This window comes from Meriones unguiculatus, chromosome 2 (assembly GCF_030254825.1).
Source record: "Meriones unguiculatus strain TT.TT164.6M chromosome 2, Bangor_MerUng_6.1, whole genome shotgun sequence".
NCBI classification, from domain to species: Eukaryota; Metazoa; Chordata; class Mammalia; order Rodentia; family Muridae; genus Meriones; species Meriones unguiculatus.
In genome coordinates, this window is record NC_083350.1 from 61,180,302 (window position 1) to 61,324,480 (window position 144,179).

The window sequence follows — 144,179 nt, forward strand, 5'->3', positions numbered from 1 at the left end:
TATAATTTCTAAGAAGTGAATGGCTAATGCCTTTTTGTTGTTTAATAATTCACATTAGAAAAACAGGAATTAAATAATAATTTGTAAAAATAAAAGGCAGAATTATTTGTGCTTGTCATTCCAAAACACTTGAGATTTTCTTTTCTTTCTTTTTTTTTACTTCTTTTATTTCTGGAGTTATAATTTTGCTGCACCTTTCTTGTTCCTTTTCCTTCCTCCAAATCCTCCCATATACCCATTCTTACTCTCCTTCAAATTCATGCTTTTTGTCATTAATGTTTCTTACATGGATATGTGTGTGTGTGTGTGTGTGTGTGTGTGTACACACATATGTGCTTACATTAAATATAACCTGCTCAGTCTGTATAATGCTACTTCTATGCATGCTTTCAGAGCTACAGCTTTTTCAGAGCTATATAACAACTACACCAAAGTTTAAGAACAGCTAAATAGAAAAGTAGACAGAAAAACCACCTGGGTGAACTACCAATAAAATTAAACACAATGGGCTGAGATTAACTATGTGATGATAATACTAAAGACAACTATTATGTGAAAGCAGATACTGCATGCATTCCACATTGGAATACTTATAAAAAAAAGATGCATTGATGTGAAAAAGCAAGAGAGTATTTGAAGTTAAAAGGATGTGTAGAGGCATATTAAGAAAATGGAAAAAAAAAGTAAAAGCAAGGGTGAGATTAATCAATTCGACCTCAAAATCAAGAAATTATTTCATTGTAAAATGCAATTCACTTTGAAGAGACACCGGAGGGGAATTCATATGCATTAGAGTAGGGTTTTGACACATATCAACCAAATTTCCAAATTGCATGAAATATTTTACAGAAATGCAGGTGTCTTGGGAGAGCTTAACAATATGCACAATCTTTTTATATATCCAAAGGGCAAAATAATACAAAGAAGATCTAAAAATCATAACATCTGTTTCAGTAAAAAGTACTCATATATCAGGACTAAAGAAAGGTGGATGTGCCAGCAGCTTTCCAGCAAACACTGAACATTCCAAAAACTGATGATTAGTAAAATCGTAATGTCATGATTTGTACTGGACAGAGCAACAAAATGACAATGTCAATTATTGCATCACCAGTAAGCACTCAGAGCATGCCAGTAAAGTCATTAAAGACTTCATGTATATCAGGTTTTTTTTTTCACTCCTGATAACACTTTTATTGAGATTGTACTATTATCCATTTTACACATGAGAGCACACAGACTTTAATTATGCTTTTTCCAGGGTTGCATGGATGGTCACAGATAATTTCTTTGGTTATCAAAAAGAGTCCTGTGGTGAGATTCCAGGCTCCACATCCAGGGTCTGGAAAGAGTGTTAGGGCAAGAGAGCCTGTATCGCTAACAGTTGCCACGTGACTCTGGTATGGATGATGGCCCAGGACCCTGAACACCGAGAACTTTGGGCAAGGCAGTGCTAAGCACAATGCCTTTATCTCTCATACTGCTTAGAAACAGAAATTTCAGAAGCCAGGTTCTGACAAAAATGCAATAAATTTAGAAATTTATAATTAGCAAAGCTAAAAAAAAAGTGGTGCTCGAAATTTAATTAAAAATAAAAAGCAATCATTGCCAAGTTAATCAATTTAATGCATTTCCAATTAAAATTACAATTGGATTTTTTCTTTGAACATGACAAAATGATTCTAAACTCCACGTGGTTGACTATAATGGAAAAAATAATAACCAAGACAAATTAGAAAAGAAGAGTATTTGGGGGTGACTTATTTTACCATATAATAAAACATTATAGATTTCCATACAAGATTGCATAGCCAGCAAATTTTCATTTCATGATGATCAGAAATCTCTACTGGAAAGCTTTGGGGTGTGACAAGGAAGAAGTCAACAACACTGACGAGGAAGAGCACACCAAAGACAAGAGCAGCTGGAGCCATGGGGAAGAAGAACTGCATAGAAATGTTAGCAGGTACAGCCAGATGAAGGGACCATGTGTGACCTGAGAGAAAATACACATGGATGCACTGTATAAAACATGGTAAACTGACATAATGCTGGAGAAAGAACTGGAGTTTCAGAGATGCCTGAGTACTTATTAGCACGTGTGAGGGCTAGACTTACAGGAAAGGGACTAAATAAAGTTCAGTGAATAGTAGACATAAATTAGGTAGAATTTCCATATCTGACTCTCACCTTCCCTATTCTCCCTGTTTATGTCTTGAGCAGCCTGACATTTGTCCCTAGAAACATTATAAAAGTATTTTTAGATAAGCAGCAGGGTAATTAGGTGCTGAAAGTACTTAGGGAGGAAATGGATGAATCTTGGAAACCATTTATGATGCATTCTGACAATGTAAGGTTCTTCAGTCTCAGAGTGAACAGAATTTTGTTCTCAAAATTGTGTGGAAAAAGTTGAAATAGTACAAGAAGCAGAACAACCAATGTTGTCAGGGAAATTTTCGTTAGTTGTAAGAAAGAAAGAAAGAAAGAATTTACTGTGACAATGGCCATTGTCACAGTAAATTCTACCAGAGTGGACGCAGGACTAACCACAGGATTATCAACATGGATTGCTGCAGCCATGAATCATCTGAAGGAATGGGCGGGCATGGGAGCGTTAGCAGGCCTTCTGGTGTTGGTCTCCTTGGTTTGCCTGTGGTATATATGCAAGATTAGAGTCTCACAACAGTGTGATGCAGCCATGATCATTCAGGCCTTTACAGCCATTGAAGCAGGACATTCTCCCCAAGCATGGTTGGATACCATAAAAAGCTAAAATGATACGCTCAGGATGCGAGGCTAAGCACTGCACTCAGGGTCAGCCGCTTTCGACCCAGAGAAGAGCATGTCTGATTGCATGCGGGTTGATGCCCCAGGTCCCGCCTCTGAGAAATAGGTATCTGACGGGTCTGATGCTCTTTGGGTGGATGACACCTAAATGAACATCGGTACAAAGTCCCAATTTATTTCTAATATCAGAGATCAGACCTCTACTCTTGCCTGATTCGTCTAAAATAAAAAGGGGGAACTGTAGAGAGCTGCGGAATGCTATGCCTTAAAGATGGAGCTGGTTTCTGCCTTCCACCTTCCCGATGGTGAGTGCTCTCTGTCACGAACAATTCCACATTTGGCTAAGGCTGAGGATCTGGCTTGCTTCCATATATGTGGACCTATCTGCATTGCCCACGTGGCACGCCTGGGTTGGCTACCCAGAGGCTATTTAAGCTGTGGGCTGGCTTTCCCCAGGGTCCGAGGATTGTTCAAGGTTCCTAAATAAACTGCATTGAAAAAAAAGAAAGAAAGAAAGAAAGAAAGAAAGAAAGAAAGAAAGAAAGAAAGAAAGAAAGAAAGAAAGAAAGAAAGAAAGAAAGAAAGAAAACAGCCCTAAAGCAAAATCCTTGCTCCAATAAAATCAGGGAGCAAACAGTAAAATGGGGTCAAAACCTAGAAAAGAGAGGCAAACACTAGACTGATAGTCCAGCAGGCAGGCTACATGAAGTCCCAGTCACATCAGAGCAAAAGCAATAGAGAAAGATCAAGGTAAATGATGGAACAGAGACTTATTCTTTATAGGGTGACCATGTAAAGGAACACATTTTAAGAGTAAAAAAATTACTAAATTAGAAAATCCATTAGTAATTTCTGCCAAAGCAGACACATACGATGAGATAGATACAGCTGATCCACAGTAAGTGCCTTTGCTATAAATGGTTTTTAGTAAAATTCCAGCAGTGAGGCATGCCCTTACTAAGGGAAATGGTCTCAGGTACCTGGTTACTACTGATGGAGGATGGAGAGGGTGGTTAAAAATTAATGCCAAGTCCCATTTGTAGTAGCAGGGAATAATTGGATAATATTTAAAATCAGTTTACTGTAAACAGAAAAGTTATAGTTTCTGAGCTAGGGAGATTATTTTTTTAAAGTACATTTTAGTCTCAGTTGTTAAATTTCTTGCAACACAAGCCTAAGAAAAAAGAGACTTCAGATCTTGAGCCCCACATAAAAGCCAGAACCAGAACAATATGTCTGTAACCCCAGTGCTGTGGAGGGAGGTGACATATTAGGATTTGTGGATATCATTGGCCAACCATATTTTCTGAGTTGGAAAGCTTTAAATTCACTGAAAGAAATAGACATATATATACACATACATACATGCATACACACAAACATATGTGTGTGTGTGTGTGTGTGTGTGTGTGTGTGTGTGTGTGTGACTGACCAAGACAGCCAGTGTTTACCTCTGGCCTCCACAAATATGCATACCTATGTGCATTCATACATTCATACTTAGGTACATATCTGTATATTTCCTCAATCACAACTTCATATGCAATACACGAACACACAGACATACACACATATACACACACATAAACACACACAAACACAGTCTTTAAAAATACTCAAGCTGGTTGTCTCCAGAAACCAGGACAGGCGGACTGAAAGTAGTGTCACCATGAATGGTTTTAAAATGGAATACCACTTTTTAAAATGGATTAACTCCGACTCTTCTGGTTTCCTTAATGTTTTCATGGAAAACTAAAAGACTATGGTGTTAGCAACTCATGTTCTATTCTCATTAGCAACAGGTTAAGTTTCAGCTCGATACAAAAATGTTTTAGGTTTATGGTCAGTTGTACCTCAAAATGACATCCATCATTTGAATCCATCTTTTTAGATGCCTTGGAAGACTTTAATTTACTTCTGTAAAGAAAGACATGGCAGATGAATGTAAATGGAAAGAATGTGATTATACCCAGAGGCTATTTAAGCTGTGGGCTGGCTTTCCCCAGGGTCAGATGATTGTTCAAGGTTCCTGAATAAACTGAATTGAAAAAAAAAAAAAGAAGAGTTCTTACAAGGGTTGGAGAGATGGCTTTGAGGTTAAGAGCATTGGTTGGTCTTCCAGAGGTCCTGAGTTCAATTGCTAGCAACCACAAGGTAGCTCATGAACATCTATAGTGATATCTGGTGCCCTCCTTTGTAGGCAGAATGCTGAATAAATAATAAATAAATAAATAAATAAATAAATATGTCTTATAAAAAAAAGAGTCCTTACAAGTTAAACTGCAGATCAATGACCAAATGTATGTATGTTATTCTCAGCAAAGTTTAAAAAAATAATAATAAAGGAGGACCAGGAGAAATGTTGCTAAGGTTTAGGAACTCATGTTGCTCTTCCAAAGGACATCACTTTGGTTCACTACACCCATACCAGTCAACTCATAACAGATGGTAACTCCAAATTCAGAAGATGTAACAGATCCTATGACATCTGAATTCATGTGCATGAACACACACACACACACACACACACACACACACACCACAATTTAAAGAAGCTTGTAAAGCACAGGCTCTAGGAGCAACAATCAATAAATGGAACCTCATGAAACTGAAAAGCTTCTATAAAGCAAAGGACACTGTCATCAGAACAAACACCTACCTACAGATTGGGAAAGGATCTTCACCAACCCTATATCTGACAGAGGACTAGTATCCAGTATATATAAAGAACTCAAGAAGTGAAACAGCAACAAATCAAGTAATCCAATTAAAAAACGGAGTACAGAGTTAAACAGAGAATTCTCAATAGAGGAATATCGAATGGTAGAGAAACACGTAAAGAAATGTTCGAAGTCCTTAGTCATAAGGGAAATGCAAATCAAAACGACCCTGTGATTTCACCTTACACCCCTCAGAAAGACTAAGATCAAAAACTCAAGTGACAACACATGCTGGAGATGTTGTGGAGAAAGGGGAATCCTCCTCCACTGCTGGTGGGAATGTAAACTTGTACAACCACTTTGGAAATCAATCTGGCACTTTCTCAGACAACTAGGAATAACGCTTCCTCAAGATCCAGGCACACCACTCCTAGGCATATACCCAAAAGAGTCTCAAGTACACAATGAGGACATTTGCTCAGCCATGTTTGTAGCAGCCTTATTCGTAATAGCCAGAAGCTGGAAACAGCCCAGATACCCCTCAGTGGAGAAATGGATGCACAAATTGTTGTATACCTACACAATGGAATATTACTCAGCAATAAAAATCAAGTAAATCATGAAATTTGCAGGTAAATGGTGGGATCTGGAAAAGATCATCCTGAGTGAGTTATTCCAGAAGCAAAAAGATGCACACGGTATATTCCCACTCATATAGATATATAATATAGGATAAACCTACTAAAATCTGTACACCTAAAGAAGCTAATCAAGAGGGAGAACTCTTGCTAAAATGCTCAATCCCTATCCAGAAAGGCAAAGAAGATGGACATCAGAAGAAGGCCACAAGAGGGAACAAGTCAGGAGCCTGGCACAGAGGACCTCTGAAAGGCTCTGCCCTGCAGACTATCAATGCGGATGCTGAGACTTATGGCCAACCTTTGGGCAGAGTGCAGGGAATCTTAGGAAAGAAGTGGGAAACAGTAAGATCTGGAGAGGACAGGAACTCCACAAGGAGAGAAACGGAACCAAGTATCTGAGCACAGGGGTCTTTCCTGAGACTGATACTCCAACCAAGGACTATGCATGGAGATAACCTAAGACCCCTGCACAGATGTAGCCCATGGCAGTTCAGTATCCAAGTGGGTTCCATTGTAATAGAAACAGAGACAGTCTCTGACATGAACTGATTGGTCTGCTCTTTAATTACCTCCCCCTGAGGGGGAAGCAGCATTACCAGGCCACAGAAGAAGACAATGCAGCCCCTCCTGATGAGCCCTAATTGACTAGCATCACAAGGAAGGAAAAGAAGACCTCCCCTGTCAGTGGACTTGGGAGGGTCATGCATGCAGAGGGTGGAGGAAAGGAGGGATTGGGAAGGGAGGAGGGAGGGAACCACAGGGGGGATAAGGAGTGAATAAAGTGTAATTAATAAAGAATTAAAATAAAAATAAAAAATTAAAATAAAAAAGAAGCTTGTAGAAAGCCTGGTAATAGTAAAAGCTCCATTGTTGGAGGAAAACACAATCTTGCTATAGATAACAAACTAAGCCTCAAGACTCTGCCCAGACAGCAGACATTGCTCATATATGTGTGAGTTCAAGGCAGAACACATGAAAGGAGACAAAACAGAGCATTCTTTGTTGGATGAATAAGAAACACACAGAAACTTAATTTTTTTCTTTGCAATGCAAATCAGTATACAAATATATTCCCAACATTGAATGAACCATGGCTAAAATTAACTTTTTAGTAAAATACTCATGTATCTTTTTTTAATTTTTTAATTTTTATCTTTTACAATTTATTCATTTTATATCCTGACTGTAGCCCCTCCCTCAGCTTTTCCCAGTCCCACCCTCCCTCTTCATCCCTGCCATCCCCTTCCCCTAGTCCATTAAAAGGGGAGTTATCTCCGTTAACCATATGACCCCAGCTTATCAAGTCTCATCAGGACTACCTGGATCCTGTTCCTCTATGACCTGGGAAAGTTACATCACCAGAGGGAAGTAATCAAAGAGCAGGCAAGCAAGTTCATGACAGAGGCAGCCCCTGCTCCCCTTACTAGGGACCCACATGTAGATTGAGCTGCCTAGGGGCTACATCTGTGCAGAGGATCTAGGTCCTCTCCATGCATGGGCCTTCATTGATTTATGATTCATCAGTCTCTGCAAGCCCGGATGGGTCCCAATGTCTTGACTCTGTTGATATCCTTGTAGAACCTCCAGGACTTTCTATCTCACCCTTCTTCAATAAGACTCCCTGTGCTCTGCCCAAAATTTGGCTGTGAGTCTCAGCATCTGCTTTGATGCAGTTGGGTGGAGCCTTTCAGAGGACCACTATGGTAGGCTTTCTTCCTATACCCTCTCTTCCACTACTTCTAGTGTCAATGCTGTTTGCGGTTATGAATGAGATTTAGGTGTTCTCCCAAGGGTTCTCCTTGTTTTTTAGCTTCTTTAGGTCTGTAAATTTTAGTGTGGTTATCCTACATTATATGGCTAATATCCACTTATAATTATGTCTATCTGGGTATGGGTTGCCTCATTCAGAATGAACTCTTCTAGTCCCATCTACTTGCCTGCATATTTTATGATTTCCTTGTTTTTAATAGATGAATAGTATTTCATTGTGTAAATGTGCCACAATTTCTTTTTTCTTTTTGAATTATTTTTATTTTTATTAATTACAATTTATTAAATCTGTATCCCCCTGTAGCTCCCTCCTTCCTCCCGTCCTAACCCCATCTCCCTGCCTCTTCCCCACCTGTATGACCTTATCAGTGGACTGGGGGAGGGGTGAAACCTGATAGACTAAGATCTCATCAGGAGTGGCTGCATTGTTATCCTCTGTGGCCTGGTAAGGCTCCTCACCCCTCAGGGGATGATGATCAAAGAGCAGGCCAATCAGTTCTTGTCAGAGACAGTTCCTCTCCCCATTACTATGGAACTCACTTGAACTCTGAACTGCCATGGGCTAACTCTGTGCAAGGGATCCAGGCCATCTCCATGAGTGGTACTTGGCTGGAGTATCAGTCTCAGAAAAGGCCCTGGTGCCCAGACTTTTTGGATCTGTTGTTGTCCTTGTGAAACTTCTGTCCTCTCCAGGCCTTATTATCTCCTACTTCTTTCATAAGATTCCCTGCACTCTGCCTGAAGTTTGGCTATGAGTCTCAGCATCTGCCTTGATACCGCAGGGTAGAGCCTTTCAGAGGCCCTCTGTGGCAGGCTCCTGTGCTGTTCCCTGTTTTCTCCCTCTTCTGATATCTATCCTGTTTGCCTTTCTGAATGAGGATCCACAGTCCTCCTTCTTGCTTAGCTTCTTTAGGTTTATAGATTTTAGTGTATTTATCCTATATTATATGTCTAATATCCACTTTTAAATGAGTATATATGATCTTTTCTAGCTCCTACCATTTGCCTGTAAATTTCATGATTTCCTTGTTTTTAATTGCTGAGTAGTATTCCATTGTGAAAATGTACCACAATTGCTGTATCTTTTCTTCAGTTGAGGAACCTCTGGGTTGTTTCCAGATTCTGGCTATAGGAACAACAATCAATAAATGGGACCTCATGAAACTGAAAATTTTCTGAAAAGCAAAGGACACTGTCATCAGAACAAAATGACAGCCTACAGACTGGGAAAGGATCTTCAACTCTACATCTCATAGAGGACTAATATCAAGAATATATAAAGAACTCAAGAAGTAAAAAAGGAACAAATCAAGTCATCCAATTAAAAAATAGGGTACAAAGCTAAACAGAAAATTCTTAATAGAGGGAATTCAAATGACAGAGAAGCACTTAAAAAAATGCCAATGTCCTTAGTCACCAAGGAAACACAAATGAAAAGGACCCTGAAATTTCACTTAACACCCACCAGAATGGCTCAGATCAAAAACTCAAGTGACAACACATGCTGGAGAGAATGTGGAGAAAGGGGAACCGTCCTCCGTTGCTGGTGGGAATGTAACCTGTACAACCACTTTGGAAATCAATCTCACACTTTCTCAAACAATTAGCAATAGTGCTACCTCAAGATACAGCTATACTACACCTAGGAGTATATCCAAAATATGCTCAAGTATACAACAAGGACATTTGCTCAACCATGTTCGAAGCAGCTCTATTTGTTAATAGCCAGAATGTGGAAACAACCCAGATGTACCTGATTTTTTAATTGAATTACTTGGTATGTTGGTGTCAAATTTCCTGAGTTTTTTCATAAAGGATGATGCATAATCATCATTCAGAAGGTCAAACAGGATAAACATCGGAAGTGGGAGAAGACAGGGATGAGGACAGGAGCCTACCACAGAGGGTCTCTGAAAGACTCTACCCAGAAGGGTATTGAATGAGATGCTGAGACTCATAGCCCATCTTTGAGCAGAGTGCAGGGAATCTTATGGAAGAAGAGGAAGATAAAAAGACCTGGAAGGGACAGGAGCTCCACAATGAGATCAACAGAGCTGAAAAATTGGGGCCACAAAGGTCCTGCAAAGACTGATGAATCAACCAAGATTCATGTATGCAGAGGACATAGACCACCTACTCATATGTAGTCTATGGTCAGCTCATACTCCATGGGGGTACCTTAGTAAGGGGTACAGGGGCAAACTCTTGCATGAACTTGGTTGTCTGCTCTTTGATCGGTTGCTTCTGGTGAGGTTGCCTTACTAGGCCACAGAGAAAGAGGATCCAGACAGTCTGATGAGACCTGATATGCACAGGTCATATAGTATGGGAGGAGGACCTCCCCTATTAGTGGGCTAGGAGAGGGACATAGAAGGGGATGAGGGAAGGAGGGTAGGATTGTGAGGAGATGATGGAGGGAGCTACAGCCAGGATACAAAGTGAATAAATTGTAATAAATAATAAGAAAAAATTTTAAATGAGATTGACAAAAACAAAAGAAATTTAAAACATCTCATGCAAGTAACTTAACAGCTTACCTGAAAGCCCTAGAGGAAAAAGAAGTGGACACACCCAAGAGGAGCAAACAGTTGGAGATAATCAAACTCAGGGCTGAAATCAATAAACTAGAAACAAAGAGAACAGTTCAAAGAATCAATGAAACCAAGAGCTGGTTCTTTGAGAAAATCAATATGATAGACAAACCCTTAGCCAAACTAACTAAAAGGCAGAGAGAAACTTATCCAAATCAGCAAAATCAGAAACAAAAAGGGGACATAACAACAGACACCAAGGAAATCCAAATAATCATTAGGTCTTACTTCAAAAGCTTATAGTCTTCAAATTTAAAAATCTAATAGAATTCCATTTACCAAAACTGAATCAAGATCAAGTAAGTAAATTAAATAATCCTATATCCCCTAATTTTCTAAGAAAATAGAAGCAGTCATCAAAAGTCTCTTTGCAAAAAAAAAAAAAAAAAAAAGTACAGGGCCAGATGGTTTCAGTGTAGAATTCTTCAAAATGAGCTAATTGCAATACTTATCAAAGTATTCCATAAAATAGAAACAGACAGAACATTACCAATCCCATTCTATGAAACCACAATCACCTTGATACCTAAACCTCACAAAAACCCAACAAAGAAAGAGAATTTCAGACAAATATGAACATCGACACAATAACACTCAATAAAATATTCACAAACCAAATCCAAGAACACATCAAAGATATCATCCACTATGACCCGGTAAGCTTTAGCCAAGGCATGCAGGGGTAGTTCAATATATGGACATCCATTAATTTAATCAACGATTTAAACAAACTGAAGGAGAAAAACCACATGATCATCTCTTTAGATGTTGAAAAAGCATTTGATAAAATAGAACTCTCATTCATGTTTAAAGTCTTGGAAAGGTCAGGGATACAAGGCACATACCTAAACATAGGATAGGCAATATACCACAAGCCTATTAAAAACATCAAACTAAACAGAGAGAAACTTAAATCAATTCCACTGGAATTAGGGACAAGGCAAGGTTGTCCACTCTCTCCATATCTCTTCACCATAGTACTTAAAGACCTAGCTAGGGTGATAAAACAAGTAATAAAAGGAGATCAAGTGGATTCAAATTGGAAAGGAAGAAGTCACATATCACTATTTACAGGAGATATAATAGTATACATGAGTGACCCCAAGGAATTCTACCAGGGAACTCCTACAGCTGATAAACACCTTCAGCAAAGTGGCTGGACACAAATTAACTAAAAAAAAAAAAAAAAAAAAAAAAAAAAAAATCAGTAAACCTTCAATATACAAAAGACAAAAGGGCAGAGAAAGAAATTAGGAAACAACATCCATCACAATAGGTGTAACTCTAACCAAGCAAGTGAAAGACCTGTGTGAAAACAAAAACAAAAACCAAAACAAAACAAAACAAAACAAAAAAACAAAAAAACAAAAAAACAAAAAAAAAAAAAAAAAAAAAAAAAAACATCAAGTCACTGAAGAAAGAAACTGAAACTGAAGAAGATAGCAGAAGATGGAAAGATCTCCCATGGTCATGGCTCGGTTGTACTACCTCTGCTTTATTACAGCATTTTTAGTGTTTCTGTTTCAGGTTTCACATTTAGGTATTTCATTCTTTGGACATTAATTTTTGTGGAAGATGTTATGACTAACAGCTTAATTTAATTCTTCTACATGGATATATGTGGATTCCTCAAACCATCTACTGAAGACGATTTCTTTACTCTGGGTTGTGTTTTTGACATTTTGTCAAATATTAAGTAGCAGAAGTTCCATGTTCTCAAGTTTGGGGCTTTAATACCTTTTCATTAGGACTGACTCAAGCTTTTCTCCATTTAGAATGATGCTGGCTGTGGGCTTCCTTATGCAGGTTTTTGTTTTTGTTTTTGTTTTTTTCTTAATTGTGTTGTAGTATGTTCCTTCTAGCTTACACTCTGTGACATTTATGATAAAAATGATGGATTTCTTTCAAAGTCTTTTTCTGCATGCATTAAGATGATCATGCAATTCTTTTTTTGTCTTGAAGTCCACTTATGTGGTGCATCATATTAATTGATCTGCATATATTGAATCATCTCTGCATTTCAAGGATATAGCCAAATTTGTCATGGTGAATAATCTTTTTGAGTTATATCTGTATTCTGTTTGTAAGTATTTTGTTGAGTATTTTGAGCATCAGAGTTATGGCTTGAAGTTTTCTTTTTGTTGTTGTTTTATCTTTTATGTGGCTTGGGTATAGTATATTGGCTTGGTAGAAGGAGTTTTGGAGTGCCTCTTATTTTCTTATTGGAACAGCTTTTGTTTTGTTTGATTATTATTTACTCATTTGTTTATTTGTTTTTTATTATAATCTATTCACTTTGTATCCCATGCCATAGTCCCCGGTCTCCTCCCAGTCCCATCCACCTTCCTCTTCTTCCCCCTATGCCCCTTCCTTAGTCCACTGATAAGGGAGACCAACAAAGCCAAAAACCTGGGCCCAGTAGGGCCTACAGAAACCAATACTCCAACCAAAGACTATACATGGAGAGGACCTAGACCTCTCAGCAGGAGCTGAGAGGAAGCCTATAGGCTGCTCAGTTTCCAAGTGGGTTCCCTAGTAAGGGGAGCAGAGGCTGTCTCTGACATGAACTCAGTTGCAGGCTCTTTGATCACCTTCCCCTGGGAGGTGCAGCCTTGCCAGGCCACAAAGGAAGATGATGCAGCCAGCCCTGATGAGATCTGATATGCTTTTTGGAATAGTTTAAAAATGACTGTCATAGGTCTTTGAGTATCTGGTAGAATTATGCTGTGAATCTATCTGATCCTGATTTTTTTTAGGTGAAAGTGTTTTGTTTTTTTTTTTTTTTGTTTTTTTTTTATTATTTCAATCTCCCCATTTGTCACGCAACTGTTTGGTTTAATTTTGGTGGTGTTCCTGAGTCTAGAAATTCATCCATTTGTTTCAGGTTTTCCAGCTTGGTGGAATACACATTTTAAAAGTGTTAACGTTTTTCTCTAACTTTTTATGTCTATTATAATGTTTCCCTGTTCATTTCTGTTTCTGTCTTAATGTAGATTATCTCCTTTTTGCTTTCTTTTGGTTAGTAGGTCCAAACATTTTATAGCTTTTGTAAAGCTGAAATAGTGTTGCATCACTTTCTTTTCTCCAGCCCCTCCCAGCTGTTTTCCCTCTAGCCATAGCCCTACATTCTCAAGTTAATAGCCACTTTTTTTTTCAATTATTATTGTTTTGTACACATACACACACAAACAAACACACAGTTGTATGTGTATTTACAAATATGTATAAATACAATTTGGTGGGTCAATTTTTGTTGCTGGAATATTCATGATTTCAAAGTACTATGATTTAGAAAAACAATACAGAACTCATCCCTGAAGAGGGTAATTTGCCTTCTTCTAACAGTCGTTAAGTTACTGAAGTTCTTTGTCTAGTGACAGGACCCCATGTAATTTCTCTCTTTCTCATTAATTTATCAATGCCACTTTTCTTGTCTTGTTTATATATCCATTTCTAGGAAAGAACTTCACAGTACTCTTCCTGGTATTCTGGCTCTTACAGTCTTTCACCTCATCTTTAGCATAGTCCCCGAGCCTTGGATGCAGGAACTGCGATATAAATGCATCCGTTGGGTCTACCCTCCCCATGAGTTGTTGATATCTTTATTGTGTCCAGATATGGTTTTCTTTGATGGTCTCCATTTGTTCAAAAAGAGGAAAGTGAGCTTTCTTTGATGACGGTGGTAGTTGCACTTACCTGTAGGTATAAGAATAAGATTTAGCCTCGCATCCTGAGCGTATCATTTTAGCTTTTTATGGTATCCAACCATGCTTGGGGAGAATGTCCTGCTTCAATGGCTGTAAAGGCCTGAATGATCATGGCTGCATCACACCGTTGTGAGACTCTAATCTTGCATATATACCACAGGCAAACCAAGGAGACCAACACCAGAAGGCCTGCTAACGCTCCCATGCCCGCCCATTCCTTCAGATGATTCATGGCTGCAGCAATCAACTGCACTCAGCGTCAGCCGCTTTCGACCCAGAGAAGAGCATGTCTGATTGCATGCGGGTTGATGCCCCAGGTCCCGCCTCTGAGAAAAAGGTATCAGACGGGTCTGATGCTCTTTGGGTGGATGACACCTAAATGAACATCAGTACAAAGTCCCAATTTATTTCTAATATCAGAGATCAGACCTCTACTCTTGCCTGATGCGTCTAAAACAAAAAGGGGGAACTGTAGAGAGCTGCGGAATGCTATGCCTTAAAGATGGAGCTGTTTTCCGCCTTCCACCTTCCCGATGGTGAGTGCTCTCTGTCACGAACAATTCCACATTTGGCTAAGGCCGAGGATCTGGCTTGCTTCCATGTATGTGGACCTATCTGCATTGCCCCCGTGGCACGCCTGGGTTGGCTACCCAGAGGCTATTTAAGCTGTGGGCTGGCTTTCCCCAGGGTCCGAGGATTGTTCAAGGTTCCTGAATAAACTGCATTGAAAAAAAAAAAAAAAAAAAAAAAGAATAAGATTTAGAATGTAATAAGGAGTTACACTGTAGTTTTGTTTTGTTTTGATTTTCTTTTTTCTTTTTTTTAAGATTTATTTATTTATTATGTATATATTATTCTGCCTGCACACCAGGAGTGAGCACCAGATCTTATTATAGATGATTGTGAGCCATCATGTGGTTGCTGGGAATTGAACTCGGGACCTTTGGAAGAGCAGTCAGTGCTCTTAACCTCTGAGCCATCTCTCCAGCCCGATTCTCTTTTTTTCTTAATGTCCATGCCCTCAACTTGATCCAGAAAGTTCATTAGGTTTCCAGTTCCAGACAAGTCCAGTTAGACAATTGTTGGTTGCTACAGATATATGAGCGCTAGCTATTACACCTTTAGCCATATCTTGTCTTTCTGGTAATAATTATGGTTGCTCATAGGTGCTGAAACTATGTAGATAGAACTGTTTAATTGCTTTACTACCTCATCATATTACATAGTGTTTTTCTGAAACCATGGAAGCTAGGCCACAGAAAATAGACCTCCCAGGCAGATCTGGATAGAAACATATGCATTGCATCCTAAATATGTGGTGTCTTCAGCTATAAAAAAACCACTCTCAGCCTTTGAGGGGCAACCAGGAATAGCATGTAAAAATCTACATTGTTTTGAGAGACAACTGGATTACCCTACCCAACTACTCAAAGGGAACTTGATTGTACCTGGTACTGGGGGTTCTGTTAGTCTATAGTTCTTGTGGGAGCCATGCCAGCCCAAGTGGCTTAACATCCTTTATATAAGTTTTTATTTATTTATTTTGTAAAGGGTAAAATAGGACCTTGGGAGGATATGCAAGTGAAGAGAAGGGAATATCAAAGTACAAGTGATCAGAAGGAGGAAATGAGAAAATGAAAGGGTTCTAGTTAGGGAGATGAATACAGAATAAGGGAAATGAGAATAAAATAATGAGAATTTCTGAAAATGTCAAAAAAATCATGCTATAACAATCTGGCTTTAAAACTGGTATACAAATAAACATACATAGTTTATTTTTATAATTAATTAATTTACATTTTATTCACTTTATATCCTGTTTGTAAACCCACTCCTCCTTCCCTTTTAGTCCCACCTTCCTTCTCTTCCTCCTCCTCCTCTTTCACCTCTTCCTCAGAAAAGGGGAGCTCTCTTTCCCATCCACACCATCTCATCAAGTTGCATCAGGACTGAGCATGTCTACTTCCTCAATGACCTGGTAAGGCAGTCCTGCCAGGGGAAAGTGATAAAAAAGTGAGTCGGTATCAGATGCACTTCGCTTACTAAGCCTAAACTGTCCTTCTGCCACAGTTCATGCATGATTCTTGGTTGACACTTCAGTCTCAGCAAGCCCCTCTGAGCCCTGGTTAATTGGACTGTTTTTCTTCTTGTGGAGCTCCTGTCACCTCCAAGTCCTTTTCTCCTTTCTCCCGCTTTTCCACAAGACTCCCTATGGGTCACCCAGTGTTTGACTGTGAGTCTCAGCACCTGTTTTGAGGCTCTGTTGGGTAGAGCCTCCCAGAGGACAACTCTGTTAGGCTGCTGTCTGTAAGCTTAGTGAAATACCGCTCATTGGGTTATGGGTTAGCACTCTCCCATAGGGTAAGTCTCTGCTTGGGCCTGACATCGATTGGGCGTCCCCTCAATCTCTGCTCTCTACCTGTTCCATCTTTATCCCTGCACATCTTGTAGGCAGTTGAAATTTTTGTGGGTGGGTTGGAGTTCCCTTCACTCTACTGGGAAGCTAGTCTAGTTAGAAGGTGTTCTCCTATGGCCTCTGTTACTAGGAGTCCCTACTTGAATCTCCTATATCACCTCCCAGGGGCCTTCCCTGACTTAGGTCTCCAGCTTGTCACAGAGATACCCCACCCTCTGTTTCTCTTTTTCTCTACAGGTCTTCCATCCTCTCACCCTTGCTCTCCTGGAGATATTATCACAGCTGAAGTGCAAGAAAAGGATTTTAAATCTGATGTTATGCAAATGATAGAGGCCTTAAAGGGGGAAAATACATCTCTCCCAGTAGAACAGGAAAGTACAACCGAACCTAGATAGTTTAAATGAACCTTTCTTATTTGGGAAATTATCTGTTGCTACTGAGACTGTTGATGGGTCTTCTCCCATACCAGCCTTCTGGCATTGTGATTGCTAGTTACTAAAAAGTAGTTTACAGTTCGGTTCCAGCGTGGTTTCTCTGTGCCCTGTGATGAAAGGGCATGGTGGCTGCAGCATTTGGGTTTTAACATCTAGTTTTGAAGTGAAACAAGGAGAGTTGGTATTCTTTGGAGGACCCCGCATTTTGACTTAATAGGGTCATTTAAACATGGATGTACAAAATCTGTTTCTGGATATGTTTAATTTTCAGTGATATCATTTTGAAAAGAGTATTTTTGCAGTTTTCTTCTGAAATAAGTTCATTGTAGATAGGATTTCCCCACCAATACTTCATGTGAACTCTGTTTTCTTTGAACAGTACACATGTAGTGTTTAGGTTTTCATTTCTAAAATATTTTAAGTAAAGCCTTATATATGTTGGAACAGAAAGGCCAGGGTTCATTTTACTCATGGAGGGATGCCAAGGTACTCTAGCATTCTTTATTCATCATTCTCATACTCATTACTCAGGATGTTTGCCCAATGTCAGCATGTGTTTATGTATAAAAAGAGAAGTCATTACTAATGTTTAGTTACACATGTATATATGGTGTATATCTATCCAATATGCATGTACATGTATATGTATGAATTATACGTATATATTTCTACTCTATACACCAGGCCATTAATTTATGTATGAGTCCTTACCAGAATCAACAGATTCTTAGTCAATACAAGCTTATAGTAAATTTGAAAGTGGGTGAAGTAACTCTTTTAGTTGAACCTTTTGTTTAAAGATATTACATGCTCTTCTAGAAGAGCATGTCTGATTGCATGCGGGTTGATGCCCCAGGTCCCGCCTCTGAGAAAAAGGTATCGGTCGGGTCTGATGCTCTTTGGGTGGATGACACCTAAATGAACATCAGTACAAAGTCCCAATTTATTTCTAATATCAGAGATCAGACCTCTACTCTTGCCTGATGCTTCTAAAACAAAAAGGGGGAACTGTAGAGAGCTGCGGAATGCTATGCCTTAAAGATGGAGCTGGTTTCCACCTTCCACCTTCCCGATGGTGAGTGCTCTCTGTCACGAACAATTCCACATTTGACTAAGGCTGAGGATCTGGCTTGCTTCCATGTATGTGGACCTATCTGCATTGCCCACATGGCACGCTGAGGTTGGCTACCCAGAGGCTATTTAAGCTGTGGGCTGGCTTTCCCCAGGGTCAGATGATTGTTCAAGGTTCCTGAATAAACTGCTTTGGAAAAAAAAAAATAAAAGATATTACATGCACTTTGTATGTTTGCAAAAGATCATGATGTGATATGAATTGCACCGTGTGGAATTTGTGCACAGCTCTGGGGCTCATGCACATCTTACCAGTGTGAGTTCTGCTGGTCTGAGAGCATGGGAGGCCTCCAGATCTATGAGTTTTCCCTAATGTCTTCTCTCAATATTGTATATTTTAGCTTTTGGAATTCTACAGCTATGATGTTAACTTTTCTTAAATATTAATTCTTTTAATAGTACAGGTTTATTATTGATTTAACTTTTAATAATTTATTGAATAAATATAAAGAAACCTAGATGATATTTATATTGATGTAGTATCCTGAGACTGAGATAAAATTCCCTTATTGACCTTTTGTGTTTCTGGGATCTTGTTTGTGAGCAATCTGTAAGTAGACAGGTTAAGTCTTTCATTTCTCATCTGAACATTGGTTATTCTTTTGACACACTACATAATGGTGATCAGAACTTTCTCTACAAGACAAATATCAGCTCCCATGAAGATGGTGCATTTTTGCTTCTAGGCTAAGGATTGTATTTTCAGTTCTTTCCTGTCGTCTATGGTGTTTCCTGATGGGGAGGATCACTCCTATTCCTTGCACAATAAATTTGAAATTCATAAATATGTTTTTACATATGTATATATCTATGCATATATACATGTATGTGATATTCAAATATGTTGTATACATAATTTCCATTAATATTGAATTATTATATATATATTTTAAAATATACAATACATATATATAATTTTCTATTAATATTGAATTATTTTGTTTATTTTTGAATGTTCAGTCAACATTAACATCTATGTAAAACTCAACTTAGTCATAACTTCATCTTTTATCTGTACTTTGGTTTCTTTCCATCCCCAGTGGTTTGTACTCTTTTTTTCTCTTTAATATTTATTTATTCACTTTACATACAAGTGACTGCACCCTCCCTCCTCTCCGCCACTTTCATCCTCCCATCCTCTTCTCCCATTTCCCTCTCCCTTCTTTTCAGAGAAGGGAGTCCCCCCATTCCATCTCACCACTTCATGTCCCATCAGGGCAAAGCACATCCTCTTCCACTGAGGCCAGACAAGGCTGCCCAACTTAAATTCTTGTTTTTGAAATTGTTGTCATCTATAACTCAAAGACACCATAGGCTTGTATATTGTATGTGCCTCTTTTGGAGGTGGATGCTTGAGAGAGAGCCTAGAGATTCACATATACTGGGCAAGTTTTCATCATTGACCTACACTTCTACACCCAAAGTGTTAACAAATGTGTACCAATCTGCCTCCTGCTATGATCTAGTTTGATTTTCTGCAGGTGATAAACCAGTTTAACAGTCTTTGGGTTTGGTTTGTTTGTTTGCTTTTTAGTTTTTCTCAGCTGTATTGTCGTGAGATTCCCACAAAACACGTTCCATCAGGCTATTTTGTAGTTCTTAAAAGAAAAACATATGATTTTATTATTTTGCTTATGGCTCTGTGTTGGCTCTTATTTTCTCATATGAACGTATACTCCTTTCTAGGTTTTTATGTTTACTTTTACTAACATAACGGAGTTCTTTCTGAATCTTTTGACTTTTATTTAAATTTTGTATTACTTTTGCCCAGTTAAAGATAAATCTATTTATTTAAGGAAAATAATATAACAATTACAGATTAAGTGAAGGAATACTTCATATACATATAATATTTAATCATCTCATCTAAAAATATAGTTTTTTTTTCATGTATTACAATTATCTTCTGTCTACTTTTTGACATTCTAAATTTCATATAAGTGATAATAATATAATTTTGATTGAGATTAATTCTTACATACATTAAAGTTTTTATTAGTATTGTGAATTGTATTTTTCTTTTTACTTATAGTTCTGATTGACTTGCTAGAGCTATTAATATTTTACAAGTATTTAAATTTTATCTTATATAAACATTGCTAGACTTGCTGAAAATGATGGTTATAGGTATTAGTTATTGCTCTTTCAGAATTCTAAGCACCTCATCTGAAAATAATGACAGTTTTATCTTCCCCAATTTCCTCATTTTCTTTCCAATGCATTAATTCCAATTTTTAGGCTTTCATCAGTATCCTTCTACCTGCTTCCCACAAGTTTCAACAAGCAGGACTCAGATCAGTAACTGTGAGTAATTTTGTAATTATCATTTTCATGTTTTCTGTAAGGAGTGTTATTTAAATGTGTTCCCTTCAAATGTATTTATGTAACCACTTATAGATATGCTCAGAAGTTTAAGTTTTAAATTTTCAGATACATGGATTTTTATTGGACAGCCTAACCAAGTGTACAGTTGTATTTGAAATGTGGTTAGGCAACATGACATGGATCGGATCAACTGATTGTGTAGATATCTTTTGAAATGGCAGTAAACTGTGATAACGCTTTGTCATTTATTTTACCAGATAAAATCTTTCCTGCTTCTGTGTTCCCATGTCCCTTTAGAGGCTCTACTCTAAGGCCTCTGCCATTTAAGCTCTTAGACCCTAGATTCTTTTGTCAAATGGAAGGCACAGATCAAAGATCAGCTTCCATTTGGGTTATAAAGGGCTTGTTTCATCATTGACTTGTTGCAGTTTTTTTCTTGCCCACAATGAGTAAAGTTGCTGCCCTTTGATGAATGCTATGCTCACATCCCAAGTAAATCATTTGCAAATATTGTGTCAGATGTAGCCATCTTTCCTGCTTTCTGGAATGGCTGCATCTTTTGCTAATTCCATCACATATCACAAGTATTGTTCAATGTCTCTTCATCAGTTTTTCTCCACTGACAAACCTTTTTCCTTTTTACATGTAAGAAAAATTTCATGGATGATTTTAAAAATAATTATTTGCTTATTTCTGTTTGTATGTGTGTATCTATATGTCTGTTCCTGTGACTCTATGATTATTTGTACGCCTGTTTACAAATACATTTGCTTATGTCCATTCAAGGAAGCCAAACATTATGTTGGGTGATCTTTTCTATCACTCTCTCCTCTCTTTCAAGTAACAGTCTGTTTAAATTTGAGGATAATGTTTTCTTGGCTAGACTGGAAACCAACAAGCTCCAGTGACCCCCTGTCTCCACCTCTCTCAGAAGTGGAAGTTATAGGCATAATTTGGACACCCAGCTTTTAACGCAGATGCTTGAATTGCAACTACAGTCCTAAAGATTTTAAAATAAGTTCTCTTAACCACTGTTCTGCCTCCTCAATCATTTTTAATTTCTTTAAACTTAAGTCCAGTTTTGTTTCTAACGGTTTGTGGATCCATACTTCTCCAGCAGAAGAGAGAAGATAAAATACAATCCATGACAGGACAATTAAGAATGACCAAGTGATTAATTTGAAAAATTAACACCTTTAGGTGTCATCCACCCAAAGAGCATCAGACCCGTCCGATACCTTTTTCTCAGAGGCAGGACCTGGGGCATCAACCCGCATGCAATCAGACATGCTCTTCTCTGGGTCGAAAGCGGCTGACCCTGAGTGCAGTGCTTAGCCTCGCATCCTGAGCGTAACATTTTAGCTTTTTATGGTAGCCAACCATGCTTGGGGAGACTGTTCTGCTTCAATGGCTGTAAAGGCCTGAATGATCATGGCTGCATTATGCTGTTGTGAGACTCTAATCTTGCATATATACCACAGGCAAACCAAGGAGACCAACACCAGAAGGCCTGCTAATGCTCCCATGCCCGCCCATTCCTTCAGATGATTCATGGCTGCAGCAATCCATGATGATAATCCTGTGGCTAGTTCTGTATCCACTCTGGTAGAATTTGCTGTAACAATGGCCACTCTCAGCTGCTCCATCATAGTATCAAATTCTTCAGTCCAATTACCTAAAATATAGCTAGACAATTGTTTAGATAGATTTGCAACATGGGAAAAATTCTCACACTGTATGCTAGTGACACAAAGTCCAGCATACTTCCATTGACAGCCAAGTTGAGCAATTTGCCAAAGGGTATCAATTTGCTCCTGCACGAGGTCAATCCTCTGATTGAACACCATCAAGTCTCCTTTTAGTTGAGCATTAATTCCTTTTTGTATATCTAAAGCATGAGCTACATTGGCTAAAAGATTATTTAGGGTCTGAGCAGTCTGCATAGTATGACTCATGGCTAATGCCGCAGTGGTAGCTCCAACAGCCGCCAATGAGATGGCAGTAACAATGGCGGCTGTAATTCCAAGATCCCTTTTCTGTCTGAAGAGAGTCATAACATGAGGGGCATCAACGGGCATAAGCACCCAGCAAGGCATGTGAGTAACCAGGGCATACCTAAATTCACTAGCATTCCGGCATTGGGCAAAAAAGCAAGTATCATTATCACAATTACTTGGCTCTATCTGGCTAACAATGAATAAAAATGGGGGTTATAAACAAACAGGTGTGGACTTATAGGAAATGTTATGAGAAGCCTTAACCCCCTCGTTGGAGCATCCTGCATCTGTTCTAGAACTAGCAGTGGTGGTGTCCGAGGTCTGAGTAGGTTCAGGAGACCATTGCCCCCAGGGGCGAGACGTGCTCCATGTAAATTGACTAACTCCATGTTTTCCTCCACTTTTGAAAGTCATTTAAGGTTCTTAAATTATTTTTTCTTTTTTTTAAATTTTTCATCAATTACACTTTATTCATTCTGCATCCCCCCATAAGCCCCTCCCTCCTCCCCTCCCGATCCCACCCTCCCTCTCCTTTCTACATGCATGCCACTCCCCAAGTCCACTGATAGGGGAGGTTCTCCTCTCCTTTCTGATCTTAGTCCATCAGTTCACATCAAAAGTGGCTGCCTTGTCCTCTACTATGGCCTGGTAAGGCTGCTCCCCCAGGTACAAAGTCCCAATTTATTTCTAATATCAGAGATCAGAACTCTACTTTTTCCTGATGCGTCTAAAACAAAAAGGAAGAACTGTAGAGAGCTGTGTAATGCTGTGCCTTACAGAGGGAGCTGGTTTCCCACCTTCCACCTTCCTGATGGTGAGTGCTTTCTGTCACAAACAACTCCATATTTGGCTAAGGCTGAGGATCTGACTTCCTTCCGTGTATGTGGACCTATCTGCATTGCCCACGAGGCATGCTGGTATTGGCTACCCAGAGGCTATTTAAGCTGTGGACTGGCTTTCCCCAGGGTCAGAAGATTGTTCAAGGTTCCTGAATAAACTGCATTGAGAAGAAAAAAAAAAAAAGATCAGAAAGAAGTAGAGGAGGACATCCCCTATCAGTGGACCTGGGGAGAGGCATGCATGCAGAGAAGGGGGGGGAAGGTGGGACCGGGAGGGGAGGAGGGAGGGGCTTATGGGGGGATACAAAAGGAATAAAGTGTAATTAATAAAAGTTAAATAAAAAATTAAAAAAAGAAAAATTAACACCAAAGAGAAATAAAGAATTGAATTCCAGTATCTCTTCACTGACACCTTCAGCCTGTAGTGCACTTGTTCCAAGCCCCACAACTTGACCATGATAAGAAAATTTATTGAACTCAGACATTGAGCCACCAACATAGAAACACATGACAACTCTCCTAGGTGCTTGACTTAAGACAACACATATGGAAACCTAAGAATGTGCTCCCATTACAATCATTGGCCCATTCCACTACTCTGGAATCCAGTGTTCCTGGGTCTCTTGATCTATTTAATTGCTTCTACTTATAGCCATATTTTAGTCCTGTGCTTAGAATTTAAAGTGTCACTGCATCCAAACAAAAGAAGGTGGCACAGGAGTGTGGGAAGAAGAAAGCAATCCATGTGAAAATCATCTACTTCCAGAGCTTTCACCTATTTATTTTTAAAATATCTTATTCTTAAGAATTATATAATGTATTCAATAAAATATGATCATTTATGCCCCTCATTGACATCCCCATCACCCCAATACCAACAACACATCTACCTCTCTCAAATGCATGCCTTTTCAATTTTCTTTATTACTCAAAAGGAAGACTGGATCACCCAAATGAAGAGAATATATTTGTCCCAAGTCTTACAGTGGTTCTGAATTCTCAAGTTCATTTGTGCATCCAAGAAGTCTTCATCCAAAATATAGATAGTGTTTCTGACTAGTCAATACATACACTTTGCTTTCTAAGCCTACTGCACGGTTTTCTGCAACTATGAACATGTGGCTTTAGATTTTAGGTTTGCTGCTCAGTCATTCCCTATTTATAACTAAAAAGAGAAGAAATTGTATGAAGATCAGAACTTCTGGGTATCCATCTAGCATTGAAGGATGGTTATTGTTTTTTGTTTGTTTATTTGTTTTTTTTTATGTAGAACTTTTATTGTAGTTGATCAGCTGGCCTGTGCACCCATCCTCTACAATCATTACTCTTAATATAACCTCATCCACTGAATCTTTGTTAAAGGACCCTCCACCTGAATTTAATTCTGCATCTTCACCAATGTTATTAGTAACTAAACATATAGATTTCCTGTGCCCTCAGAGAAATTACTATGTGATACAAAATCATGATCAAATCTACTTCACAAATTAACTTTTAGAGCATGGATGACAGTAATATGCATAGTCCCAACAACTCTGTTGGGTCTCTATACAGTAGAAATTACATACCATTCTGTCAGCAAGGTTAAACATCAACAAGGAATAGCCAAACAACAGAAAAAAAGATGGAAGATATGTAGGAAGAAAAGCTGAATTTACTGGAAATTAGTGAAACTGAACCAACTCTTCGAAATCCTTTGTTTAGAAGAGTACAGTCCTGATTGCCCGATCACAGAAAATAGAGTTGAAGAAGAAAACCTGTGCTAACATGAAAGTTCATTTTTTTTTCTCTTTTTGAGATCTCTGTTTTCATATTGGTTTTTCTTCTGTTGGCAAGTTCCAACAAGAAAACAGGGACCAAGGAAACGAGGTGGTCACTTCCACTTTAGTCACCTTCTAGGGATACTGAAGAAAAAGATTGTATAAAGTGGGTCTTGATAGACGAACTCTTGATAAAGGTGTTCTGTGTCCCCTCTTCCTGGTAGAATCCGATGGTCATTCTCAGTGATAAATGAAAAGAATAAGTATTGGAAGGAGTTCGGTACTACTATAGCAGTGCATAGTCTAACCAGTCAGGCTGCTTAGCAGCAGGTGTCCACAGAGGTATGTTTCACTCTACCCAGACATTCCCACACAGCATTAAATGACTTTCCCCTTTCCTAAGGGTCAGTCTCACTAGTCTTAGATTAGCTCATTTTGCAGTTTGACGAAGCAACTTTCTTGGTTGAGGCACCCCAGCTAATGAGCCTGTAGGTGTGGAGTATTAATTTCAATGAGAACGATCCTTCATAGGTTCCCATATTTGAATATTTGTTCTAAAGTTGCTGTAACAGTTTGGGAAGGATTCGAAGTAGGGAATTGTTGGCAAAGGCCTGTCACTGGAGTTAGGCTTTGAGGTTCCATAAAATGTGCACCATTTCCATTCCCAGTAGCTCTCTCTCTCTTTCTTTCTCTCTCTCTCTCTCTCTCTCTCTCTCTCTCTCTCTCTCTCTCTCTCACTCGTTCCCTCCCTGTGTGTGTCGGTATGTGTGTGTGTCTGAAAGTATGTCTATGCATTATGATTGTTTTGGAATATGTGAACTGTTAGCTTATGCTACAGTGCCATGCATACATGCCTGAAGCTATGGTCCATGCCATGATGATCATAATCACCAATGCTTTGAAAATGTAAATTCCAAATTAAATGTTTCTTTTATAAATCGCTTTGGCTTGCTTGGCCATGATATTTGTTTACACTAATAGAAAAGTAACTAAGACAAGGTTGTTCCATCAGCACACTCCTTCAATGCTGTCACAATTTCTGTCAAAGTAAATTTTATATGTGACTCTCAGTAGGAGGACTCTTTATAGGAGGACTTTCCTGGCATATCTTTAGGTGTGTTTCATCCAAATGTAACCTGATGTCTACCTTAATTGATGCTATATTTTGACACAAATTTCCTCCCCTCCCATTTTTCACCAGTTATAGAGTAGTGTGTGTGTGTGCGTGTGTGTATGTGTGCCTTCATGAGTGTGTATGTGTGTATATGTGTCACTTTGTATGTGTGTGTGTGCCTAAGTGAGTATGTATGTGTGGATATGTGTCCCTGTATATGTGTGTGTGTTTATGGCATATTTAGGAAATACATATTCAGACATTTGCCTTTTTTTATTTTATTATTATTATTTTTTATCAGTTACATTTTATTAACTCTGTATCCCAGCCGTGTCCCGATCCCTCATTCCCTCCCAGTCCCTCCCTTCCTCCCTCATCTCCACCGTGCCCCTTTCCAAGTCCACTGATAGGGGGGACCTCCTCCCCATTCATCTGATCCTGTTTTATCAGGTATCTTCAGGACTGGATGCAAAGCCCTCCTCTGTGGCCTAACAGGACTGCTCCCTTCTCGGGTGGGGAGACCAAAGAGCCAGTCATTAAGTTCCTGTTAGAAATAGTCCTTGTTCCCCTCACTTTGGGAAACCAATTGGTTACTGAGCTACCACAGGCTACATCTGAGTGGAGGTTCTAGGTTATAGGTTATATCCATACTGCATTGAACGTATGACAGGAGTCTACTGAGCGCATCTGAAAGACTCTAACTAGCAGTGTTTTCAAAGCAAAGACTCATGACCAAACCTTTGGCAGAGTACAGGGAATCATAAGAAAGAAGGGGAGTTAGTCTGATGGGGAAAGGATAGGAGCTCCACAAGGAGCAAATATATCTGGGTACAGGGTCTTTTCTGAGACATTTGCCTTTTTAGCATAACTCTACTTTGCAACTTATAAACTGAAGGCCTGAAGGCCTCTCCCAACAACTTGGTTGCAATAAATGTGAATTTAAATTTATTCTTAGTTTTGCTTCCTTCATAATTGCCTATCAAGACTGAAAAAAAAAAATCTGCTCATGAATATCTAGACGGCAAATAAGATTTTAAAGTGATCTCTACCTTCTGTTGATAATCCACTTCTAGCTATATGCAATAGGATGGCACAAAGACTTGGTTCACATTTTCTTTATGTATTGCCCTTTAATTATACCCCCCCATATTTCTTTTACCACTTATAGTTGCAATTATGTCTGAATGTACTATGTGAAAATGGATACATACATATATTATTCATTTTAGTAATAGCTGGAAAATGTTAATCTTTTACATCTCTCATATATTGTGGAGTAGCCAAATATCTATTTGTGCAATCATGTCTTTGTTGTTGTCTTCTCTCTTTGAACTTTTTATTTCCATCATTCATTCCTTCTGCTGTCTATTCAGTGTCCAATATTGTTCCATTTTCTATAAACATTTTTATTAAACAAACACAATTTAAAATATTTCTCTGCATAAGGTATTTTCTATACAAAAATCACAAGATCAAAATGGATGATTTCCTAGTGTGAATGAACATGAGAAGAAAGTGAAGAGAGAAGCACTTGGGCATTTAGGGATCATTGTGGATCTCTAAATTATATGAAAATGACATTATCATATTCTTTCTTAGGCCAGTCCCTTAGTAAACAAAGTCATGGTGTTGTGATGTAAGATATTCACATAAAGAAAGCTATTTGTCTAGAAAAAAGTGGGAATCTTCTCAGACCTGCCTTCTTAAATCCTGCTCTAAGCACAAGGTTCTGTGAACACAGAGAACCTACCATGTTTAGGAAATGATTACCAATGGTGCATCAAAAGCATGCTTTTCACTTGCTATCTAAAATGTTATAGCCATGTTGTTTGTGATTTTAATTAGTTTTCCAAACATACGACAAAACTAAATTGAATAAATCAAACTGACCTTTAAATTTCTAGAGTTATAGCCTATTTAAATGTCCATAATGCTGCAATGATAACCCAAGTTAATAACCATTTCAGTCTGCTACCAGAGAGGCTCTGGGGTGATACACAATGTTATTAATTTTGGCATGATTACAAATTATTCCTATAGCTCAGGTTTAATGCAGTATTGATGCTGTTATTAATATGGATTTGTCAGTAAAAATACAAAACTGAGTTAGTCCCAGCTAATGTCACTTTTAAGACTGAAAAATAAAAAAGTTTTTAAAAAATCTACTCTATATGCAGAAAGCTAGGCAAAACCTGTAATGCCAGAGCTTCATTTAAAGGATATTTAGCTTGTTCTAAGAAAAAAGAATTAAAATAATAAAATGGAAAAGATCATATAGCATAACTCTGTCCATTAACAACCGAAATGTTCTAAAATTATATGTTGGTCATGTTTATATATTTAAATTTTTTTTCTTAGGGGAAAAATATCTCATGATATTTTCATGAAGTCTGTATAAGGGAAGTTTGAGTCAGTTTTCAGCACTGGATCAACAGTATCATTTAATGTAGGAGTCATTTGGGGGGGGCAGGGGAGAGGATTTTCCAGGTAGCCTTTCAATGCAGACTAACTTTATGTATACAGCTTTGGAAACATATGAATTACCATGTATAAAACTTTTGTGGCAAGGCAGTTTAGCATAGTGGTGGAGTTATAGCTGGATGCTGGTGTGAACGAAAATTTGCTTTGGCTATCTGTTTGCTTGGTATAATAATTACTAAGTGTATTTATACCAAATATTTCAACTGAGATATTAGACTCTAACATTTATCTCACAGTGTTTGAAATGGGCGAATGAGAGGGCACATGAGATGTGCTCAGTGGTGCCTGTCCAAGGTCCATGTTTAGTATGCATAAGCCCAAGTTAATAAGTGCACAGAAGATGATAGGCTCCTCATGCTATTCCTATACCCAAAGAAATAAAGTAATTTTCATAAAGGCTCTTCAGCTATTAAACATTTGTGATGGGATTAGAGCCATGTTGCTTTTAGTTCCTCAGTCAGTCACCACGCTGGTCCAGCTGCGTAGGCTATTTTCTAAGGTATGATCCTAGGTAAAGTCTAAATGGAGCTTGAATTTTTTTTCAAATAAAAATTAATTCTTCTTAATTTTGCTTTCAGTCACTCAAATAAAACCTTAAAATAAGACAAATAGAAAAGCTGAGTGATATCCTCTGGGCTTAAAGATATCAAATAGCTCTAACTAAGTGCTCATCTATGGTCAAAACAGAAGGAGTTAGGAGTAATTCAGAAAGCCAAAGGAAACATGCCATTTTCCTTAGAAATCTCCAATGATGCCAGAGGAAATGGGTGAAGATGTGCCAATAATAATTTTTAAATGCATCTGTGTATTGAAGCATTTTTAGAGAATTTAATTTTTTCTTTGAAATTAACACATGAAAATAATAAAAAAAAAAAAACCTGCTCCTAACAGAGTCACAGCCTTCTCTTCTTGCTCCTCTCCTCCTGCCCATTATTCCTCCAACAGTGTTGCTATCGCCTCCTCTCTTGATTGGTCAGTATTGCAAGCTGCTTTTTTCTCCCTTTAAAAATTCTAAATTCACTCTGCCCATCAGTTGGCCATCAGGTTCAGCATCTTCTTTCACAGTCTGCATGGCAGAGGCTTTCAGAGGCCCTCTGTGGCAGGTTCCGAGGTTGTTTCCTGTTTTCTTCTTCTTCTGATGTCCATCCTCTTTGCCTTTCAGGATGGGGATTGGACATTTTAGTAAGGGGCAGAGAAACACTTAAAGAAATGCTCAACCTCATTAGCCATTAGGGAAATGCAAATCAAAACAACACAGAGATTTCACCTTAACACCCATCAGAATGGCCAAGATCAAAAACTCAAGTGACAACACATGCTAGAGAGGTGAAAGGGGAACCCTTCTCCACTGCTGGTGGGAATGTAAACTTGTACAACCACTCTGGAAAGCAATCTGGCGCTTTCTCAGACAACTAGGAATAGCGCTTCCCCAAGATCCAGCCATACCACTCCTGGGCATATATCCAAAAGAGGCTCAAGCACACAAACAGGACATTTGCTCAACCATGTTTATAGCAGCTTTATTTGTAATAGCCAGATGCCCCTCAACTGAAGAAAGGATGCAGAAACTGTGGTACATCTATACAATGGAGTATTACTCAGCAATGAACAATAAGGAAATCATGAAATTTGCAGGTAAATGGTGGAACCTGGAAAGGATCATCCTGAGTGAGTTGTCCCAGAAGCAAAAAGACACACACGGTATATATTCACTCATATAGACATACAACATAGGACAAACCCACTAAAATCTGTGCATCTAAAGAAACTAAGCAAGAGAGAGGACCCTAACTAAAACGGTCAATCCCCATACTGAAAGGCAAAGAGGATGGACATCAGAAGAAGAAGAAAACAGGAAACAACCTAGGAACCTTCTACAGAGGGCTTCTGAAAGCCAGAAGAAGAAAACAGGAAACAAACTAGGAACCTACCACAGAGGGCCTCTGAAATCCTCTGCCCTACAGTCTATCAAAACAGATGCTGAGCCTGATGGTCAACTGTTGGGCAGAGTGAATGGAATTTTATGTAAGAAGTGGGAAATAGTAAGAGCTGGAGAGGACAGGGTCTCCACAAGGAGAGCAACAGAACAAAAAAATTTGAACACAGGGAACTTCCCAGAGACTCATACTCCAACCAAGGACTATTCATGGAGATAACCTAGAACCCCTGCACAGATGTAGCCTATGGCAGTTCAGTGTCCAAGTGGGTTACATAGTAATGGGAAGAGGGACTGCCTCTGACATAATCTGATTGGCCTGCTCTTTGATCACCTCCCCCTGAGGGGAGAGCAGCCTTACCAGGCCACAGTAGAGGACAATGCAGCCACCTTTATTGTGAACTGATAGACTAAGATCAGAAAGGACAGGAGAACCTCCCCTATCAGTGGACTTGGGGAGTGGCATGCATGCAGAAAGGGGAGGGAGGGTGGGATCGAGAGGGGAGGAGGGAGGGGCTTATGGGGTGATACAAAATGAATAAAGTGTAATTAATAAAATAAAAAAAGAAAAAGAAAAAAAAGAAGGAATTTAAGGTAAAAAAAAAAATTCTAAATTCACTGAGTTCATGTGAGAGACAGCTCCTGTACCCCTTACTAGGGAACCCACTTGGAAACTGAACAGCCTATGGGCTTCATCTGAGCAGGAGTCTAGGTCCTCTTCATGCATGGTTCTTGGTTAGATAATCAGTTTCTGCAGCACCCCCACTCTGGGCCCAGGTTTTTTGTCTATATTGTTCTCCTTGTGGAGTTCCTGTCTCCTCCATGTCTTTCTATCTCCCTCTTCTTCAATAAATTCCCTGCACTCTGCCCAAAGTTTGGCTATCAATCTCAGTACCTCTTTCTATACTGTGGTGGGTACAGTCTTTCAGAGGTCATTTGTAGAAGGCTTTTGTACTGTTCCTTGTCTTTTCCTACTATGGATCTCACTATTTCTCCTAATTCTGATAGCCACTCAGTGAATGGCTCTTTGATCACCTCCCCCTAGGGGTGCAAGCTTGCCACACCATAGGGAAAGATTAGTCAACCAGCTTTGATAAGACCTGATTGGCTAGGGTGAGACAGAAGGGGAGGAAGCCCTCCCCTATCAGGTGACTAAGGAAAGGGTACAGAGCAAGAGGAGGGAGGGTGGAAGGATATAGGGCAAGAGAATGGAGGGGGCTGCAGAGGGGATACAAAGGGACTAACTTGAAATAAATAAATAAATAAATAAATAAATAAATAAATAAATAAATAAATGATTGTAAGTTCACTTCATGCGACCATAGTTTTCATAGTCTCAGGGTGGTCACTTGCCTATCACTGTCTTTGCCTTCCATGGGGCAATGAACATATCCTGTTTTATATTCTGTGTATTGCATGCATGCATGCATGCATTCATGCATGTCACTCCACAAGCACTTTACAAGTTTTGGACTCTAAAACCTTCTGTAAAGCAAGGGGCAGTATCAATAGAATGAAACAGCAGTCTACAGATGGGGAAAAGAACTTCACCAATCATATTTCCAGTCATATATAAATGCTGTCCCATTTATTATTTGTAGATCTTAGAGTCTAGGCTGTTGGTGTTCTGTTCAGGAAGTTGTCTACTATGGCAATGAATTTGAGGTTCTTACCCTCTTTCTTCTCTATCAGATTTAGTGTGTCTGGTTGTGTGTTGAGGTCTTTGATCCACTTGAACTTTATTTTTGTGCAGGGTGATAAATCTGAATCTATTTGAATTTTCTACATGTAGAAATCCATTTAGACCAACACCATTTGTTAAAGATGCTTTTTTTTTTTTTTACTATGGAATGGTTTTGGCTACTTTGTCAAAAATCAAGTGTGAATAGGTATGTGGTGTTTCTTTCAGAGTCGTCAATTCAATTCCATTGACCAACCATCCTATTTCTATGCCAGTATCATGCAGTTTTTATTACTATTCCTCAGTAGTATAGCTTGAAGTCAGGTATGGATATACCTCCAGAAGTTCTATCATTGTATAGGATTGTTTTTGCTATTCTGGACTTTTTTGTTTTTACATATGAAGTTTAGAATTGTCCTTTCAAGGTCTGTGAAAAATTGTTTTGGTATTTTTATGGGGATTGCATTGAATCTTTAGATTGCTATTTTTATTATGTTAATTCTACCAGTCCATGAGAATGTGATATCTTTTCATCTGGTATCTTCTTCAATGTATTTTTCCTTTTTTTTTTCAACTTTCTGAATAAGTTAAATTTTATTTTTCTTTTTTAAAAATATTTTTAACATATGACACTTTATTCACTTTGCATCCCAGTGTAGCCCCCTCCCTCATCCCCTCCAATGTGCCTTCCCCAGTCCACTCATAGGGGAGGTCCTCCTCCCCTTCCATCTGAATCTAGCCTATCAGATCTCTTTAGGATTGTCTGCATTGTCTTCCTCTGTGGCCTGATAAGGCTTCCCCCACCCCTCAAAGAGACAGCCACTGAGTTCATGTCAGATACAGCCCCTGTTCCCATTACTAAGAAACCCACTTGTACACTGAGCTAACATGAGCTACAACTGTGCAGGGGTTCTAGGTTATCTCCATGAATGGTCCTTGATTGGAGTATCAGTTTCAGAAAAGACCCCTGTGCCCAGATATTTTGGTTCTGTTTCTTTTTTGTGGAACTCCTGTCCTCCCCAGGTCTTACTATCTTTCCCTTCTTTCATAAGATTCCCTGCACTGTGCCCAAAGTTTGGTTATGAGTCTCAGCATCTGCTTTGATACACTGCTGAGTAGAGTCTTTCAGAGGCCACCTGTGGTAGGCTCCTGTCCTGTTTTCTGTTTTTTTTTTCCTTCTTCCAATATCCATCCCGATTGTCTTTCTGAGAGAGGATTGATCACCTAACCCAGGGTCCTCCTTCTTGCTTAGCTTCTTTAAGTGCACAGATTTTAGTATGTTTATCCTATATTATAGGTCTAGTATCCACTTATAAGTGAGTATATGCCTTGTGTTTCTTTCTGCTTCTGGGATACCTCACTCAGGATCATCTTTTCTAGATCCCATTATTTGCCTGCATATTTCCAAATTTCTTTGTTTTTAATTGCTGTGTAGTATTCAGTTGTGTAAATGTACCACAAATTCTGTATCCATTCCTCCATTGAAGGACATCTGGGTTGTTCCTAGGTTCTGATTATTACAAATGTAGTACATGTAGGCATTATGCCAGGCAAGCAGGGGTGGTTCAATATACGAAGTCCATCAATGTAATACAGCACATAAACAGAAAAACGACATGATCGTCTCTTTAGGTCCTAAAAAATCATTTGACAAAATCCAACACCCATTCGTATTTAAAGTCTTGGAGAGATCAGAGATAAAAGGCACATACCTAAACACAGTAAAGGCAATATACAGCCAACATCAAACTAAACGGAGAGAAACTTAAATCAACCCCACTGAAATGAGGGACAAGGCAAGGCTGCCCATTCTCTCAGTATGTCTTCAACATAATACTTGAAGTCCTAGCTAAAGCAATAAGTCCACTAAAGGAAATAAAGGAAATGCAAACTGGAATGGAAGAAGTCAAAGTATCACTATTTGCAGATGATATGACAGTATACCTGAATGACCCCAAAAATTCAACCAGAGAATTCCTTCAGCTAATAATCACCTTGAGCAAAGTGGGTGATTCAAAATTTGTTTCTTTATTTCTTTCTTCACCCAGTGATCACTGAGCAGGAAGTTTTTCAGTTTTCATGAGTATGTAGGCTTTTTGTAGTTTCTGTTGCTGTTGAGGTTTAGCTTTAATCCATGATGATCTGATAAAGAACATTGGGCTAATTCAATTTTCCTTTTTAAGTTGGGGTCTGATTTGTCACCAAATATATCATTAATTTTGGAAAAGATTCCCTGTGTTCCTGGGGGGGGGAGAGAACGGATATTCTTTTGAGTTTGAGTTGAAAGATCTACAGTCCTCTATTAGGTCCATTTGATTCATGACCACAGTTAGCTTCATTATTTCTCTATTTAGCTTCCTTCTCTATGACTTGTGCATTGGTGAGAGTGGGATGTTAAAGTCTCCCACTATTACTGTGTTGGAATCAATGTGAGATTTTAGCTTTAAATATATTTCTTTTATGAATGCAGGTGCCTTGTGTTTGGGGCATAGATGTTCAGGATTATGATGTCCTTTATGTGTATTTTTTCTTTGAGGAGAATGAAGTGTCCTTCCCTGTCTCCTTTGATTAATTCTGGTTGAAATTCTACTTTATTAAATATTAAGATGGCTACTTCATTTTGCTTTTCGGGTTCATTTGCTTGGAAAACATTTTTCCAGCCCTTTACTCTGAGGTTATATCTATCTTTGTTGCTGAGGTGTGTTTCTTGAATGCAGCACAATGTTGTATCCTGAATAAACAGCCATTCTGCTTGCCTCAGTCTTTTTATTGGGGAGTTGAGTCCATTGATGTTGATTTAAATTAGTGACCAATGATTGTTAGTTCATTCTATTGTGGAGTTTGTGGTGATAGTGTGTTTGTTTTCTTTTGGTTTTGCTGTTCTGAAGTCATTATCTCTATCCTGTGTTTTCTTGGGTATAGTTGACCTTGTTGGATTGGAGTTTTCCTTCTAATGCCTTCTGTAGGGCTGCACTGGTGCATAGATATTGTTTAAATTTAGTTTTGCCATGGAATATCTTGTTTTTTCCAACTATTGTGATTGTAAGTTTTGCTGGATATAGTAGTATGAGTTGCCGTCTGTGGTCTCTTAATGTTTGCATGACATCTGCCCAGTCTCTGTTGAGAAGTCTGGTGTGATTCTGATTGGTCTACCTTTATATGTTACTTGATCTTTATCCCTTGCTGCTTTTATTGGTTTTTCTTTGTTCTGTAGGTTTAGTGTTTTGGTTACCATGTGCAAGAAGGGATGTCTTTTCTAGTCTAACTTATTTGGTGTTTTGTAAGCCTCTTGTATATTTAAGGACATTTCTTTCTTAAGTTTGGGGAATTTTTCTTCTGTGATTTTCTTGAAAACATTTTCTGGACATTGGAGCCTGGAATCTTCTTTTTCATCTATTTAAATTATTCTTAGGTTTCACCTTTTCATGGTGTCATATTTCTTGGATGTTTTGTGTCAGGAACTTTTACATTTTCATGTTCTCTGTCAGAGATGTATCCACTTATTTAATTGAATCTTCAATGTGTGAGATTCTGTCTTTCATCTCTTATATTCTGTTGGTGATGCTTATGTCTTTGTTTCCTGATCTCTTCTCTAAGTTTTCCATCTCTAAGGTTGTATTGGTTTGTGTTTTCTTTATTGATTCTAATTCTGTTTTCATGTCTGGAACAGTTTTATTCATTTCCTTCACCATTTTGATTGTGGTTTCCTGTCTGTCCCTGATGGCCTCCATGTGTTTGGTTTTATTTTTCTATATTTATTTGAGAGAATTGTTTATTTCCCCTTTGTATGCCTCTAATAACTGCATAAGCATAGATTTAAGGTCATTGTCCTGTGTTTCAGCTGCTCTAGAATATCCATTTCTGGGGAGCATTTCTAGTAGAACCATGATGTCCTGGTTTTGTTGATTATGTTCTTTAGTCAACTGTTTGTCTATATTTTTGGCTGTTTCTTTTCTTTTTTTTTTTCTTGAAACTGCACCAGAGAATGGATATGACAATCTCTGAAGTCTAGAATAATCTTCAGGATGACAAGAGAGGCCCACTGGTGCAGGAATTTGTGCTGGCATTTCAAATGCAGCCATTCTAGGAGCTGGGATGGGTGTTTCAGAAAGCCTTGAGGGGGGAAGTTGCCTTGAAGGGCTGGTGACACAGTGCAGGTAGAGGTAAGAGGAATGGACAGTGGAAGAAGGAGAAAATAAGAAAAGGGACAGGAGCTTAACACAGAGAACCTATGAAATACTCTACACGGCAGTGTATCAAAGCAGATGCTGAGACTCATAACCAAACTTTGGGCACAGTGCAGGGAATCTTATGAAAGAAGGGGGAGATAGGAAGTCCTATGGAGGACATGAGCTCCACAAGGAGAGCAACAGAACCAAAAAATCTGGGCACAGGGGTCTTTTCTGAGACTGATACTCTAATCAAGGACCATTCATGTATCTAACTTACAACCCCTGCTCAGATGTAGCCCATAATATTTCAGTATCCAAGTAAGGGAAACAGGGACTTTCTCTAACATGAAGCTGACTCTTTGATCACTTCCCATTGAGAAGGGACCAGCCTTATCAGGCCACAGAGGAGGACAATGCAGCCAGTCCTGATGAGACCTGACAAGCTAGGGTCAGATGATAGGGGAGGAGGACCTGCCCTATCAGGTCCTCCTTGGAGAGGGACATGGAAGGAGATGAGGGAGGGAGAGTGGGGTTGGGAGGGAATGAGGGAAGGTCTACATCTAAAATACAAAGTGAAAAAACTGTAATTAAAAAAAATAATAATTTAATTAAAAAGACTTGAAAAAAAGAAGCTATCAAGAGAGATTTGGTGACTCAGATGGCAGCTGAGCTATAACTTACAGGCTTGCCAGACACAGTTCTCATTGGACTCAGTTTCTTCTGCTCTGCCATCATGGATCTGGGATTCATATAATTTTATTGTCCACCTGGTGTCCAGAGGCGGAGAGTACAAGTCTGGTTTGGAGGTTGGGATGCTGTTTCAGGAATCTAGATGCTGCCCTCAGGGATGTGGGAGGGATTCAATGTCCAGCTCCTGGAAAGGAGGGTCCTTGGACATGGGGGCCTACCCTCTCTGGAGTATGCAGAAAGAGCAGAGACTCAGAGTTCATGATTCCTGAACCATTGAGATAGCCCTGGAGATCATTCCCAACTTCTCAGATGTCCTCCCCTCAGTCAGTGTTTTGGATTTGCTCACTTTTTCTTCACAGTTTCTGAGTGTCTGCTCCTTAGATACAGTACGTACTGGTTGCCATTGTCATGAAATTCCCCCCAAATTTTCTTTTCTTAAAATACCTTCTCAAAATCAGTGTCTTCTCTCCACTTTTACAAGAATTAATAATGACTGTCTGTTGTCTCTTTTTCTCATTGGCTCTTATGCTACAATGCTGTGTTGCTTTCAGAAGAAACAGAACTCATTACCCTGCCAATAAGTGTAGCTTCTTCGTAGGCTCTTCAAGTCAATAATAAACATTATCAACTCAGCTTGTTGTTCAAGGAACAGTTAACTAGCCTAAATTATATAAGTGTTCATAGAAACCACTGCCCACAGATATTCAGTAATATGTTTTCAGTAACTAATTCATTGGAGGAAATAACATAGTTTTTCCATATGAAGTACACTGGTGGGGGGGATGAAAGGTTATTTGCTTCTCCCTCTTTCAAAAATCAATAGCAAATAATATGAAGTAATATTCAAATCCCAGGTTAATTTTACCAATATATAATAAATTCACATTCATATTTTAAATCAAATAGAAAATTTTAAAAAAAGGCCACAATACTGTGTCTGTTTTTCTATCTTTCCCATTTCAGTATTTAGTGATCAAGGACCAAATGTGCTTCACTGAGGCAAATAAAGATGAATGTTGTTTGCTTTTTCTCTGAGAACCACCTCTAGTGAATAATTGAATGTCACCAATGACTGCTTTCCTATTCAGCTCCATCTTCTCTGGATACCTACTTTAAAACAACAAGCACATAGGCTCTTCTGATAATGTACATTGTCTTATTGTTCTTGCCTATAGTTGTTGATTTTGTTCTGATTGTCATGATTTGGACTGAAAATAGGTACTCTGTAATCCACAAGATTGTCAAAGAGAATCATCTATACAGAAGCAGATTTCCTCTATTTTCTGTAGGATAAATTGAATAGGCCTAGAAGTTATTCCATTATCAAAAGCAAACAGCGACTCTGAAAGTCTCATTTTTGTCACATGAGGCTGAACAATATAGACAACCTATGTAGTGTGCATATTGCACATGCCAATTGTCCTGAAGCCCAGTAACTTCAAAATACTCACAGCATGCGATGGACCCCTTGTCACCAAAGACTCTAGTAATGATAAGATCCAACCCAGTTAGCTTCACTGTTCTTTTAAAAAATATATCAAGTGCAAACATAGGGTAAAATAAAGCAGTCAAACCAATTATAAATACAAATACAACTTACTTAATAGCATCAAAATGATTGTAGGAAAGTTTGAGCTCTTGGCCAACTGGCATGCCCTTAGGACTGTCACTAATGCTTGGTACATCTTTTATTTTATTTTATTAATTACACTTTATTCATTTTGTATCCCCCCATAAGCCCCTCCCTCCTCCCCTCTCGATCCCACCCTCCCTCCCCTTTCTGCATGCATGCCACTCCCCAAGTCCACTGATAGGGGAGGTTCTCCTCTCCTTTCTGATCTTAATCTATCAGTTCACATCAAAAGTGGCTGCATTGTCCTCTACTATGGCCTGGTAAGGCTGCTCCCCCCCCAGAGGGAGGTGATCAAAGAGCAGGCCAATCAGATTATGTCAGAGGCAGTCCCTCTTCCCATTACTATGTAACCCACTTGGATACTGAACTGCCATGGGCTACATCTGTGCAGGGATTCTAGGTTATCTCCATGAATAGTCCTTGGTTGGAGTATGAGTCTCTGGGAAGTTCCCTGTGTTCCTGAAGTTATTTGCTTTGACTACTTTGACATTGCACCCTCACAAAGGTGCTTAATGATATTTTCCACCTCTCCTTCAGAGTTTTAGGCAGGATAGATGCCCTCCTCAAGACAGAAGGGATATTCTAAGATGTAACCAAATATTCCAGGAAACTTTGACTGCTTTTTGAATTCAGTGGCTAGAGAAATAGGAAAAAATAATTTAAGTTGTGGTGCACCTATAGCTCTGCTACTGAATAACACTCAGGTAGCATTAATTTTGCTTTAAAAAAAAGCCATAAATGATGTTAAAAATGACTTGAAAATAATTTCATTTAAAAGCTTAGAAATACACCCCAATAATTTTGCTCTAACTTGCTTGATATTACCGGATATTTTTATTTAAAGCTCACATCATGGATAACTCATTCCTCTCAACCTCATTTCTTTATATATCAGAATTTCTTTCTCCCATTAGTAAAAATAAAATCATGTAGGTGCAACTTTGTTTTCTTTATTCTTTTGGGAACTAAATTTAACTAATTAACATTTTAATAACATTCCACCATTTGTTCTTGCAAAATTAGGGGACTTGCTGAAGATAGATTAAGATATACTCTAGGCCATCTGGAATTCAAACAGCTTTGATTTTAAATAAGTTCTTGTTCTTCTATGTGTTCCTGGACATTTTGAAGTGATTAACATATAGGCCATAAGGTAAACTATGGAAAGAATGGGATTTATTTATTTTTATTACACTTTTCACTCTCAGAAGATTCTGAATTGTTTCTGTAAATGAGATTTAGATATCACTGAGTTTCCTGGCAGAACAGACACTTGAGGTGAAGCTCACTGGTTCAGAACCGTCTGAGGAAGCACAGTCGGTAGGGAAAGATTTTTAAATTATATGTTCATCAAGGGAAAAAAATACACTTTAAAAATACTTTAAAAAATACTTTAAAAAGTATATGCTGTAATGCAAAGAAGCTAAGGCATGGTTGTTGGCAGCTGCAGCAAGGCACAGGCTTAATGATTGACTCATGGTTAGTTCTGCAGAAAAGACATGTTGGAGACAAACTGTTTGAGTGAGGCACACATTTCCTGATAGGAAAACTGGCAAATATAACTTTGCTGAAATTGGAACAAAAAAAGAAAGTCCTAGATAGGATGCTCAGATATACAAGCTACAGATTAAATGATTATGTTCCTATGAAATATGTCTAAAGCTACTTGATTTAAGACTACCAAGTGGATTTTTCATTACAAAAATGACAGTACAGGCCAAAATGAACTTCTTTGATAACTCTAGACACAGGTAGTCAAAAGAGGTACAAAGCTGAGATTATGAAACAGGTGGATGGAATAAGGTGAGATTCTGTATGAACCTATGTTCTGGGGTCCCTCTTAGGTTTACAGTTTCATAATGGCAAACATATTGAGACAAAGTGTTACTCCCATGGTTGGCTCAGAGCTGACTGCCTGATCCCATGTAGAGCTGTGTTGATTCAACACTCCTCCCCAGGATGATTCTCTTCTTTTCTTTTTTTAATTATCATTATCATTTATTACAATTTATTCAATTTGTACCTTGGCTGTGGCCCCCTCCCTTGTCTCATACCATTCCACCCTCCCTCCCTTTTTTTCCCTTATGCCCCTCCCCATAGGGGAGGTCTTCCTCCCCTTCTATTTGACCCTAGCCTATCAGGTCTAATCAGAACTGGTTGCATCATCTGACTCTGCAGCCTGGCAAGAGTGCACCCCCAAGGAGGAGGTGATCAGAGGGACTGCCACTAAGTTCATGTCAGAAATAGCCTCTGCTCCCCTTACTGGAGAACCAACTTGGAGAGAGTCTATGGGCTATATCTGACACAGTTTTAGGTCCTCTCCATGCACGGTCCTTGGTTCAGGAACCATTCTATTTAGAGCCCCCTGTGCTCAGTTTTTATGGCTCTATTTGTCTCCTTTTGGAGCTCCTTCCCCTCTAGGTCTTTCTATCTCCCTCTTCTTTCATAAGATTCTCTGCCCAAAGTTTGGTTATGAGTCTCAGCCTCTACTTCAATACCTCGATCAGTAGAGTTTTTCAGAGGCCCTCTGGGGTAGGCTCTTATCATGTTCCCTGTCTTCTCCCGATTGATATGTCTATTGCATTTGTCCTTCTGAATGAGGAGTGAGCATCTTTCCTAGGGTCTTCTTGTTGTTTAGTTTCTTTAGGAATATAGATTTTAGTATGTTTATCCTAAGTTACATGGCTAATATCCACTTATGAGTGAATATATACCATGTGTGTTTTTCTGCTCAGGGTTGTCCCAATAAAGATGATCTTTTCTAGTTCCTGCCATTTGACTGCAAATTTCATGATTCCCTTGTTTTTAATAGCTATTGTGTAAATGTACCACAATTTCTGTATCCATTTCTTCATTTAGGTTGTTTCCAGATTCTGGTTATTATGAGTAGAGCTGCTATGAACATTGTTGAGCAAATGTCCTTATTATGTAGTTGAGCATATTTTGGATTTATGCCTAGGAGTGATATAGCTGGATTTTGAGGTAACCCTATTCATAATTTTCTGAGAAAGCACCAGATTGATTTCCAAAGTGGTTATACAGGTTACATTCCAACCAGCAATGGAGGAGGGTTCTCCTTTTCCCACATCCTCTCCAGCATGTGTTGTCACTTGAGATTTTTTTGTTTTGTTTTTAAATTACTTTTATTTTTATTAATTACAGTTTATTCACTTTGTATACCCCCTGTAGTTCCCTTCCTCCTCTCCTTCCAATCCTACCCCCTTCCCTATTCCCCCACTCTTACCCCTCCCCTAGTCCACTCATAAGGGAGGTCCTCCTCCCCTTCCCTCTGATCATAATTTATCAGGTCTCATCAGGAGTGGCTGCATTGTCTTCTTCTGTGGCCTAGTAAGGCTGATCCCCCCTCAGGGGGAGGTGATCAAAGATCTTGCCACTGAGTTCATGTCAGAGACAGTCCCTGTTCCCATTACTATGGAGGCCACTTGAACACGAACTACCATAGGCTACTTCTGTGCAGGGGTTCCAGGCCATCTCCATGAATGGTCCTTGGCTGGAGTATCAGTTTCAAAAAAGACCCTTGTGCCCAGACTTTTTGGATCTGTGTTGCTGTCCTTGTGGAGCTTCTGTCCTCTCCAGGTCTTACTATCTCCCACTTCTTTTATAAGATTCCCTGCACTCTGCCCAAAATTTAGCTATGAGTCTCAGCATCTGCCTTGATACCCTGCAGGGTAGAGCCTTTCAGAGACCCTCTGTGGTAGGCTACACAATGGAATATTACTCAGCAATAAAAAAAAAGGAAATCATGAAATTTACTGTTAAATGGTGGAAACTAGAAAAGATAATCCTGAGTGATGTATCCCAGAAGCAGAAAGACACACAGGGTATAAGCTCACTCATAAGTGAATATTAGACATATAATATAGAATAAACATTAAACTCTGTACACCTAAAGAAGCTAATCAAGAAGGAAGACTCTGGCTAAGATGCTCATTCCCCATTCAGAAAGGCATAAAGGATGAATATTGGAGGAGAGAGAAAACAGGGAACAGGACAAGAGTCAATTGAATTTTTTATCCTAGCTATTCTTATGGGTGTAAGGTGAAATCTCAGGGCCATTTTGATTTGCATTTCCCTAATGACTAAGGATGTTGAGAATTTCTTAAAGAGTTTCTCTGCCATTCGATATTCCTCTGTAGTACAGCTTGAGATCAGGTATGGAGCTACCTCCAGAAATCTGTTAATATACAGATTTGTATATACAGAATTGTCTTTTCAATTCTGTTTTTGTTGTTGTTGTTGTTTTGTTTTGTTTTCCCATATGAAATTGAAAATTGTTCTTTCAAGTTCTGTAAAGAATTGTGCTGGTATTTTGATGGCAATTGCACTGAATCTGTGATTGCTTTTGGCATTATAGCCATTTTAACTATGTTAATCCTACCAATTCATGAGCCTGGGAGATCTTTCCATTTTCTGATATCTTCTTCAATTTCTTTCTCAGAAGACTTGAAGTTTTTTTTCACAGAAGTCTTTTACATGCTTGGTTTGAATCTCACCAAGGTACTTTATATTATTTGTGGCTATTGGAAAGTGTGTTGTTTCCTTAATTTTATTCTCAGTCTTTTTTTTTTATCCGAAAAGGGCTACTAATTTTTTGTGTTAATTTTTATCCAGTCACTTTGCTGAAGGGGTTTATCAGCTGAATGAGTCCTCTTTTAGAATTTTTGGAGTCACTCATGTATACTATCATATCATCTGCAAATAGTGATACTTTGACTTCTTCTTTTCCAACTTGTACTCCCTTGATCTCTTTTAATTTTCTTATGGCTCTAGCTAGGACTTAAAGTACTATGTTGAAGAGATAAAGAGAGAGTGTACATCCTTGCCTTGTCCCTGATTTCAGTGTGATTGATTTAAGTTTCTCTCCATTTAGTTTGATGTTGGCTATGGGCTTGTTGTATATTGTCTTTATTATGTTTAGGTATGTGCCTTGTATCCCTGATCTCTCCAAAGCTTTAAACATGAATGGGTGTTGGATTTTGTCAAATGCTTTTTCAGCATCTAAGGAGATAATCATGTGGATTTTTTTTCCTCCTGTTTATTTATGCTGTGGATTATATTGATACATTTCCGTATATTGCACCACCCCTGCATGCCTGGGGTGAAGCATATTGGTCATGGTGAATGATATATTTAATGTGTTATTAGATTCATTTTGCAAGTATATTATGAAGTATTTTTGTGTCAATATTCATGAGAGAGATAGGTGTTGAATTTTTTTTTCCTTTTTGTTGGGTCTTTGTGTGCTTTAGGTATCAAGGTGCCTGTGGCCTCCTGTTTTTATTCTGTGGAATAGTTTGAAGAGTATTGGTATCAGCTCTTCTTTGAAAGTCTGGTAGAATTCTTCACTGAAACCATGTGACCTGGGCTCCCCCCCCCCCATGGAGATTTTGATGACTGCTTCTATTTCTTTGGGGACATAGGACTATTTAATCTATTTACCTGGTCTTGGTTTAGCTTTGATAAAGGGAAAATCAAGAATATTGTCCATTTCGATTTTCAAATTTTGTTTCATATAGGCATTTAAACCTAATGATTCTTTGAATTTCCTCAGTGTCTTTGAATTTCCTCAGTGTTTGTCATTATGTCCCCTTTTTGTTTCTGATTTTGCTGATTTGGATAGTTTTTTCTCTTCCTTTTAGTTATATTGGCTAAGGGTTTGTTTATTTTGTTGATTTTCTCAAAGAACCAGCTCTTGGTTTCATTGATTCTTTGAACTGTTTTCTTTGTTTCTAACTCACTGATTTCAGCTCTGAGTTTGATTATTTCCAACTGTCTACTCCTTTTCCATGTGTCTGGTTCTTTTTTTTTCCTAGGGTTTTCAGATGTGCCATTAAGTTGCTTGTATGAGAGGTCTCAAACTACTTTCTGGCGGCACTTAGTGCTATGAACTTTCCTTTTAGCACTGCTTTCATTGTATCCCATAAGTTTGGGTAAGTTGTGCCTTCATTTTCATTGAATTTTGGGAAGTCTCTAATTTCCTTTTTTATTTCTTCTTTGATCCAGCTGCCATTGAGTAGAGAGTTGTTTAGTTTCCACACATGTTTGCTTTTTGTTAATTCTGTTGTTGTTGAGGTCTAGTGGCCATGGTGGTCTAAAAGGATACAAAGGATTATTTTAATCTTGTTGTATCTGTTAAGGCTTGCTTTGTCTCTGACTAGATGGTAAATTTTGTAGAAAGTTCCATGGGATGCTGAGAAGTTATACACTTTTGAGTTTGGTGAAAAGTTCTATAAACATCTACTAGGTCCATTTGACTTAGGACCTCTGTAAATGTCATTATTTCCCCTCTTTTTAGATAATCTGTCCCTTAGTATGAGTCGAGTGTTTAACTCTCCCACTATTAAGGTATTAGGATAAATCTGTGATTTGAGTTTCATTTATGAATGAAGGTTCTCTTATATTTGGGGCATGTATATTCAAGGTTGTGATAGTCTCCCAGTGGATTTTTTCCTATGATGAGAATGTAGTGTCCTTCCTCATCTTTTTTTTTTTTTATTAATTTTGGTTGAAAGTCTATTTTATTCAATATTAGAAGGCAACTCCATCTTGTTTTCTGGGTCTGTTTGCTTGCAAACTCTTTTTCTAACCCTTTACTCTGAGGTAGTGTCTGTCATTGTTGCAAAGGTCTGTTTCTTGGATGGAGCAGAATGATGGATCCTGTTTCCGTTACCACTTTGTTCCTAGGTGTCTTTTTATTGAAGAGTTGATTCCACTGATGTTGATAGATAATAGTAACCAATGAATGTTAGTTCCTATTATTGTGGAGTTGGTGGTGATAGTGTGCTGGTGAGCTTGTTTTCTTTTGAATTTTTGTTGTGAGGTTATCTATGACTGCGTTTTCTTGGCTGTAGCTGATTTTGTTAGATTGGAGTTTTCCTTCTAGTATATTCTGCAGGGATGGGTTGCTGTGTAGATATTGTTTAAGTTTAGTATTCTCATGGAATATTTTGTTTTCTCCACCTATGTTGATTGAAAGCTTTGTGGGCATAGTAGTCTGGTTGGACATCTGTGTTCTCTTAGATTCTTTATGACATATTCCCAGGCCCTCCTGACTTTCATGGTTTCTGTTGAGAAGTCTTGTGTGATTCTGATGGATCTACTTCTGTTTGTTACTTGGCCTTTTTCCCTTGCTGCTTTTAATTTTTTTTTCCTTTGTTCTCTTGATTTAGTGTTTTGAATAAATTTAGTGGTGAGGAGTTTCTTTTCTGGTCTAGTATATTTGGTGTTCTGTAAGCCTCTTGTATATTTAAGGACATCTCTTTATGTTGGGAAAATTTTCATCTGATTTTTTTGAAAGGACTTTTCTGGACCTAGGAGCCTGGAATCTTCTTTTCTGTCTGTTCCTATTATTCTTAGCTTTTCTCTTTCCTTGATTTCTTGGATGTTTTGTGTTTGGGACTTTTCTGATTTTATTTTTTCTTTGAGCGCTGTATCAATTTCTGTAATTGTATCTCCAGTGCATGAGATTCTCTCTTCCATCTCTTGTATTGTGTTGGTGATGCTTACCTTTATAGTTCTTGATCTTTTCTCTAATTTCTCAAGCTTTAGTGCTTTCTCTGTCTTTGTTTTCTTTCAAACAATTAGAAACAAAGAAAACTATCCAAAGAATCAATGAAACAAAAAGCTGGTTCTTTGAGAAAATCAACAAGATAGACAAACCCTTGGCCAAACTAACTAAAAAGCAGAGAGAAACTATCCAAATCAGCAAAATCAGAAATGAAAATGGGGACATAACCACAGACACTGAGGAAATCCAAACAATTATTAGATCATACTACAAAAGCCTATATGCCACAAAATTTGAAAATCTAAATGAAATGGATAATTTTCTTGACAGATTCCATCTACCAAAACTAAGTCAAGACCAGGTAGAAAGACTGAATAGCCCTATATCTTCTAAGGAAATTGAAGCAGTCATTAACAGTATCCCCTCCAAAAAAAGCCCTGGGCCAGATGGCTTCAGCTAAGAATTCTACAAGACCTTCAAGGAAGTGCTAACTCCAATTCTCCTCAAACTATTCCACAAAATAGAAACAGAAGGAACACTACCAAACTCATTCTATGAAGCCACAGTCACCTTGATACCTAAACCACATAAAGATCCAACAAAAAAAGAGAACTTCAGACCTATCTCTCTTTTGAACATCGACGCAAAAATACTCAATAAAATACTTGCAAACCGAATCCAAGAACATATCGAAGATATCATCCACCATGACCAAGTAGGCTTCATCCCAGGCATGCAAGGGTGGTTCAACATACGGAAACCCATCAATGTAATCCACCACATAAACAAACTGAAGGAGAAAAACCACATGATCATCTCCTTAGATGCCAAAAAAGCATTTGACAAAGTCCAATACCCATTCATGTTTAAGGTCTTGGAGAGATCAGGGATACAAGGCACATACCTAAAGTTAGTAAAGGCAATATACAACAAGCCTATAGCTAACATCAAACTCAATGGAGAGAAACTTAAATCAATCCCACTGAAATCAGGGACAAGACAAGGCTGCCCATTGTCTCCATATCTCTTCAACATAGTACTTGAAGTCCTAGCCAGAGCAATAAGACAACTAAAGGAGATCAAGGGGATATAAATCGGGAAGGAAGAGGTCAAAGTGTCACTATTTGCAGAGAACTCCTTCAGCTGATAAACACCTTCAGCAAAGTGGCAGGATACAAATCAACTCAAAAAAATCAGAAGCCCTCCTGTATACCAAAGACAAAAAGGCTGAGAAAGAAATTAGGGAAACAACACCCTTCACAATAGCCACTAATAACATAAAGTACCTTGGGGTGACTCTAAACAAGCAAGTGAAAGACCTGTTTGAGAAAAACTTCAAGTCTCTGAAGAAAGAAATCGAAGAAGATATCAGAAGATGGAAAGATCTCCCGTGCTCATGGATTGGTAGGATTAACATTGTGAAAATGGCCATTCTGCCAAAAGCAATCTACAGATTCAATGCAATTCCCATCAAAATACCAACTCAATTCTTAACAGACCTTGAAAAAAAAGATTCTCAGCTTCATATGGAGAAACAAAAAACCCAGAATCTCCAAAATGATCCTGTACAACAACAGATCATCTGGAGGTATTTCCATCCCTGATCTCAAGCTATATTACAGGGCAAGAGTAATAAAAACTGCATGGTATTGGCATAGAAACAGAAAGGAGGATCAATGGAACCCACACACCTATGAATACTTGATATTTGACAAAGAAGCCAAATCTATTCAATGGAAAAAAGACAGCATCTTCAACAAATGGTGCTGGACCAACTGGATGTCTACATGCAGAAAGATGAAAATAGATCCATATTTATCACCCTGCACAAAACTAAAGTCAAAGTGGATCAAGGACCTCAACATAAAACCAGATACTGTAAATCAATTGGAAAAAAGTGGGGAACAGCCTAGAACTCATTGGCACAGGAGACAACTTCCTGAACAGAACACCAATAGCACAGGCTCTAAGAGCAACAATCAATAAATGGGACCTCATGAAACTGAAAAGCTTCTGTAAAGCAAAGGACACCGTCATCAAAACAAAACGACTGCCTACAGATTGGGAAAGGATCTTCACTAACCCTTTATCTGACAGAGGACTAATATCCAGTATATAGAAAGAACTAAAGAAGCTGAAAAGCAGCAAACCAAGTAATCCCATTAAAAAATGGGTAACAGAGCTAAACAGAGAATTCTCTGGAGAGGAATATAGAATGGCAGAGAAACACTTAAAGAAATGCTCATCCTCATTAGCCATCAGGGAAATGAAAATCAAAACGACCCTGAGATATCACCTTACACCCATCAGAATGGCCAAGATGAAAAACTCAAGTTACAACACATGCTGGAGAGGTTGTGGAGAAAGGGGAACCCTCCTCCACTGCTGGTGGAAATGTAAACTGGTACAACCACTCTGGAAAGCTATCTGGCGCTTTCTAAGACAATTAGGAATAGTGCTTCCTCAAGACCCAGCTATACCACTGCTAGGTATATACTCAAAGTTTGCTCAAGTACACAAAAGGGATACTTGCTCAACCATGTTTATAGCAGCTTTATTTGTAATAGCCAGAACCTGGAAACAACCCAGATGTCCATCAACGGAAGAATGGGTACAGAAATTGTGGTATTTCTACACAATGGAATATTACTCAGCAATCAAAAAGGAGGAAATCATGAAATTTGCAGGCAAATGGTGGGATCTAGAAAAGATCATTCTGAGTGAAATATCCCAGAAGGAGAAAGACAAACACGGTATATACTCACTTATATAGACCTATAAGATATGATGAACATAAGGAAATCTATACACCTAAAAAAGATAATCAAGAGAGCAGACATGGGGTATGATAATCAATCCTCCTTTAGAAAGACAGATGGGATGTGCATTGAACGTATGACAGGAGTCTACTGAGTGCATCTGAAAGACTCTAACTAGCAGTGTTTTCAAAGCAGAGACTCATGACCAAACCTTTGGCAGAGTACAGGAAATCATAAGAAAGATTGGGAGTTAGTCTGATACAGAAAGGATAGGGGCTCCACAAGGACCAAATATATCTGGGCACAGGGTCTTTTCTGAGACTGACATTCAACCAAGGACCATGTATGGATATAACCTAGAACCTCTGCTCAGAGGTAGCCTGTGGTAGCTCAGTAACCAATTGGTTTCCCAAAGTGAGGGGAACAAGGACTATTTCTAACAGGAACTTAATGACTGGCTCCCCACCCCCCAAGGGAGGAGCAGTCCTGTTAGGCCACAGAGGAGGGCTTTGCAGGCAGTCCTGAAGATAGCTGATAAAATAAGATCAGATGAACGGGGAGGAGGTCCCCCCTATCAGTGGACTTGGAAAGGGGCACAGTGGAGATGAGGGAGGGAGGGAGGGACTGGGAGGGAATGAGGGATCGGGATACGGCTGGGATACAGAGTTAATAAAATGTAACTGATAAGAAAAAATAAAATTTAAAAAAAAGAAAAAAGAAAATTAAAAAAAGCAAAAAAAATAAAAATAAATAAAATTTTCTGAGTAAATTCACTCAAACTTAAAAGGAAAAAAATAACAAAACAAAAAAAAAAACTATAGTGAATAGATATTGTAATGAAAGCCCAGCATCTACAGTGCCATGGAGCCTTTCATCAACACCAGATTTTATGTCTCTGTTGAGACAAAGATTCACTGCTATCCTCAATAGACTGGACCACATAGTCTCCATAACCGTCTATCAGATCTACCTATGCTATGAAAGTATCCTTGAACAACATACAATGGACTATGCTCAAACAAAGTTTTGTTTTCAAAGGATCCATATTCCAACTCAGATTTGACTTATAAGCAGTACCTACTCAACTCAACTTGGACTCTATGTCTGCGAGGAATTTGAAGTAAAGATAAAATGTGTGCTAGAGGGGTTGGGAAGGTGAGTCAGTCAGTGAAGTACTTACCGGACAGGCATGAGAACGTGGGTATAAATCTTCCTGACCTACATAAAACATCGGGTATGGTAGTGCATTTCCATAATCCCAATGCTGGGGAGACAGGCAGGTATCCAGGAGCAAGTAAGCCATCTAGCCTAAATAAATCAATGAGAGATCTTGTCTCAAAAGTAAGGTGGAGAAGCAATTAAGGAAGATATCTTAACATCACCCGATGCACTACACATTCCCACATGCATGTGCATGTACACATATGTGCCTTCACATACATAAACACAAACAAAATGTATAATGGAGTAATGAAACTAGACTCACACCCAAAAACATTTTAGCAATCCTCACTTGCGTTTTCTAAAGCTCTGAGACTTTTTTTAAAACAGATACCTGCCACTTTCTACTAAAATCTACTAAATTGAATCTGGGTTAATATATCCTAGGCCCAGTTCCCTTGACTACAGAGTTGGTGTGATTAAAATGTAAGGAGAAATAAAGTAGCAGACAACAGAGGATGTAAAGTCGGTCAGCAAATTTCACTGAGAGTCATCTGTGGATCTCTTTGTAGAAACAGGGTAACATGAGCAAATCTTGTTTTCTGAGGTCAGGTTGAAAAGAAAAATAAACTCCCTCACTCTTCTACCATTCTCATATTTATTCCAGAATGGATGAAAATTCTGCCACATATCTTCATCAAGACTGAGATGCTTATCCATCTCCTACTTCCAATTGCTAGAAAATATCTGAGAAAAAATGACTGGAAATAAAAAAGATGAATATATTTGGTGCAGAATTTTTGAGTTTTCAATCCATGGCTGGCTGGCTGTGTAGTTGCACCACCACAGTAAAGGAAAACATCATTACTGTATTCATTAAGGTTTTTTTGAGAACCAAATCCACAAATGAATATGTATCAAAAGATGATTTATTAGGTTGCCTCACACAGTGTGGGATGGGTATTCTGGCAATGGCTGTCTGAACCCTGGAGAGACTGAGTAGCCAGAAGAACCCAGTGGATGATTAATCAATGAAATTGGGAAACTTAGCAGACCCATTATCAAACTGGAATGCCAGCAAGAGCCACCAATCTGTGCTACGTCCTGGAACACTAAGGAAGAAGGACGCCAGAGTCTGTGAAGAATGGTAAAGGCAGTGGAGGAAGCCAATGAGGAAGGCAGATGAACTATATGATCAAGACAAGCAGAAAAAAAAATAAAAGAGACTTTTTTTTCAGAACTTCCTGTAACTGAGCAGCATCTGAGAAAGTTACATTCACACTTAAAGTGGGTCTTCTTCATTCTATAAATAACATAAGCAAGACAATCTTTATACAGGTGTGCTGAGAAGACTGTCTCATCAGCCATTTTAGATCCTTTCAACTGATAATCAATATTAAGCATCACAGTGACATAAGAATATTTGTTATGATAGCCAAGATAGGCAAGGGAGAATCACAAAAATAAAAACAATAACAACAAAACTATTCAAAGACGTATCCTCTATCAGTGCATCAATTTCCAAGATCCACCTTTGAACAATGTTCTCCATAAACTTAGAAATCATTAGTAAATGAATCTACTACTGAAGGCAGAACAATTTCTATTCAGTCACTTTCCAAAAGCCTCACCTCTGAGGACTGTGTGCATCAGAGACCAAGTTTCTGTATCTTTTTTAATTCTTTCACAGGAAAATGCATATCCAAACCACAATACTATTTTTCAGGAATTATCATGTTCTCTAAAAAACTGAATTATATTTTCTACAGGAGAGTAGCCCTTCCTTGCCCTGCAATATCACTTATATAAAACATACTATCTTACCCTTGGTTATATGTGAATTGTTCCAATTACACTCTATCTATAAGTGGTGACATCCCAGCTTAACATTAGGCAAGATAAGGATAACATACAAACACACACACATACGCACACATACAGACACACACAGACATTTGACCTCTTCTCTCTACTTAGTTTAGGAATGGAAGCATATCTTGTGTTTCATATATTATTCACAGATGGAAGATGGTCATCTACATCCTACCAGAGTTATTTTCACTAGTTCTACTAGTACCCAGACAGTGACCATGTGCTCAGGTGTCAGTTGCTCCCTACTGGAAGCAGAGGTTCACAATGGTCTTAGCAGTGACTATCGCTGAAATTATAAGCATAATTCCTAGCAGTGGAAGGAATGAATGAAAGTTTGCAAAACATGTTTTGTCTCCTTTTAACTCATCGTGAACATGGGTTCGTTGAATTGCACACAAAAACAGATTGCATTCACCCCTAATAAAACTAATCAGCAAGATGTCCATTTGTGGAGACAATAGACATGGATCACTACTATCAAGCTGTCCTATGTGCATTTGTGAGTGTAGAAGATCAGGATTTAATTGACTTGGTGACTGATATAGAGGTCTTTTTGTCTAGAATACACATGACATAATGTCTGGTTTTCCAAACATTCTACTGAATAGCCAATGTGTTTTCATACTCTTACATACTCTTAACCAGGTATCCATTCACAGGAGCATTTCGTTGAAAAGAACTGAAGAGCAGAGATATTTTACAAAAGTTTTTTTTTTTATAACCCTGCTTTTTACAACAGACATCTTCAGTGCCATTACTTTATCAAACAGCCATCCAACTTCAATTTTTTTTTCACAGTGTCCAAGTGGGTTCCATAGTAATGGGAAGAGGGACTGCCTCTGACACAATCTGATTGGCCTGCTCTTTGATCACCTCCCCCTGAGGGGGGAGCAGCCTTACCAGGCCACAGTAGAGGACAATGCATCCACTTTTGATGAGAACTGATAGACTAAGATCAGAAAGGAGAGAAGAACCTCCCCTATCAGTGGACTTGGAGAGTGGTATGCATGCAGAAAGGGGAGGGAGGGTGGGATCGGGAGGGGAAGAGGGAGGGGAGGAGGGAGGGGCTTATGGGGGGATACAAAATGAATAAAGTGTAATTAATAAAAAATTTTAAAAAAGAAAAATTATTTATATTTTTATAAATTATAGTTCATTCACTTTGTATTCCTGCTCTAGCCCCCTCCCTCATTCCCTCTCAACTGCAACCTGCTTTCCTCATCTCCTCCCATGCCCCTGCCCAAATCCACTGATAAGGGTGGTCTTCCTCCCCTTCCCTCTGACCCAAGCCTATCAAGTATCATCAAGACTAGTTGCATTGTTTTCCTCTGTGACCTGGTAAGGCTGCATCCCCATCAGGGGGAGGTGATCAAAGAGCCAGTCACTGAGTGCATGTCAGAGACAGTCCCTGTCCCCTTACTAGAGTACCTCCTTGGATAGTGAGCTGCCATGGGCTACATCTGTGCAGGGCTTCTAGGGGTTCTAGGTGATCTCCACAAATGAACCTTGGCTGGAGTATCAGTCTCAAAAAAAGACCTTTGTGCACAGATTTTTTTTTTTTGATCTGTTACTCTCCTTGTGGAGCTCCTGTCCTTTCCAGGTCTTCCTATCTCCTCATTCTTTCATAAGATTCCCTGCACTCTGCCCAAAGTTTGGCTATGAGTCTCAGCATCTCCTTCGATACCTCCTGGGTAAAGTCTTTCAACGGCCCTTTGTGGTAGGCTCCTGGCATGTTCCCTATTTTCTCCCTTTTCTGATGTCTATCACCTTTGGTTTACTTCATGAGGATTGATCATCTTACCCAGGGTACTTCCTCCTCCTTGCTTAGTTTCTTTAGGTGTAAAGATTTTAGTATGTTTATTCTATATTATATGTCTAATATTCACTTGTAAGTGAGTATATACCTTGTATGTCTTTCTGCATCTGGGATAACTAACTCAGGATGATGTTTTCTAGTTCCTACAATTTGCCTGCAAATTTTATGGTTTCCTTTTTTTTTTTTAATTGTTGAGTGGTATTCCATTGTGTAAATGTATCACAATCTCTGTATGCAATCCTCAGTTGAGGGACATATAGTTTGTTTCCAGATTCTGACTATAAAAAATAAAGTTGCTATGAACAGGGTTGAGAAATTGTCTTTGTTGTATACTTGAGCATTTTTTAGATATATGCCTAAGAGTTGTATAGCTGAATCTCGATGAAGCACTATTCCTAATTGAGAAAGCAGCAGATTGATTGCCAAAGTGGTTGTATAAGTTTATAGTCCCACCAGTGATGGAAAAGGTTTTCCCTTTTCTCCACTTCTGCCCCACTTTAGTTTCTATCTGATCCCTTCTGATAAGTGTTAGGTGAAATCTAAGGGACATTTTTATTTGCATTTCCCTGATAACTAGGGATGTTGAGCATTTCTATAAGTGCTTCTCTGCCATTTGATATTCCTCTATAAATAATTCTCAGTTTAGCTTTGTACTCCACTTTTTAAATTGGGTTACTTGATTTGTTAGTGTTTAACTTCTTGAGTTATTTATATATTCTGGATGTTAGCCCTCTGTCAGATACAGGGTTGGTGAAGATCTTTCCCAGACTGTAAGCTGTCATTTTGTTTGGATGACAATGTTTTTTCCTTTACAGAAGCTTTTCAGTTTCATGAGGCCCCAATTACTGATTGTTGATCTTAGAGTATGTGCTGCGTTCTGTTCAGTAAGTTGTCAGTTCAAGGTTCTTCCCTACTTTCTCTTCTAAGAAGTTTAGTGTATCTAGTTTTATGTTGAGGTCTTTGATCCACTTGGACTTTACTTTTGTGCAGGGTGATAAATATGGATCTATTTGCTTTTTTTCTACATGTAGGCATCCAGTTAGACCAGCACCATTTGCTGAAGATGCTATCTTTTTTCCATTGTATTGTTTTGGCTTCTTCATCAAAATTTAAGTATTATGTGGTGTGTGGGTTTATTGCTGGAGAGAGATAGGTCTGAAGTTCCTTTTGTTGTTGGGTTTTTGTGTTGTTTATGTATCAAGGTGACTGTGGCCACATAGAATGAGTTTGGTAGTGTTCCTTCTGTTTTTATTTTGTGGGAGAGTTTGAAGATAATTGGGGTTATATCTTCTTTGAAGGTCTGGTAGAATTCTGTACTGAAACCATGTGGTCCTGGGCATTTTTGGAGGGAGACTTTTGATGACTGCTCTATTTCCTTGGGGGATATAGGACAATTCAATCTATTTACCTGATCTCTATTTAATTTTGGTAGATGGAATCTATCATGAAAATTTTCCATTTCATTTAGATTTTCAAATTTTATGACATATAGGCTTTTGTAGTAAGATCTAATGAATGTTTAGATTTCCTCAGTGTCTGTAGTTATGTCCCCCTTATCATTTCTGGTTTTGCTTATTTGGATAGTGTCTATCTGCCTTTTAGATTGGTTAAGGGTATGTCTACCTTGATTTTCTCAAAGAACCAGCATTTAGTTTCATTGATTCTTTGAACTGTTTCATTTGTTTCTAACTCATTGATTTAGGCTCTGAGTTTGATTATTTCCAAATGTCTACTCCTCTTGGGTGTGTCTGTTCTTTTTTTCCTAGGGCTTTTACATGTGCCATTAAATTGCTTTTATGGAATGTCTCTATATTCTTTCTGGAGGCACTTGGTGCTATGAACTTTCCTCTTAGTACTACTTTCATTGTATCTCATTCATTTAGGTAAGGTATGCCTTCATTGTCATTGAATTTTAGGAAGCCTCCAATTCATTTTTTTTTTATTTCCTAATTGACCTGAGCTGTCATTGAGTAGAGAGTTGTTTAGTCCCCATGAGTATGCAGGGTATTTTTTTTTTGTTGTTGTTGTTGTTATTTCTGTTGTTGAGGTCTAGTTTTAGGTCACAGTGGTCTGATAGGATAAAAGGGATTATTTTGATCTTCTTTTACCTGTTGAGGCTTTCTTTGTCCCCAAATATATGGTCAATTTTTGAGAAGGTTCCATGAGGAGCTGAAAAGAAGGTATACTCTTGAGTTTGGGTGAAAGGTTCTGTCTACATCTATTAGGTCCATTTGATTTAGGACCTCTGTAAGTGTCATTATTTTCCTATTTAGCTCTGTCTAGATGATCTGGCCCTTGGTGAGAGTGGAGTGTTGAAGTCTTCCATTATTAAGATGTTGGGATCTTGTGCTGCAAATCTGTCTAAACAATTGTTTAGATATATTTTAGGTAATTGGACTGGAGAATTCGATACTACGATGGAGCAGCTGAGAGTGGCCATTGTCACGGTAAATTCTACCAGAGTGGACGCAGGACTAGCCACAGGATTATCATCATGGATTGCTGCAACCATGAATCATCTGAAGGAATGGGCGGGCATGGGAGCGTTAGCAGGCCTTCTGGTGTTGGTCTCCTTGGTTTGCCTGTGGTATATATGCAAGATTAGAGTCCCACAACAGCGTAATGCAGCCATGATCATTCAGTCCTTTACAGCCATTGAAGCAGGATAGTCTCCCCAAGCATGGTTGGCTACTATAAAAAGCTAAAATGTTATGCTCAGGATGCAAGGCTAAGCACTGCACTCAGGGTCAGCCACTTTGGACCCAGAGAAGAGAATGTCTGATTGCATGCGGGTTGATACCCCAGGTCCCGCCTCTGAGAAAAAGGTATTGGACGGGTCTGATGCTCTTTGGGTGGATGACACCTAAATGAACATCGGCACAAAGTCCCAATTTATTTCTAATATCAGAGATCAGACCTCTATTCTTGCCTGATGCGTCTAAAACAAAAAGGGGGAACTGTAGAGAGCTGCGGAATGCTATGCCTTAAAGATGGAGCTGGTTTCCGCCTTCCACCTTCCCGATGGTGAGTGCTCTCTGTCACGAACAATTCCACATTTGGCTAAGGCTGAGGATCTGGCTTGCTTCCATGTATGTGGACCTATCTGCATTGCCCACGTGGCATGCTGAGGTTGGCTACCCAGAGGCTATTTAAGCTGTGGGCTGGCTTTCCCCAGGGTCAGATGATTGTTCAAGGTTCCTGAATAAACTGCATTGAGAAAAAATAAAAAAAATAAAAATAAAAATAAAAATGTTGGGATCCATGTGTGATTTAAGCTTTAATAATGTTTCATTTACAAATGTAGGGGCTCTTGTATGTGGGGCATAGATGTTCAGGATTTGGATGTCTTTCTCAGGGATTTTTCCTTTGATGAGAATTAAATGCCCCTCCTCATCTTTTTTGATGAATTTTGGTTAAGAGTCTATTTTATTAGATATTAGGATAGCTACCTCAGCTTGTTGTCTTGGTCTTGTTTTGCTTGAAAAAACTTTTTTCTAGCCCCTTACTCTTAGGTAGTATTTATCTTTGTTGCAGAGGTGTGTTTCTTGGATGCAGCAGCATGTTGGATCCTGTTTCTGCAACCATTCTGTTAGTCTGAGTCTTCTTTTATTGGAGAATTGACTCTGTTGATGTTGATAAATAATAGTCATCAATGAATGGAAGTCCTTTTATAATGGAGTTGGTGGTATTGCTGTGTTTTAATAAGTTTAATTTTTTGTTGTGAAGTTATCTATATCCTGTTTTTTCTTGGCTGTAGCTGATTTCATTGGATTGGAGTTTTCCTTCTAGTATATTCCATAGGGTTGGGTTGCTGTGTAGATATTAACTTTAGTTTTGTCATAGAATATTTTGTTTTCTTCATCTATGTTGATTGAAAGCTTTGCTAGGTATATAGTCTGGGTTGGCATCTGTTGTCTGTTAGAGTCTGCATGATATCTGCCCAGGCCCTTCTGACTTTCATAGTTTCTGTTAAGAAATCTGGTGTGATTCTGATAGGCCTACCTTTATATGTTACTTGGCCTCTTCCTTTGCTCCTTTTAATATATTTTCTTTGTTCTGTAAATTTAGTGTTTTGACTATGATGTGATGTGAGGATTTCTTTTCTGCTCTAGTCTATCTGGTGTTCTGTAAGCTTCTTGTATGTTTATGAACATCTATTTCTTTAAGTTGTGAAATTTTCCTTAGATAATTTTCTTGAAAATATTTTCTGGACCTTGGAACCTGTAATCTTCTTTTTTGTCTATTTCTATTATTCTTAGATTTCGTTTTTTCATGGCATTCTTGATTTCTTGGATGTGTTTTGTTTGGAACTTTTCCAGTTTTATTTTTACTTCCAGAGATGTATCCATTTCTGCAATTGTTTCTTCTGTACCTGAGACTATCCCTTCCATCTCTTCTATTGTGTTGGTGATGCTCACCTTTGTGGTTCCTGATCTTTTCTCCAAGTTCTCCATCTCCAAGGTTTTCTCTGTCTGTGTTTTCTTTATTGATTCTAATTCTGTTTTCATGTCTTACACGATTTCCTTCATCTGTTTGAATGTGGATTCCTGTATCTCTCCATGATGGCCTCCATTTATGCTCCATTTTTTTGCTTCCTCTCTCTATGCCACTAAATTTGCTTCTACTTGTGCTTCTACTTATACCTCTATTTGTTTGACTGTATTTGCCTGTGTTTCTTTGAGAGCTTTGTTCATTTCCTCTTTATGTGCATCTAACAACTGGATAAGTATAGCTTTAAAATCATCTTCCTGTGTTTCTGATGAATTACAATATTCATTTATTTGGGGGGGGGGTTGCTGTTGAAGCTGTGATGTCCTGATTTTTGTTGGGTGTTTTAGCCATCTGTTTATCTGTAACCTTTGCTCTTTGTTCCAGGAGTCTGTACTTCAGACTAGGTCCATCTGTCTCTGGTGTCTGGAACATTCTTCAGGAAGATGAGAGAGGTCCACTGGTTTGAGGGTGGATGTTGGTGTTTCAGCTGTAGCTAAGGGAGTGAAGTCGCTGGTGCATATGCACAGGAGTGGGCGTGTGTGCGGCATTGTGCATTGAGGGACAGGAAGTATGGGTGCTGGTGCTGTTTGCAGCCGCAATGTGCATGCACTGGTGCACTGAGTAATTAAGTGGTCTACAGGCCTGTTTTACGATCCTCCTGGTGTTCAGATCTTTCTGCGCTTCAAGACTGTTTGTCTGGACTCCACTGGGAAACCCACAGGGCAGGGGCTTCAATGTTGATAAAGTTGTCCCAAGGATCCCTATGTTTCCCACAGTAAGAGTGTAGGTGGGAGGGATCAGATGTCTGACTGCTAATGTAGAAGGACCCTGGTTCTGCATCTCTCCCAGCACTCACTTGCCCCCAGGCCTAAGTAGAAAGCACAGGGGTCCTCCTTTCTCTATTCTCAGATTTGGGCCCACAGGGGCAAATGGAATGCGGGAGATCCATCAGCTCAGTGATGTCCAGTGTGTGGTTGCTGGGCAGGTATGCCTCTGTAGCCTCAGTCACAGAGCTTACAGAAGCTCCTGCTTGTACTAGCTAAAGTTCCCCCGGAGCAGCAGCTCTGGGAGGCTCACTTATACTGTTTCAGTCACTAAGTGTGGAGGCCTGTGTTTGGGGCAATCATTGCAGTCTCAGACAAGAAGTCTCAGTGCTTGGAGCAGAGGCCACTGCTGCCTTGTGAAGCTGGGGAAAGGGGAAGTGGAGGAGGTTGAATATTCCCCACTCTCAGTCCCCAAGATGTCCACTGGTGGCCTGGATCCAAACTCTCCCAGCTCTGGGGTCGTCTGCTCATGCCAAGGAAGCCTCAATGTGGATATTCTGGCTTCAGCTCCCCCTCTACTCACCAATTTCAGATTTTCGGATCCTGTACCTCTCAGATAAAGTGTACGCTGGTTGCTACCATCTTGGAACCCCCAACTTCATAACCTTAAGAAACTGCAATAAGTGACTATCAATTTTTATTTATCAATACTAAAAACATTTTTGATAACTTGTTTTAAAACAATAAATTTGATATATATATGTGTGTGTGTGTATGTATGTATATGTGTAGATATATATATATATATATATATATATATATATATATGTATGTATATTAAGCAGTAGAAGTGATAGAAGTGATTCTAAGACCCTGTCCTCCTATTGAACTCATTGCATTTAGTTTGAAACTTTCTCTGGGTATTGACATTTGAGCTTTGGGTTATAGGTATTAATAGCTACTTTGTTTACTTCTTGTAATATACTTCCCAATTTCCTAATATACAATTGAGAAGATTTCACTAATCCTTATTGCTTAATTGGAAGAAATATTTCCTTGGGAAATGTCTTTTAGATGTTTTAGTTATTGTCTAATATGCTTTCATTACATATAAGGAAAATATAGTGTCTCCATAAGAATATAATTATCTCTTGTTTTTGAAGCCTAGGTTTATTATGGATTCTATATGCTTGAAATATGATCAGGTTATAAAACATCTTTCCTGGAAAAATGTTAGTATGTATGAAGGTCTTAAACCTTAGTTCAGGATTTACAAAGTATCTGCAGAGAAGAAAGAAGTAGAGCCAAGATGTATCATTCACCTTGAACTTTAGGCATGCCAGTCATTTTATCTCAGGAAATAAATGCAAACAAGAGTGCTCAGAAAGCAACTAGGTCTGAGTGCGAGTGAAAAAGGAAGCCATGCATGGCAAGTACTAACTCTGGTAGGAAACCAAACTAACATTCAGCAGAGAATCTTCTGATATGATGGTACCCAGCTTTATAACTGCAGGGCTATCTAACAGAAGACAGAAAGATAAGCAGAAACACCAGGATTCTTGTTTTCTAAGATGGTCCTCATGAAGCATGCCCTAGAGAACAAGTGTTCTGGCAAAATTCTACCAAAGAGTGTTCTAGTTAGTGTCAACTAACTAGAAAGCACCAGCTGCTACAGTACTTTCTTAAAGGTTCAAAATGCAAACAAGTGATGAATATCATTAAGTAAAGAGTCCTAAACATGAGAGATGCTAAATATGAAAAGTATGCATAATACTAAAAACAATTCCCCATACCCATTATTCAGATTAAGTAATACCATGGCTTCTTGTTTGACATGCTTTTTTATTATTACAGAAGTTTTCTCAATGTAACTGAACCCTCAAAACTATCTTCCCAGCCTTCTTTGGAAGCTACTTACTCACAAACATGTTTAGTCATAGAATTTTCTATTAATGTCACATATATTAACAGTCCATGGATGATCTGAAACAAACTTACAATTGTTGAAACACTGATTTAAGATTTTAAAAACTGCTCTCTGAAAAAAAAAAGCTAATGATTCTGCTTAGTCAAAAAAAAAAAAAACCAAAACCAAAACAAACAAACAATAAAAAACCAAAAGCAAACAAACAAACAAACAAAAAACAGGTTAGGAGAGAAAGAAAGAAATTTGGGGCCAGAGTGTACCGGGATTCTTGGAAAAATTAAAACTGCAATGTCAGATATCACTTGGAGATGCCAGAGCACAGAGGTTGTGTTTAAGGAGAAAATATGAAACTTCCCTTTTGTTCTCAGGGACTCACCAAGGCTCGAGGAAGGCTTATGCTATGCTAGGTGGAATATTCTAGGATTCCTATTCAGATAAAGGAAAAACAAGTTCTGGGGAGCAGAAAAATTAAAAATAAAATCAACCTGTAGAACTGACAGCATCTTGAATGGGTGTTCAAACTGCATGTTAACTACCAGGTCGAATATCCTCCCCTATATGGACAAAGTTCCTGTGAGAAACTGAGTTCTGTTGACACCTAAATCTGGGACAGGTCTCTGTGCTCTCCAGAAAGGAAGCACTTCTTTCATTTTCCTGAAGCCTCAATAATTTTGGTTGGCATTACTGGTTTAGATTGTTGTCCATCTCATTCCCTCCACAGATAGAGGGAAATGCCCATGCCCATCAATCTCAGTAGAGTCCAATTTTCTTTTACTAAATTGAAGGGCAGGGGAGCAATAACGAGTAAGGTCTACTGAGAGACAGAAGCCAAGTTACACTTGCAATAACATCATACACCGAGAGATGATCTACACCCTAAGCTATGTGGCACTCTTCAGATGCTTCTAAAACGGAACCAAGGCAGCTGCTATGGCTGATGCATCCCCGAAGATACTTTTTGAGAATTTGGGGTAATCTCTTTGACTATTTTAATGAGCCCATAATAGGTATCTATGCTTTCTTCTGAGGATGGAAACTAATTTAACAATTCAAGAGTGTGTGCAATAGACCACTTGTCGGCTGTTTGACCCTAGGAAAGACAAGCTCCTTCTAAACTAGCCATGATGGCATGCTCCATCTGTTTTCAGAGGGTTACATGAGCTAAGGCACACTACACACTTGCTCTAGTGTGTGGCAAGTTATTAAGCCTTAAAAGCAAATCTATTTTTGTTATAGATACTATTGTAAATAAATGCAAAACAAAACAAAAGTCTGTTTGCAATAGCTAGGTGTGATTTAAAAAAAATAAAATCTGCTTAGAAATATTTTCAGACAGAAAAACAGAGTAGAGAAGGAGGAGGAAGAAGAGGAGGATGAGCAAACACTAGTGTAATGGGGTCAAGGAAGGGAGGAGCTAATTGATATTTAATTGACATTTCACCAACCTATAATGAACACATAATTCCTGGATACAACCAAGCATGGCTTGACCCAGAGCTCTCTTCATTGGAAACTCCTGCCCCATCCTCCGATATGCTCTGATGTTATGGTACAAGTACAAAATCACCCATTTAAAAGAAAAGCACTTTGGGGATGTCTGCCCAGGTGTGGTGTAGCTGGGTGTTGGGAGTTATTCCCAATTTTCTGAGAAACCTCCAGACTGATTTCCACAGTGCTTGTACAATTTTGCACTCCCTCCAGTAATGGAGAAGTGTACTCCTTGCTCCATATCCTCACCAGCATGCACTGTCACTTGAGGGGATTTTTTTTTTTTCTTAGCCATTCTGAGGGGTATAAGATGGAATCACAGAACCTTTAGATATCCATTTCCATGATGACTAAGGATGTCGAATATTACTTTAAGTGCTTCTTGGTTACTTCTCTGCTTAGCTCTAGAACGCATTTTCATGGGGTTATTTAGTTTATTGGTGTTTAATTTCTTGAGTTCTTTATACATTTTGGATATTAGCCCTCTGTCAGATACCGAGTTGGTGAAGATTTTTTTCCAGTCTGTAGGCCACCATTTTGTCCTATTGACAGTATCCTTTGCCTTGCAGAAGCTTTTCAGTTTCATGAGATCCCATTTGTTAATTGTTGATCTTAGTGCCTGAGCTTTTGGTGTTCTGTTCATAAAGTTTTCTCCTGTACCAATGACTTCAAGGCTATTCTCCAATTTTTTTTTGCTATTAGATTTAATGTTTCAGGATTTATGTTTAGGTCTTTTATCCTCTTAAATTTGAGTTTTGTGCAGAGTGATAAATAAGAATCTGTTTGCATTCTTCTACATGCAAGCATCCAGTTAAACCAGCACCCTCTGTTGGAAATACTTCCTCATTGTGTGGATTGAGTTTCTTTGTCCAAATGCAAGTGTTCATAAATGTGTGGGTTTATTTCAAGATATCCAATTATATTTCACTGATCTACTTTTCTATTTTTATGCCAATACCGTGCATATTTTATTACTTTGTAGGACCGCTTAAAATCAGGGATGGTTGATACCACCAAAAATTCTTTTATTGTACAGGACTGTTTTAGCTATTCTGGGATTCTTATTTTTTTCCATATGAAGTCGAGAACTGTTCTTTCCAGGTCTTTAAATAATTATGTTAGAATTTTGATGTGAATTCCATTTAATCTGTAGATTGCTTTGGTAAAATGGCAATTTTTACTACGTTAATCCTACCAATCCATGAACATGGAAGATTGTTCTATCATCTGATATTGTCATCAATTTCTTTTTTTCAGAGACTTGAGTTTTTGGTAATACAGGTCTTTCATTTGCTTGGTTAGAGTTACACTGAGATATTTTATATTATTTATGGCTATTGTGAAGGGTGTTGTTTCCCTAATTTCTTTCTTAGCCTGTCTATTGTTTTTATAAAGAAGGGCTACTGGTTGTTTTTAAAGTTAATTTTGTATCTGGCTGAAGGTGTTTACCAGCTTTAGTAGTTCCCAGATAGAATTTCTTTTTCTTTCTTTCTTTCTTTCTTTCTTTCTTTCTTTCTTTCTTTTTTAGTCACTTACGTATATTATCATATAATCTGCAGACAGCAATACTTTGAATTATTCCTTTCCAATTTGTGTCCTTTGATCTCCTTTAGTTATCTTATTTCTCCAGCTAGAAATTTACATACTGTTTTGGATAGCTATGAGGATAGTGGGCAGCCTTGTCTTGTCCCTGATTTGAGTAACTGATTAAAGTTTCTTTTCGTTTCATTTTATGTTGACTATTGAATTGCTGTGTATTGCCTTCATTGTGTTTAGGTATGGGCCTTTCATCCCAGATATCTCCAACACTATTCATAAGAGCCAGCAATGGAAAATAGCTTGGATGTCCTTCAACTGAAAAATGGATAAAGAAATCGTGGTACATTTACACAGTGAAATACTACCCAGCTATTAAAAACAAACCCATCATGTAATTGGCAGGCAAATGGATGGAAGTAGAAAAGATTATCCTGAGTGAGGTAACCCAGACCCAGAAATACATCCTTGGTATGTACTTACTTTCAAGTGGATATTATCCATCCAGTACAGGAGATCCATACTACAATCCACAGACCCAAAGAAGCCAAGAAGAGCCCAAGGGAAGGTGCTTGAATCTCACTCAGAACAGGTAATTAAAAACAAAACAAAAACAAACAAACAATAAACAACTAAAGTAGATGGAGGGAGTGAACTAGGTAGGAGAGGACTTGGGGAGTGTAATGGGGTTGGGGATCAGGTTTGTGGAAAGGGAGATGTATGGATAGGTGACCAGGAGAGAGAGAAAGGACATTGAGGAAGGGGATCTCTGGGACAGGGGAGGCTCCCAGGGTTCTGTGGGGAGGGTGATCCTACCTGAGACTCCTAGAAGAGGGGGTTAAGGGGCCTGAAGTTGCCGTGTCCTGTAGCCAAGTGGAACTCACAGTAGAGGGAGCAGGATACCAACCCACACATAAAACCTTTGACCTAAAATTTGGCTTGCCTACAAGAAGTGTAGGAATAAAAAATGGAACAGAGATTGAGGGAATGGCAAACAAATGACTGGCCCATCTTGGAACCCACACCATGGGAAAGAGCCAACCCTTGTCACTATTAATAATACTCTGCTATGCTTGTAGACATGAGACTAGCATAACTGTATTCTGAGAGATTCCACACAGCAGCTGATGGAAATAGATGCAGAGACCCACAACCAAACAATATGACAAGCTCTGGGAGTCCTGCGGAAGATTGGGAGGAAGGACAGAGAAAGCTGGAGGGGTCAAGATACCACAAGAGGACCTACAGAGTCAAATAACCCTGACCCAGGGGGCTCACAGAGACTAAACCACCAAAGAGCATGTGGGTAATGGACCTAGACTCCCTACATATGTAGCAGATGTGCAGCATGATCAACATATGTGTCCCCTAATAAAGGAAGCAGAAGCCCTCTTAGCCTCTGTTATCTGCCACTGGATCCCTTTCCCGTAGTTGGGTTGTCTTCTCAGGCTCCAGTAAGAGAGGAGGTACTTTGTCCTACTGCGACTTGAGGTGCCAGGGTGGGCTGATACCCCTTGGGGGCTCTTCTCTGAGAAGAACAAGAGAAGGAAATGGGAGGGGCACCCTGAAGGTGGGACTGGGAGGAGAGAGGGAGATGGAATTAGGCTGTAAAGTGATTAAATTAATAAATTTTTAAAATAAATAAAAGGAAAGCACTGATTGCACTTGATTCAAATTGATTGTTAAATCAAATAATTTAACAAAACCTTATGGTAACAAAGGAAGGTGTCCTAGACAGCCCAGAAGCCCACCCTGCAACGGCTCTAAGGATTTCTTTTCAGTGTTCTGCATGTTTTTTGGGACGTTTATTTAGCACATCTAATTTTGTACCACCCCGTCTGAGCTTATTATATCACACATGGCAGTATTTGTCCCCTCCTCTAAGACCTTCTCACTAAAGCCCTGGGTATTGCCACTTGTCGCTGGTACTAATATGACCACAGTAAGCACAACTGAGTGCTTAACATCTGTATTGTGCTGAGGTTTCATGATAATTCTTTTTTCATTTTTTATTAATTAATTCAATTTGCATCTTGGTCATAGACCAACCCCTCCTCTCCTCTCCTCCCAGTCCTACTCTCCCTCCTGTATCCCCCCCTCCTGTTCCTCAGAATAGGGGGAGCTCCCTTACCCAGACACCCCAGTTTATCTATTCACATGAGGACTGAGTTCATCTTCCTCCCCTATAACATGGTAGGGAAGTCCCATCAGGGGGACGTGATCAAAAAGCAGTGTCACCTGTGATGAGATTATAAGATCCTTAGTGGGTACAAACTATGCTTTCTGAATTTCCTTAAGATGCTGCTATAAAATGAACAGATAAACTTAATTAATAAATGCCAGCAAGAAAAGAAATTATTTTTGGGCAGAGTGCAGGGAATCTTATGAAAGAAGTTGGAAACAGTAAGATCTGGAGAGGACAGGAACTCCACAAGGAGAGCAACAGAACCGAAAATTCTGAGCACAGGGGTATTTCCTAAGACTGATACTACAACCAAGGACTATGCATGGATATAACCTAAGACCTCTGCACAGATGTAGCCCATGGCAATTTAGTATTCAAGTGGGTTCCATTATAATATGAACAGGGACTGTCTCTGACGTGAACTGATTGGCCTGCTCTTTAATTACCTCCCCCTGAGGGGGAAGCACCACAGAAGATGACAATGCAGCCCCACCTGATGAGACCTAATTGATTAGGATCAGAAAGAAGGAAAAGAAGAACTCCCCTATCAGTGGACTTGGGGAGGGGAATGCATGCAGAGGGTGGAGGAAGGGAGGGATTGGGACTGGAGGAGGGAGGGAACCACAGGGGGGATACAAAGTGAATAAAGTATAATTAATAAAGAATTAAAAATTAAAAAATTTAAGAAAAGAAATGATTTGAAATCTAACTTTAAAATGCACCTAGAACATTCTCTAGAGACATAAATAAGTTTCAAAAAGTCAAGTTCAAATGCATTCACCCCTGCAAATGCAGTTAGGAAGGGTCTCCAGTGCAGGCCAAGAGAGCTGTGAAGGTATCTGCCAAGTGAGCTTGAAATGTCGTGATGTCATTCAGATGGAAAATAGAATCACTTATGAGATAGTGGCTCATTGTCAATCCTCTATATATTTGCATTTATTGTGACAGATGCTGTTGAATCTCATCCTGGCTCTATTATTCTACAGAAATAGATTGTCCCACATGCTATACAATAATAATTAGAATAATATCACCCATTAACTCTCCATGCCTCTTTCTGTCTGGGAGGCTCAGAGAAAGCTTTGATGATTGCAAGCCTTAACTCTATTACAAGTTTCAACTGGACCCTCGCTTTATCCAAAATTTCATTTTTGACTGAAATATTTCATGTGCTATTCACATCCCAAAGGGGATTTTTTTTTCAAACTTTGAGATAATGGGTTTCCTCCATCTTGACTTAGAGTAGAATGAATAAATGTATTTTCTCCACAGAAAATTCATAATGCCTTAAGCTGAGTTTTTGCCTATGACATATTCTTAACCACCTCCTGAATTGCTTTCTCTTCATTTTTGAGGTTAAATGGGAAGCCTGCAGCATAGAGTAGAATTCTACCATATGTGCTGATGGAAAAATTTTTTTAAATACTAATAAAGAAAAATAGTTTTATAGTTATCAGGCTGTACAGGGAAACAATGGAAACTTTCCAACAACTTCCAGCACCTTGCTCACTGCTTACAACTATACACAGTGTCTAGGATGCAAAATTACGTGTCCTGTGCCTTAAATATAAGTCACTGTTTGTTTGTTTGTTTGTTTGTTTGTTTTTCCATTGTAAAAGTGTTTACATTTCAAGAAAGAAGAATGCATGATGTCTGTGTTTTTTTCAAAGGTTTTGAACTTGAAGGTGTTAGGGCTAGCTCAGCATCAATCAGCCATGCACAATAAGCTAGCTCGGGCTGAATTGAGTTGGAAGTCCTTAAAATTTTGATTGCATTTTAGAGGAAAATAGAGTAGTGAGGATCTCAGGGGTTATGCCTTTAATGTCAAATTAGTTGAAGGTGTTCAGTACTGAGACCTGGGATACAGGGAATACCTAAATAATCTAGTATCTTGAAAATTACATTGGAGAATTTCTTGATCTCTGAGAAAAATATGGAGATGGAAAAAGTCCAGCAATTATATCCATCATGAACTAAGCTTACAGATGACCCATCTATCACTCTTATATGTAGTTTAAAGATGAAAATGTGTCCTAGTTAAAAAAAAAAATGTTGAGCTATGGGCATAAGAGGATAGCCATGTAAAAATATCCTGTGAGGCTGAGAAACACCAAGTTGAGTTCTGAACGACGTCAAGACAACTACAGGCTGAATGTGGTATAATGCTTAAGTCTAGGAGCTTGAGTCTGAGAAAGATGACCACAGATGATGTCACATTATAAGTCTTCCAGGCACCGATGAACAATCATGTGTCTCTCTTTTCAGCTCAAATGCTAGATTCTCCCAAACATAGAGGACATCAAGAGCATGAGTCTTAGTCATGATGGGAAGATTAGCCATGAGGAAGATGTTAGTTTCTGATAAACCATTGCAAGCTGAAACATCTGTAATGTTGAGGTAAAACCTGGAGATAAATTGTCTTTAACGATTCATAAATTAATAAGGGAAATACACCATTTTAAAATGCAAGCTATCCTAAACCCTTGAAGAAAATAACAGCTCTGCTTTCCTCCATCTGTCCTAACAGAAGTCCTGTTCTTTTAGAAATAATGCAAACTATTTCCTCCATGTTGTTAGTATTCTATATTTGAAGTACATTTCATGTTTTTCTATTGCATATTTTAATTTCCATGCATGTTTTTAGTATTTAAAGTGTCTCTGCACTTGTATGTTTTTGTTTATGTGTTATACCTGTCATCCTTTATAAGGAATGCTTTGGTTCTGCCTTTGTCTCCCTATCTTCTTTATCTCCTTCCAATGCAACTGTGGCTCATTGTTGAATTATATGAAATGCATATTAGCCTTCTCCTATCTGACTTCATTGCATCTTGGGTTCAGTTTGAACTGTTCATAATGGTGGTTCTATTGTTACTATTTCATTATCTTCTTGATATCTGAAGACATTCCTGACTACATTTATACACAAAGAGTAGATTAGACCTAATAGAACTGTTGAGGTATTGTGTGGGGCTTCCTGCCTCCATGATGAGAAATCTGTGAACTAATTCAGGCAAGTTGCAAACACAATGATTCAACGTCATTTTGTTTTTTTGTTTGTTTGTTTGTTTGTTTTTTGCTGATATATTTCTGCTCTCCTACTTGGATACAGAAACTAACTCATGTTACAGAAGCAGATGATGCAGTGAGGTCTTTTCACTCCCTTTGTCAGGGGTCTAGTCTTTGAGTCAATTTTCTAAAGTCTTTGAATATCTCTAGTAGAAAGCTCAGTGTCCACCTATACCCATCTGGTGAATTTCTCCAAAGTACAAAGATTTGACTTGAGTTCCATAGGACAAAAAGTAGGAAATGAGCTATGAGGGAGAAGCTCGTCACCACTGGCAAAAAAGTAGCAAAGTTTTTACTATTTCTTTGACTATTTCTTTTTTTTAATTAATTAATTTATTTTTATTATTTTTATTAATTACAGTTTATAGACTTTGTATCCCAGCTGTAGTCCCCTCCTTAAATCCCTCCCAATCCCACCTTCCCTGCCTCATCTCCTCCCATGCCCTTCCTATCCGAAGTCCACTGATAAGGAAGGTCCTCCTCTCCTTCCCTCTGACCCTAGCCTATCAGGTCTCATCAGGACTGGATGCGTTTTCTTCGTATGTGGCCTGGTACAACCACTTTGGAAATCAGTCTGGTGCCTTTTCAGACAACTAGGAATAGTGCTACTTCAAGATCCAGCTATACCACTCCTAGACATATATCCAAAATATGCTCAAGTACACAACAAGGACATATGCTCAACCGTGTTCTTAGCAACTTTATTCATAATATCCAGAAACTGGAAGCAACACAGATGTCCCTCAACTAAGGAATGGATACAGAAATTGTGGTACATTTACACAATGGAATACTATTCAGCAATTAAAACCAAGGAAATCATGAAATCTGCAGGCGAATGGTAGGAACTAGAAAAGATCATCCTGAGTGAGGTATCCCAGAAGCAGAAAGACACACACAGTAAATACTCACTTATAAGTGGATACTAGACATATAATATAGGATAAACATACTAAAATCTGTACACCTAAAGAAGCTGAGCAAGAAGGATGACCCTGGGTAATATGAACAATCCTCACTCAGAAACGCAAAAGCGACAGACATCAGAGGAGGGAGAAAACAGGGAACAGGACAGAGGACCTCTGAAAGCAGATACTAAGATTCATGACCTCAATGTTTATCTTCCCTCCTGGCTCTTAACTAGGGTGGTAGGGGGAAATATTCCCACTAATTAAGCAGGCACTCTCAGCAAGCACATGGTCATTGCTAACTTTCTTCTTCAATGCAGGTTATGGCCCCATCAGCATATCCATACCCCAGTAAGTTTACGAGATTTCAGTCTCTGCCAAAAAAACAACTTGTCACTTTTAAGAAAACACTGATATTTTAGTAAATCTATTAACCTCTTTTAATTTATGTCTAAACAGGGTAGTCCTGGACACAGACTGTTAACAGAATTGTTGGGCATTTTTATTTCCTAGAGACAATATAGGTTAAGGATTATTCTGCTTCCCTTTATGGTTTTATACAGTCATGAAAACAACTTGCATCTGGACACAGCATAGGATAACTATCAATTTCCCACAGATACTAGTATCACATTGAGAGTATCCTACTTAATTCCCTTTCATGTATCTTCAGTATCCTAAATGTGTGACTTTCTAGAATTTAGTACAAAATAATTTAGACTAGATAAGCTTAGCTTACAGATTAGAAAGACCTGAGAGGAACACTAGGAGATGAAAGGGGAGGAGCTCCTCCCCAATCTGTGAACTTGGAAAGGGGCAGGGAGAAGCTGAGGGACATAGGGTGGGATTGGGAGGGAATAAGGGAGCGGGATACAGCTGGAATACAGAGTTAATAAAATGTAACTAATAATAATAAACAATAAAAAAAATTTTAAAAGATAGTTGAATGGAAAAGAGAGAGCCTATTTTGCCTTCTCCTTGTAAAAAAAAAAGCCAAAAAGGTGAGCACACCTAAAGGTCAGTTGTAGTATTTCAGTAGATCTAGATTTTCTGCTACCTTGATCCACTATTGGCATGATCTTCATGAGAACTTTTCTCATGTCACTACTGTTTTACATCATAGTCTGTATCTAGCAGTGTAAACACATCACACATTAATCATTTAATAAATTTCATTTTTTATTGGAAAAGAAATGCCAGAGTATTACTTATGCATATAACTGTGTCTTAATTCTTCCAGAGAAGAGGAATGGGATACCACACAAATCCATTCACTTTCTTTTCAACTATGTTTTCAGAATAACAATTTTATATATATTTATAATGTTTATCATTGCCCTAATGTCAATGTAATCTCTTTAAAAAATCTTTAGGCTTCTAGTAAATGATATCCTGGGAAATGGGTAATTGATAATGCTGATTTCAAACTATCTGAAATTATATTTTAAATTTACACTTAGGAATTATTTATGTCCTCTTATGTGATATCAATTTAAATAATATTCTACTCACTGGGGCATAAAAAATAATGCTAAAATTAAAGTTTCCTTTTAATGTTTGCTAATTGCACATGAAAGGCTTGTATCTACTGTATTTGGGGTGTTTCTCTTTATTTACTATTACTGTATTATAAAATCTATGAGGTTATGTATCTGAAATTATTGAGCTTAAATATTTAATAATAGAATATTGTCCCTAGAATCCATTGTGAATTGCAGGCCTTGAATAAGCTTTTCTGAAACAGTGGGAGAGGAAGTAGCAGGGAGTTTGTTCTGATCATATTGTTAGAAAAGAATGATTTACTCCCCTTTGAAAATACCAAATCTACATTTAAATAGCCATTTTATTCATGAACATTGTGTTATGGAATCAATGGTGTCATAGATTTTGTAAAACTCAAACCAAAATGAAATTAATCTTAATATAATAAAGGTGAATCTGTTCCTAAAGTCATACCAACTATTAGTAACCTACTCCAAATTCTTAGGCTGATCCAAATATTGAAAATCTATAAACACAATTTAATCAGGCATCTTGATATTCAGTACTAAACTGAGAGGTAAGTTCAGAATGAGGTTTATGACCCAGACCAAAAGATAACAGCCTTCCTAGATTTGAGGCCTTAGTAATGATATTCACCTTCTCGGTGCTGTGGTGGTAAGCAGGAGAAAGATGCTCTAAATTCTAGGTTATATTTTATGTTCCTAACTATATAGATATGATTAAAATAACAATAGAATTAAATAGGAGAAGTTTGACTTATGAATAGATTTTCATGCATGCATGAGGACCTGAGTTTAATCCTCAGAACTCATATAAAACAATACCAGACATGGGAGCAGATGCTTTTAATCCCAGTACTGGTGAACAAAATCAGACATATTTCTGGGGCTCCAGGGTGTATGTTCAAGCATATTTGGTGAGTTCCAGGCCGATGAGGAAACTCTGTCTCAAAAAATAAGTTGAATGGCATCTAAAGAAGGACAACTGATGTTGGCTTCTGGCCTCCACAGATGGGTACATACATCTCTGTGCACATACACAGGCACCTAAGTATACACACATACACAAGAGCATGCACACATACACAAACACACACACACACACACACACACACACACACACAAGCACCCATGCATGCACATTAGTTTCTACGTATACAGAAAGGGGTTTATTGGACTGACTTACAACTGTTGTTCAATGAATCTAACAATGGCTTCCTAGGTACAGAAAGCCCCAATCTAAAGTAATTGTTCAGTCCATGATGCTGCACGTCTCAGCTGCTCTCCACTACATTCCAGAATCTTGAAGAAGTAGGCTTTAATGGCAGTGAAGAAATGGATTTTTTAGGTGAGAGCAAGCAAGCAAAGAACAAAAACTTCTATCTTTTGTCCTTATACAGTCTTCCAGCAAAAGGTGTGGCCCAAATTAGAGGTGGCTCTTCTCTCTTCAAAAGATATGGATTAACCAAGTGTCTTCCCATCTCAAATGTTTAGATAAGATGTGGATCTTTCCATTTCAAATTACGCAAAACTTCCTCAGAGGATTGCCCCTCCCATTTTGGGGTTATAGATAATTTCAGATGTACTCAAGTTGACAACTAAGAGTACCCATCAAAGTGTGATAATTTCATGAGCGAACTTCTTTACTTCTAAAGTCATTATGTACACATTAAGTACTTCTACCTTCTCACATGCCAAACATACTTCAAACTGTGGTTAAAAATTAGGTTCTTGTCCACAAATTGGAAATAAGAAACAAAGAGTTTAATAGGTGGAGAGTGGGACTGGGACAAATTGAAGGAAGGGGCTATAGTCAAAATATACAATGAATAAATTATAAATAAATTACAAAAAAAAGAGTTTCATAGATTTTGCTCTTTGTGGACTAAAATTGTATCTGTAGTAAAATAAATTCAATCCCATTGACTATACCTACCATCTGTTTCTTTAGGTTTCAGGTCCCTGAAAACTAAAATATTTCTAGCATTCCTAAAGAGCTAACTGTTTAGAATGACAAGCCAAACACCAGACTATAACCAACTCTATAACTTTATTTCTCATTCCACTCCTATCCCACCAATATCTGCACATAAAATGTGGTTCATGAATCTACACTGGAATCTCATGGCAATTTTCCTTCCTGGATATTTCTTAGATCAGAGAATACGCTCAGAATTCTGCATCTCATTTATATAGGATCTGGGACACAATGCAGGAAAGACTATGGTACCAGCTACACCTCCAACCTACACACACAGAGTCAGAGAGGAGTGGGGGTTAAGGGGAAGGAAAAGAAGAGGGAGAGGGAGATAAATTATGTAAACAAATCTTATTTTTTATTCTTTATTAATTACACTTTATTCACTTTGTATCCCCCCTGTGTTTCCCTCCCTCCTCCTGTCCCAATCCCTCCTCTCCTCCACCTCTGAATGCAGGACCCTCCCCAAGTCCACTGATAGGGGAGGTCTTCTTTTCCTTCCTTCTAATCCTAGTCAATTAGGTCTCATCAGGAAGGGCTGCACTGTCTTTCAGAGGTCCTCTGTGCCAGGCTCCTGACTTGTTCCCTCTTTTCTCCTTCTTCTGATGTCCATTCTCTTTGCCTTTCTGGATAGGAATTGAGCATTTTTGCAAGAGTCCTCCCTCTTGATTAGTTTCTTTAGGTGTACAGATTTTAGTAGGCTTATCCTATATTATATGTCTATAGAAGTGATTATATAGTGTGTGCATCTTTCTGCTTCTGGGATTGCTCAATCAGAATGATCTTTTCCAGATCCTACCATTTACCTGCAAATTTCATGATTTCCTTTTTTGTTTGTTTGTTTGTCTGTTTTTGCTGAGTAATATTCCATTGTATAGACATACCACAATTTGTGCATCCATTCCTCCACTAAGTGGCATCTGGGCTGTTTCCAGCTTCTAGATATTACAAATAAAGCTGCTACAAACATGGTTGAGCAAATGTCCTTATTGTGTACTTGCGACTCTTTTGGGTACATGCCTAGGAATAGTATAGCTGGATTGTGAGGAAGCACTATTCCAAGTTGTCTGAGAAAGCACCAGATTGATTTCCAGAGTACTTGTACAAGTTTACATTCCCACCAGCAGTGGAGGAGGCTTCCCCTTTCTCCACAACCTCTCCAGCATGTGTTGTCTCTTGAGTTTTTTTTTTTTTTTTTTTTTTTTTATCTTAGCCATTCTGATGGGTGTAAGGTGAAATCTTAGGGTCATTTTGATTTGCATTTCCCTGATGGCTAATGAGGTTGAGCATTTCTTTTAAGTGTTTCTCTGCCATTTGATATTCCTCTATTGAGAATTCTCTGTTTAGCTCTGTATTCTATTTTTAATTGGATTACTTGATTTTTTGCTGTTTAACTTCTTTAGTTCTTTTTATATACTGGATATTAGTCCTCTGTCAGATATAAGGTTGGTGAAGATTCTTTCCCAATCTGTAGGTTATCATTTTGTTCTGAGAACAGTGTACTTTGTTTTACAAAAGCTTTTCAGTTTCATGAGGTCCCATTTATTGGATTTTGCTCTTAGAGCCTGTGCTATTGGTGTTCTATTCAGGAAGTTGTCTCATGTGCCGATGAGTTCAAGGGTATTCCCCATTTTTTCTTCTAAGCGGTTTAGTGTGTCTGGTTTTATGTTGAGGTCTTTGATCCACTTGGACTTTAGTTTTGCACAGGGTGATAAGTATGGATCTATTTGCATTTTTCTACATGTAGACATCCAGTTAGACCAGCACCATTTGATGAAGATGCTACCTTGTTTTTCAATGAATGGTTTTGGCATCTTTGTCAAAAATCAGGTGTCCTTAAGTGTGTGGATTTATGTCAGGGTCTTCTATTGGATTCTATTGATCCACCAGTCTATTTCTATGCCAGTACCATGTAGTTTTTAGTATTGTTGTTCTATAGAACAGCTTGAGATCAGGGATTTAGATACCTCCTGAATATCTTTTACTGTAGAGAACTGTTTTAGCAATTCTGTGTTTCTTGCTGTTCCAAATGAAGGTGATTTTTCTTTCACGGTCTATAAAGAATTGTGTTGGTAATTTGATGGGAATTGCATTGAATCTGTAGATTGCTTTTGGTAAGATGGCCATTTTTATTATATTAATCCTGCCAAGCTATGAGCATGGGCGATCTTTCCATCTTCTGATATCTTTTCTTAATTCTTTCTTCAGAGACTAGAAATTTTTTTCATACAAGTCTTTGACCTGCTTAGTTAGGTTCACACCAAGGTACCTTATGTCCTTTGTGGCTATTGTGAAGGCTGTTGTTTCCCTAATTTCTTTCTTGGCCCTTTTGTCTTTTGTATACAGGAGGGCTACTGATTTTTTTTTTTTTAGTTAATTTTGTATCCAGCCACTTTGAAGGTGTTAATCAGCTGTAGGAATTCCCTGGTAGAATTTTTGGAGTCACTCAAGTATACTGTCATATCATCGCAAATAGTGATAATATGACTTCTTCCTTTCCAATTTGTATCCCCTTGATCTCCTTCAATTGTCTTATTGCTCTAGCAAGGTCTTCAAGAACAATGTTGAAGAGATATGGAGAGAGTGGGCAGCCTTGCCTTGTCCCTGATTTCAGTGGGAATGATTTAAGCTTCTCTCCATTGAGTCTGATATTGACTATAAGCTTGCTGTATATTGCCTTTACTACATTCAGGTATGTGCCATGTATCCCTGATCTCTCCAAGACTTTAAACATGAATGGATGTTGGATTTTGTCAAATGCCTTTTCAGCATCTAAGGAAATGATCATGTGGTTTTTCTCCTTCAGTTTGTTTATGTGGTGGATCACATTGATGGATTTCTGTATATTGAACCACCCCTGCATGCCTGGGATGAAGCCTACTTGGTCATAGTGGATGATATCTTTGATGTGTTCTTGGATTCGGTTTGCAAGTATTTTGTTGAGTATTTTTGCATCTGTGTTCATGAGGGAGATTGGCCTGAAATTCTCTTTCTTTGTTGAGTCTTTCTGAGGTTTAGGTACCAAGGTGACTGTGGCTTCATAGAATGAGTTTGGTAGTGTTCCTTCTGTTTCTATCTTGTGGAATAGTTTGAAGAGAATTGGTTTTAGCTCTTCTTTGAAGGTCTGGTAGAATTCTGTGCTGAAACCATCAGGCCCTGGGCTTTTTTTGTATGGGAAACTTTTGATGACTGCTTCTATTTCCTTGGGGGATATAGGACTATTTAATTGGTTTACCTGGTCTTGATTCAGCTTTGGCATACAGAATCGGCCAAGAAAATTGTCCATTTCATTTAGATTTTCAAATTTTGTGGCATATAGACTTTGGAAGTAAGACTTAAATATTGTTTGGATTTCTTCAGTGTCTGTGGTTATGTCCCCCTTTTCACTTCTGATTTTGTTGATTTGGCCAGTTTCTCTCTGCCTTTTAGGAAGTTTGGCTAAGGGTTTTTCTATCTTGTTGATTTTCTCAAAGAACAAGCTCTTGGTTTCATTTATTCTTTGAATTGTTTTATTTGTTTCTAATTGATTGATTTCAGCCTTTAGTTTGATTATTTCCAGCCATCTACTTCTCTTTGGTGTGTCTGCTTCTTTTTTTTTCCTAGGGCTTTTAAGTGAGCCATTAAGTTGCTTGCATGAGATGTTTCAAATTTCTTCTTGAAGGCACTTAGTGCTATGAACTTTTCTCTTAGGACTGCTTTCATTGTGTCCCATAAGTTTGGGTATGTTGTGCCTTCATTTCCATTGAATTTTAGGAAGTCTTTAATTTCTTTCTTTATTTCTTCTCTGACCCAGCTGTCATTTAGTAGCAAGTTGTTCTGTTTCCATGTGTGTGTAGGCCTTTTGCTATTTTTGTCATTGAGGCCCAGCTTTAGTCCATGGTGATCAGATAGAATACAAGGGATTATTTTAATCTTCTTTCATCTGTTTAGGCTTGCTTTGTGACCAACTATATGGTCTATTTTGGAGAAGGTTCCACGAGGTGCTGAGAAGAAGGTAAATTCTTTTGTGTTTGGTTGAAAGGTTCTGTAGATGTCTGTGAGGTCCATTTGATTCATGACCTCTGTCAGAGTTATTGTTTCTTTGTTTAATTTCTGTTTAGTTGACCTGTCCTTTGTTAAGAGTGGGGTGTTGAAGTCTCCCACTATTAATGTGTGGGGGTCTGTGTGTGGTTTAAATTTTATCAATGTTTCTTTTACAAATGTGAGTACCCTTGCATTTGGTCATCCATGTTCAGGATTGTGATATCTTCCTGGTGGATTTTTCCATGGATGAGTATGAAGTGTCCTTCTCTATCTCTTTTGATTAATTTTGGTTGAAAATCTATTTTATTAGATATTAGAATGGCTACTCTTGCTTGCTTCTTGGGTCCATTTGCTTGGAAAACCATCTTCTAGCCCTTTACTCTCAGGTAATGTCTATCTTTGTGATTTAGGTGTGTTTCTTGTATGCAATAGATTGTTGGGTCTTTTTTATGCATCCATTATGTTAGTCTATGTCTTTTTATTGGAGAATTGAGTCCATTCTTATTGAGGGAGATTAATGACCAGTGGCTGTTAGATCCTTTGATATTGATGTTGGCTATGGTAGTGTGTTTGTGTGTTTGGCTACTTTTGGTTTTGCTGTAGTGAGGTTATTTATTTCCTGTGTTTTCTTGAAAGTAGTTAGTTTTCTTGGGTTGTATTTTTTCTTCTAGTATCTTCTGTAATGCTGGATTTGTGTGTAGGTATTGCTGAAATTTGTTTTTGTCATTGAATATCTTGTTTTCTCTGTCTATGAGGACTGAGAGTTTTGCTGGGTACAGTAGCCTAGGCTGACATCTGTGTTCTCTTAGGGTCTGCATGATATCCGTCCAGGCTCTTCTGGCTTTCATAGTTTCTATTGAGAAGTCAGGTGTGATTCTGACAGATTTGCCATTATATGTTACTTGGCCTTATTCTCTTACAGCTTTTAGCATTTTTTCTTTGTTCTGTATACTTACTGTTTTGATTATCATGTGGCAGGAGGATTTTCTTTTCTGGTCTAATTTATTAGGTGTCCTGTAGGCCTCTTGTATTCTTATAGGCCTCCCCTTTAAGTTGGGGAAATTTTTTTCAATGATTTTGTTGAAGATATTTTCGGGGCCTTAGAGGAGGGAATCTTCTTTTTCCTCTATTCCTATTATTCTTAGGTTTTGTCTTTTTATATTGTCTTGGATTTCTTGGATGGTTTGTGTCAGGAATTTTTTTAGATTTATTATTTTCTTTGAAGGATACATCAATTTCTTCCATTGTATCTTCCATACCTGAAATTCTTTCTTCCATCTCTTGTATTCTTTTGGTTATGCTTATCTCTGTAGTTCCTATTTTCTTTCCTAGGTTCTCCCTCTCCATGATTTCCTCCATTTGTGTTTTCTTTAATTTTTCCAATTCTATCTTCAGATCTTGAAGCGTTTTGTTGATTTCCTTCACCTGTCTGACTACATTTTCCTGTTTTTCCTTCAATTTCTTCAGCTGTTTGTTTGAAAATTCCTCTTTTTCTTTTATGTCTTTCAGTGATTTAATCATTTCCTCTCTGAAGCCACAAACTGTTTGGCTGCATCTTCCTGTATTTCTTTACGGATGACCATCATCTGTTTTATTATATCTTCCCCTAATTCTTCATGCTTTTTATTTGCTTCCTCCATTAACCTCCTTATAAGCATAGATGTAAGGTCATCTTCTTGAATTTCACTTATGTTAGGGTGTCCAGGGCTACTTGCCCCTGGATAACTGGGTTCTGGGAATGCCATATTGCTTTGCCTTTTGTTGGTTTTGCTTTTTCGCTGACCTCTACCCATCTCTCTGTCTCAGGTGTTGTCTGTTAATTTCTGGTGCCTGCTGGGTCCTGGGGTGGGGAGAATCCACTTGGTGGGGTTCTGAAGTTCTCCTCTGATTTTTGGGTATGGTCAACTGAATGGTGGTGTTTCTCAGGAATTGTCACAGTTCACTTCAGGTGTATGGAGCGGTGTGGTAACTGTGGTGTTGAGGAAGGCTCTCTCCTCAACAGGAGAGGTCCTGATGAGACCTCTCCTGGTGATGGCAACCCTGCTGCTGGGTTTCTTGCTCTGAATTTAGTGAGCAGCAGCTGTTGCTGTTAAAGTGTAATTGTTGGGTTAGCCCTCTTGAAGAACCAGGGATTCCAACAGTTTTGTCAGTTTAGCTAGGGATAACTGGTTGATCCTTGGAGCAGTATCTGAGGGCTGCTGTAATGGCTCTCTGTCTTTTGCAGGTCTGAGGATGCAGCTGTGTGCCCCAGTGCCCTATCGGTACTCAATAATGGTGGATTAGCACAGCACTCATGCTTGCATTAGAAAGCTAGAGCCTAGAGTCTGCGTGAATCCAGAAAGTCTTTTGGAGCTAGGTGTTCTGAGCATTAGACCAGATGATCCTCCCACTATGGGTTTTCCTCCTGATAGGGACACCCAGTCTTTGCTTTGGGAACAGCCGTTCTTTTTGTGATGGCTAGTAGAACCGCAGGCACAGACTTATGTGGCTCTGCCTTTCTGCCTTTGTGGGGATTGGGTGGCTGGGCGTCTGCAGAAACTGAGTAATTTTTCCCGAGACCTTTCTGTGGTGGTGGTATCTGCTGAGTACTCTGAGATCAGACCAGCTGTTCTCCTCCCTGTAGGTTTTCACCCGACAGAGAAACTCAGTCTCTGGTGCCCTGGTGCCCACAGTTCTATCTGGGGCAGTGAGTCAGGTGCACAGGCAGGACTCTGTGCCGCACCTGGGTCCCAGGCTCTGGCTTTGGGCTGGCTCCTCGGTGCCCGCGGAACCCCAAGTCTTTTTCAAGGACTGTCTGGATGACTTAAGGTTGGTCCCAATCGTTTCCTGCACCATGGGGTTATCTTTCGGCTGGAAATCTCAGTCTCTGATGTTGTGGTGCCCACAGCTCAGTCTGGGACAGCGATCACTGTATGCTGGTGTGTGACTCTGGGCTGGAGACCAAGAACCTGGTGGAACCAGGATCTCTTCCGAGGTTTAGCTGGGTTAGTTAAAGCTGATTGAATCCCCCACCATGGAGTATCCTCTCACCTGGGAAACACAATCACTTGTGTTTTAGGGCCACAAGTTCTGACTGCTGGTCACTGTGCCTATCCTGCTGTGCTGCTGGTTAGAACGAGTGTCGTCTGGGCACCGCCATCTGGCTGAATCCATAAACAAATCTTATGGGAAACAAAACATTTTGTTGAGACTATTTGAGGAAACACTGAATGAAAGAATAGTTTTAGGTCTCTATGTAAAAGAGCAAAAACTAGATCTGAATAGAAGTTTGTAGCAAAGGACCCAATTATTCTGTAACAATGTGAGAGGATAATCTAGTACAAGGAAAATATAGAAAGAAGAAACAATGGTGGTGGCTTTTGCCAGCGGTGGGTGAAGATGCTGCTACCAATGGTAACTACAATGATGCTGCTGCTAATATTGATGACGAAAATGCCAATGGTACTGATCATGAAATTGATGGTGTTGTAACGGTGATACTAATACTGCAGGTGACAGTAATGCCAACAATGCTGATTGACTGCTGGTGAAGGAGATGATGATGTTGAGGTAGATGTTTGTTATACTGATACTATTAATGACATCAAATATTACATTCTTGTTTTCATCACCTATCATCATCAAAATACATATTTCCAAAATAAAATTTGTTTAAAATGAACTATCCACACTTCCTTTTATTACACATAGAATACATTTAAAGCGCAATGTTGTAGTTGTAGCTAAGTGACAGAAGGTATGTTTTTCATACAGCGGTATCCTATGATAGCACACCTTACCCTTAACCAAAGCTAGCTGAAGTGATGGCAGTCATATACTCTGAAGCAGAGCTACATGTCTCTCCTTAAGGAAATAGTTATCATTGTAATTACCTTTCATGTTGAGGAAATAGTTTTGGTATTTTACTATTGAAAGATAGTAAATTTTACAATATTATATTGTACTTACTCTCCAAATACTGCCATCTTGTTATCAAGACATGGGAACACTGTGGTAAATCAGTAATTGGAACCTGGTTGAAAATCACTAGAGTATCCACTGTTCTTTCTGTGCTACTATTGTCCACGGATAGAATCTATTTCTGGCTAAAACCATTCTCTATTTTTTTTGTTGTTGTTGTTGTTAATTTGGTATGTGTACATGAAATATCTTGGCCATATCCACCTTATTACCTCAACTCCATATCCCTCACAACTTCATGTCTTTGTTTATAATTCACAGAGTCCTATTAAAGTCTCCCATATGCTCATGTCCAGAGGGCCATCTACTGGGTTATGAACAGCAACCAATGACTATCTCCTTAAAGGAAATGACACTCCCTTCCACCGCAGCAGGGGGGAAACTTCAGAAGCCTTTCATCCATGCTTGAGTTTTTTAGTCTCTTAAACTTGTGTAGGTATTGTGCAGGTAGCCACTGCTGCAGTGAGTTTCTCTTTAATAGAGATGGCATGTTTAGAATACAGCATTTTACAACATCCCTCCCCCATCCCCTGTATCTTAAATTCTTTCATCACTTATTGCAATACATTCTCTAAGTGATGGGGACTGATGGACTAAGGACTGATGCAGATTTTCCATCTACAAAAGAATAACCAATCATTCTCAGAGGTTTAAACAGGTATGAGTCTTGCAGAATATGTATCCTCTCTAATAAGAAATTTCAGTGGACCTAGAGAGGGGCATGGGAGGAGATGAGGGAGAGAGGGTGGGATTGGAAGGGTATGAGGGAGGGGACTACAGCTGGGATACAAAGCAAATAAACTGTAATTAATATAAAAATAATTAAAAAAAGAAATTTCTCTAGCTAAAGTTCAGAATAACACAAAATTATAAATATAAATGGAAACTTAAAAAGGAGTTTGATACCATGACCATACATCAAAACAACATTAATAGGGTCTTCCCTAGGCTCAATGACTTGGACCATGTTCACAGTTTCAGGCTTGAATTTCCTCCTTTGGATCAACCCTCAGATCCACTCTAGAGAGTAAATGGTTACCCTGTAAACAGTCTTACCTCTATTAACACCAGTGGGTACATCTTGCTTGGCAGGTTCCTATCATAGAATGTACAGTCCTGCACTGGGTAAAACCACTGAAGTCTTTTCTCCACAGCACCCTAAATAACACCTTCCAGATCTATAAAAACTAGCAATCAAGTGGAGGTTTTATGCCAGTTCAAGATTTATTTCTCTAAGACCTGCAACTGAAGTGTGTGGTGTTCCCAGCAACAGGGTTTTACAATATCGATATGATGAGCAACCAGGAGCAATGACAATATCCTCTTGCTTTGGGTGGCTCTGAGGCATCCTAACCAATACCTTGTAGGGAAATAACTAGTGACTCACACTGAGATTTCCATCTAGTAACCTTTGCATTTTGAGAACAGTATTGTCTGTCCATCTGGGAAAACTCTGTTCAAATTCCTACTTTTGAAAATAATTAGCATTAAATGTGTGGTTTCATGAGACCTTTTAATAAACCTTCTTCCTTATTGTTAAATTCCCCCACCTCTCTGCCACCCTTTGTAAAACTTTAGGACCCAGTTATGTCCCATTCTTTTATCACCCCCTTTACATTTATATATTCACTTTGCATCTCAATCATATCCCCATTCCTCCTTTTCTTCCAATTCCCCCTCCCACAATCTGTCCCCTATAACTACTTCCCTTCTCCTCAGAAAATGTGAGCCCCTCCCCCAGCCAACCTACAGCAGCACATCAAGTTGAATAAGGACTGAGCTCAGCCTTATCCACTGAGCCCAGCAAGGGGGAAAGTGATCTAAAGCTGGCAACAGAGTCTATGCCATAAACAGCACCTGCTCAACTCACTAAGGTACCCACAGGAACATTAATCTGCCCATCAGCTACCTGTGTGTAGAGGGCCCAGGTCCAAGCCATACATGGTGCTTCCATCTCCACAACCCCCCACCTGTCTAAGCTAATTGACTCTGTTGGTCATCTTGTGGCATCCCTGTCCCTTCCGCCCCCTGCTATCATTACTCCCTATTCTTTCACAGGATTCTCTGAGCTCACTTTTTACTTAGCTGTGTCTCAGTGTCTGATTCAATCTTATGCTGGGTGGGGCCTCTCAAAGAGCTGTTATACTAGACTCCTGTCTGTAAATATAGAAAAGTATCATTAATGGTGTCAGGATCTGGACTCTCTCCCATGAGGTTAGTCCCAGGCTGGACTAAATATTGGTTGGACATCCCTTTCATTCTCCCATGAACATCCTTACATTACCTGATCAACACTTTCTGTCCCCAACATTCTTTTATTATTTTCAAAATTATTCTTTGTTTTTTTTTTGGTTTTTTTTTGTTTTTGTGTGTGTGTGTGTGTGTGTGTGTGTGTGTGTGTCATTGCAGCTTCCACAGAAAAACAATTCATACTGCTAAAAGGATGGCTGAAGAGTTAAGAGCACCTGTTGCTCTTGCAGAGGAACTGAGTTTGGTTCCCACAACCCACAAGGCCAATCATAACCATCTATAACCCCATTTCCAGGGTATCAATGCCCTCTACTGGTCACCGCAGGAACTTTAAATGCATGGTGTATACACACATACAAAGGCAAATACTCACATGAACAAAATAAGAATGATAAATATTTTAAAAATAAAGAAAAGTGCTGCATCTCATACACTCATTTTCTTTATAAAAGATTACCTAAAAGAAGGAAACTTCTAGAAACACAACCCTAACAATAGAATTATGTGATAGTAAGCTAATCATGTACCTGCCTGGAGAAAGAATGTTCTAGAACAGCATTTCTCAACCTATTTTTCACTACACCTTTGGGGATTGAAAGACTTTTTCACAGGGCTTTAGTATAATATATCCTGCATATCAAATATTTACATTATGATTCATAGTAGTAGAAAACTGTAATTATGAAGTAGAGACAAAATAATTTTATTGTTGGGAGTCACCACAATATGAAGAACTGTATTAAAGGTTGAGAGAAAAAAACCATAAAAGATACATTTCAGACCTTAAACAAAAGGATTTTCTTATAAAAAGGAATCATGGTGAAAGAACTCAGCAGTTAGGGAGGCTTTAGATTTTGAGGGGATCTTCACTTTAATAATTTAATTAAAATTTCAGCAAAAATATGACTATCTGCTAGGAAAAAGATGTAACTTTGTATCTGGAGAAGTCTGTACCTACTTTCCAAACAGTAGAAAATAAAAGTTGCCTACCATAGATAGAAGGTTGGTGGACATAGGTCTCTAATAATCATCTCTTGTAAGTATGAAAAGATCATAGCTTGAAACATTCTTTACAAACAAAGATTGTTGATATTAAGTGTAATAATCTATAAATGTGCAGAATATATTGGATATATGCTTCTGGTTTGTAAAAATAAGCATAGATTCCTGGCTAATAAAATTACGCTCAAGAATATATACAGGGAGACATTTTTAGTTAATATTTTTTAAATAATTTAATTTGGAAGGTTGTAGATGACTGATGAACAGTAATGTCAGCTTAATAAATGCAAATATTGACCAACCAAGAAATCAATGGCAGCTTAATACATTCAAAGAAAATATAAATATATCATACTTATTTAATCAAATTATGTATTACTTTTAAATTACTTACAATAAGAGAGATTTGTTAGGCAAGGAAAGAACACCAAATGTTTAATTAAAACTATATTATTAGTACGGTCATTATTCAAAAGCAACCAGAAAGAAGAAAATGGAGAAAGGCAGGGAGGGAAGAAGATAAAGAAAAGAGGAGAGAGGGAGGGAGGGGCAGTGATAAACAGATTTGCTTCTCAGCTGAGCTCGCACAAAGATGATCACAAATGTAAGAGGCACAACAGGGTCTTCCACAAGTGACAGTTTGGCAACATGGTGCAAAATTCTGACAGTTTGTATCTCCACACACAAACACAAATACTATGTAAAGTCAAATCTTTAACCATTTCACCAACCTATTCATTGTAACCAGAAAATTTTGACTGCTAAAACTCAGCTTTTTGAATAGGCTGTAGCAAAACACTGCTAGAAATCAAAAGCTAAGACCAGTTATTCTTGGGTCTTAACATTTGTACATAAGTTAGTTTATTAAAAAAATAGTATTCAAGGTGAGTGATAGTTTCAACACTGATCATACAGGGAGGAAGTGCACACAGTGCTCCACATGTACACAGCATTGTTAAGATGGCACAGTGTGGCACCTAGCACATGATGTTCAATTATTTCAACATTTGGCCCACACTGGATCTTTGTTCTATAATAATTTTATGTCTAGTGCTCATTTTAATACCTTGTGAACTTGTGCCTAAAACGCAACTACTTTCTAATTTCCCTATTACAAATAGCACTGTCATCTAATCATTTTTGTCTCTCTCTCTCTTTCTCTCTCTTTCTTTCTCTCTTTCCCGAACCACATTTCCCACCAATCCATGCCCTGCTAAGACTTCATTCTATTTTCTGCTATAAATTATCCACACTCTCATCATTTATCATTTGGATTATTGCTTCCCTTCTTAATTTCATGCTGTCACCAGAATGATCTATTTAAAATGCAAATCAAGGAACTTTATTACCTTGGGAAGAAGAAGAAACTGTTTGGTTGACATAATAATGGCGGAGGGAATAATGATGGAGGTGGAAAGAATTTAAAGAGAAAAGTTAAACATCAGGTTTGAGAATTACCACATACAGAGAGATCATCAACCGGAATTCCACCCAGATGAATTAGCTGAAGAGCCAAACACACAAGGAAAAAATATCACAATGCAGCAATAGGTACCCACTTGTTGATAGCTGCTGTTGTTCTTGATACCTCAATGGATTTAGGTTTGGTGAAATCTGGACAGAGGTAAATAGCTTGTGCTGGAACTCTAAGATAATCTAGTAAAAATGGGCAGGTTTTAGAAAGAAGCTGCCAGCTCTACAGATCAATGTTTGCCACCATAGTAGAAGATACAAACTGTGGCATGTTTTTCCCAAAGAACAGCATGGTGCCCAAGATTAAGAGTTGAATCCCACTTGGAGACTGAGTCTATGGGCTACATGTGAGTAGGGGTTTTAGATCCTCTCCATGCATGCATGTGGGGTATCATTCTCTACAGAGCCCCCAGGGCTCAGTCTTTCTATCTCCCCCTTCTTTCATAAAATTCCATGCATTCTGCCCAAAGTTTGGCTATATCTTTCAGCCTCTGCTTCAATACCTCGATCAATAGAGTCTTTCAGAAGCCCTCTGTGGTAGGCTCCTGTGCTGTTCTCTGTCTTCTCCTTCTCCAAGCCTGTACCCTAGTAAGGGGAGCAGGGGCTGTCTTTGGCATAAACTCAGTGGCAGGCACTCTGATCACCTCCCCCTGGGAGGTCCAGCATTGCCAAGCCACAGACAAAGAAAATGCAACCAGTCCTGATGAAACCTGATAGGCTAAGGTCAAATAGAAGGGAAAGAGGACCTCTCCTATCAGTGGACTAGAGGAGGGGCATAAGGGGAGAAGAGGGAGGGAGAGTCGGTTTGGAAGGAGATGAGGAAGGGGACCACAGCTGGAATACAAATTGAATAAATTGTATTAAATGACAATAATAATAATGATAATAATAATAATAATAATAATAATAATAATAAAATTTAAAGGGGGGCTGTAACCAGTACCCCATGTTTGAAGTTTTCAACAAATATTTCTAAAGTGAAAAAAAAAAAAGAACTGCAGCCAGAGGAAAAAAAAAATCTCAAACTTGGTACAGTCACCTACCCACTAAGAAATATGACACCAAACATGCTACTCTAGCCTTTCACTTACCTGGCAATGTTTACCTCCTTGGGAAAAAGATGGTTAGAGGATGCATACTGAGGGCACAGGTGGGTGGGAAGAATCAAACACTCAGAGTTGTCACCAGAGACCTAGAATTACCTCCTCCTGAATGCTCACCTCAAAAGAAAACAAGTGCAGACAAGACCCCATCCTTCTCTAATTCAGTTCTCAAAACAGTTCTTCACACTGTTTTACCTTGCCACTGCCATTTACAACATAAAAGACTAGAAAGTTTAAACACTGTCAGAGCTGAAGATTGACTTTTCTTTTTTAACATTTTTTAAATTAATTACAATTTATTCACTTTGTATCCCAACTGTAGTCCCCTCCTTCACCCCTTCCAATCCTATCCCCTCTCCCTCTTCTCCTCCCTTTGCCCTCCCCTAGTCTATTGATAGGAGAGGTCCTCCTCAGACATCAAGAGAAATAGCATAATTAATCAAGGCAAAAGGCACAGTGGAAACAATCCTTGGATACAACAATGTCAGAATACAAAAGCTAGAAAGCATGTGTCTAGACAAGGGACATGATCAAAAGAATGGTTCTTAGGGGAGAAGTCTTCAAAGATCAGACATGAGGAAAGTTACTAAATGTAGAGAATAACAATACTACAATATTTAGAAATTGCCATTATATCTATAGATAACTGCAGTCCTTACACCTCATCAAAGAAACTTATGTTTCCAACAGACAAAGACTATTACAGAAAATCACAACAAATTGAAATGCAGAGTCGTGGAGTCCAGTCCCAATGGGAACATCTACAAAACAATCTCACATCTAAGGCTCTGTGAACCTTGCAGGAAAGGAGTTGGAAAGATGGTTAAAAACAAGATAAACAGGGAGGTTGCCCTTAGATTGTCTTCTAGGATTGTCAGAAGCTACATCCATAAATTTTCTCCAACTTGACTGGTTAAACCTGAGCTGAACAGAACAATAGACATGCTAAATTGAATTGGGTAAAACTCCTCAAACCTAGGCTAGAGCAGCAGGTAAATAAGGAATGCTGAATGTGGCAGAAAGAGCTTTCCCCAGGAGAGAGCACATCAAAAGGTTATCCAACACCAAATAAACATCCATAGAAACATATACAGGTAACATTATACAGCTGAGCAGGTTATATTTAGGAATTTATAAGTCTATGCATATGCACATGTGCACTTAACAGCAATGAAAAGGAGGCAATGGATTTGAGAGAGAGTGAGGAGGAGCATATGGGGAAGTTTAGAAGGAAGAAAAGAAAAAGGAAATATGATGGAATTATACTGTAATCTCAAAAACAAAATAAATATTAAAAAAAAAACAGCACAGTTTATGTGGCTGACATAAATGCCAAAGTCTGAGGAAGACTTTAGGAAGAGTTCCAGCAGGTTGATTCTCTCAATAGTGCTAAGGACAGGTCTTACAACTCTTGACTTCCAGCATGCCAGCACTGAGCTTTGCCCTGAATGAGTGATGTCATCTCAATGCATGGGCCTCATCTACCTCATTCTGGACTCACACATAAATATTCCAGCAGCTTCTAGTTGCACAAAAACACCTTGAAGCCTTTATGCTAATGTGCACAAAGTGATAAAAGTGCTATCCATAGTCCCTTGAGAACTGAGAAATACTCCACCATTCTGTTCAGTTTAATGGCTGAATTGAAACCTGCCTGCATGAGCAGTCTTTGAAGACTAGAACAGCTCTGGTGTGACTTGTCCTATTACAGTTAGTCTCTTTCTATAATCCTCCCATTGTCATGCATACTTTGAGGTCAGGTGGAATTCTCTTTTGTAATCATGGTGTAACTCTCCCCTGTGACGTGTCTGGGTTAGACTGATTTTGGCCCCTTGTGTCTTGGTATAAATGTGATATCTAAGAGCAGACGCTTGGATGAGAACAAGCCGCCTGGGTAAAAAAGTTGAAAGACAAGCAGTGGTGGGGAAGGAGAAGTCAGCATGCAGATGTCTTCTTTCTTTCATATCCCCTGAGGAGAATAGCCCTTTCTCTTATTCATTCAGCACATAGGCTGCTAGCCTCATTTCCGTTTACCCTGGTCAAATGGCAACATTTCTGTTAGACAAACCAAGGAGTTTGTAGAAGGAGGGTTTAGTCGATAAAATCAATATCCATAAGTAAAATTTAGTTTAGTCATATATTTTATTTCAAATGTATATGGAATAATCTATCTCTTGCCACATAACTCCAGCCTCAGAAAGGGTAGAGCATGATTGCATCTTCTCTCACACTCAGAGAAGGATAATAAAGATTTCATGGCCATCACACACATCCTTGGCTTCATGGATGTTTGTGGAGGTTTTTCTTTGTTTTGTTTTTACAAACTAATTCTCAGATAAAACATGAAAAAATTTAAGTAACTCCCTTAAAGTCTCCATAAAACTAGGAGATAGCAATGAAAGCATAAATTAATTAGACTACTCTATGAAGGAACTCATAGAATTTATCATATCCTGATCATCCCAAAGTACAGTTAATTCTGGTTTCCAATGGCAAGATTTTAAGGATCCCTTTTATTCAAATACCCAATCTGTTAGGGTATGTGGAGAGAGAGAGAGAAAAAAAATCTCATTAAATCTCTGATGCTAAAATATCAGGGAGCAAAAGGATCAGACTCAAGGGTGAATGCTTGCATTTAGAAAGGCGATAGTCTGGAGTTTGGATGACCCACAGTCATGCCTGACACCAGTGTACATCAGCTATGGTTTGTTAGCATAGACCTCCACATGTTTTGATTAGCCAGTGTTATTACTTGCAAGTTGAGAAATTTAAGTCGAACTTGCATCTTTGTAAATTATTGTACTTTGGTTCACGTGAATAGAAAGTTTGAGGGGTCAGAACTACTTTTGTTAGAGCTGGATCTAATAGTTCAAAGCAATCACTTCTTCATTCCACAAATATTAGCTGAGAGCCAACATTAGATCGAGAACTGTTCCAGCTGCTGTAGATATGACTGAAACACAGGCACGCCTCTAAATATGGTCTGGCAGACCTAAAGAAAAATCTCAGTTGATAAAGTACTTGCCATGGGCCTAAGAATATGGGCCTAAGTTTGAACTCCAGGGCCCTTGTAAAAATCCTAGGCATGGTGGTATGTACATCTAATTCCAACACCGCAGAGATTTTGGCTGGCCAACCTAGCCTATTCACCAAGCCCTAGATCCATGTGAGAGAGATATCCTGTCTCCAAGAACAAAGTGGAAGATTCTAGAGAAATGAAACTTAAGGCTGATCTTGATCATAACACAAAAATATGTGTACACATGTACACATATACAGTATAGCATAGAAAAAAAACAAGAAAGGTAATATGTGTTATGGAGAAGACTAGAATGATTCAGGCATGATGTGTCTGCATCATAACTGAGAGTAATGCTCTGCACAAACATGAAATAAACCAAGGTAAAGAATTCTGCCACTGTGGCTCCTGTACCCTCCAGGTACTTTTGTATCCCCCTTTTCCATAAGACTCCCTGTGCTCTGTACAAAGTTTGGCTGTGAGACTCTGCATCTGCTTTGTTCCTATGCTGATTGGAGTCTTTTATAGGACATCTATGGTAGGCTCCTGTCCTGTTTCCTCTCTTCTACCCCTTTCAGTGACTATCCTATCTTTCCTTCTGAATAAGAATTACACATCTTCCCTAGAGTCCTCCTTGTTGTTTAGCTTCCTTAGGTGTGTAGATTTTAGTACATTTATCCTCTATAATATGACTAATATCCACTTATAAGTGAGTATATACCATGTGTGTCTCTCTGCTTCTGGTATACCTCACTCACAATAATATTTTCTAGTTCCATCTATTTGCCTGAAATTTTCATGATTTTTGTGTTTTAAATAGCTGAGTAGTATTCCATTGTGTAGATGTACCACAATTCTGTATCTATTCCTTGGTTGAGGGACATCTATGTTGTTTCCAGATTCTGGATATTATGAATAAAGCTGCTATGAAAATAGTTGAATAGATGTTCTTGTATGATTGAGCATCTTTCAAAAATATGCCCAGGACAGGTATAACTGGGTCTTGATGTAGCACTATTCCCAGTTTCCAGATTGATTTCCAAAGTGGTTGTACAAGTTTATATTCCCACCAGCAATGGAGGAGGGTTCATTACTCCATATCTTCTCCAGAATGTGTTGTCAGTTGAGCCATTATGATGGGTGTAGAGACCAACAAAGCCTCTACCTCCCCCCAAAAAAAGAAAAAGAAAAAAACACGCAGGGCCCAGGGTGGATTGCAGAGACAGATGCATCAACTACAGACCATACACAGAGAGGACATAGACCCCCTGCTCAGATATAGCCCATAGACAGCTCAGTCTCCATGTGGGAAAAGAGGAGAAGAGAGAGTCTCTGACATGAGCTCAGTTGCCTGCTCCTTGATCATTCTCCCTGGTGGGTGATGTAGCCAGCCCACAGAGGAAGAGGATCAAGGCAGTCCTGATGGGACCTGATAGGCTGGGGTCAGACAATAGGGAAGGAGGACTTCCTCTATCAGTGGACTAGGAAAGAAGGATAGGGGAGGAAGAGGGAGGGAGTGTGGGACCTGGAGGAGGTGAGGGAGGGGGATGCAACTGGTATACAAAGTGAATGAATTGTTAATAATAATGATGATGATAATAATAATAATGAAAAAGACTTACGCCATTGACTTCATCTTGAACAGATTCCTTATGTTTCTACTTCTCTTTCTGATTCTGATTTCATCTAAAGAGATTCACTGTACATAAACTGAAAAACAGATATGACATATGAAAATCTGTCCCTCTTTTCTTCTCTTTTTCCTGTTTTTTCCAAATGTCCTAATCAGTCCCATAAAGTGTCCTTTGTTCACCTAAATAAAGAGAGTATTTTGGATGTCTCACCATATAAAGCATTTCACTGATTGACTTGGAAGACATATTAAGACATGAAGCAAAGGAAATAATTGACAACATTACCTGATATTAGTCGAAACAGAAATTTCATGAAAGGCATTAGCCATGGAATAACAGATGTACTTCAAACCATACCACTAGTCCTTAATTACTATCTTCAATATATGACAAGTATGCTTACATAAAGAGTAAATAGTAAAAGTGCACATTGTTCTGCTTTCAGTGATATTGGTGCCTAGAACCCCTGCACAGACGTAGTCCATGGCAGCTCATTCTCCAAGTGGATTCCCTAGTTATGGAAACAGGAACTGTGTCTGACATAAACTCTGTGATTGTCTCTTTGATCACCTCCGCCTGATGGGGGAGCAGCCTTACCAGGCCACAGAGGACAACAATGCAACCAGTCCTGATGAGACTTGAAAGGCTAGGATCAGAGGGAAGGGGAGGAGAACCTCCTCTATCAGTGTACTTGGGGAAGGACATGGAAGGAGAGGAGAGAGGCAGGGTGGGATTGGAAGGGGATGATGGAGGGGGCTACAGTGGGGATACAAAATAAATAAACTGTAATTTATAAAAATAAAATAAATTTTTAAAAAAGTGAAACAATTTCAAGCCAAAAAAAAAAAAGAGAGATAAAGGAGTTTAGTTCAGCTTATAATTCTAAGCTACAGCAAGAATTGTAAGTGAAGGCAAGAACTTCCCACAGCTAGTCATAACATAACCAAAAGAGCAATGCATGCATGCATACTTCTTTTTTAATCAGGATAGCTTTTCCACTCATGCAATTTGGGAACTGAAGCCTAGGGAATAGTCCCAGGCTAGATCTTCCCATGTCAATTAAGTTAGTCAAGAAAATCCACCACAGATATGCCCAGAAGCCAATCAAATGTAGCCAAGCCCACATTGAGAATCTCTATTTAAGTGATTTTTGCTTGTGTCAAGTTGAAAATTAAAGCTAATATCATAGACAAAACATAAAAAAATAGTTGGTTGCTCCTGGGGAAAAAAAGTCATTATTCTTTAATGCTGTAGCTACTAGTATTTCAACCCCACTGCAGTAAATGCCCTTCTATTACAGAAGGTATTTTATGAAGACAAATTGGAGTTAATGTGTTATTATTATTTAAAAAAAAAAACAAAGGACACAAAAATGAAGGGTCAGGAAGGTACAGATGAATCTAGGAAGAGTTAAGGGGATGAAGTAAAATGAATGTGATCAAAATATATTGCTTAAAATTCTGTAAGAAACAATGTATATTTATTAGACTACGTTTTATGTGTATATATATATATATTACATTTAATATATATTATTTAATATATATTTAATATATATTACTCGAACAGTGGTCATTGACTTATGGACTCTATGGTCCTTGCCTAAATATCATATGAGGAAAGAGGGGAAGACAGAAAAATGGGTTGTTTCTACCCTTCCTGGTAATAACTTTCATATCTTATTTCATTGCTTATTCCATATTCCCTAAGAGAACATGTATCTTCTATATTCTTTTATTTTCAGCTGTGAGATTTTTTTTTGTTTTGTTTGAGATTTTTTAAATTAATTTATTTATTCATATTACAACCCAATCAGAACCCGATCCCTCTTCTCCTCCTGATCCCACTCTCACTCTCGTCCTCTTCACTCATCCCCCCTCGGCTATTCCTCAGAAAAGTGGAGTCCCACCCACCAAACCACCCCGGCTCATCAAGTCATATCCGGATTGAGCTCATCCTCTTCCTCCATGGCTTGGTAAGGCAACCCCACCAAGGGGAAGTGATAAAAAAGCAACCAACAAAGCCATAGATAGCACCGTTTTCCCTTAGGAGGGGACCCACGTGAAGCCTGAGCTGCCCATCTACTACCTCTGTGTAGGGGGCCTAGGTCCAGTCTATGCATTGTCCGTGGTTGGTCCTTTGGTCTCTGTAAGCCCCTCTAGGCTGTGGTTATTTGGTTCTGTTGGTTTTCTTGTGGAGCTCCTGCCCCCTCCAGGGCCTTTTATATTTTGCCCCACTTTTCCAAAAGACTTTGCTCAATGTTTGGCTGTGAGTCTCAGCATCTGTTTCTATCTGCTGCTAGGTGGAGGCTCTCAGAGGCCAGCTCTTGTCTAAGCTCTATGCTAAGCTTTTGTCTGTGAGCATAGCAAAATTTCGTTAATAGTGCCAGAAGTTGGCTATCTTCTGTGGGGGTCTCAGGTTGGCCCGGGCACTGTTTGGGCATCCCCCACAATCTCAGCTCAGTCTTTATCCCTGCTCATCTTGTAGGCAGGGTCACTTTTGGGTCAAAATTTTTGTGGGTAAGTTGGTGTTCCCCTATCACCAACAGAAGTCCTCTCTAGTTAAGGGGCATCCTCATCAGTCTCCAAGACCCATGCCACTAGGATTCTCAGTTAGGGTCACCTTCATGTTCTCCCAGAAGCCTACCCTTAGGTAGGCTTAGGTCTTAGGTCTCCAGCTCTTCAAAAAGATGTCCCCAATTGCCATTTCTCTTCTCTTGTCCTCCTGTTCCTGTTCTCCCCAGGTCTGATCTCCAGCCTAATTTCTCTTTCCACTCCCTCTCCTACCTTGTTCCCTCTCTTCAAACACTTCAGCTGTCTATTCTATTTCCCCTTCTGAGTAAGATTTAAGCATCCTCCGTTGGGTCCTCCTTGTTACTTAGTGTCTTTGGGTCTGTGAATCGTAGTGTGGTTATCTCATGCTATATGGCTAATATCTGCTTATAACTGGATATGCACTATGTTTGTCTTTCTGGGTCTGGGATACCTCACTCGGGATAATCTTTTATAGTTCCATTCATTACAAGGCAAATTTCACGATTTCCTTGTTTTTAATAGCTAAATAGTATTCCGTTGTGTAAATGTACCACAGTTTCTTTATTCATTCTTTGGGTGAGGGACATCTAGGCTGTTTCCAGATTCTGAGTATTAAGAATAAAGCTGCAATGAACATAGTTGAGTAAATGTCCTTGTTGTATGGTGGAAAATCTTTTGGGTATATTCCCAGGAGTGGTATAGCTGGGTCTTAAGGTAGCACTATTTCCAATTTTCTGAGGAAATGCCAGTTTGATTTCCAAAGTGGTTGTACATGTTTGCACTTGAACCAGCAATGGAGGAGGGTTCCCTTTTCTCTGCATCCTAGCCAGCATGTGCTTGAGTTTTTGATCATTCTGATGGGTGTAAGATGGAACCACTGAGTCATTTTGTTTTGCATTTCACTGATGACTAATGCCATTGAACATTTCTTTAAGTATTTCTTAGCCATTCAAGATTCTTCTGTTGAGAATTGTTTAGCTCAGGACCCTATTTAAATAGGATTATTTAGTTTGCTGACATTTAATTTCTTGAGTTCTTTATAATTTTGGATATTAGTCCTTTGTCAGATGTAGGATTGATGAAGATATTTCTGTAGACTGGTGATTTGTTCTACTGAGAGTGTCTTTTGCATTATAGAAGTATCTCAGTTTCAAGAGCTAACATTTATTAATTGTTGATCATAGAGCATGAGCTGGTGGTGTTCTGTTCAGGAAATTGTCTCCTGTGCCAATGAATTCAATGCTTTTCCTCACTTTCTTTTCTAATAGATTTAGTGAATCTGTTTCTGAGTTGAGGTCTTCGATTCACTTTCGGGTGAGCTTATAAATTGTTAGCATGAGAGGTCTCCAATTTTTTTATGAAGGTGCTTAGTGCTGTGACCTTTCCTCTTAGCACTGCTTTGATTGTGACCCATAGGTTGTGCCTTTGTTTTCATTTAACTTTAGAAAGTCTTTAATATCTATATTGTTTTTCTCTGACACAGTGGTCATTGAATAGGGAATTGATCATTTTCCATATGTGTGTAGGCTTTTTTGTTATTTCTGTTGTTGAACTGAGCTTTAATCCATGGTGATCTTATATAGCACAACTGGTTAATTGAATTTTCTCATATTGGTTGATGTTTGCCTTGTGACATACCATATGGTCAATTTCAGAGAAGGTTCCATGCATCCCTGAAGAGCAGGTGTATTCTTTTGTGTTTGGGTAAAAAGTTCTGTAGATATCTATTAGGTATACTTGATTAAGGACATTTGTTAGTTTCATTATTTCTCTATTCAGTTTCTGTGTTTTACTTTAATAAAACAAGAGTAATTGGTTTCCCCCCAGGACCTTGGCTTCCTGAGCCATAAGTTTTTGACCTGGTTTATACTACCAGGCATGACTTCTGTGAGCAGCCCTCAGATTCAATAAGAAAGTGGTTGGTTGCCCTTGTAACCTGAATATCACATTTGAGGTAGTATCACATATTTTCCTGGCAGTTCGGTATTATAGAGTTCATTGTTCACAACTGGCTAATGCTATTCATATCTGTTCTCAAAAGCAACACCATGCATGACATCTTCTAGAACTATAAAAACTATTCAGAAAGGAGGAAGCTTTTAGGACAGCTCCTCTTTGACTTCTCTGTTCTACAAACATGTGCTATGTGATCATCAATGGAATCTCACCATTTAGTTATAATGGGAACCATTTGTTCTCAAACACTTGAATAATCACAATCACAAATAATCACATGGGCTTTGATAATCTTCAGTTTTCCAACAGAAAATGATACAAAATTTTAGCCTTCGTAATTACACGAACCATACATATGTGTGTATATGTATGTATAAGGTATGCACACATGTGTTCATATTCACATATATGCATATGGAAACTGCAGAATAGATCAAGGAAAAGAAATACATTGGGAGAAGTTTAAAGTCATCAGTCTTTGTTAAGCAGCAGTGCAGGTTATATGTTGCCTGCCATTAGACAGTGGCGGGAGCAGTATAGAAAACTAAAAAGAATATCTATTGATACCTGAGCAGAAGTGAAGCTACAAAGATGGAGTTTCACACAAAATTATCACGTATATTTCTAAAGTTACCATGCCTGGGATTTTTATTTTCATCTCCTTACTCTCCATGAGATAAGACAGTACAATGTTCCTATTCTTAATCTAGAACCTATGAGGCTCTGATTATTACTGGTATCTCAGAATACCATTTCTATGCTTGCTTGATTTTTTGTTTGTTTTTATTTATTTATTTTAAAATATATTTATTTTTGTGTATATGAGTGCTCTATCTACCTGGACACCTGCAGGCCAGAAGAGAGATGATCACATCATAGATGATTGTGAGTCACCATCCGGTTGCTTGGAATTGATCTCAGGACCTCCACAAGAACAGACAATGCTCTTAACCTCTGAGCTATCTCTCCAGCCCTTGTTTGTTTTTACCTTTAAAATATAGTATATGTACAGAGGTCAGAAAACTTACTAGGATCAGTTCTCTCCCTCCACTATGTTGGATCAGACTGATGTCATCAGACTTGGCAATTATCACCTTTAATTGGTAAACAACTCACCAATCACAGAATTGTTACGTCTTACCTATGTACTCTTAGCACTGTCTGCATTTTTCCTTCAAAAATCCTTCCCTGTACATACACACCATGCTACCAAACTCTGTTCAGCAACTCCTCTTCGCTGTCTCTGCATTCTTTTTCATTATATTAGGGGGTAAAGTGAAAACACATGGTAAAGAGACTTCTCAGGGACTCTCATATCCCATGATATTTCATGATGACTCATCTCGGTGCCCAGTGAATTAACTCTTTAATAGGTCTTAGAAAAATCTAGAGTGGACGCAGCAGTTACATAAGGGCTGAGTGGGATCCAATGGCAGCTGAATAATCATGTGCACCCTTCCCTAAGTCCATTTATATTCTAAATGATCAGCTTGAGTGAAGTCACCCCGGCACTTGTCAGGGGATGGATGGCTTGGCAACACATTGCATTTTATGGTGTGGGTGATGACAATCGCTTTACATACCCGTACTATTTCATGAGTGTGGTGAATGACTGTATCCAAATGGAAGGAGAAGGGTGTGATTCACAGTGAAGCATGGCCTAGGGATACATACAGGACCCGTTCTGCTCTCCTCCTGCAAAACGTCTCCCCTGGGCTTGAAAGTGACGTTTATCTGCAAATAGTTATTATTACTGTTTTATTATTGCCTCAGTTAGCATTTATATAACACTTCATATTTTCAAGGTGCTTTTCAATCATTTTTATTAGTGAGAGAGGGCAGATTTCCAGGCACAGGTGGAAAGAGCTAAGAGCCTGGGTTTTCTTGAGCAAAAGAAAGACACTTTTGCAAACAGACAGGCATTTTGCTCTCCAAATTTGACTTTTCAAATGGTGGCTGTGAGAAACAAAAGCCATTTCTGCAGCAATAATCCAATAAAAAGCTACGAAGCCTTCTGAAACGCCACAGCAGAAATTATAAATGCCATTTGGCTATGCAGTCCCTGAGAGAACGATGCATGTGAGGACGCATGCAATTTGGTCTTCAGAATTCACTGGAAAACTAACACTTTTCTTTCAGACACTTCTAGGTACCACAGGAAATGAAGAGACGTGAACCCATTGCCTTGGTATTTAAGGAATTCAAATCATTAATTTGGAAGATAAAATAATTCAAATAATTAAGAGCACGGGAGAAGCAAATAGTGCTGATTTTAAATACAAGATGATTTAGAAATGGATAATGGATATGTTTGGGCAAGCATATTTAAACTGTGTTCCCTTAAGAAAATTGGACTCGAGTCAGTCTTCACAGGGTAAGCAGGACTTAGAGAATTTTCTGGACCAAAGAAGGCAAGAAGGTGTGGTCTCCGTCAGCTAGGAATGATTAGTGCAACCACTGGAATTCTCATTTCTAGAGAATAGGGTTCTATGAACAGCTATTGTGACTAGAGATAAGATTCGTTAGGATTTCCATTCACTAGGATTTCAGAATAAGGTGGCATCCAATGGCGCTAGAGTGAGTATCATTGTGTGAGAATGCTTCTGCTAAAACATAATGGGAAAATATTTCTCAAGAAGAGAGGCCAACACATTGTTAAAGTACTTCTGTTAACTCTGTTTATAACCCTTTATGAATGTAATCTTTACTCAGTCACCTAAACAGGAATACAACTCAAAATGCCTAAGTACTACATCTATCTTGAGTGTCAAAATTTCTCCATTCATATCTTTCCCCATTTCTTTCAGCATTGTATGAACTCCTAATATGGAATTGTGCAAAAGACAACCAGTGGACCAGACTAAATCTAATACTTGATATAAAGAAAGCAGAATTTATGCTAATTCTCAGTCCTTGCCTTTTTAATACAGACCATCTATGAATATTTATCCATTAGCTGCTGTGCTACCATATTTGGGCTAACATCCGAAATAGAATTATGGAAAAAGACCTCTTCGGCTTCTTAGGAAATTTATTCACTTGTAAGTGGCAGCTTACTTAGAGTGTCAGGAGAATAATATAAATGGTTCAAAGAAAAAGAAAATGAACCCAGATATGTAATGCAGTTGGTAATGCTTGCCTAGTATGCATCTGGTCCAGTATTCAATACCTAGCATTAGAAAAATAAGGCATGGTGGTACACAGCTATAATGCCATCACTCAGAGAATAGATGTGGAAGTATCATAAAGAGAAGGTTATCCTTGACTGAATTATGAGTTAGAAACCAGACAGATTTGATAATACCCTGTTTTCTCAAAACAGGTTATACTTGTGTATGTGTGTGTACACGTGAGTGTATGAATATATATGCATGTATGTCATACATGCATGCATGCATGTATGTGTGTATATAATAATTAATGAAAACTAGAGCATGTATTTGAAAAAGGGTGAGGAGTGGTATACAGAATGGTTTGCAGGGAAGAAAAGGAAGAAGAAAATAATGCAATTAAATTATAGTCTCAAAACCTAAAAGAAGCCATTAAAACAACAAGAAAAGGGTAATTACACGAGAGAAAAAAGATAGGTATGGTAACCAAAGGCAAGACATTTACTGCAGGCAGAAGCTTCTTCGATGAGGGTTTAGAGATCCATTAATATTGGGTATAATAATGAATCATTAAGAATCAGTTAATTCTATGGCTATTTAGTATGCTAATAGTAATGCATTCACCCATAGGTCCTATACTGGTCTAGACACATGTACAAGACAGTATATAAAATGAAATGTTCAGTGAACATATATATATATATATATATATATATATATATATATATATATATGACTCCTTCCATGTACATATCATGTACATATTCTGTCTCCTTCACCCAAGGCCATGGGATTATTGCACCAAAGTAAGCACACGTATTGTAAGAACAAATGTAGAGTATGGCTATGAGGAAACTATTTTCTAGACACACAAGGGTGGTTGCATATATGAATTTACTGCAGTTGAGACAGCATGTGCAAGACTTATGGAAGCGTAAGCCAAACAATGAAAGGGGGAGCTTGGCAAAAAGTCTTACCCTTAGGTAAGGAGTTGTTGGCAATTGATAGTTCTTGGCAGAGGGAGAAAGCGTTTTCTTTAAGGGGTGGCCACTGGTACGTTGACTATTCTCTGGTGGAAGGCCACAAATCACAGAGTGTACAGGTGTCACAAACTTAGATTTTGTGTGTGTGTGTTTTCTTTTTCTAATAAGAGAAGGGGGTAAGGAATGAGTCCAGGAGAAGTTCGGACAGTAGTAAATATGATAAAAAGATACTTTATGACATTCTCTAGGAATTAAAAAATATATATATAAGGTGGAAAAGTAAACACATCATCCTCAGATAGGAATTCTGTTAGAAAATGGAAACTTGGAGATATCTTTTCATTCTGGAACCCAAGGTGCAATAAAGAAGAATATTAAAAAAAGAAGGAAAAAAAACGATAAGTGTCAGAAAGCAATGCCTGCAAGAAAAATGAGAGGAGAGCAACTAGTTACCAGCTTCTCTTTAAATGAATGCATGTTCTTATCTCCTGTTCTCCTTTTGTATAATTTTTGTAAACTCCAGCACTGTGGATCTGTGGCAAGTTCAAAGCTCAGACTGAATGGATGTGACTTACGGACCTTTGAAAACTACTTGTAAATAACACGTGACCTAGAGGGAATAAAACAATTAATGATAATCACTACGTTATGTGCACAACTATCTCACACAGCTAATTTGAAGATGAAATAAAAACTGATAAGGCACTAAGTATGTACTTTGGCACACATCTGCTCAATATCATTTTCATTGTGTTTCAAATTTATCCAGAGGTCACGAAGTTTGCTTTGTAAATTTTTTACAAAATTCTAGCCCCTTCTAAACTGATGAGGAAATAGAACTTAAAAATCAACCTTTACTAACCTATAGATTGTATTTATAACAACAAGCATTTATTTGGTGATTTTGCCCTTTTTACACAACTTTATATTCTTAGTGCAAACTTGGGTGAATTCTGGAACCAGAGACAATGAAATTTTTCCATAGGACTTAAGCTGTTCGCCAGTGTATAGTTGAACTTGAGTCTTAGCTTTTCTATAATCTTAAATAATGCCTACTGTTATTTGGTGTGTATTAAAATGAACCTGCTATATAAATGTGAGTCATATAAACAAGGCCTCCATTACTTTGGAGAAAGGAATATTTCTGCACAAGGGGTCCTATGTTTATGACACTGAGGAAAGTGTTACAATGAGTACAGTTGCCTTCTTTTGCGAGATAAATGAGATATTTTGAAAGAATAAGTTGTCTATACCAGATTCTTTTGTGAAGTATAACATTAAGCTGGCTTAATTTATGAAGCTTTTGGCCCCTTCGACAAGTAGAAGAGAGGACTGGGTGAGTGATCCACTTGGGCCCAGGCAACATGAATTATTTAAAATTAGGGGAAAAAAATCTACCTAACATTTCCACATAAAATTTATAGTCATACCCTATGGTCCAATCAATAAAGTTGAGTGGGAGCCAGGAAATGAAGAATTTCTGTTTGCTGTAAACTTTTTGATTTGTTCTATTATCATAATTGATGACCTGAAATCAAGAACTCACTCAGCTAGAATATCAAACATGTCATTCTCACATAGACAAATGCCTCTGAAACCAATTAGGAAAATGTTGATTCACCTAGCCCTCCTCTTCCTTGGCAAATTCCTCTTTCATTCTTTGCTTATCCACCTGACTCAGGTTCTTGTCCTTGGGAATGCAGTGTTGAGGAAGCAAAGGCCTCTGTTGGGACATTACCTCCTTTGCTCTGAAATTACTGTTTGTGGAAAACAAAACGTAATGCCTCTGTGAAGGTCATACCCAAGATCAACCATCCAGTACGCCTTGACTCAAGGTATTAAACAGAGCCAGACTGTCTCTTTCTGTTCTTAAGAGACTTTTCCTGCAGGAGCCTCTTAAGTCCATCCTGTTCATGTCTACCTTAGGCTTTTTTTCTAAGTGTAACCTAGGCTGTGTTTGTCTGCACACAGGTTTCCCTATACCTGCCTTCTTTTACTAGTCACCTCAGCAGAGAAGACTTCCTTTGTGTTTGTCAGTGTTTCATGACTGTAAGAAAATAACCAAGACAGACTAACTTTATGAAGAAATTAGGTGGATTTTGATGATGTAAATAACAGTTCAGAGAATTAAAAGGTGTGGCATTGGGGCTGCTCTTCATCAGTCCAGGAAAAATGACAGAAGACTTTAGCACAGTGGGAATGTGTGAGGAGAAGAGGTTGTATTTTCAAACGAGAAGTCAAAGAAAGTTGGATGGGTCGGACTTGTTTTGTGTTTTGTCGTTGTTGTTTTACTACTTTGCCTTTAAATGACAACTGGAAGCTGTGCTTACTTACAGTATATAATGTGTTTTTTCTTAATCTATGGATACTCTAAAGAAAGTTCAGTCAAATGTCTGAACTTAGCATAGTCATCACTCCCCTCCTTACTTCTTTGTGGGAAGAACATGAAAAAAAAATCTACCAGTTCAGCAATTTTGTGAAATATGTTATTTCTATTATTACTACCAGTGGTCAGAATGTAACATGCTGTATTATTAAAACTTATCCTTCCAGCCTACCTGAAACCTGAACCCTTTAATCAATATGCCTTTCATCTTCTGCTCTCTTCTGGCCTCTGGCAGCTACCTTTGTGCTTTGTTTGTTTGTTTGCGATCACCTCTTTCACATTGCTCACATAAGTTGAGATCATGCAGTATTTGTCTTTCTGTGCCTGACTTAACTCCCTTGTCATAATGTCCTCCAGCTTCAGACTTGGATTTTTTTTTAACCACAATTCTGAAAGCAGTACTCCCATGCAATAAGAGACTGCCAATGTTGTGGCCCTCCCATGAAGCCCCATCTGTTCTGAAGTCATTACTCTGGGGACCAAGATTTTAATAAAGGTTACCTCAGAAGACAAAGAACATCTGAATCAGACCTGACCAGGCTAGCTACGTTTTATCCCTATACCTTTTTTTTTCATACCATCCTATATGACTTTCTGAAGCATTTATGTCTCTCTGCAATGTCTTTGATGGCTTATCCATTTTCCATTTATTTCCCTGAACTTGGGTAGAAGTTACACAGGGGCATGCTTACTGTCAGACTTCTGTGCCCATCCCCAGCTCCTAAATTAGTGTGTGGCATAGAGAAAATGCCATTTAATATTTGTGGGAGTGGACAAGCAAGGGATGCAACACTGATTTTCTTCAACAGGAAGAAAATCTGCATATCTTTACATTTCTATCAAGTCACTTAGAGATACTGATGACTGCTTTCATTAATTAACTCTTTAGAAGTGTTTGTGCTTTCTCTGTCTACTGTCTCCCTTGAACAATCATCATACTGATACATGGGAAATTCTTGGTGATGATTAAGATGGAAAAGATTGAAAATGGATCTTAACCAAAATTTGGGCAGAGTGCAGGGAATCGTATGAAAGAAGGAGGAGATAGTGGGACCTGGAGAAGACAGGAGCTCCACAAAGAGAGCAACAGAATGAAAATATCTGGGCCCAGGGGTCTTTTCTGAGACTGATACTCCAACCAAGGACCATTCATGAATATAACCTAGAGCCCCTACTCAGATGTAGCCCATGGCAGCTCAGTATACAAGTGGGTTTCTTAGTAAGGGGAACAGGGACTGTCTCTGACATGAACTCAGTGGCAGGCTTTTTGACACCCCCCAGGGGTTAGGAGCCTTGCCAGGCCATAGAGGAGGACAATGCAACCAGTCCTGATGAGACCTGATAAGCTAGGGTCAGATGGAAGGGGAGGAAGACCTCCCTTATCAGTGGACTTGGAGAGGGGTGTGGGAGGAGATGAGGAAGGGAGGGAATTAGAGAGAGGGCTACAGCTGGCATACAAAGTAATAAACTGTAATTATTATAAAAAATAAAAATTTAATTAAAAAGATGTGAAATTCAGATATAAACATCATAAATCAGACAAAACCAGTTGATAAACATTCTCTAAGTACAGAAAAGAAGTAACTTTCTCCCCCTGCAATTTAGATGAGAGAATATTAGCAGAAAATGTATACATGGAAAATTTAAGGACAGAAAGTTCTCTAGAATTCACACATTGAGGTTTAGTCTTTGATGTGCTAGACTTCAGAGTTGAATTCAGAAATAATCTGTTCCAAAATGTAGCAGTCTCTTGACAAATACAGTTTTTTTGTTAGAAGACTTGGGAGGGAGCTTGCTTCTCTTTGTTTTATGCTGTATCAGAAATATAACATGAGCGTACTTTTCATGCTTTAGTTTAAGATGAGCTCTCATTAAATTGCCCAGTGTGGTCTTAAACTCATTCTGTCATCCCAGCTGTTCTTTAATTTGCAATCCTCCTGCCTTGTCTCCAATAGCTATGATTCTAGGCCTGCATCACCAGGCCTAGTGACATTAAAACCACTCGGTCTATTTGTTAGAACAGACTGAACTATGTCAAAGACAAAAGCAAAGATTCAAATGATTTCAGCAAGGATGAGTATATGGCTGTAAGGAATGGTGAGGGGCATGGAAAACAAAAAAATTAAGGAATACATTGGGCCTTTGAACAAGCAACAGTGCAGAATGGAAAACTCAATGAAACCACAAGTCAGGGAGAGCATCCCATTCCATTGAATGCAGAAAAGGAAATGAGTTTTGGTCTGGAAACAAAAGAACTCAAAACTGTGGAAAACACAAGCAGAGAGGTCTTTCTGAAGACAGAAAATGAAGCATGAAGTAGAACTCGAAATGATAATTCAGCTAATGGTCATCTGTGCTTCTGTGAGGATGAGTTAATGCATCGAGAAAGAGGGCAAGGAGTAAAAGGGTCACCTTAGAGTATACGTGCATGGATGAAACTTAGAAAGTCCTAGAAGTGGAAGGAGAGAAAGCTAAGATAGAGAAGAGAACACAAAGGGAAAATGTCATGTAAATTGAATGAACATGCCTCTATTTATTTTTTTAATGAGTTCTTTCTTTGACCAGAAAATAAAAGCTAATTCCTAGAGGAATCATACCATCAACTTATCTGCTCATTGACACACATACTGACTCACACATCCACCACACCCAGCACATTCAAACTTTCCACTTGGTCTCATTCAGTCCATGTGGTGTTTTGAAAATATGTAAACGGAGAATAAGATTCCAGTATTTTCTTCTCCTCATAAAAATGGCATTTTAAATGAGGTTCATGCATATTCATCGTCTGCTTTTCCTTCTTTTTCTAAATGTATACCTATAGATTAAGTTTTGTTCTTACCCTTCTCTGACTTCTTGGTTTGAGTTGGAAAAACTGAAATTTGAAATATTAACCAAATGGTTAAGGTGCATAAAACTAAAGTACCTTTGGGAGCCTAGGAAGACATGGATACAGTCTCCAAATAATTAAAAACCACAGAAAGGCACCAATCTTTAAGAGGGACATTTATGGAGAACGAGATTGATCTGTGATGTCAGAGATGTTAACTTAGAATCACACTTCAAAATTCAAGCTAGAGAATTCTCAGGTTTTTAGGATTTCGCTAAAGTTTCCTGGGAACTCCATGGCCTTCGTACACTGGTTCTGCAGCAGCGGTGTCCAAATGAGTTCAGCACACATAAACTCCATCCAAAAATCATTAATTTTTACTTTTGCTTTCTCCTTTTCTTTCAAAAAAAGAAACAGAGCAGGAAATCTCACTTAAACAAGCTGTCTCACGACATTTCTGGCAAATCTTGATTCCAACAAAGTTGAAAATATCTCAAGAGCAGCCTGTCATACAAAATTTCAGTGCTCCTTCTCCAAGGAAATGCAGAAATAGATGACATCTGGGATTACTGAGATTTAGATCACTTAAGAAAAAAACATCCTAATGTCAACTTGAAGTTGACCTGTTTTATGTCAGAAGCATATGTTGCCCTCATGTATCAGTTAGCTATTGCTGTGTAACAAATCACACACACATCCCATTTCAGTGATTTAAACATTAAGCTTTTGGTGGTTTTTGCTCATCACCAGCCTACAGTTTGGGTAGGTAACTCTGTTGTCTTTATGTGGGCTCAGCCAGTTACAGACTAGTAAATTAACCTCTCTACCCATGAATTAGTGTTAAGGGCACTTAGCTCTTGAGGGCACTCACTTCAGGGCAATTTAGCTTCCCTCCATGTAGTCACCCAATCTTGATCAGACTATCCTACAATTACCTACATAGTGACATGAGGTACACATGTGCACAGCCTCTTAAAGCCCTGTCCTAGAATTAGCATGTCATCTCTGAACCTCAGTGTCTTTGGTTAGAGTGGATGCTACAATGGTTACAATACATGCTAGCTCCAATGACTGAATAAATCAATTTCAAGTCCTGTTATAAAGCGACAATAGATAGGGTTTGGACATAGAGAAACTGTCATGTAGGTTGATTAATTTGCCCACTCACCACACTTTATTTTTCGAGTAACAGCTTCAGGCATCCCATAAGGGTGATGTCAAGGATCTTTTGCAGTACTCATCTGCCATAACCTTTCCACCACATCCTCAGACAATAGCAGCAAGCAAGATCTCTGTGAATAAACGTCCTACTTGGCAGAATTTGGAGGAGAACTGAAAGAATTAAAAGTCAGCACTATTGTGCTAATCACTGGAAAATCTACAAGTATTTGCACATGCTACCTCTCTGTGTTCTCTCCTAATCACCTCTAAAAAAAAAGTGCTATGGGAACTACCCTCATCAATGATCTCAGTCTTCAAGCATGAATGAAAATGAAAATAAATAAATAAATAAATAAATGTATTGATCCTATGAGGTCATGTCAATGAAAAGTTTTCAGAAAAGCATCAGAACTCACATTCCTCACACAGAAGTTTGTAATGTAAATTCAAACTCTGAGACATTTTGGCTGCCAACTGACACCACAAAAAAACATAACCAAGTGGTTATGTGTGCCTGTGGTGACAGTTGGACCTGGGCTTCTCCTAACCATGGCAGTCATCATCTTCTAATGTTTATGACATGATTCCAGAAGTGTTAAAATGTGAGCATAATGGTCACATTCAAGTTGATGAACTAAAAGTACCAAACATCAATGTACTCGCTGTATGCAAAAATATTTTTTTCCAGAATATGATAGTGCTGAATTGCATTCTCCCAAAACAGTTCTATTACCCTAGACATTTTTTAGATGAGATGTGTTCCTTATATTTTATTCATTTTTTTTGTCTAATTACATAATCTAATTAAAATGTATTTTCTATTGTTTCCAAAGGGGGTAGGTTTTCCTTGCGAAGCTGGTTGACATTGCCTGTGTGTGACATTGACTCTATAGATGAACAAATCCCTTTCAGAAAAATTTCTTTAAAATATTGAAAAGTATGGTTCAAGAAAGGACACACGGACACAGCACTTGGGGCACTTTCTGTCCTTTTACTATCATTACCTTTTCAATAAATTAGTGTCTCCAATTTTAACCTTCATCTGTAATCCATCTGGGGCTCCAGCTCATAACTCACTCCAGAAGGAACATCAGTAGATCTGCGTTTTCTCCCAGGGATTCTCCCTCCTTCTGTTTTAAATCAAAAAATGCTTTTGCAAATTAGCCAAAGGAGACAGGCTATAAGCTTCTGTAAGAATCCTTCAGTGTGCCCTCTGGACTTTTCGTCTGGCTGTTCTCAGAAGTTGTGCAAGTTGGGATGGACATTAAAATCTACACGGAACGTGTAAACAGCACATGTGGGGACGCACGACTTCCATAAAAACAACAGGCCTCTGCAGAGTGGCTGCTATTGAAACACACAGCACACATGCTCACCAATCAGGAGCAAACAATCATTTTCTCATTTTATGATGCCAACAGCATTTAGGGACCATGAGAGTGCCATCTCCTCATTTTACCTAAGAGGAAGCAGAGCTTAATTATTCTTTCATTCTAAACGTAATTATTAAGTGTCTATAATCAGTCAGGAACTGTGCTGGCTCCAAGGCACAGAAAAGCAAAAATCTTCTGACGTATTTGAAGGTGCAGAGTAAGCTAGCATAAAGCTACACTGGGACTTGAATGCCCCGTTCCTTCTCCGGAATTCTAAGTCAGTACCTGTGTCTTTAATTGACTTAGAATATTTGGCAATAGGGACACAGAAACAAAAAGTAAATCTTAACTTCCAATGCCCTGACCAAATATTTGTTCTTCTCTAGTTATTCACTTACCTTCAAGAGAGCAACAGAAAGTCAGTAACACAGGGCTAAGTGGCAACCTCAGCAACGGAACGGCACTGCCAAATCAGCACCCAGAGGCCACTGCTTTGAAAAGACACAAAGAAAATGTGCTTTTCATTCATTTGTTCCATAATTTCCACTGTACTGGCTCTGAGTAGAGTCCACAGCAAAATGCAAAAGGGACTATAAACGAAAAAGATGCAGCCCCGGTCCTCGTAAAACTGCTTAACTATCCAACTAAAAACAACAACTGCAAAAGCCAGCCTAACAATTAGAGGCGAGGTGCATCCCAGCACGTACCCATCTGTGCCATAAGAAGGAAGCAAGTTCAGCATGGAGTGAGTCAGCAGCTTTCAGAAGAGTCCCGTTTCCAGTTGTGTCTTAAAAGTAACAGAACTGGTGAACAGAACAGAGATTATTTTTTGCTTTTGAAAAGTCTTCTTAGTCTTTAGATTTCTAGCTTGTTTTCTTTCTTTCCATTTGGGGACAATGCATGCTTTATACTCAAAGCCATCTTTTCATCTTTTCCATCTACAATTTTTATTCGTTTCAAACTGATTCCCTTCCAGTTTCTCTTATTCACTGATATCAATGATGCTAACATCTATACCTCATAGCTATTTCTTTTTTTCTACTTGTCAAGTTGTATTAGTCTGGGTTCCCCAGAGGAACAAAACTGAAATATATATGTTTATATATCAGTGAATATGTATATAACACACACACACACACACACACACACACACACACACACACATATATATATATATATATATATATATATATATATATAATATCTTGGGGAGGGGCATGGGAGGAGATGAGGGAAGGAGGATGAGATTGGGAGGGGATGAGGAAGGGGACTACAGTTATACTATTAGTTCATAATATATTTATAGATAGATAGAATATATGTTAGAGTGGCTTAAGAGGCTGTCCAGGGAGCCTAAAAATGATTGCCTACCAATGGAAAGTCCAGGAATCCAGTAGTTATTCAGTCCACAAACATGGATATCTCAGCTGATCTTCGGCGTATACTGGAATCCCAAAGAAGTAGGCTCTGATGCCAGTGAAATAATGTTATTGCAAAAGTCAAAAGGAAGACAAAGCTTCTTTCTTCTTTGTTCTTTATATAGGTGGTCATGAGGAGAAGTGATCCAGGTGAAACATGGGTCTGCCAACCTCAAATGATATGGATTTAAAGTCTTCCTGGCTCAGATAAATTAAATATAAATAAATAAATAAATAAATATCTCTTACAGTTGATTAGCTAGTTTCAGATACAGTCCAGTTGACAACCAATCATAGCCAGAACACATATGCTCTTTGTACCTCAGCCCCCACTACTTAGAGCTCAAGTACAGACTTCATTTAAGGTTTTTGTTTTTGTTTTTGTTTTTCCTTTCCTTATTATGTTCTGTGCCACAGTGTGATCTCTGGTTATCTCTCCTCTTCTCATGTTTCAAGGACAGGGCCTAACACATCTCCGCATTAGCTTATTTGGTGTTTTGATCAAAGACAGCTTACTTTCCATTTGATATTCTTTCAGGACACAGTGGATCACATTTTCTGACCACATTCCCTCATAATGTCTCATTTTTCCTTCCCTGCTTACACTTCCCTCCATTATTATTGGAGATAATTCTATATGTTTTTATTTTTCAAGGCTAGACTTCAAATGAGGTAGTTTTCCCCAGCTCAGGTGCTGGTGATGATGTGGACCCACCCTGCTTCAGTGGTGTATTGGACTACGTAAAAAGGGAGAAACACGGAAACTGAGCTGAGCAATACCTTTCATGGCCCCTTTCATCCTGACAGAGACTTAGTGTGACCACACACCTCAAGCTCCTGCTTCTACGCTTCACTCAACAGAATGTACTTTTGAAAATTGATCTGAAAGAAAAACGTTTTTTGTTTTGTTTTGTTTTTTCACTTTTTAAATTTTGTTTATATTTATATAAATTACAGTTTATTCATTTTGTATCCCTACTGTAGTCCCCTTCCTCATCCCCTCCCAATCTCATCCTCCTTCCCTCATCTCCTCCCATGCCCCTCCCCAAGTCCACTGGTAGGGGAGATCCTCCTCCCTTTCCATCAGATCCAAGTCTATAAGGTCTCATTAGGAATGGCTACATTGTCTTCCTCTGTGGCCTGGTAAGGCTGCACCCTCCTCAGGGGGAGATGATCAAAGGGCCAGCCACTGAGTTCATGTTAGAGACAGACCCTGTTCCCCTTACTAGGACACCCACTTGGACACTGAACTGCCATGGGCTACATCTGTGCAGGGGTTCTAGAGGTTCTAGGTTATCACCATGTTTGGAGTATTAGTCTCAGAAAAGACCCCTGGGCCCAGAATTTTTTGATCTATTGCTCTCCTTGCGGAGTTCCTGTCTTATCCAGGTCTTCCTATCTACCCCTTCTTTCATATAATTCCCTGCACACTGCCCAAAGTTTGGCTATGAGTCTTAGCATCTCCTTTGATACACTGCTGGGTAGAGTCTTTCAGAAAGCCTCTGTGGTGAGCTCCTGTCCTATTGCCTGTTTTCTCCTTCTTCCATTGTCCATCCCCTTTGTCTTTCTGCATGAGGATTGATCATGTTACCCAGGGTCCTCCTTCTTCCTAAGCTTCTTTAGATGTACAGATTTTAGTATGTTTATCCTATATTATTTGTCTAATATCCACTTATAAGTGAGTATATACTATGTGTGTCTTTCTGCTTCTGGGATACCTTACTCAGGGTGATATTTTCTAGTTCCTACCATTTGCCTGCAAATTTCATGATTTCCTTGTTTTTAATTGCTGAGTAGTATTCCATTGTGTAAATGTACCACAGTTTCTGTATACATTCCTCAGTTGAGGGGCACCTGGGTTGTTTCCAGCTTCTGGCTATTATGAATAAAGCTGCTATGAACATGGTTGAGCAAATGTCCTTGTTGTGTACTTGAGCATATTTTGGATATATGCCTAGAAGTGGTATAGCTGGATCTTGAGGAACCAGTATTCCCAATTGTCTGAGAAAGCACCAGATCGATTTCCAAAGTGGTTGTACAACTTTACATTCCCACCAGCAATGGAGGAAAGTTTCTGGAGAGGATGTGTTCTCACTTTCTTTATTCTATTGTTTCTCATCAGGTCGTTGGTTACAACAACAGGACTGTTTATAACACAAAGAATAAAGTATATGAAATCTCCTACTGATTCCTGGTCATTATGGCTTCTCAGAAACCAGATCCCCAGTAGGCATTCCACAATGTTGAGTGCTTTACCTCAGTTGGCCAGAGACATGCTTTCTAGAACTCTGCTTGAAACATCTTAACTCTTTTAGCATTACTCTCAAGAAACTTTATGCAAGGACACAGCCCCATTTTTGAGGAGGTCCTGGTTCCCTTGCCTACTGAAGCAAGATTCTTCTGAACATACATCCACAGATTCATGAAGCCTGAAGGTTCTGTGTAGGCTGGTAGTAACAGGAAACCTCAGGATGTGCAGCCCAGGCCTCTCAAGCCTATGAGCCATTTTCTTAGTTCTTTTATCTGGCCTTGAATGGATTCCTCTCAAAGACATACTCAGTGCTTTTGGGTTTATTTTTCAAGGCTTTCTCTCTGCAGTTTCTTTCTCTGGGTTACTGTGCTCTCAAGAAATCCTCCCTTCAAACTTCCTCATCCCCATGTCCAGAATAGATGTAGTCCACTAAAGCCCTCTTCTTCAAGCCGTGGCCTGACTGTCTCTCAAAGCAGTAAGCCCCAGAATATGTGAGGCTTATTTCATAATTTCCCCACTTATGGAGACCACTGTCTGTTGTCTAATGTCCCCAAAACAACTTTTTTTCTTTTTTTTTTTTTGAAAACGTACTTTTATATGCGAGGGTGTTATTTGATGTGGATGAAAAATATGATCCAGAAAAATGTGGGCTGTGGTGTCAGTCTTTGTTTAGCTTCAACTTTCTTGATTCTACAAGCAACCAGGTGAGCTCACTCTGGTTTTGTTGCTTCGAAACCAGACTGGAAGCTTAGACTGGACACCTGCCTTCATTGTCTGAGACAGCCCCTAGGGAAGGTCCCTCAGCATGCTGCATAGCGACTTACCATCACCACACATGGGCAACCCTTCATCTGTGTGACGGGAAGAATAACAGGTTCCCTAGGTGTGTTGCTTCACATTCCTCTTTCATTCCCCTTTATTTTTGGAGGAAATCGTCATGTTGACACAGCTTTCTCTCCATCTGATGCTGAGCTCCCCAGTGGGTGAGGATTGTAAATCCAAATTCATAGAAGTCCCTGCATATGGCATGAAGCTTGTACACTGGGAATTCTTAAAGGGCGTTTGTTAATAATCAAGAGGAATAAAAAGAATGTGGATTATATCTGAGAAGCAGAGAGAAGGATATTGCAAGGACAGAGTTACAACTAATAGAGTGAATGGATACAACCACTGTGGACTTAAATTCAAATTAGGTCTAACTGCACAAAATGAAGTATTTCAGTCAAGATACATAAATTCTTAAACGTTTTATTAACAAATTTATTAAAGGAATGGTTCAACACCAATAGATGAAGGAAGAATAGAATACCAACAAAAAGAGGGCACATGAGTATGTGAAAATGACACATGGTGATTGTATTTCTCAAAATTTCAGAAGGAGAAGCAACTTTCTTTCTCACTAATGCATGCCCCTTATGTTGGCCTCTATGAAACATTCACTAATAGAAACAAAAATGAACCAAAACTTAGAAAAATGTGAGAGTGTCTATTGTACGTAAAGAAAAATATAATTACTTAGTACTCTAATTACACATGCAGAGTGAAGCAATTGCTTATATTTACTGCTGTGTGCCAGAAACAGCTTAATATTAATAAATGTTTGTGAGAAATCACTTTGTAAATTTTACTTACTTAATAAAAGCTATAAAATATTTAATTATAGTTAATTAAAAATTATGTGCATCCTAAGTAAAATGACCTCTTGTATTCCAGTATAGAGGTTTCTGAGGGAGCCACAGAATAACACTCTGATATCCAAACTACAGTACAAACCATGAGAGAAAAAATGGACTCAGCACCATATTGTCTTTTGCCAATGGAAAATTGAGAAGGAAAATTTTAAAGAATAAAATTCAGCAGGGGGGTAAATAAATCCCCCTCTCATATTCTCCTTATATCTTGTAAAGGATATTGTCTTTGTTTACTCTGATAAAGTACAAAATCCTCTCTTCTGGTGCTACAGAGGATAATTGATAATCCTGATGTCCTGAATGTGACATTTTTGCTCTTATTACCAGGATAGTCACCAAAACCCTAACTCCTCACAATTCTCAGTCACTGTATTAGCTAATATTTTCTTACTGAAAATTGCAACCAATTTGTGGAAATTAGCATTGATGATTTTTCTCAAAAAAAATACATATCCAGATAAATCTTTTTAAGTAAGTCCAACCACTCCTCAGCTGTAACCAGAAATCAATAACATGTGAGGTAGAATAGAAGTTAGTTCCCTGACAATCCCTCTGTATATCCAGAGTAGCAGGTGAACATAATGTCTTTTCTGAACCAGAGAGCCTTCACCGTTCTAGCATCAGCTGTGTGGCTGTAGCCCATACCATAATGCAGTTTTATTTCTCATTCAGTTATGCCACATTCTATCCTTTGCTGGTGTGAGACAAATCTCTTTCATGATTAACACGGAAACCTTTAGAATGGGATTATTTGAACTCTACATGAGTTTTGTAACTAGACTATCTACAGCATTATTTTTGGAGTTTCAGAAACCCTGGGAAAATTTTTTCTTGGCTCTTATTCCTTCTAATAGACCTGCAACCCATGCTGGAAACAAGTCTTGCAAGGAACAAGAGAAGAACTTTCACTAAATATTTTCTGAGACACAATTCAACAAATGAACTCCTTGTCTATTCCTCCAACTAATTTCAATCTGAATGAGGAAATAGGTCAGATGGTACCCACAAGTCACTCTCTTTTTTTTTTTTTTTTTTTTTTCAATGCAGTTTATTCAGGAACATTGAACAATCCTTGGACCCCGGGGAAAGCCAGCCCACAGCTTAAATAGCCTCTGGGTAGCCAACACAGGCGTGCCACGGGGGCAATGCAGATAGGTCCACATACATGGAAGCAAGCCAGATCCTCGGCCTTAGCCAAATGTGGAGTCACTCTCTTAAAGCAGAGAATTAGTCTTAGAAGGAACATGCATCAGGCTTCAAACTTCATTAAAAATTTTCAATATGTTGTCTAATTAGCAAAAGTACCTAATTCAAGATTTAAAATTAGTCACAATTCACAATGCCAGATTAAAGATACTAACTGTCTGATTTGGCTGAAATTTCCATGTGGCTATCTCAATCAGGTCTAGAGAAATGGTTTCATGTAGTTACAATGTCACCCATGAGCAAGGGTGACACACAAAGCAGAGATTTAAGTAAAATTCCCTGTGAAAAAGCATGCATGTTCTGTGCAAGGGGCACTGTGTGTGATTTTCAATGAGTATCAGCACAGAACAGCAGAATGGCTGCATGCACAGCTTCTCCAGGCACTGGATTTTCTCTAGTCTTCTTTCCTTTATGTACATCCTTAGCCTCCAACAAAAATAAAAGAAAAGCAAGACCAAAGAAGATAAAATAATCAAAGAACAAATAGGCCTTTGTTTGAATACTTTCATCAGTGTGTGTGTGTGTGTGTGTGTGTATGCGTGTATGTGCCGTGAATTTGTTGTCAACTTAATTCTAGATCATTCCTATTCTTTTCATAATTCTTTGCTTGGCCAAGCCTTCATCATTCCAAAAGACAGTGGGTGAGAAGAAGAATCTTTACAGATACTAAAATTCTTGTATGATCTGAGCAAAAACTGATCCAAGGTAGTCATTCTCCATCCTTCTCTGTGGGTAGCTAGTTAAGCATTGAGGGAGGAACGAGTACTTCTGAGATAAAACATTTATAAGAAACGTGATGAGAAAGCTTGTGGAGATGGTGGAATGAACAGTTTGAACCTGAGTTAGGTCTCCAGGACCAGCAGAAAATAACTGGGCATAAAGATGAAGTTCTGTTATCTCAGCATAAGAGGAAGAGATAAGATGATCTTAGGGGCTCTCTGGCTAGCCACTCTCTCTAAAACCATTATCTCTAGGTTCCATGAAACACTGTCTCAATAAATAGTGAGGAACAACAATACAGGAAGATATCCCATTTCTGGCATTCACACATGCTCATGTGGACAACTGCACCCTCACACAGATTGAACACATACACATAAATGAAATAATTAAACATCAGAATTTGTGGGATAATAAGAGAGGCTTTTATCATCTCTTCCTTTCTTACAGAAATGGTACTAGATATGATAAGACCTGTGGCACACACATTTTCAATAACTTTTAGGTTTGTTTGTTTGAGGACCTATAGGATTAAGAATGATCTAAGCTTCAAATAAATGTCACTAAAGAACAGTAAGATGATTACATACAAAATGTGTTAAGATATTTAATCAAAACAGTGGAAAGAAATCAGAGAAAAGGAAAAAAAATCCAACCAGTTTGTCTCTTGCTCTGGATTCTAAAATTTATAGAACAGGAAACAGAATTCGTACGGTTTGTTTCTTACATAACTCACTCGGGTAAGAGGTAAACTACACACACACACACACACACACACACACACACACACACACACACACAAGAGATTCATTTGTGCAATTAAATCATGCTAGCTCTGGGAAAACACATTGTGGTAGGAGTTGGTAGGAGGTAAACAGAGGGCACAAAACCCAGGGAAGGTGAACCATGTTTTATTTTTTTATGTTCTTCCCCTAAACATACATTTTACATAATGTACCTCTACTGGTTATCAACAAAAATAAGTTTTGTAGCAATATTAATTAAAATAAATGGTAAATAATACCTATATATAGTTTATTGTGTATACACATATAAACAGCTTATATAGGTGATAAATAGGGGGGCTAGGTAGGTATGTAGGTAGGTACGTTAAATTCCTTGGGGAGAAAAGTGTTCATTTCATCTTATACATTACAGTCTATCATGGAAAGAGGGCAAGGCTGGAACATGAGGCTGGAGAAACACCAATAACTGCCTTGCCCTCTGGCTCATGTTCAATTACCTTTATTATACACCGTTGGCCCACATATGTACCTGTAGGGGGTACTGCCCACAGAGAAATTGGCCCTCTCACATCAATTAGTAATCAAAAAAATATCCCACAGATATGCCCACGGGGAAAACTGACAGAGACAATTCTTCAATTGATTCTCCCTCATCCCTAGCATGTCAAGTTGACAACCAAGATTAGTATCATGAAAAAAAAAGTTTATCTGGATTCTTGAACCCAGAATGCAATGTGTCCACATAACTAACACATGTGAGGTAAGCTTCATATCAGAGGCCAAGAAAATGTTCCTAGTCATAATAAGCTCCATAAATGAAAAAAGACAAGTTGATGGTGAAGAGAATGATTTCAGATGCTTTGTGAGGTTGTCTTGAAGATGTGGAGGATGGTAAGGGTTAGGGTCAATGGATAAGTTGGGGAGAGTAGGAAGTCATATCAGCCTGAGAATACTGCAGAGATGCAAACGGGAATGCTCACGTCTTGCAGATTACTGAGTAGTACCTCAGCAGCTCCTTATCTCAGATTCAAACCCCAGTTGCACTCTGTAGAAATCAATGAAGATGATGCCTTGTTCCCCTGCCTTTCTGTCATCTGATCTTCTAGTGCAGAATTCAGGCCGGACATCAGAAATGAATGGGGTTAAGCCACAAAAGCCTCCAGCTTCCTGAAGGAATAAGACAGCCTTTATCCTATGATCCTGGAGGAGTTGGGGCTTCCTTTGTGCTTGTATTACTTAACTCCTGTGCCCTGCACTTGTCCAAGGCTTGTATTTCCCCCTCAAAGGACCACTGCGCATTTTCACTTCAGCATGAGAAACTCTGGGGTTCTAATCATTCTGCATCTTGTCAATATTGAAATATGCTTCTGGAGAAGAGCTCTATAACAATGCTGATATTTAACACATTTGCACCAAGACAACATGTTCCTTTTGGTTGCCTTTCAGGAATTCCCAGGTTGCTGCTATGCCATCTGTTCAAGACAAGGTGTAATCCTGTGGCTTTGGGGGTATTCAGGCCTCCCTATGGTTACTCTTGAATTAGAGCCCATCTGGATGCCAGTTCACGACTGTGTTTCCATTAGGTCCCAGAATAGGTTTAGGAAAAAGAGCAGAAAGCAAGCATCCACGCAACTTGCTTGCCTTCTGCAGTGCCAAGGACTAACCTATTTTGTGGTGGACATGACTTCTGTGTTTTGTTTTCCGGCACTGTTAACATTTCAAAGAAAGTACTTAAGGATGAATAGAGATGATTCTGTTAAAAAATGTTAGTGAAACGTGTTCACAAAAAAAAAAAGATGTTTTGATTTTGAACTTTAAAATAATAACTAAGGAGAAATAAGGAGACAGAGCAGTTAAAAAATTGCTTCCCATGCAATAGGGTCTATATTATATCCCCAAAACTTGGCTTAAAAACAAACAAAAACAGGAGACATGGTATGGTGTCACACATAATCACCATACTGGGAAGAAAAGGCTGGGTATCCCTGGATCTGGCATGACAACCACACTTTTATAATTAATGAATTCCAAACAAGTGAAAAATCCTATCAGAAGACAAGATGGATGTTTTTTTGAGAGACAATATCTGGGGTTGACTTCTAGCCTTCGAGTGCATATACACACAGCTCATGCTCAACTATGCATGCGTTTTCACACCTGCACACCCACACATAAAAAATGACACAAAATATACTTAGTTCTGGGATAAAGAAGTAACTGAATGGATAAAAGTACTTGCTACCAAGCAAGATGCCTTGTGTTTATCCTAGGGATTAACATGATAGAAGGAAAGACCCAATACTCACAGCTTGCCCTCAAACCTTATATGTACACTTGATGCTTGCACACACCATACACACAAAATAAACAAAATGTACACACACACATACACACACACACACACACACACTAACCAGAATCTAAAGATAAAGACAAAATGTCTCAAGCAACCAACAGGAAAGGATTTTGACAGCTTAGCAGCCTATAGTTGGAATACACACATCACTGGTGGTTCTACATTGGCTAGTGAGAGGTATCATAAGAAAGAAATTTAAAATAGCTGAGTTGGAACCCAACACAAAATCCTGATTGACATGGACTGACTGATAGGCTCTTCAAATCTGATAACAAAACCCTCTTTCAAAGAGTGACTCTTTCAAGAGTGTTTGCCTATATGCAGCTCAGAGATAATGCCTGCCAATCATCTAGACACTCAGAGGGTCCCCAGGAAACAAAATCCTGTGTTAACAAGGGGACTTTTCTTACAGTCTTTGGTTTGGTTTAAAATACAAGTTTCATGATATGCATCTCTTTAAACTGATTGACCACTGGACTCACTTTAGATGACTAATGATTTTATTATAAAATAAAAATTGCTAGGTGCATAGGGGTCCTAGGCATATGAAAGAGGTAGAGAATGAATGGAGTAAATAGCAATACCAAGTAAGAAAGACACACACCTGTCATCTTAGCATACAACAGACAATGCCATTCAATTTCAAAGTCTTTATAATTGGTTTCAGGCTATCCAGAGCTGCACGATGAGGTCCTGTCTCAGCACTAAACAAACAAGCAAATGAAAAAACAAAACAAAAAAAAAAAAAACAACCAAACAAACAAACAAAAAGTGAATTTCTTTTGTCCACTGTCCAGCTGATAGATGTATGGGATGTTTCTATGTTTGAGTGCGTTGTGAATTGTTCCATAGTAAACATGTGCAAAGGATATGCTTGTTATACTGTGGTTTAATTTAATTTAATTTAATACTGAAATAGCTTAAATACATGAAAGTGATATTTTACATTTTCCAACATTTCTGTTGTTTTTTCACAATGGCTATATTTATTTATATTTCCATCAAAAGTACATAAAGGCTCCATCTCTCTACATTCTGGATAAACATGTTTGTTGGTATTTCTAGTAGTCATTTTAATTGGAATAAGGTAATACTTCAAGTGTGCTGTCAACTTGTCTTTCGCTAGTGATAATTGATACTGAACATTTTTCATGTACCTTTTGGACACTTGTCTGTCTTCTGAGAACTGTGCATTTATTTCTATTGACCATTTTTCAGTTAAATTATTTGGTTATTTTGTTCTTGAGTTGTTCCTTTTCATATTGATAATAACCCCTTCTCACATGGATAGTTTAATAAATATCTTCATCTTTTTTTAAGTTGTCTCTGAACTATAGAATAAAATCATAACTCTAACAACAACATGGGTAGGTAATAAACTAGGCTCAGAAAGACAAGCACCGCAGGACCTTTTTCATATGTGGAATCAAAGCACTGAATCTCACAGAACTCAATAGTAGAAGTCACCAGAGACTGAGTGATGTGGAAAAAGATGAATGAAGATTGATTAACAGGTACTGAGTTACACTTGAACAGAAAAGTGAAACTCTTACAGCCAAACTTTGGGCAAAGCACATGGAATTTTATGAAAGAAGTGAGAGATAGAAGGACTAGGAAGGAACCAGAGCTCCGCAAGAAGAGCAACAGAACCAAAAAATCTGAGCACAGGGGTCTTTTGTGATATTGATATTCCAACCAAGGACCATGCATGGAGATAACCTAGAACCCCTGCACAAATGTAGCCCATGGTAGCTCAGTCTCCATGTGGGTTCTCTAGTAATGGAAATAGGGATTGTCTCTGTCATGAACTCAGTGGCTGGCTCTTTGATCACCTCCCCTTGTGAGGGAAGCAGTTTAACCAGGCCACAGAAGAAGACAATGAAGCCCCTCCTGATGAGACCTGATAGGCTAGGGTCAGATTGGAGGGGAGGAGGTCCTGCACTATTAGTAGACTGGTTAAGGGACATGGGAGGAGATGAAGGAGGAAAGGAGTGTGGTATTGGGAGAAGATGAAGTTTGGGCTACAGCTGGGATACAAAATGAATAAATTGTAATAAATAAAAATTATATTAAGTTATATTTTAAAAAATAAAAAAAAGAACATAGATATGTTCATCTTGACCAGAACACTACAAAATGTATAAATATATTGAAATACCCTATTTTACCTCAGAAATCTGTACCTTTTGTGTAAACTGGAATACCATCTCTCTGGGTCTAGGTTACTTTACTCAGTATAGTATTTTCCAGTTCTGTCTATTTACCTACAAATTTCATTACTTTATTTTTCTTTACAGCTAAATAGAATTGTATCATGTATATGTAACACATTTTTATCTTCTGCTCATCAGTTGAAGGGCATTACATATGTTTCATTTTCCTAGATATTGTGCACAGAGCAGCCTCTCTACTCTGCCATGTCTCCTATCTTAGATAAGTATCAAACATTCCTTAACATGCCTCCTTAATCCTCTTCAGAAAGGCTCTTCTCTTTCATCCAATCCATCTTTCTTGCATGCTTACCAAGGCTCCTCCTTGATGGAGCCCTTTCTGCCGTGCCGAGCAACAGTGATGCCTCAGATTTCTGAGTAAATATGATAGTGTGCCCACAGTTAGCATACATACTCTATGTCATGCCTTTCCCACTACATCTACATGCTTCCTGAACATGGACTAGAACTCACATGCTGTCTTCGGGGTTATTACTCCAGATCCCACAATGTTTATGATTATATTATCCTGTTTTCCCTAAAATTTATCTAAAGGAGCAACACTGCAACTATCTGTGTATTCTCTGTATGGCTTCTATACATATAAGATATTTAGTTAAATCCATGTTGAAGCAAATATACAGTAACTAACAAAGAAACAAATAAATAATGAACAAATAAGCAAACATAGATAAGTCTATTGTGTAATATCCCTTGATTCTGTTAGGTAGAGTGGTTATCTGCAAGAAAATAAAAGGAAAAAATATATGCATAGGGTAGAAGAATAAGCCCTCTGGCCACAGCATTGCTGTAACATTCATAAATGATCCTGAGACTTTGTCACTCTTAAATTCTTCATCAAATCTGAAGTATCTGAACACATTTTTGACCTGTTTCTAGCTTTTTCATTGGCGGATACTTGCTGATGTCATTCAGTGCAATTTCAGAGGCATTGTGGGTCTGCACCCCTGCAATGTTTATCATAGGAAGACAGATTTACGCTCTTTACTTATAGCTATTCTTCTTTGGATGAACCTGAGCTTGTAAAGGTGGGCTGAAGGACAAAGAAATATTTTTATAAGCATGTGTATGGTATATATCCTTGCTTCTTTCTTTTCTTTTCTTTTTTTTCTTTTTTTTTTTTTTTGTAACATAGTTTCTCTGTGTAGCTTTGGCTCTCTTGGAACTCACTGTGTAGACCAGGATGTTGTAGCGCTCACAGGGATTCACCTGCCTCTGCTTCCTGAGTTCTGGGATTTAAGAGGGCTTCCACTACCACCTGGCTTATTTCCTCCTTTCTGATAGCTCTAATGCTCTGAATACCACCGACTGTGTTTTTCTCATTATGTACGGTGCAGGTACCTTTAGCCACTTCTTATTTTAAAACCCAATAGTTTTTATTGATAATTTGAGAATTTCATAAAATGCATCCCGATGACCCTTACTTCCCAGTCCTCCCAAGTCTGCCTTCCTATTCTTATAGTTTCCCCCATGCAGCCACTTTTGATGTGAACTGATAGACTAAGATCAGAAAGGAGAGGAGAACCTCCCCTACCAGTGGATTTGGGGAGTGGCATGCATGCAGAAAGGGGAGGGAGGGTGGGATTGGGAGGGGAGAAGGGAGGGGCCTATGGGGGATACAAAATGAATAAAGTGTAATTAATAAAAAATTTAAAAAAACAAACTTAAGTTTGTTTGTGTTGTCTATATAGTTACCGTCCACATTGTGAAACTCCAAGTGGCCAGCTCATTAAAGAAAAGGGAGTCCTCCCTCACCCCTAATCCTGTCATTAGCCCACTATTGTGGACAGGTACACTTTGCCATCTTTATCACAATGTTTTAGAGTTGTCTTCAATGGCTTTCTTTACTAAGTTGTTATTTTTGGGTGGTTGGGGATGGGGCTCATCACAGATGTCTCCTATGACTTTCTTTCTCACGGTTGAGAAATACCACTGAAGAAGACACTTTCTTATCCTTTACAGTCAGCGAAGAACAGATCAAGGGCTTCCACATGGTATCTGGTGACTGTTTGTATCATGGGCATCTACCTGCCTCCAGAGTCAGCACATTCCATGGACCTCAGCATGGTCTCACATGGTAGTATACAGCATAGACTTTAACAAGGCTTCAGGCGGCAGCACAAACCATGGAAATCCTCATGGCTTTTGGCAGTAATTTAGGCATTGGAAATCAACTCCAACTCCAACTGCAGCTGCGCCATGGACCCAGACATGACACATGGTGGCAACATTTGCCATTTCTTGAAAAAAAATATACTTCTAAAATTACATTTTCCCTTTGATTATATTCATATGATCAATTCATGAAATGAGTTTGGATAAGACTGGTAGCATAAACAAACTTAACAAAACCATTATAAACGCCATGATGCCAATGGGCTCTCAGATGCTGACCCCTTGTCAAATGCTTTTGTCTTATTCATGAGTATAGATACATAGTCACATAATTAGCATGGAATAAAATGAGGAAGGATCTGTGTTATAACTTGTTGATTCTCTCAAACATTCTAAACCATCTTTGGCAGAAATTCAGACCTATCTGTCTCTGAAATGAAGCTTCTAAATTTTACCTCACATTGCATTATGGTTTCTGACTATTTGGCATAACCCAGTGGTCAGAAGTCTCTTTAGAGCTAGGATTGATAGCTCTTGATCTCTATTTCTCAGGCATAGTTTTATTTCATACCTCCTTAGAAGTTCTTGGGGGAATAGATGAATGTTTGACAATCACATTCCCTCCAGTTCAGTTCAGGAAACAGCTCTTGTGGACAGCTTGACTGTGAGGTGCAATCCTGCAAAGCTTTAAGAAGGTGTGAGTCCATCACCATTCTCATGTTCTAAACCAGTGGTTCTCTACCTTCCTAATGTTTCAACCCTTTAAAACAGTGTCTCCTGTTGATCAAGAACCATAAAGTTATTGCATTGCTATTAATTTGTGTGATAATATAAATATCTGATATTCAGAACCCCTGTAAAATTGATGTTCAACACCCCCATAAAAGGGTTACAACCCACTGTTCTAAGCCATCAGGACCTCAGAATCATGACTAATAAATTCTAAAATCTTGTAATGTGTGATATACACTCTATGGAACCCAAGCTCTGCCAGCATAACAAAAGACAACTATACTTATTTAGCTTTAGGTTTCTAGAACATTTATTCTTATAGAACTTTTCTTAAAAAAATTATAAGAACACATGATCAAAGTGTGTCTGGTTCCCACGGCTGCTGTACCAGCACATAAGAACATTGATATCTTTCTGAAAATAAAAAAGAAATGTCCTCTCAGCTCTGGCAGCTCAAGTACTGTCTTGTAGCTTAACATAAAAAATCAACTTCCCAACAATGGTTGTGGGACTCAATGAGGTCCCTTAAGTAAGATATGACTTCATTCATTTTCCTGGGTTTGTCCAAAAACAAGGTTTTGAGATTCCAGAATCCTAGGGGACCATCTGAAAGACGCAGTGAAGTGAATAAATGGTGAGAAGCGTGGTGTAACCATTGATGTGACTGTGGGTGACAGCTCATTAACTAGGACTCTTTATTAACTAAACTGTCACTGAAGACTATGAAAAATAATTAAACAGCTAGAAAATTCTGTCAAGAATATTAAAACTGGAATAAAGTCCAAGTGGATCAAAGATCTCAACATAAAACCAGACACACTAAACCTGTCAGAAGAAAAAGTGGGGAAGAGCCTAGAACTCATTGGCACAGGAGACAACTTCCTGAACAAAACACTAACTGCACAGGCTCTAAGAGGAACAATCAATAAAGGAGAACTCATGAAACAGAAAAGCTTCTGTAAAGCAAAGGACACTGTAATCAAAACAAAATGACAGCCTACAGATTAAGAAAGTATCTTCACCAACCCTACATCTGACAGAGGGCTAATATCCAGAATACATATATATGTTTGCTACATATATATATGTATATATGTATATGTACACACACACACACACACACACACACACACACACACACACACACATATATATATATATAACTCAAAAAGTTAAACAGCAACAAATCAAGTAGTCCAATTAAAAAATGGGATATAGAGCTAAGCAGAGAATTCTTGATAGAGGAATATTTAATGATAGAGAAACACTTAAGTGCTCAACTTCCTTAGCTATCAGGGAAATGCAAATCAAAATGAGCCTGAGATTTCACCTTACACCCATCAAAATGTCTAAGATCAAGAACTCAAGTGACAACACATTCTGGAAAGGATGTGGAGAAAGGGGAACTCACCTCAATTGCTTTTGGGAATGCAAACTTTTACAACCACCTTGGAAATCAATCTGTCACTTTCTTAGACAATTAGGAATAGTGCTACCTCAAGATCCATCTGTAACACTTCTAGGCATATATCCCAAAGATGCTCAAGTATACAACAAGGACATGTGCTCAACCATGCTTATAGCAGATTTATTTGTAATGGCCAGAACCTGGAAACAACCCACATGTCCCTTAGTTGAGGAATGTATACAGAAATTGTGGTATATTTACACAATAGAATACCACTCAGCAATTAAAAACAAGGAAATCATGAAATTTGTAGGCAAATGGTGGGACCTAGAGAAGATCACCCCGAGTGAGAAATCCCAGAATCAGAAAGATACACATGCTATATACTTACTTATAAGTGGATATTAGACATATAATATAGGAATCATACTAAAATCTATAAACCTAAAGAAGCTAAGCAAGAAGGAGGACATTGGGTAAGATGCTCAATCCTCATGGAGAAAGGCAAATGGGAAAGGCATCAGAAAAAGGAGAAAACAGGGAACTGAACTAAAGACTACCACAGAGGTTCTGTGAAAGACTCTACCCAGTAGGGTATCAAAGCAGATGCTGAGACTCATAGCCAAACTTTGGGCAGAGTGCAGGGAATCTTAGGAAAGAAGGGGCAGATAGAGAGCTGGAGATGACAGAAGCTCCACAAGGAGAGCAACAGAACCAAAATATCTGGGCACAAGGGTCTTTTCTGGGACTGATACTCCAACCAAGGACCATGCATGGAGATAATGTAGAACCCTTTCACAGATGTAGCCCATGGCAGTTCAGTCTCCAAGTGGGTTCCCTAATAATGGGAACAGGGACTGTCTCTGACATGAACTCTTTGATCACCTCCCCCTGAAGGGGGAGTAGCCTTACTAGGCCACAGAGGAAGAGAATGCAGCCCCTTCTGATGAGACATCATAGACTAGGATCAGATGGAAAGGGAGGAGGACCTCCCCTATCAGTGGACTTGGGGAGGGACATGGGAGGAGTTGAGGGAAGGAGGGTGGAATTGAGAGGGGAGGAGAGAGGGGGCTACAGCTGGGATACAAAATGAATAAACTGTATTTATAAAAAATAAATATTTTTTTAAAAACTGGAATATTCCAGAAAGATGCTGAAAAAAGATGAAACAGTAAATGGGCAAGTCATACAAAAGACACATGAATTCTACAACAGGGAGAGATAAAATTGGTCAGAACTAATAATACACAAGGTCATTAAATATATAAAAATTATTCTCACTTGGTTTTCAATATTTTTTAAATTAAGGTCAATGAGAAGGCGAGGAGACTAAGGATACCAGTTGTCAAGTCCTACAAAGTGAGTTCAATCTACAGGACCCAAATTGTGGAGGGAGAGAACCTCCTCTCAACAGTGTCCTCTGTCCACATATGCATCATAGTGTGTGAAACTGCACACACACACACACACACACACACAAACACAAACACACAAAAAAGTAAATAAATATGTTAATTAAGTCAATTCATAAACAAGAATAGTTTACTCCATTTAAAAGAATTTTCTTCCATTTAAAAATAATTAATAATAATACGCTGCTATACTCAAAGATTGTACCTAGCTTAATAGTCAACAGAGAAGTTTCCTCTGGCAGCTGATGGGAGCAGACTCAGAGGAACATGGCCAAATATTAAGCAAGGGACAGAGAGAGTCCTAATCGGAGATTTCCAGTAGGTCCCCTCCCTTGGAGCTCTGGGAAGCCTGAGGAATAGAGGGAAGAAAAATTCTAGGAGCTAAAGGGCTAAAGGACACTAGGAGAACACAGCCATAGAATCAAGTAAGCAGGGCTTAAAGGGGCACACAGAGACTCAAGTGGCAACCATGGAGCCTGCATGGGTCTCTGCTAGGTCTTCTGTAAATATCTTATGGTTGTTAGCTTTTTGGTTTTGTAGGAATCCTAACAATGAGAGTGGGATATCTCAGACTCTTTTGCCTTCCCCTGGAATAGTTTTCTTCCTAACTGGTTGCCTCTTTCAGTCCTGATACCAGGGTTTGTGCCTCCTCTTTTTGTAGTTTATTATGCATGTTCAGTTGATATCCCTGGGAGGCCTGCTCTTTCTTCCTTGTCTTTTCTTTCTTTTTTTTTAAGGGAAATAGAGGAAGAGTTTTCTGAGGGAGAGGGAAAGTGGGGAGGGGACTGGGAGGAGTGGTATGAGGGGAAACTGGGCAAGATGTATTTTATGAGAGACGAATTTCTTTCTTTCTTTTTTTAAATTAAATTTTATTTTAATAATTACATTTTATTCACTTTGTATCCCCCCATAAGCCCCTCCGTCCTTCCCTCCCGTTCCCACTCTCCCTCCCCCTTCTTCACGCATGCCCCTCCCCAAGTCCACTAATAAGGTAGGTCCTCCTCTCCTTCCTTCTGATCTTAGTCTATCAGATTGCATCAGGAGTAGCTGAATTTCTATCTTCTGTAGCCTGGTAAAGCTGCTCCCCCCTCAGGGGAAGGTGATCAAAGAGCAGGCCATCAGATTATGTCAGAGACAGTCCCTCTTCCCATTACTATGTAACCCACTTGGACACTAAATTGCCATGGGCTACATCTGTGCAGGGGTTCTAGGTTATCTCCATGCCTGTACTTAGTTGGAGTATTAGTCTCTGGGAAGACCCTTGTGTTCTAATTTTCTGGTTCTGTGCTCTCATTGTGGAGTTCCTATCCTCTCCAGATCTTACTACTTCCCACTTCTTACATAAGATTCCATGCACACTGCCCAACAGCTGGTCATAAGTCTCAGCATCTGCTTTGATAGTCTGCAAGGCAGAGCCTTTCAGAGGCCTTCTGTGGCAGGTTCGTAACTTGTTTGCTGTTTTCTTCTTCTTCTGATGTCCATCCTCTTTGCCTTTCAGGATGGGGATTGAGCATTTTAGTCAGGGTCCTCTCTCTTGATTAGTTTCTTTAGATGTACAGATTTTAGTAGGTTTATCCTATGTTATATATCTATATGAGTGAGTGTATATCGTGTGTTTCTTTCTGTTTCTGGGACAGCTCACTCAGGATGATCCTTTCCAGGTCCCACCATTTACCTGCAAATTTCATGATTTCCTTATTTTTCATTGCAGAATAATACTCCATTGTGTAGATGTACCACAGTTTCTGCATCCATTCTTCAGTTGAGGGGCATCTGAGTTGTTTCAAGCGTCTAGCTATTACAAATAAAGCTGCTACAAACATGATCTCTATTGTGTACTTGAGCCTCTTTTGGATATATGCCTAGGAATGGTATGGCTGTATCTTGAGGAAACACTATTTCTAGTTGTCTGAGAAAGCACCAGATTGCTTTCCAGAGTGGTTGTACAAGTTTACATTCCCACCAGCAGTGGAGGAGGGTTCCTCTTTCTCCACAACATCTCCAGCAGATGTTTTCACTTGAGTTTGATCTTAACCATTCTCATTAGTGTAAGATGAAACCTCAGGTTCATTTTGATTTGCATTTCCCTAATGGCTAATGACATTGAGCATTTCTTTAAGTGTTTCTCTGCCATTCGATATTCCTCTACAAAGAGTTCTCTGTTTATCTCTGTTCCCCAATTTTTAATTGGATTATCATTAGCCCTCCTGTATACAAAAGACAAAAGGGCTGAGGAAGAAATTAGGGAAACAACTATAACCACAAATGACATAAAGTACCTTGGTGTAACCCTAACCAAGCAAGTCAAAGACTTGTATGAAAAAAATTTCTAGTCTCCGAAGAAAGAATTAGAAGAAGTTATCAGAAGATGGAAAGATCTCCTATGCTCATGGCTTGGCAGGATTAACATAGTAAAAATGGCCATCTTACTAAAAGCAATCTACAGATTCAATGCAATTATCATCAAATTACCAACAAAATTCTTTACAGAACTGGAAAGAAAAATTCTCAACCTCGTATGGAATAACAAGGAACCCAGAATTGCTAAAACAATCTTCTACAATAAAAGATCTTCTGGAGGTATCTCCTTCCCTGATCTTAAGCTGTACTATAGAGCAACAGTTATAAAAACTATATGGTACTGGCATAGAAACAGAATGGTGGATCAATGGAATCAAACAGAAGATCTAGAAATAAACCCACACACTTATGGACACCTGATCTTTGACAAAGATGCCAAAACCATACAATGGATAAAAGATAGTATCTTCAACAAATGGTGCTAGTCTAACTGGATGTCTACATGTAGAAAAATGCAAATAGATCCATACTCATCACCCTGCACAAAACTAAAGTCCATGTGGATCAAAGACCTCAACATAAAACCAGACACATTAAATCGGTTAGAAGAAAAAGTGGGGAATACCCTAGAACTCATTGGTACAGGAGACAACTTCCTGAACAGAACACCGACAGCACTAAGAGCAACAATCAATAAATGGGACCTCATGAAACTGAAAAGCTTCTGTAAAGCAAAGGACACTGTCATCAAAACAAAATGACTGCCTACAGATTGGGAAAGAATCTTCACCAACCCTTTATCTGACAGAGGGCTAATATCCAGTATATATAAAAAATTAAAGAGGCTGAAAAGCAGCAAACCGAGAGAAGAATTTTTTTTTTTGAAAATGAAGGCTGAATTATAAAGAAGCTAAAATCAGAGCAGAGAAGACAATCAGAAAAAAAAAATTAAGTTTAAAATTTTCTTCTTTATTATTATTATTTATTACAATTTATTCTTTTTGTATCCCAGCTGTGGTCCTCTCCTTCATCTCCTCCTGGTCCCATGCTGCCTCCCACTTCCCCCCATGTCTCTCCCCTAATCCATTGATAGAAGAGGACCTCCTCCTTTACTATCTCACCCAAGTCTATCAGGTCTCATCAAAATGGTCTGGATCCTCTTTCTCTGTGGCCTAAAGCAAAGTCCTTCCCCTTAGCATTTTGAGTTACTGATTGTCTTTTGGGATATATATTCCATTGTATATAGCACTTATGGTTTTTCTTATTTACATTGTGCAACCTCTAAAATTAAAGTGATTTAAGGGGCGAGCAGGAAGTAGTAAAATAATTTGTTGCAGTTTTGTATTTTTGTAAGTAAATCCTTTACCTATATGAACCGCCAATATTTTATATACCAAAGATGATATCCCTAACTTGTACCCAGCCTGTAACCATTATAATCAAGAAGGATGCCACCCACTGAACACATCAAGAAAATGGACAATGAGTGACCCCACCATTATCATCCAGTAGAGTAAATATCCTAATATAGAGTTGGGTTTAAATGTATAGCTCTCTTCTTGCATATGGAATTTTTTTATAATAAGCTTAGCAGATATGTCAGTTTCTACCTTAACCACATAAACATCTCTATGATGTCACCCAGTAGAATGCTTTCCAAAACCAAGGAAAGTATGTAATCATTTACGTATTTGTTTACGTATTTACTTATTTATTGAGAAAGAATCTTTCTCTCCAGCCCTTCTCTTGCCTGGTACTTGCCATGTAGTCCAAGCTAGTCTTGAACTCAAAGTAATCCTTCTGCCTCAACCTTAAAACTGAGATTTTGAGCATATTACCATCCCTGGCTGAAAATCTTCAAAATGTGTAAATTTTACTTTTTCCCAATGGAAGCAAGAACACTGTGCTAACTGGTTATGAGATTAAGCTTCACCTCCTCTAAGACACTATGTATCATTTGGTGGGAGTTACCAATTACCGAGTGAAGAATACTGGAATATGGTTCAGCTTTCACTGAAGTGGGAAGAGCATGGCTCTGTCCCTATCATGAAAAGAGGGATGTGAGCAATGGCAGCAAATGATAAAAGATCAACATATTTATTGTACACCTATCTTGAAAGAAAAGGCAAAACCCTGTCCTTCAAGCGCTATTTAGCCTACTTGTAAAGTATAAAATATTAAAAGTGATGTACATTATAAGATATTTTAAAGAAAATATCCCAAAGGTTGGGCTTTGCCAGTGAAGACCTAGGAGCCGGATGCTGTATCCTTGTTCTCCCTGGTCCTCATCTTGTGCTCACTGCACTCCTCTTCTAGTTCTCAACTGTGGTTGTTATTAAGTTCACAGACCGCAAGTCATGACAGTGACCACAGAATAAAATCTAGGAAATGTTCTATTCTTTAGTTCCACGCAGAGGTAGTGACTAGCACCATTATATGTCTGCTCCTTAGCTGCCTGGTGTGTGTTGCAGAAAAGAACAAGGTTTTTTTTCCCCTCTCAGTAAACATCCTCCTTGAGGAACTATGAGTACAAGTAGAAAATTACTGCAGAGCCTCCTCACTTGTATAGGGTTGTGACTGCAGACAGTGGCTGGTGGCTTCAGTTCTCAGTAAAACTTCCCAAAGGAAACCAAACCCAAGCTGAACTTGAGGCATAAACAGGATTTGATAGATGGGGAAAGGCCTTCCTTTAGATGACAATGGATTAGCATAAAGTTCAATGGAGGGAATTTGGGTTTCCAGAGAGCGGTGAGGAGTTTTTTCTTAGTGTGCAATGGCTTTAGGGGACAGAGGAAGAGGAAGATTAGTGAGAATAAGAAGTAAATTTGGATAAGAAAACTACTACTGAAAGTCAATAGATTTCTCCCAAAGGTGGTGAAGAATTACATGGACAAGGCTTCCATGAATGGACTTAACAACAGGCACACAGGAACAGGTGTTTGTAAATGCTGAAGTGTGTCAGTAAGAAGCCAGACTCCATCAAAAAAAGCATCATGGAAGAAAGGGGACTTCTGCCCTGGAGACAGAGGCATACTGTTCAGTCTGCTTCATCAGTTGCGTTTCCTGGGAAAGGTGGTATTTAACCTAGCAGCAGTTGCCAGTTTGTACACATTCACATGCAGGGATTTCTTACCATCCCGTGCCATTTGCAAGCACAGCCACAAGCCAGCCTTCGGCTTGAGGTGGGGAATTCATATTTACTTAACTATCTGGGTTTCTTTCTTTCTTTTTTTTTTCTTTTAGTTACTAAATTATACATGTAAATCAATATATATCTAGAATTTACATACCAAATGCAAATGGAGTGCCTGCAGCCTCGCCTCTCTCCTGTTCCATATTTGTTCTCTGCAGGAGGAATACCATATGCACTTTCAGTGAGCCACAATGGGCCTTTGCCCTTCTTGCTTCCCAGGAAATCATCACAGATGAAGTAGAAAGAAAAGTTTTACAGGTTATTTCAAGCAGCTAAGCTGTGGAATTCACAATCTCATATATCTAAATTCAGCAATCATGTGCCCTACCGTAGGAAGCCGGTGGTGGCCACGCAGCTTCTGCAGGGAATGACATATGGGTGCTTCACTGATGGGACTCTACTGTGGCAAGGCTCATGGAAACACCTTTCTGCTTGGCAAAGACTTGTGCTGAATTTTCGAGGCCTCTATGGGTATTGCCTAGATCATGTGTTCTACAAGTTTTCCTTGTTTTTGCTGTGATGTTTGTACTCATAGCAATATTTACTTTCACTTTGTTAGTCAGGGGCAAGGCTTGGATCATGCAGGCCGGAAGCCGTGGGATGGTTTCTATGTTTTTTTCTCATAGCTCTTTTGAGTGGTAAAAATCCTACTCTCCTCCCTCTACCTCTATCAATTCTCCAGATATGAACATTAGTCCTGGGTATTTGGGAACATGTAATCATGCCCCTAGAGAAACAGCTGCAGACACACTGAGTAAGCCTGTGGCAATTGTGGAGAGCAATGGGTCCTCCTCAAATAACTGCTCTGAGGAAGCTGTGTCTGATCAACAGAGGCTTACAAAATGGGGGAGTTGTGCTTAATAGACCTAATAGGTGGTTCTTGAAAAGATGGTATTAGAAATTGATAGCTGCATATCAGGAAAGGTTGCTTGGTACAATGAGCATGTCTCTGCCTGCAATTAAAAAAAAGTATTTTGATAGATGGGTGCTACTTTATGAATGGACTTGCACCTACAATGGGTTAATCTGTCTCTCACCTTGCATAACTGTATAACTGCATTTGCTACCAGCTCATGTCCACAGGACATGCCTGGCTAGACATTTATTTTTGGCTTGCTGGAATTGTGCTTTGTAGTGCAAAATAAGGTTGGGGGGTGATTGACCCAGCAGAAGGTAGGAAGGAAGAAGAGAAACTATTGGGTTTTTTGTTTGTTTGTTTGTTTGTAATGATGGAGCTTTTATAATGCTGATTTTATGATTTCTTTAAATAAAATAACCAAGTATGTCACTTATGTCACTGCTCAGGTGAGCAGGATTGTGATTGTATAGGTAAAGACAGCTCCACTATTCAGGGCCATTTACTTGACTGTCAACAAGTAGCCAGCTTCTTCACTTTCGCCTGCACCACACATCTGTCCTCAGGATTTGGAAACCCATCAGTGCTGGTCACCTACAGGAAGTCATGATATCTACTGAAACTAGATAATGAATACCACTCCTTCTTTTCAGTTATTGTTTTAAAAAATAATTAAACCTGTAAGAGGATGAAGACCCCAACTAGGCCAAAGAACCTTGAAGTTACTCATAAGCTGTCTTCATATGGACATATGTACTGCTGGTCAAGCGGTACGGCTCAGGTCTTGTTTTCATCTAACTGTGAAATTTTATTATGTGTTATATACATGTGTATCAGCTATTCCTGCTCTTTTGGAAAGTTCTGGAGGAGATGCAGGTTACCTGGGAAAAGTAGTTCACTGGAAGCCAGACATCAAAGACATCGTGTTCCTGACACTTCTCTCCTCTTCTTCTTCTTCTTCTTCTTCTTCTTCTTCTTCTTCTTCTTCTTCTTCTTCTTCTTCTTCTTCTTCTTCTTCTTCTTCTTCTTCTTCTTCTTCTCCTTCTTCTCCTTCTTCTCCTTCTTCTCCTTCTTCTCCTTCTTCTCCTTCTTCTCCTTCTCCTTCTCCTTCTTCTCCTTCTTCTCCTTCTCCTTCTTCTCCTTCTTCTCCTTCTTCTCCTTCTCCTTCTCCTTCTCCTTCTCCTTCTCCTTCTCCTTCTCCTTCTCCTTCTCCTTCTCCTTCTCCTTCTCCTTCTCCTTCTCCTTCTCCTCCTCCTCCTCCTCCTCCTCCTCCTCCTCCTCCTCCTCCTCCTCCTCCTCCTCCTCCTCCTTCTTCTTCTTCTTCTTCTTCTTCTTCTTCTTCTTCTTCCCGCCATCATAAAGTAAACAGCAGCCTTCTGCACAGTTTTCTGCCAGGCTGTTGCTGTGCCGAGCATATGGAACTTAGTGAATGTGGCCTGAGCCTGTAGAAGCACAGGTAAAAGCAAACACTTCCTTCCCTTTCATTTATCTCCTGGAATTTGTACACAGTGACAACAAAGTGAAGTGATGCAGGCAGTCATCACTAACAAGAAACTGTTCACCTATTTCCCAAAACCCTGTCAAGAACAAATCCTGGAAGCCCTAAAAGGCCACCAACATCGACGTGTAGTCCTACATTCCTTGTTATAATCCTTCTCTTTCCTTAAACCACCTCCACATGAGTATTTTAGCACCTGTAATTACAAATGGCCTTTTGGTGCAGAGACCATGTTCCCTTCTCTCCTGCCAGGCCATGCACAGTTTCACTTTGGTTCTCAGGCCACATGGATCACTGGATCCCCCAGAAACCATCCTTGCTTCATCATTCATGGACAAAATTCAATTGTGTCTAAGACACAAATCCTGGAGATATTTTGGAGCTGAAAAGAAAATGTGCTTTCTTGACCACCTCTCTCTAATTCCATGTCTAAAATTCCACTCTACTATCTACTATTTTTTTTGACACTGCCTTTCTTCATGTAAAATAATTTTAGCTATCAGCTGCATAAAATAGGCAATATTAATTCTGAGAGTTTTTTAAACCCAAATTTGAGTTTTATTCTTTTGACCAAATGCCATTGCGTATTTTTTTTCCTAGTTCAGTAGAGTTTCCCATTAAGAGCTATCAAATTCAATCAAGGTACTCAGTTCTTACAGTTCAACTTTCCTGAAAAGCGGTGCTCTTTTTTCCTTCCCAATGAACTTTGCTAACTACATGCATAGAGTTGTCATTCAACCTTAGTCACATTGAATGGATGCATTTCAAGTCTCTCATATCTAAGACAGGAGCAATAAGACCTTAATCACTTCCAAATGGAAACACAGTTCTCTGATCATTGACAGCTGTGCTGTGTCAGCAACATAGGTTCTCCTGTCATCCCATCCAACTTGTGGGGAGCGTTCCCTGCCTGTGTGCTGTCCCACACTCATGCTTTAAACACAGAAAGGCTAGTTTGGTGTTTCTTGAAGTGCAATAACTAATTTTAAAGACTGAAGCATTTCGTAATACTTGCTGCTGTCTTCAATGGTGAGTTACTGCTCCGAAGATCCTAAAATAACTCTAGCTGTGTTTGTTTAATTTACTTCCTTCCTCTGTAGGCAATTCACAGATATCACATTGTTGTCAACGTTGTTCATGTGGGGGGTGGGGGAGGAAGAAAGAAAACCAGTGTTCACTGTAATGGAGCCATTGATGAGCTGGAGCTATGTAGAAGCCTCTTTACAATGCTCTCCTTTCCCTGTTTTATATTTGTACATGATGTCCAGCACCCTTTCTCTAGACCTTTCCTCTACTCCCTTCTTTTTCCCCATAATCCAAAAATCACAGAGATTCACACCTTCATGAGTATACATATATATATGAGCAAATTTGAAACCCTCAAATTTGGATTTAATTCGCAAGAACACAAACTCTCCTTGTATATGTACACCTGTATTACTCAGCTTCTCAACCCCCTCATGCATAGGTTGGAGCTCTGCTTTTTTGACACTGAGATTTTGCTTATTTTCTTTGTTTCCTAAAATGTAGTTCTTTTAAAAATATTTTTAGATATTTTATTTATTGTGCACTTATGTGTGTATGTGTTTCTCTCTCTCTCTCCCTCTCCTCTCTCTCTCTCTCTCTGTGTGTGTGTGTGTGTGTCTGTGCATGAGCATATGTCAGTGTGATAGCAAGAGTGAAGGTGAGAGAAAATCCTGTGGAAGTCAGTTCTTGGCTTCCACAATGGTGATGAAATTGAGCATAGGACACTAGGCTTGGCATCAGGTGCCTTCAGCATCCTTCAACCATTTTGTTTTACCCATGCTACATTTCTGTTTAAGTAAAATCTTCACTATTTGGGGGAGGAGGATAGATAGACACAGCATCCTAATGTGGAAAGAAGAATGCATAATGGGTGGAAATAATGGGTGATGTTTTATGGACAGGGAAAGCATACCTGAAGTTCTTAAGGTAACATACTTTTTATTATCAGTTCTTCCGTAAGCACAATACAGTAAGTTTCTAATGAAATATATTTGCCAAATAATAATAATAATAATAATAATAATAATGGCAAAAAGAGGAACTATGGAAGATTCCTGCCAAAATAGAAAAATAAATCAGAAAAGATAACTCCAGGTGAAATTTTGAATGGCATCAGTACTCTCTGCAAATAATCCTCAAAAGCTTCCCTTTCTGAAAACATATATTCCTGTTCCAGATCTATTACTAGAGATTTTTTTATTTTTATTTTTATTTTTTTCTGGAGTTAAGATCTGATCCCAGGGCCTTGCACTTGCTAGGCAAGTGCTCTAAAACTGAGTTAAATCCCCAAAGCCATATTTATTTTTTATGTAACTTCTTTTTAAAAATATTGTTTTTTTAACTCTTTGAGAATTACAATGTATTTTCAAGCTCTTCAGATTTAGACTTGGCCTCCAAACTTGCTATTATAACCATACTCTACTAGAACATATTGAAAAATCTCTGTGGATAAAATCAAGCTCAATTAATGAAAAAGACTTTTTCCAAATTCTGAGTTTGAAGAAATGGCTTATTGTTGTAGTTGAGTTCTAGGTTGTCATGCCCTGTCACTGTGTTTAATAGCCAAAAGAAGACCAATGAGATCCCTAATGTCTGACAGACTTGGACCTCTGCTTGTGTGTATATGTGTCACCACCATACATGAAAATATAGAAAAAAAAAATTACTCTTCAAGTACTTGCTGAGATACATTGCTTGCTACTGTAGATTCGGGAAGTACATACTTTACTAAGTCTCTAGTTCTTATCTGACAATGAGCACAAGGACTAGTAACATATCCTATGTTCTGTGTCACTTTGATCCCCCAATTTGACCATGAGCTCCTCAACAGCAGGACCAGGGTCAGCTTTTCATCAAAGGACTGAACTTGCAAAACATAAATGGACACTAAAGATCACTTTAAACCACTGGGATAAAACCCTTAGGGGATACTGGCTTCAGTGAAGAGACAACTAAGTCAACTTCTCAGCGATTGGGTGTTAAAGCCCCGTTTGGACACCTGACATCATGAAACTCATCATCTATGAGGAACAGAATGATTTTGCCAACAGCCTAAATGAAAAGGTCTTCTTTGCTGATGAAAAAGTGTTGACCCATATGAAGATTCTCAGAGGTGATACTGCACAATTGTGGCTGGATCCAAGGATGTGCAATGATGCCCTCTCCTGCTATCTTTTCCATAAGCTACTGCCAGACTTCCAGCAACACTGAGTCAGAGTATCATTTTTCTTGCCAGGGAGATTTTATTTGCCTGTGAAATAAAGGCTTGTGTCCCTCAATATCATTTTTTCTTGTAATTTTAAGATTTTTTTCTTCTGAAATCATCTCCAGACCTACAATCTCACAAACTGCTTCCCCACAATTGCTCTACTCTCCACAGGAGGAAATCATCTGTGGAAGAGCTGCCCCAAATCACAGGTGATCTTCATCACATGATTTCTCTGGGCCAGGTCTTAGGACAGCTGTCCCTGGCTTTTGTCTTTCCTTGGAATTCTTATCACAGGCTTCTCTGGACACCTGAGGGTCACTCGGCATTGGTTCAGTGTACAGATAGCTGTTTCTTTCCATTTTGACCCCTGTCCTCCCAGTAAGGGTACACAGTCCTCAAAGACACTACACACCCCAACCTTTCACATCTATACAGCACAAACTCCTCTCCAACTTTCACCTCACAAAACTGTCCTCTCTACTCTAGAAGGTAGGGGACTAGTTCTTCGGAAACTCTGCCCTTCTTACTGCCTAAAAAGCTTGGTTTCACAGTTCTGAATAATCAAGTTAGGCAGAATATGTAACTTTTCTTGACTTGCTTATTTGCTTTATGTGACAGCTAGTAAAAGCTGTGCTATTCTTACTATCTTACATTATTTGTAGAATTTTCCTTATACTATATAAGGCCATGTTTTTTATCAAATTTATTTGGATTATCAAGCCAGAGGTTCATAACACAACCCTGTATTACAATATTGCACCCATGGAGAAATCAGATTACATTTTGACTCCTCATGCCTCAGGAATTCTGTTTGTACTCCACTTTTATTTTTCTGTAAAATATGCTATTGCAGCACAAAAATTCTGACAGAAGACAGCTCTCTAGGCAAGGTGAGATATGTAATTTAAAAGCTAAAGAGAAACAAACAGCAAAATGTCATTTAAATAGGAAGGAGAAAGAATTAAGAAAAATAGATTTTTTTAAATTAACACTCATATTCACTAAGAAAAAGACAAAATAATATTCTTTTATGAGCCTAACTTACCTACTATCCATTCTAGTGATTTCCTTGAACACTTAGAGATCACCAGCTGGATGTTTTCTTCTGAATTCTACCCTATAGAAGTTTCCTCAAATATTCTCTCTCTCTTTCTCTTTCATTCTCTCTCTCATTCTCTCTCTCTCTCTCTCTCTCTCTCTCTCTTTCTCTGACCACACACACACACACACACACACACAGGCACACATGCACTCTCATTCATGCACACCTAAAATCCCACACTTAATAGTGTTTAGCTAGAGTTATTGCCATAGTGTGGCTAAAATGCCCCTACTAAACACAGTAGGCTGGCAAACAAAAAGATCATAGACAGGAATAGACTTCTTTTGAAGTTCTTTGCCTGTGAATTCCCACAGATTCTCAAACAATACGAGCTATTGCCAATGATTTTGGTTATTGTCCAGAACTTGACAATAGCCCCTCTTGCTGGAGACATTACATACTTGAATCATAGATCATGGAGAAATAAAGCTGGTACTCACCTTGAACCTTTCTCCCTACTAGCTACCTTTTGTGTGGTACTAAAAGTGGTTATTAATGCTACCAGAGAAGAAAAGAAATCACCAGTCTTACTCAGCCATGAACCCTGTGGCCTATAATAATGACCAAAGACATGCCTACTGATAAAACAGTGCATAGATTTACCTTTTGCTAATTCATTGGGTTCTTGTTCCTACTTGCCCACACCACCCCTATCCTTTTCAACCCCATAAAACTAGGTAGGAGAGAAAGGTTAGAGGAAAAAGGGGGACATCAATATTGTTTGGCTTCCTGTTGATTAGATTTGTTGAGTTCCTTGGGACCAGTTTGATCTTTATCATCAGGACGTCTCCAACTAGCAACCAGAAACCTAGCAATCAGCCAACAACAGTAGCAGGAGCAAGCAAGGGCAGCAAGAGCAGAGGAGCAGTAGCAGCCCCAGCCCTGTTAGGTCTGTAGCACTGATACCCTCTGAAGAGTCCCCAGAATTTTAAATGTAAGCTATGTTCAGCTGGTAAAATCACACCACTATTAGAGCACAAGGCAAACTATAATCAGATGCTGTGAACAATCTGAAGTAGCCATATATCCCATACCTTGGGTTGAAAGAAAACATATTCACATAACATTTCTATGTTTTTAAAGAAACCAAAAATTCTCGGTACAATTTTTGGTTAGATTTCAGGCGTACTGTAGAAACTTAAACTCCATACCTGGTGCTGTTATCATAGCCAAGAACATATGGCTAGATAGCTTATAGTCCCTACATTAAAACTTAATTCTGTTACTGTACTAAAGGGCTCAGTATTAAACAAAGTCCAAGTGACTTGTTGTTATACACAGAGACTAGTGCATCTTGGAGTCTGTCCTCACCAGACAGGCACTTTTTAAATTTTTTTATATTTCTGTAGGTGGAGATTAACACAGAGATCCACAACTGCCCAAGATACAGATAATAAGAAAATCTTAAATGGTCTGCCTTAAATGGGCTAACCTCTCAGCCCTCAGGAATTATTGCAGACAAGGAGGGAATGGAAAGAGTCAGAGACAGGGAATGACTACAAGGAAAGAGTTTTTGATACATAGCAGGCAGTTTCATGTATGAATTCATGGCGGTTGAGACAGCATCCACAAGACCCATGTAAGATCAAGCCAGACAATATCCAAATATGGAGAGAAGATGAGCAGAAAGCCCCAACATCAGCTAGGAGCTATTGGCAATTTGTTTTCCCTGGGAGAAGAATGGGCAGTTTCTCTTAAATGTAAGGACCCAAGTTGGGTTCACCACATACCCAAGAATACATGGGAAACAACTTGATATATTTTTAGAAAGAAAAATAAGAAACAGAGGATGAATGTTGAGTGGGAAGAGAAAGGGGTGGGTATGGACGGAGTGAGAAAATGGGGTGAATATGAATGAAATATATTTTACAAAATTTTCAAAGGATTAGTACAATGGAGAAGGAATTTAAAGTGTGTGGTCTTTAGAGAGGATTCTAACAAAGGAAGCTCAGACCTCAGAGAGTCTGCAGTTCAGGCAAAGAAAGGTCAGTTTCACAGAAAGAGACTATCACAGAGCAAAAGGGATACCGCTGTAGTTTAGACCTGCTTCACCTCCCTGTGGTGCCGGTGCCAGAAGCAGTTGCTAAATCTAACAACATGGAGAGATGGTGGGTGTTTAGAAGGTGGGGCTAGTGATGTTAATTACTTGATGAGCATCTTTGGAAGGTGCCAGCGCCTTCTGGGGACATAGTAGCGTTGCACTTATAGAGTGAGTTCAGCTTTCATTGTCTTTCTTGTGAAAGCACTTTTCTAGGTATGTCCACCCTGCTTACCCGCTTGTCTGCTGGGCTGGTTACTTTCCCCATTGTTGTGATGACACACATGCATGGCAGAAAGAAACTTTAGGGAGGAAGTATTTCTGTGAGCTCTAAATTTATTGTTCAGGATACAGTAAATGGCAGGGAAGGCCTGGTGGCAGGTGACAGTGCGCCTTCTGTCAGGAAGTAGAAAGGGAAGAGTGCTAGATTCAGTTTTCCTTCCTTTCTTTCTTTCCTTCTTCCTTCCTCCCCCCCCCCCCATTTCATTCTTTTCACTCTAAGACTCGATCTCATGAAATGCTATCATCCCCATCCAGGGTGTGTCTTTCCTCCTCAGTTAAATCCTTCTGGAGTTGTGCCTCTTAGGATATTCCAAATTTAATCATATTAATTAAGATTAATTATGGCACCTAACATGCTAGAATGGAGATGGAGAATGCTCTTCATATGCCTGCGCCATGGTGTTCTAATTCATTCCTCTATGAAGTTTGCAGCCGTGGTCAGATTGCCATACGGTTAAAAAGGGTCACTTAGGGAAAAAATCATAGTCTGAGCAGTGGGTGCTTAACCACAGAGAGGAGAAGTGGGAGGCCTAGAATGTCACAAAATAATTGAAGAAGGGGCCTTCTGGGGGCCACTGGTTCAAAGAGCAGGTGATGGCGCCTCTGCCTGGCTGGTGAAGTAGAGCCCCTTCATGGTAACGCCGAGTACAGCCATCCCGCTCTTACTACCTGGCAGTTTAAGAAAGCATGAAGCTCCAGCATCCAATTACAATCAGAGAGGGGTTTGGGGGTTAATGAGTTTTGTTAGCATGTTACTTTAATTGCTGCCGTTATTTCTGTACACACGCCTGGAGGCTTGCAGCGAGTGCATTTTATTATTAATATTAAGCATTTTGTACAGCGCTTTCTGTTTGCAAAGTGCTTTACAGTCATTAATTAGTTATTCCTCCTGACGCCCTGGCGAGGTGATGCAGGCCCCATTCACATTCCTGTTTGGTTATAAGAGAAGACCCCAGAGTGTGGAGGTTAAGTGACTTGGCCAAGGTCGCCAGGCCATTCAGAGAAAGGAAGGGATGAGAGAATTCCCCTGTCTCCCTTCAGTCCATGCTGCTGCCACTTGGAACCAGCAGCTTACCCCAGACAGCGCTTGTAAATGTTACAGTAAATAAATACATGAAATCAGAGGCAGCAGGAAAGACGGTACGAAGGTCTTCTTACTGATGCCTGGGTACAACTCTGTCAGAAGCAGGAAGTAGAAACTGCTGAGAGCAGACCAAAATGGAGCTGTAGTAATGACCTTTCGGTACATTCATAACCAGTTTTAACGCATCCTACTGGGGACCCTGGCTGTCCTCCCTGGTCGCTCCTCCGAGTCCATTTTCCTGCACATTCCATCTTAACTCTGAAGATGTTTACTGCCCAAAAGGGCTCCGAGATGTATAATAACGTACTGGTGCCTGGAAGAGCACCGTGTCAATTTAATTTGAACCAATTTGACAAGTCCGATATACTTTCAGGACAGCAGCCCACCACGAGACGACATCCAGCGCCTCTTGTTAGGTTCTTATCCCTGCCATTTCTCTTGGAGGTAATTACCTTAGATCAGGAGACCGATTGTAAACGCGTTATGTTTTGCTGACAGCACAAAGCTGGGGAGAGGCAGGAACTCTAGTTCCAGAGGCAAGGAAAATGCAACACGATGCGCAGCCCTCTCTAAGCCGCTCTGCAGCAAATGAAATTCAGTATTGACAAACGCACATTAATGCCATTGGCCCGGAGAGGGGTGGCCTGAAAAGTGCTGACCTGCAGAAGAAGTGTCGCTGGGCTATGCTTTTGGAAAAAAAAAAAAAAAACACAGAACGAATCGGAGCCAAGAACCTATGGGACTTGTCCTTTTATTTTAAAATAGTTCATCATCCTAAGGATCAGCAACCCTTTCTCTCCAGTCCCACTGCCAATCTGAGGTGGGACTCCTAAGATTTTTTTTTTTCCCTCTGGGAATTAGTGATCAGCACTGACATCCTGTGAGGAAATAGAGATTTTTTTTTGTCTTCTTTTGCTAAAAAACAGGAGTACTCGATTTAAATCCCCTAATGGCAGATGTTTTCTTTTTTTGTTTTATGTTTTTCTTTTGTTTTGTTTAGGTTTTTTTGTTTTTCCTTTAAGCAAAACCTATTTTGCCTCGGGTAGCAGGATAAGTGGAGCCTTGATTTATGCTCCTTACTCCAGAATTCTTCCTTTCAAAAGTGAGAGGGGATCATGACTGTTCAGTTCATAGCACTTCTCTCACTTCCATTTTGATGATATTTCCAGAAGGAAAAAAAAAATAGAGAGGCAGATGGGCCACCTTCCTCCGCAACACCCCAAGTTAGCTTCACCTTCCAAGAGGAGGAAACACCACCAGCCACACTTTTCTTCACAATGCTTCCTTTTTTTAGTGTGTTTACTTGTTTAAAGCAGTCTCTGCCTGTGCTAAAAAGAGGACTCTTGCTGTGGAGTGCCCGGTGGTTGGGCAGATGGGGGTGAAAGGGCACTAAAGAACATAGGTAGCAGATGTGAGGCTTGGTCAGCATGTGGGCCCCCTAACCATGGGAGTAGGGGCTGTCTCTGACTCTGTTTCATGCCCTCTGGATCCCTTTTTCCCCTAGCTGGGCTGCCTTGTGAGGCCTCAGTGCTTAGTCCTGCTGAGACTTGAGGTGCCAGGGTTGGTTGATAATCCTTGGAGCCCTCCCCTTCTCTAAGAAGAAGGAAGAAGGAGAAATGTGGGGAGGGGGCATGAGGGTGGGACTGGGAGCAGAGGAGGGGGCTGGAATCAGGCTGTAAAGTGACTAATTGAATAAATAAGTAAATAATTTTCAAAGAATACTAAGAGAGGAGAGGGCTGACTGTACCGTAGGGACAGTTC